The 143,668-nt window shown below is 41.4% G+C and overlaps 1 protein-coding gene across 2 annotated transcripts; it reads left to right on the forward strand.

The window, feature by feature from the left end:
* The first annotated feature begins 14,232 nt into the window (after positions 1-14,232).
* Positions 14,233-108,858, forward strand: WARS2 (tryptophanyl tRNA synthetase 2, mitochondrial). Of its 2 annotated transcripts, none has more exons than XM_052637407.1 (6): positions 14,233-14,322; positions 57,313-57,570; positions 87,473-87,553; positions 91,005-91,090; positions 105,806-105,924; positions 107,992-108,858. In XM_052637407.1, the coding sequence occupies exons 1-6, from the start codon at positions 14,233-14,235 to the stop codon at positions 108,438-108,440; spliced, it is 1,083 nt and encodes a 360-aa protein (XP_052493367.1). In that variant the 3' UTR covers positions 108,441-108,858. The 2 variants fall into 2 exon arrangements, with proteins under 2 accessions (XP_052493367.1, XP_052493369.1); XM_052637409.1 differs by having other exon boundaries at positions 57,313-57,399.
* Positions 108,859-143,668: the final 34,810 nt, after the last annotated feature.

Raw genomic sequence — 143,668 nt, forward strand, 5'->3', positions numbered from 1 at the left:
TCAAGTTTCAGTTCCACTAATCCCAAGTTATTTTCTTATTTACCAATTGCATGTGAGATACCTGACGTTGTAGAAACATCTTTTGTAGCAGACCAGATTGGACTTTAAATTGTTGTGACACAGACGTTTTACTCTGAGTTTGGATATTGTTTTACAAAGAATTCTTGCCCTGAAAAAAAACCCTCTTCTACTATAGTAGTGATTCTGAGAGTAGGACATATGGGTTTTCTCAACTAAAGAAAATGTGTAAAGCTGGGGATAGATCCAAGTTTTCCAGTCTATGTGAGGGAAAAGGAACTGAGCAGACTTTATTCCCAAAGAACTTAAAACAAGAAACATAGATGGTACTCTCCTTAAGCTTGTCCTTTGCATTATACGTGTAGCTTGTAAAAATTTTTACAGTAAGCCCTATTCTATGGATAACGACCTCATGGGAAAAGAGCAACACTGCAAGAGATTTACAGCTATCTCTGGGCTCCTGCATCTGGGTAGCACAGGTTATCTCCTCCAGTTCTCACAGGTGAGTAGCCTGTAAGGTGTATTCCTTTCCTCTCCTTCAGCCTACCTGTATTAGACAAAATTCTGCCTCCGACTGCTCCCTCCCATGGTCTTCTTTTGAGAATGGTCTCATACTCTGGGCTTTCCAAGTGAAATTTTATCCCCAAACGGTTACAAACAAGTATTTGGAAACTTTAATCTTTTTTAATTACAAAAGAAAACATTGTTGTTGTTTCAAATTTGCATAGTACAGACATGTATGAAAGCAAAAGGTGTAACCTATGAGAGTGTTTATATGTTGTTATTTATAAAAACAAATTTCTAGTGATGAGAGCAGGTGGGAAACATACTTTCATGCCCTGTTGCTGGATGTACACCTAGTTTAACGTCTTTGGAGACAAATGAGGAGATAGTTTTCAAGATACAAATACACATAATTTCAGAATTAGTCAGTTCATTTTTTGAAATTCACCTTGTAGATATTAGATTTATTTTTTATATGTACCAACGTGTTTATTAAGGTGTTCACTGAATCACTGTTTGCAATAGTAACGATCTAAAAGCAATCCAAATGTCTACCAAAAAGAGATTGTAGAAACAAATAAAGATAACACTCATTCAAAGGAAAGCTATGAAGCATGTCATTTTTTTTAAAACTGAGTTATCAGTGTTTACTGATATGTTAAGTTGCTTGTGACACAGAAAAAATGAAGTTGTCGAGCTTGTAAGGAAAGAAAACATGTGGGTGTTGTGACATCTGTATCATTTGCATAGAATATTTTCAGAAGGATGCATGACAAATGGCTAATACTTCTTTGGGCAGCAGGATTCAGGATCTCAGACAGGATATTGGAAAAGAGAATTTTTGCTCTTGTTTTGTATTTTTCTTACAATTTGAATTATTTTTGTTTACCTTTCAAAACTGAAAAAAAAAACCCAGATATTTTCAAGAAGCCATTTCCATGTTCTTGGGCATGACTCTTACTCACAGTCCCAAGTTAAGGAAATCATAATGCATTTGTTTCTCATTTTTCCCTGAAAGCTTTTTTTTTTCTACAACCTTCCTTTTCAGTAGCCATTCAACATAATGTTAGAAAATGGTTGAGTTTTGTCTAAGATATAGTAGGAGTGGAAGGGAAAAGAAAAGCAAGTTGGGCTTTGTCTTACATAATTCTTTTCTGTGTTATAATAACACATCTAAACAAGGCAAGACACCAAGATATGCTTAAATTAAAAGAGCAAGAAATTTGAGGTGGAGAGCTTGGCATGGAGATACACAGAACATCTGCTTCCCCAACCTAGATTCTAACATTCCTAATTATTTGTTAAATGTTTACTAACTAAATCTTGGAGACCAGGAAATAGTTTTCTCATACTAAAATTACATTACAGCTGTAAAATGTGGATGCTTAGTTATTTTGTTATTGGAAAATATCTGACCAGTATTTATTTGAGAAAGATTAAGAACTGCTAGAACTCATTAGAATAAGACTTTATGAAATAGATCTGACCATCTTGAACCTACAAAATTTTTTTACAGCCCCACAGAAAGATAAATATTGGCTAAACCTCACAGCTGGCCAAGGTGAAAATCAGTGCTGTACCTTAGGACTATCAGCATCTTATTCTGAGGACTCACAGCTGTATGTCAGAATTGAAACATACACTGGCTGGCCATGTCATTCCACAGTACTGACATCTTCTAAAAGTACTGGATGGCATATGTAAATTAAAATGAAATGAATATTTAATTTCACTTCTAGAATATTTAAAAGTGTTTTGCAATTCCCCTGGAGAACTGCAGTCTCTCTGGACTGTTGCAAAGCCAGGGCTAGTGATCCCTGCCAGGGAAGACAACTGGCGCCAACTGCTTCTGAGAAGTCAGGGATGGTATGAAATGGCACCAAGACATGTCACCATCACTTGTTTGACTGGAATTTTAAAAAAATGAATCAAGCAGTTGACCTTTCCAAGTAGGTACCTGAACAGTGTTATTGTTCAAAGATTTCTTAAAACTTGCATTGCCAATTCAGTGAAAGCACAGCGTAAGTGCTTCCCCCACCAACTCCAGCAGTGGAAAACCATCTGCCTTCTGGCTAAGCTCAGAACAATTGAATTCTCTGTGCAGAAAGTATCCATTCCTCCCACCATTCCTGTATCCCATCCAAACACTGATGTCTGCTTCAGTCTGCAAGGGAATGAGCGCACAGAGGCAGTTTGTGTTCAGTTGTGTGAAACATAAACCAAAGTCTGCAGCCCACTTGAGAGTTCTCAAAAAGCATTTTCCCCTCATATATCCTGTGTTCCTTCTTTACATACAACCACGAATTAGAGGGCAATTAAAATATAGTTTTCTATTATTTGTGCAACCGACCTTTCCTCCTCAGTCTCTCAAATCAGGCTGAAAATGTCATCAGTCCATATTAACTTGAGAATTATGTGAACATTTTTATGTTTCCTTAGATATAATAAGGGCTTCCCAGATAGCATGGTGGTAAAGAATCCACCTGCCCATACAGGAGGTGCAAGAGATACAGGTTCGATCCTTGGGTGAGAAAGATCCCCTGGAGAAGGAAATGGCAACCTACTCTAGTATTCTTGCCTGGAGAGTTCCATGGACAGAGGAGCCTGGGAGGCTAACAGTCCATGGGGTCTTGAAGAGTTGGACATAACTGAGCACACAAAAACAATAAATTAAAATTGAAAGTGATTTGTCAGTCATCCAAAATGAGAATTTGACTTCAGATGTTTCAAAATTTGCCCAAATTAGCATCTATGTTGTTTTATAGTATTCAATGGAACCAAGCAATCGTTTATTGAGCACTGCCTATATGCAAGGCCTGTGCCGTACAACCTCAGGAAAACCGGTGGCTGCTCTAGAAGGATCTTGGAGTCCACGGAGAACACAGACAGTCATGGTGTTGAGACAGAGTGTGCTCCCTCTAAGATACGGGAGCATAGGGCACTGAAGGGAGCACCAGCTGGTACGCTAACCCCATCTTTGGGAGGAAAACATGTCTCATGGGGGTTTAAAATAGATGGTCACCATCTTCACAGTATGTTAAGGAGAAACATACTGCTTGGATTATGGGAAATGGTATGAAAGCATCCTGTTTGGCGAAAGCAAATGAAAACATGCATATTTCCCCCTTGACTTTGTCCACGTTCATCATGTTTTCTTCCAAATCCCTCCCATATCTCATCATGAGCTGTAGTTCCTTTTAAGACACACAGGGTGCTGGCTCTAAATAAATTCCTGGGAAAAGGGCCTGAAAATGTCTGTGTTGTGCCAGGGAATGGGAGGCAGGGAGTGGAGGGGCCGAGGAGGGGCAGCAGGACAGCGGGGAGAAGGCACCCACAAAACAGCTGACTCTAGTTAGCCAAACACCCGAGGCCAGGGACAGGCAAACTTTGGTAAGGATCAGACCACTGAACTGAGATATTACTTTTGGTATTCTCCAATAGCCACCTCTCCACCCCAGTGCTGTCCTCCAGGCGGGGTTAGAGCTCCCCCTCTGGGCCTCCACCAAAACTCTGCTTCCTCCCTGGTGACACTTGGTTGAGGAGGGACAATCTGATTCTCTGTTCATTTGTTACCCCTATAAAGCTCTAAGTGTATGTAGTTCAAGAATTTTCTTTTATCTCTAGGATCTACCATAGTATGTGGCTCAGAGTACCTCTCAGAAAATTAATTGCTTTTATGGGCTTCCCTGGTAGCTCAGTGGTAAAGAATCTGCCTGCCAGTGCAGGAGATGTGGGTTCGATTACTGGATCGGGAAGATTCTCTGGAGAAAGAAATGGCAACCCATTCCAGTATTCTTGCCTGGGCAGTCTCATGAACAGAGGAGCCTGGTGGGCTACAGTCCATGGGGGTCGCAAAAGAGTTGGATATGACTAAACAATGAAAACAACAATCTTTTAAGTTAAAAAACACAAGAAATCCGCAAATTGAAGCAGATCAAACACACATACTTAATCCCACAGCTCAAAAAAAAAAAAAAAATTACATAGAGATCTAAAAATTCCCTTTTCATATCCTTCCTTTTTCTTTTGCTAAAATAGATTTATCTATCTATATATATATATATAGTAAATGTTGGTTGAGTGAATAAATATATCTAATAGAGTGGAAGAACCTGAGGGAAGGAGTGTCAGAAGTTAAGCCAACAATCCAAAGGATCATCTCCCCATCTCAAGACCCTTAACTTCATCACATCTGTAAAGGCCCTTTTGCCACATTTCTTGGCTTTAGGGTGTAGACGTCCCTGGAGTCTATTATTCTGTCTACCATGGAGCCTAGCAGACGGAGAGACAGAAGATCTAAGTCTTACTGTGTCCAGCCTCTCCTTCTAAGGAGCACTCTGACCTCACTCACTTTCCCTCTTTTGATCTTAATTTCTTAATCTATAAATAGAGAAATTCATCTAATAAGTATGCTGCTAGCCACACACTTTCTAAATTTTAGATATAGAATAAAACAGACAAAAGTTCCAGCTCTTATGATGCTGCATTCTAAAGAATGAGAAAGTAAACTAAAATATGTTAGATGGTGATACACACTGAGGCCGGTTGAAGAGACCAGCGTGTCCAGGGTAGAGCCAGGTGCAAGGAAGGCCATGGGCCCAGAGGCCAGAAAGGGAGGCTGGGAGGGAGACAGTGGACCATGGGGGCCTTATAGGTCTTGGCAGGGCCTTGGGGTTTTTCCAGATGACATGAGAAGCTACTGGAGGGTTTTGAACAGAGTGCCCATGATCTAACACAATTTTAAAGGCTTTTCAACTCTGGCTGCTGGTTGAGAATACACTGAAAAGGACAAGAATGGATGCAGGGAGACATGTTAATACCTTACTCTCCTATCTTCACTCCTATGTTCACCTTTACATTTGCAATATCCATGCTTCCATCAGGTGGTTATCCCTTCTAAAGGCATCCAGCTCCTCTTTCCAATTTGAAATTCCACTTAGTTCCTCCTTCATGAGACAGCTCAGCACTGGTCTCAGAGCTGTAAGGGCACTCAGGAACTCATTATCTTTGGGTGAAGAGAGTGGGGTAAATACCCTGAGGCTGCCTGTCCAAGGTCATAACAAATAGTAAGTAGTGGACCCAGGACTGTCCCTAAAGAAAATTTAAAGATCTTCTTGGTGCAAAGATATTTTCCCTGAAGTTGTTTGTGTTTGCAGTTCCCCTCATTAAACTATGAACTGGAAGAGCGTCGACACTATCTTATTCATTTTTGTGTACTTACTGCTTAGCATGGTGGCTGGCATAGGCTAGACACCCAGTAAGTTTTGGCTAGATGAATAAGTAACAGAATGCCAAACCCTGAAGAATGTTTTAGCATCATGTTGTCAAATTTCACCCCACCGCCTCCTGGCATTAAGTGTCAGACAACTTAAAGGACTAAGAATCTCTGAGACCTAGGTTGAGTGTTCTAGGAAAAGGGGCCTTATTATTTAACAAATGGAGCTGCAGCAGGATTGGGGCAGGATCTTCCTGACACAGTAAAGATCAGAGCTAGAGAACCCTTTCTTTACATTCCCTCCTTCATTCCCAAGTAGTTCTAAGACAACAGGAATAAAATAAGCAGTAATAAAATAAGCTCTAATGGAATGTTAGTCTTTGAGGAGAACCCACAGTCTTATTTTGTGTGACCTTCTGTGCCTTAGGCATGTGGATTTTGTTTTTATTTAGATGTTGTTGTAGTTGTTCAGTCGCTCAGTTGTGTCTGACTCTTTACCACCCCATGAACTGCAGCACCCTAGCCTTCCCTGTCCCTCACCATCTCCCGACTACAGTGGTAATAGAATTGATCAGTGCGGCTGGGGCTGGCGTGAGAGCTGTGCGCGTGGACCAGGAGAGATGTCCCAAGAAGTGCATCCTTCTTCTGTCATGGGCTTTGGGGACTCATATTTAGTGATCTGGTTGCTAATATTTTAGAAATTGGGGTACCTGAAAATGGTGCCTATGCTATTGTATTTTAACAAGTTTATACATAGTCTTCCCTGTAATACTCAGCTTTTCCATGGTGGAATCCATGTCCTGATACTCTGCAGATCCCCAGCGCTTCAGACAGTCTCAGGTTAACCACCTGTACTAGGTGGTCAACAAGTATGACAAGGAAGTAGGAAGGAAGGATGGGAGAGAGGCAAGAAAGGATGCTGGCTTTCCAATTCCTTTTGTTTCTGAGGTTTGAGTGGGAACTAGAAAACTAGAGCCAAACAAAGGAGGTGATACATATGATAGAATAGCAGAAGTATCACATGGTACTTGTAGGGACAGAAAGATTACATTCTTAGTACTTTAGTTTTATGGAGTATGTATGCAGTAGGCACATATTAAATGATTTTTGAAGGCATGAATAGCATGAATCAATAAAAGTAATAGTACATTTGTCAAACAACTTTACAGCTAAATGGTTCTCCTATCTCCTCCAGTTCTTACTCTGCTTCCAGGCTCTCTCCCTGGCACCAGCTCCCAAACACCACCTCCCCCTAGCCCAGTGCATGTGATAATATTAGAAGACTGATTTGTTAGAAGATATTAGGAAAAAATATTAGAAAATATTTGTTAGAAAATATTAGAAGACTTTTTTTAAATTTATTATCTAATGATGTTCTCACTATCAACACTCTCTTCAAGTTAGTCACAATTTGGTTCGATGCCTCCAACCCAGTATTCAAGACACAGTTCCTAGATCTTTCATAGACTTACAATGAAATGATTATAGAGTCACTGAGGTCCCAGTGGGACTATCTGTCAAAATGGGAAGACAGTTCAGCCTACTGGCCTGTAGATGTATTTGCAAAGCACTAGGAGACCTCTGGGTTGAACATGTAACACCTGCATGAGTATAAGCTTATATAGTTAAGGGCTGGAAGGAGTTTTGAACACGATCTGATTCAACCACTCCCATTTTTTTCAAATAAAAAGCAAGCTGAGAGGTTAAGGACTTTCTAATGTCACTATGCTAGTAATGGCAAGTTGGGACAGGTAATGAAGTCCATTCAGTACTCTCGTCACTTCCTGGAACAGTCTCTTCTCATAGTCTCTCCTCTCTTGCTTCCCATTGCTTCAACCCTCCTGATGGAAGTTTATCCTCTAAGATGCAAAACTGATATGAACAAATCCTTAAAAAGAGATGCTGGCAAACAGAGAACTTGATGATAAATAGGGAGATGAGGCAAGCACAAGAGCTGAATCCAGATATAAATCATATCTTCACATAGTGTTTACTGAAATTGCATTCTGAATAATTTCCATAGAAATTATTCTACCCACCGCAGGAATGTTACTCCATCCCGCAGGGATCTGACCAAACAGAAAGAGAAGCAGAATGGAGGAAAAGAAGTAACTGAGATTTATATATAAAACACTAGTTGGAACCTGAGTAATAAGCCTCAACTAATCAGAATATTTTATGCATTCTGCCTTTTAGTGGAAAAAGCAAACCACAAGAAAGAAAGTATATATTAGAGATTTGAAAAATGCTTCCAGGACTTATTTTAGGCTTTACAGTTTTTCCCCCAATTCCCTACACTGTCTCTTTAAACTATCCCACTGAACAGTCCCCCTCCTCCTTCTCACAAGTGTTCATTTATTCATTTAATTAATCTGCCACTATTTAGGGAACCCTTCTCTGATGTCCCAGGCATTAGAGATTAAAACATGGTTTTCCCTCAAGTTTAATGCCCGATTAAATGTTATCCTAAGGAGACTGGGATTTTTTTTCACTTTTTAAAGTATATTTCTAGTTCTATAAATGGATTGTTCTGTATTGAGCATTTCATTTGGCCTTCCAGATCTATACTGTACCATTCTGCAACATGTTCTGTGCTTCTTGGGGAGTAGGGACCTTCATGTCCTTTTGCCCTTGAGTTCGGAGAATGACAGAAACCAACAGAACAGAAGATAAGAATGTGGGAGGAGAGACAGGCAAGGCTATTCTCATTCCCCATGCCTGCCAAGCTGTGGGTAGACAGTGGCTACATCCCTCTCCTAAAGATTACAGCACCTGCTAGGTAACCCTCTCCTAAAGCTCTTGGATTAGCAGCTGTCCTATAAATCACTGACATAAATATAGTTCTGAGCAATATAAAAAAAGCAATGTAGTTGGGAGCTAAGTGAACTGCTACCTAAAGTCACAGATCAAGGTACTCTGCCCGCCTACCCTCTGAAAAGAGATCTTTGCAAAGCCACTTCATGTTCACAGTTGGTTGTGAAAAGTTTCATATTCTCTGTTTTTCATAAAGATAACCCTCCCAAACCAGGATGACAAGTAGGCCCAATTTTATTTGGGTGAGAGTAGCTGCCTGGGGCACAGTCCTGAAAAAGTTTTCAGGCCTGTTCTCAATATCTGTATCTCAGTATCATCCATGGATATGGGTCAGGGCATATGCTCTGAAATGCAGATCCTGACTGTATCTGATCTGGGACAATTAGATTCTCTGACAGAAACCAGTTCCTAGAATTCCAAGAGTTACAATGTGCATCATTTAGCCCTCCCATTTTTTTTTTTCACTCATTTCACTTAAGGGAAAAGAGGCACATGATGATTAAATGGTTCACTGAGATCAGTAATGGAACTGCCATGCAAATTTTCTCCAAATTCATGCTCAGTTCTACTTATTAAGGACAAAAAGTGAAAAAAAATCACTGATTTTAGAGAAATTCAGGTATCTTTTGAGGTTGTTTTTAGAAAGATCAAGACCTAAGAGTTATGTCTGACTTTCTGTGCTCACAGCTAGGATCCTGGAATCACACGAGATAGGTACAGTGTGGGAAGGAATATGATGTAGTTTGATTACACAGACAAAATAGAAAAAAACCTATCTAAAGACCCTCCAGGAAGCTTTTTGGAGGCCTTGCTATAGTTCTTTTTGTAAAACATGAATTCAGAAGAAGGAAGCCTAGTCACCTCAGTGATGAAGTAGCTGAGAGCAAAGAGTGGCAATTTAAAGACAGAATGACTGTGCATATTACATATAGAGCTTGTCTTTAGGGCTACACCACTTGGAAAAGATACGGCATGCAAAAACAGACAGCAAAGTAAGCTGCTCCTTCAAAACTTTAATTTGCTCATTTCTAAGCTCCATTTCCTGCAAGGAACACATGTCCTACAATTGCGGGTAAACAGTAGGTGTGGGAAACATTGAAAAAAATCTTACATTTCTCCAAAAGTATTCTTGCCATTCCAGACCCACTGAATTAAGGAAATTAAGGAAGCAATTCTCCATCTTCTCTGAAAATCTGTATTCTAATATTGAAAAGGCAGTTTGAAAAAGAATATGGAGAGAAAATATAGAAAACGAACAGGAATCCCAGGGCCTGTAACACCCTCATATAAAGAGTCTTTCAGTATTGCACACAAAGAATTCTACAGATAATGCAGTCAGTTGTCCAAAGATCAATAAATTAGTCACTTATGTCTGCTTTGGCTTTCCCATCCTTAGCACTTTCTCCCAACCCTGATCAAAATGTCTTCATTGTTGCACACTAAGAAAGAGTCCTTAAGGTAAGAAGTTGAATCTGAAAGACTATGACCTTGATCCTTAAACTTAAGAAAAAGATACTTTGAGAAAAATTCTACTTTGCAATCCACATCACCTAGCCTCTCCCTTGATTTTTACTAGATGACATCTTCCCGGAAAAAAGTGATAGTACTGCACCCTTAAAACCCTAGCTTTCCTAAAGACCAGATAAGCCTCCTAATTACTACCTTCACGCAAAGAAGATGCTACAACCTGCATTTCCCCCAAAAACTACTAGGGAAAAACAGCATCTTTGAATGTTAGCGAAGGAAAGATGAGCCCATCAACCCTCTAAGATTCAGCCATTTAGTTACTCTGAGTTTGAAGTATGACAAGGATGTGCCCTTCGGTAAAACTGTCCCCTGCTTGGACCAGCATCAGTCTTAGCTCCTTCAGCTTCACAGTGGTGTCACTTAAACTAGAGCACTCAACTAGAGAACAAATTCTTCCTATTTCTGCTTTTATCTGTTGTGTGATTTTCAGCAAGGTACTGAGTATCTCTGGACCAGTTTCATTAGATATAAAATGAGATACAGAACTAGAATTAAACCAAAAGTATAAAAGAACATTGTCCAAATCACTGTTATTATTTCCCATGTATTCTAGTGACTCTTGGAAGCTATCTCACTCTAAGGTAGACTCTGCCTCAATTTGATTTAGATCATAATAAAATGAGTCCAGCAAAAAGATGGTATGGCCAGAGAACTGTGGCTGTCTCTCCAGATTATGAAGAAAAAGGCTTGCCTTCACTGTGCAATCTCTCCCTCTGTATTTGAAAAACATATTCAATATAAATGAAAGGTCAGAGGTGAATGGATTGTGCTTCAAGTAAGTTTTGAACATAGATGCCATCTAGTCTTTGCATTCTGCAAAATTCTTCTTTAAGTGAATAAATGTGTAGGATAACTCTCCATTACCTTGATCAACATCTAATACCAACCTGACACTTAGAATTAAATTAGAGAAAACAAAATTGGATACTTTGAGACTTGAGGGCTTATTACACTACAAGAGCTAAGATGGGAATTAAACTCTTTCCTTATCCCATTTAAATCTAACTAGATATAAACTCTCCATTACTGAGGAATAGAGGTGTGTCTACAGAGGTGGAGGTTTCCCCTTGATGTTCTTGGACAAGGAAACCTAATCCTTTCTTCTGACACACATGGTTGCAATAGAAAGCCTTCCCCAACTGCCAGTCTGGTTTTAATCTATTGTTTCAAGCAAGATGGGATTTGTGGGGAATGTTAAGGAAAGAGCAAAATTACCAGAACTTACTATAAAAGTGTTGATGAGAAATCAAATTTTAAACAAGCATTCAAAAGTGTAAGCATGAACATATGTAGATGTACAGTGCACGCTACAAGTGTTAGACAAGGGTTTTAATTTTAAGTATATATAAAGCCTGCTTTTAATACATTTATATCTCATTTTACTAAAGCTCTTTGGCTTACCAAACGATAATAAACGATAACCATGGTAAAATAATGCCAATAAATATAGTGGCACCTCATTTAAAAAACACTGTTGCACAATGAACTACTCTGTAAGAGAACTTCCCATGTAATCAAACTAACCCTGCCTTATACAAACCTTTAAAATGTTAACCATTTTACACAGAAACTTTTCCAAAACTTACACATTTTTCTTTAAAACAGACACTGAGTAACAAATCTTTCCCTGAAAATTCAGGATTAAGGTTTAAAATACCTATTAAAATATGCTGAATATACTGCACTTCTTAGAAGAGCAGAAGATGGTGAGCTTTCTGGTGACAGTTTCACCAACACCAAAAAGTTTCAGAATGCCATTGTGAAAAAGTGTAAAAGCAGACAAAATTAGCTTGCTTTCAATAGTGTCTTTTCTGCTGTCAGTTGTCCCTTGTGTCTAAAAGTATATCAACCTGTCAATTATTTGCTTGCCTACTTTGTCAAACTAAAATTTAGATTTAAAAAGTGTGCCTACTCTGTGCAAGGTACTGTATACTAGATGCCGAGGAAATTTAAGAAATACAAAAAGAATCACCATGCTGCCTGAGAGACCTGAGTTACCAGGCCACCACTCTGGTGGGAAACACAATTTATTCTATGTTTGAAAAGAACTTTTTGTTTTTTTGAGGTATAGTTGATTTATAATGTTAATTTCAGGAGCACAGAAAAATGGTTGGGCTATATACATAAGTGTGTATATATTCTATGTACACACATATATGAGATATATATATATATATATATATATATATATATATATGCAATATATATGTATACTAGTTGCTCAGTTGTGTCTGACTCATTGCAACCCCATGGACTGTAGTCTGCCAGGCTTCTCTGTCCATGGAATTCTCCAGGCAAGAATAACTGAAGTGGGTTGCCATTTCTTTCTCCAGGGGATCTTCCCAACTCAATCCACACACAGACACACACAGACACACACTTTTTAGAAGATTTTTTTCCCTTGTAGTTATTACAAAAGATTCAGCACCCTGCGCTATACAGTAGGTCCTTAAGAACTTACTTTTAAAAATATATATACTGAAGTGATTACACTGCTGCTGTCCTGACAGACCTTCTTCAATGGAAGTATGTCTTGGAAACATGTCCCGTGAAAATATGATCAGTCATGTGGAGTCTCCAGAGATAAAAGACTCAACTTAACTGCTTGAGGAAGTAGAGTGGGCAGGTCCTGTGACAGCTTTCTGCCAAAACCCTCCTCTTCAACTGTTAGGCATTATCTTATAATCCAGATGGCTGAGGATGTTAGAAGTCTAATTTTACTAATTCCTAGGGTCATTAAATCTAATTTATACCAGTAAAAAAAAAACCTGTTTTATAATGTTAATGCTTTACTGTACACATGAGTATAAAACATCAAGGCATTTATAAAACTGCATGTTTATAAGTTTACATCTTTATAAAGATCAATCATCACTTCTGCTGGCAAGGTCTCTTTCCTGGGTTTCAGTAATATCACATTTGGGGGACTTTTAAACATATTTTGGCAACGCCTTTCAATTTCTATCATCTGACTACTTTTAGTCCATAAACTCTACCTCCTAGTCTCAAAGGTTTTCTTGGATTCAATTACCATCTGTTTTGTAGCTCAGACCTCTTTCCTGAGGTCCAGACCTATCTATCTAATTGGTGCCATATTTTCAAGTACTACAAGCACCTCATATTTAACAGAAACAACCAAACAGATTAGTTCTGTCGAAGAATGAGACTTGATTTCCTTAGTGTTTTTGTTTGTTCTTTTTGCCCTCATTCCTATGATTCCTTCTCTGCTTACTTCTGAATTACATCAATTATGCTTGAACTTCACCAGTACTCTGTACCTCTCTTACGAAATTTTTACTGTATGGTTTTAGTTGAATAGTTTTGTCTTTGTTAATTTCAGTTCCATTAAGTGTATCGGTATCCTTTTATCTCCTGCATTTATCTCCTACCTCTCCCTAATGAATAAATACAACAAAACACATAAAGGAATTCTAACGAATCTTTCCCAATACTTTTACTGTCAGATTTTGGGGTGCATTAACAAAGGTAGGAGTACCCTGCTAACTCTTCTCATAATTTAAGCTAAAACTCAAAACACTTTCTTCTATCAAGTATCTTCTTCCTTCTGAAGTCTTCTTTAGGGGAGGCTGAAGCACCAGTCTTTACCATCCCACTTTCCCAATGTTGGCATTTACTTCTTTAACCCCTAAAACAGTGCATCATTTATCTGCTACCCCATACACTACTTGAAGGCAAGATATGTCTTTGCACTTTCAATACCTAGCAGAAGGCCGAGTTCAGCAAACGTCTGCAGATCAAATGCATTAACGAGGCCACATAGGTCTCAAAAAACCACCTGCTGCCCTCTAAGAGGATCAGGGAGGTCCCACTGCCAGAGAAACTTCTTAAAAACTTGCCTCAGGACGATTAAGATCCGAAAGGCTTTTTTACTTTCTTCCAGTTTAAAACGCTGTTACTAATATCCCGTCCTTCAAGAAACCTGCGCAAATACAGGTCTCCATGGCATATACTAAAGTCAAGACACATCCGGATCCTAACCCACATCTGCTCTGCGAAGGCCGGACTCCCCCCAGACACCAGCTGAGGACGGCCCCGAGAGCAAGGGCGCATGCGTAGCAAGCAAACGCGCAGCGAATCTGGAATTTCCTCTGACCAGATGTCACTCAAGACAAGACGGCTCCGCCCTTTTCAAGATGGCGCTGCACTCAATGCGGAAAGCGCGAGTGTGCTGGAACTTCATCCGGGCACTTCATCAAGGACCCGACGCTGCTCCCGTTCCCCAGGTAACCAATGCTAACCCTTCTTCCGCCGGTTTCCCGTCTCGCTAGGTCCTTCTCGCCTCTCTTTCCTCCCTCCTTTTGCTTCACCCTCCCCGTTTTCTCTGGAGAGTACCGAGCTCTTCCGTTCCTAAGGTTGATTCGCCTAAGACTGCTTTCTTACTCGGAGCGTGACGACGTTGCAAGGATACGCGTGACGTAACGCGCCCCTGGTGGGAGGAGCGCGCCGCCGCTTGCCCACTTGGCTTTAGTACCTTCGTCTCTGGGCGCCGCCTCTCCGCTGTTGCCGGGCAACCCGGGAAGCTCTTCCCTGTGTGACGTTGGCAGGCACCAGAGAGCTAGTCCTTCCGGCACTGCCCTAGTCCTGATGTTGCTGTTTTTACTTTCCTTTCCCTAACAGTAAGCCAAGGGACCTGGCGAAGAAATTGGAGAAGACACCTCATTAGTAATTAGACTGTTTAAGGAGATGCACCCTCTTGGCATCCCCTCTCTGGCAGTGCGATACTTGAGCAATGTCAGTGTACCTTCCACTCTTTATTTCTCCCCATTGTCCGGAAGCAGACCTGTATCTAGAAGGTTCTTTGAAGGAATTTAAGCAAGCTTTCCAAAGGTGTGGTCCTGTCCTGGTAGCACTGCTGTTACCAGGCTCCTCTGTCCATGGAATTCTCTAGACAAGAATATTGGAGTGGGTTGCCATGCCCTCCTCCAGGGTATCTTCACAACCCAGGAACTGAACCCAAGGCTCCCGCATTGCAGGCGGATTCTTCACCATCTGAGCCACCAAGGAAGTGTGACATGACAAATCACTTTTTCTCTCTGGACTTCCTTTCTTCAGCAAAATGGGTGGAGGAAGGGTTAGACTTATGATTGTTACTTCACGCTTTGAAAAATGAGTGGCTCCACGATAGAGAAGCCAAAGTAAAGCAGTGATATTAATGATCAAAACCCGGATATAAATTCAACTTAGTTTTCTAATCATCCCATGATTACTTAACTTTCTGTACTTAAGTGTTCTTCATAGATATTGGCCTAACCAGATTCTTCTAAGAATAGAGGATATTACACTGGGAAGTTATTTATCAAAACAGTTATTTAAATGTTTTAAATTGCAGGTAGCATAGTTAAGTAAGAATTGATTGCGAATTAGATAAATACAGCAAATATCCCTCTCTTTGAAGTTTGGAGATTTGATTCTGTAGTACCAGAATTGGTTGATTACTGGGAATTCTTGGCAGTCTAGTGGTTAGGACTCTGAGGTTTCACTGCTGAGGGTGTGGGTTCAATCCGTGGTGGGAGAACTAAGATCCCACAAGCTGAGGGTGCGGGGAGATTTGGTTGATTACTATAGTTATATACTATATTTCTAGGTAATAGTAGCATAATAAAACCTGTGAATCCAAAGTTACTAAATCTTAGACTCAAACTCCCTCTCATAACAAACTCAAGAGTTGTGAATGTCATGAGAAACAGAATCAAAGAGAAAAGGAAAACAAACTACAGTCTGCTTATGCTTATCCCAGGAAGTTTAGGGCATTAAATCATTATAAGCACTAAAGAATAGAATTTGAAATCTCTACTATTGTTTCAGTGGCATTTATGAACACAGTTATCTTAATCAACTGTTAATCTAGATTGTTTCACATTGTAGATTTTCCAAAGTAGTGTTCTCAAACCTTTAATTTAGCTTTTGGTAGAATACAAATTAAATATAGGAAAGAGCACTCCTTAAAGCATAATTCTACATGTAAATTTTAAAATTCTTTTTCAGATTCTTTTCCATTATGGTTTATTGCTGCATATGGGATATAGTTCTCTATGCTATACAGTAGGACCGTGTTGTTTATGTGTTTTATATATAGTAGTTTGTATTTGCTAATTCCAAATTCCTAATTTAGCTCTCCACTGCCTCCTATAATTTTCAGTCATTAAAAATCATGGTTTGAAGGACTAGTGCAGTCTTTTGAAAGACCAACTGAGAAAAGATACAAAATTACATTCACAGTGTCATTATAATATTATGTTTGCAAATAAATATTTATGTAAGTATCTATGTACAGGAAAAACGACTAGAAGGAAACAACTGTTCTTAACTTTTTTTGCTTTCTCTTTGGTCTTTCTAAATAATGGATTAAAAGTGATTTAAGTGTTCTTCTTTAAGCTTTCTGTAGTTTTCACATGTTCTAAATTGAAGAGATACCACTCTCAGACCCAGAAAAAAGTCTTAAAACATAAATCTTCAGATGAATGCATAGCCATTATATCATCTGTGCTATTGTAGATCTCTGAGGGAGAGTTTGTGGGACAGTACTTGTCCCACAGTGCTGTTATTTAAAATGGCCTTAGAAAAGTTATTAAAATGGCTTTAGAAAATGAAAAATTTATGGCCGTTTTTCCTGTATGTATCTTCTTTTTCACTTGAAAAGCTTCCTTTGAAGTCAAAGAGATTTTGTGAACAGATGCAGAAATATGTGAAGGAAGAATTGGATTCTTAAACCAGATGCATTAGACACTTTTATGATATCTCATAACCTTTGTAGAAAACAAAAATTATTTTGCAGGGCTATAATATAATGGAAAGAAACGTATATTTATCACATGAATGATTCTATCAACAAGTAAGAAATAGCAACTTGCTTCTTATTAGTTTTGGCTGTACAGTTACTTCCTGAGGTGAGAAGCAAAAGTGGGTGAACCATGGCAGTACTTTGCCAGAGTATTGAGATTCGTAGGTTGTTTTAATGATTTCCTATGAAAGCAAAATCTTGGTTAATAACCTTGGCTTTGGGGACCTTTAGTTATCTCAAGAGGCAGCTTTTGCCCTTCAAGGCTAAATGTAGAATCAAGTTTAAAATGAAAGCTAGAGAGAAAACAGAAATAATAGTGTATCAAGCCTTACTCATTATGAATGTCTACAATTTATATGAAAGTGGTTTATTTTGCCAGGTGTTACCTGACAGAAAACCACTGAAGTCTGACAAGATGAGAGTAGTCACAGAGTCAGAGGAATGGAGATCTGACATTTTATGTTTAAACATTGATGGCATTAGGTAAATTTAAGCCTGTCATCTTTGACCAAACCCAGAATCCACACTTACTTAAGCACTAACTTATGATTGTATTGTGCAAAGAGTGAAATATTGACGGTTAGTAGACTTCTGCAAGAATATTTGTGATCATTCAAGTGAAGTATAAAATGTCCACATTTTATCACTGTTGAACAGCACACTTCTTATTAGCTGTCCCATCCTGGATTTGGCCTGTATTACCATACTGTTTCTACTGTTTATGGTCACTAAATGTGACCTCTGGTTATTCAATGAAGGAATCATGCCTGCAAAAAAATAGGCAGTGTATTAGATTTTTGATCTTGTGTTTAGTTCTTACAACAAGTCCTTTTTTTAAAATCATTCTTTTTTAAAAAGCATTAAAAAAGAATCATTTGGGATAAAGAGTCACAAAATTAGTGCAGAGCGTCCCTGTATATGCTTCACCAAGCAGCTTCATCTTGCATAATATACTTACCTAAGCCAAGAAATTAACATGGGACAATTTCAAATTTCACCGATTTTTCCACTAGTCTCCTGGTTTAGGATCAAATCCGGGATCCCATATTGCATTTAGCTGTCATGTCTCCCCCAGTCTATGGCATTTCCTCAGTCTTTCATGACCTTGGTCTTTTTGAAGAGAATTGGTTAATTATTTTGTAGAATGTCTCTCATTTGTCTGATATTTTTCTCATGATTAGACTGAGGTTAGACAAGAATCCTCTAGAATACTTCATAACGAGGCTTTAAGATAGGTATTAACACCTTATTTTAAGCATCCAGAAGTAGACTTTATTTAAGTAACTTGCCTAATATCACAAAGCTAATTAATTATGGAATTAGAATGGTAAAATTGACTGTTGACACTTCATTCCATATTTTGTAATTAGTATTTGTTGCTAGAGATTTCTGTGATCTTAATGGCATTAAATTGGGATAGTGTTCCCAGTGGCTCTTCCCTTTAGCGTTTCTCTGCCTTGTCCATTGTCTGTCCAACCGGCAACATGAACTAATCAGCCTGGAAAGCTGTCAGGACTGCTACGACCCTCTGGAAATTGTGCTAGCTGCTCACTGTGCCGGTTTGATTTGGCTACATCCTCTCTGTGCTTTTCTTAAATCAGGATGTTGCATGGATCTACTCTAAAGGTCCTTTTAAGCTCAGTCTATGAGTCTTTTTTTGTTTTGGCTGTGGTGGGTCTTCATTAACTACACATGCGTGAGCTTTTCTCTAGCTGCGGTAAGCAGAGGCTCCTCTTCTCTGTGCTGCCTGTGGCTTCTCTTGTTGCAGAGGATGGGGCTCTGGATGCACAGGTTTAGTTACCCTGCACCATGTGGAATCCTCCTGGACCAAGGATCAAACCTGTATCCCCTGCATTGGCAGGCAGATTCTTAACCACTGGACCACCAGGGAAGTTCCGAGTCCATTTGTTTGAAATGCTTCCTAGGTTAATTTTCCATGTGAACTGACTTAGCTTATTCAAAACAATAGGATTTAAAAATCTTTAAAAATCTCTTTGTGTAGCTGGTGAAAACTGAGGGTATCTGCTGAAAATACAGAGGAGAACTTGTGAATCAATGCTGAGCGTTTATGATAGCAGCCACAGTCAGAAAATGCTGAAAATGGTGAGGCTGCTGACTGCCAGAATCTTTCTCAGTATACCTACTGCATGTCTACAGGTCACAGAACTGTCTGTGGAGGCTTATGCAAATGTGTGTGTGTGTGTGTGTGTGTGTGTGTGTGTGTGTGTGAGCACGCGCATGCTAAGTAGCTTCAGTGGTGTCCCACTGTTTGCAACCCTGTAGATCGTAGCCTGTCAGGCTCCTCTGTCCATTGGATTCTCCAGGCAGGAGAGAATGGATTGGATTGCCATGCCCTCCTCCAGGGGATCTTCTCAACTCAGGGATCAAACCTGCATCTCTTACATCTCCTGCATTTGCAGGCAGGTTCTTTACCACTAACGCCAACTGGCAAGTCTCTTTCTATATATATCTACACACACACACACACACACACACACACACACACACACACACACACACACATATATAATGTATCTATTTGTATATTTAAGCATGTATATATGCATATCCTGTCTTTCAGAGAGGGAACTAACATTTAGCTAAGGCTTGTTATGTGCCAAGCTTTCTTGCTATGTACTATACAGCTTTATCTTATTTACTTCTCACAAAAATTCTGTAAATATTATTCTATCCATTTTATAAAACTGGAAACTAAGGTTTGAAGAGGTTAGGAAATATTCCCATCAGAGAGCTGGTAAATGGCAGTGCCAGGATTCCCACTCAGCCTTTCCTGAGCTCTTCCCACTTGACCAGTGGTCTCTTATCAAATAAAATCCTATATGAATCCCTTTTAGATAAAGCAGATAAAAGTAGAGCATTTTTCTCAGAATGGGTGAAAATAATTGCAAATGAAGCAATTGACAAAGGACTAATCTCCAAAATATATTACTACAAGCAGCTCATGCAGCTCAATATCAGAAAAACAAACAACCCAATCAAAAATGGTTGAAGACCTAAACAGACATTTCTCCAAAGAAGGCAATCAGATGGCCAATAAACACAACAATGCTCAACATTGCTCATTATTAGAGAAATGCAAATCAAAACTACAATGAGGTGTCACCTCCTACCAGCCAGAACAGACATCATCAAAAAATGTACAAACAATAAATGCTGAAGAGGATGTGGAGAAAAGGGAACCATCTTGCACAGTTGGTGGAAATGTAAACTGATACAGCCACAATGGAGAATAGTATGGAGATTTCTTTAAAAAATATAGGAATAAAACTATCATATGACCCAGCAGTCCCACAACTTGGCATATACCCTGAGAAAGCCATAATTCAAAAAGACACATGTACCACAATGTTCACTGCAGCACTGTTTACTATTTGCAGCAGCTAGGACATGGAAGCAATCTAGGTGCCCATCAACAAATGAATGGATAAAGAAATTGGGGTACATATGTACAATGGAATATTACTCGGCCATAAAAAGGATGAATTAGAGTCAGTTCTAGTGATGTGGATGAACCTAGAGCCTGTTATACAGAGTGAGGTGAATCAGAAAGAGAAAAATACTGTGTATTAGTGAATGCGGGAGACCCAGGTTCGATTCCTAGGTCGGGAAGATCCCCTGGAAAAGGAAATGGCAACCTACTCTGGTACTCTTGCCTAGAGAATCCCATGAAGGGAGGAGCCTGGTAGGTTACAGTCCATGGGGTTGCAAAGAGTCAGACACGACTCAGCGACTTCACTTCACTTTCACTTAGTGAATATATATGGAATCTAAGGAAAATGGTAATGATGAACCTGTCTAAAGGGCAGAAATAGAGACATAGAGAGCAGAGGACACAGAGGGTTGGACAAATTGAGACAGTAGCATTGGAACATATACATTACCATGTGTGAAATAGATAGCCGGTGGAAAGTTGCTGTTATAACAGGGGACTCAACCCAGTGCTCTGTGACAACCTAGGAGAGTAGGAAGATTCAAGAGGAAGGGTACATATGTATACTTATGACTGAGTCACATTGTCGTATGGCAAAAACTAGCACAACATTGTAAAGCAATTATCCTCCAATTAAAAATAAAAAGAACTTTTCTGACTTAAGAAATACTAAAGTAGCTATGGCCCCACTTGCTTGGCCCCTCCTACTCCTGTCTACCGCCTTCCCTCCACACACAGCCAGGGACTGCTAAGACGGTGCCATGGTGTCTTGGATTTCTTAAGATGAAGTTTGAAAAATACTTCAGCTTCCTTAAATATCCAAGTGAATTTGTTGGCTTAGGACCACATATGGTGGGTGGATTTTTAAGGAGCTGCTCTATAAATGAGTTGATATGTATGTATTTTATTAATAAAATGCAACCTTTGTTCTATTTATCATAAGCTAGGAGAGTACTTGAGATAATAGCAGTCAGTTTTCTTTCCTTTCTTCTTTCTTTTCTAACTTCTTCCTTTCATCCAAACACAGTTTGCTTCTGCATGATACGCAGGTGCTTATGTACAACGTAGCCTCTGTGCATGCATGCTACATTGCTTCAGCTGTGTCTGACTCTGTGTGAGCCTATGGATTGTAGCCCGCCAGGCTTCTCTGTCCATGGGATTCTCCAGGCAAGGATACTGGAGTGGGTTGCCATGCCCTCCTCCAGGGGATCTTCCCCACCCAGGGATCGAGCCCAGATCTCTTGTGTCTCCTGCACTGGCAGGCGAGTTGTTCACCATTCATCCCACCTGGCTGCTAGCCACCTCCCAAAGAGTACTTTCTTCAGCTCTACTCTTGATCCTGTTTTACCCCCACCTATCAGGGGTTCAGGAATCTCTCTTCTATCAGCATGAGGCCTAAGCCTTCCTCCTGAATTTCCACAGGATAAATGTACAGGCTTACGATAGAAGGTGCTCTGCCCATGTGAGACGCTAGATGCAGAAAGATAATTTATAGGCACAGAGGTGATACATTGACTCCAGCATGACTGAATTTAACCCTGCTCAGGCATTAACAGTTTTCTCACTATATCATTCCTTAGCAGTGAAAGTGAAGTGTCCGACTCTTTGCAACCCCATGGACTGTAGCCTACCAGGCTCCTCCGTCCACGAAATTTTCCAGGCAAGAGTACTGGAGTGGGTTGCCATTTCCTTCTCCAGGGGATCTTCCTGACCCAGGGATTGAACCCAGGTCTCCCGCATTATAGGCAGATGCTTTACTGTCTCAGCCACCAGGGAAGTCATACCCTACCTCTTATTCCCAGTCAAAAGCTTACACTTTTTCTTAACTACCTTGCTTACTGAGCAAAGCAGGGTCATATCTAGATTCATCCCACCTCATCATCTGACTGTTCATGGTCCTGTAATCATTTACCGAAATTCATCTACAGCTCTCTTTTTCCTTTGGCTTTTGGCACAGTCTTCCTCTCATTGAGCCTACTTCCGGTTGGCTAAGAACTGCATTGTTGACTGCCCTTTTGTCTCTTCAAAAGCACAGTTGACCAGCCTGATTTCTAACCCATAGAGGTTCTCTCCATTTCCACTTTTACATTCCCTGCCCTCTAGGCTGGGACACCAACCAGTAGACAGACAGACAGATCAGTTTCTCCTTTGCATTCCTGTCCCGGTGTTCTAGTGAGATTCTACGGTCCCAGGTAACTCCAGTGTGGGTGGAGCCCCTAATGACCTTGGTTACACTGCTTCTTGTGTAAGGTTCTTGGGATAATGATTGTAGATTTTTCATCAATGCTTTCAGAAACATAATAAAACATAGCGTATCACAAATAACAATTTTCAAGTGGAATCCGTTATGTTCATTAATAATATTCTGCTCTAATATAACACTTTGTAGTTTGCAGAATGCTTCCCACATTCTCCTTTAATCTTGAGGACAACATGCAATGTTTTGTTAGGGAACTCCTGAGCAGTAGGGCTATTAAAAGCCACACAGCTCTTCTATGCTTGTCCTTTGTTTCTTCTTGGAAAGACTTTGTTCACTCTAGATATACATGTTTCTAGAGCATAGAATGTTCAGAATTGTTCTTGGCCCTCGAATTTTTTTTTTTTCCCAGTTCTTTAATGATTATGAATTAAATAAGTAAATGTCAGTATCCTTTAAAGTTTTAGTTCAATAGATACTATTTTCTTATTTGTACTAAAATTAATTCAATGTTTAATTCATTTTGGGACCCTGGTCTGATGGGACTGTGATCATTTCAGTTATTATGGAATATGATAAGAAGGGAAAAGATACCAGCATACTTTTATTGAGTGTTTACCATGTACCATACATTGTTTGAAGCACTTGACATGCATTAGCTTGTTTAATCCTAACAATGCAATGAGGTCATTGTTAATATTAGCCCCATTTTACAGATGAAGCTACTGAGAGGTTAAATAACTCACCAAAGTCACATAGCAAGTATCAGAGCCAAGATGGTAACCCTAGGCAGTACTGATTCCAAATTCTGTGTACTAAATGTATTAAAAGACATTAAATTCTGAAGCAAATTACCCATGTTAATACACTGATAACTGCTATGCAAACTTTCAAATCTCTTCTGTGGATGTCATTTATATATCTTGCCATGATAACATGCAGAGTAGAAATTATAAATCATCCTCTGTTGTTGCTGAACTTACAGTCTTGTTTGGCTCAGTGAGTTATGAGAAAGGAGCAAAGCTGTCTTATAAATTTATCTCCGTGTCTCTCGTTGGCTACTGCCACTAGGATTACCCTGTGTAAAATAAGGGCTTTTAACACATAAGTCCCTAGGTGCATGTAGGAAGTTGTGTTTATACACAGTCTATAGCTGCAAGGTCAACCTGTGCACAGCCCTGCAGGCAGAGGGGAGGTGGTGAGTGCTGAAGCTTATGGATGGCCAGGGGACCACAATCTAGGGTCTAGTTGGGATTTATGACTAGAATGCTTTCTTCAAAAATAACAGAGATGCAAAGTGAGAAGATGGGTGAGATTAAAGTAATTAGTGTTGTGGGGCATTTCTACAAGGAATAAGTACGAATTTTATTGTAAAAGATTCTCATTCCAAAAAGTTCTCAGAGTCTGTTATGAATTGAATTGAAGTGTCATTACTAATTAGTACATTAGCTGGGATGCTGTTGAGGCTTCACAATTAGCAACATTGAATAGAATTTATATTATACACCAGACAAAGGGCTTCTCATGAACATTTCCTTATAACTCCCATGAATAGAGACTTTGCATGGACTATTCTATTTTATATTCATTCAGCCTCACTCTTTACTCTGATAGTTTGGCCCCTTTTGGGGAGCAGGAGAATGTAATTGTGAAGGGAAATGGAGCTGTTTACTTAAATCCCTGATTTGGATTCCTGTCCTCCCAGGGGGAGAATGGTCTGGGCAGCCAGTTCATAAATTTACTGGAAGAGAAAAGAGCCTCTTGGGTTGGGGGTAAGTGTGCAGCGTGAAGGTGGAGTCCCAAGGGAGATGTTAAGGGCCAGATGATGTGGAGCCCTTGCCAGTTCTGGGGAGAGAGCCAGGTTGGCCCTCCGTGGATACTGGTTACCTGGCCATCTTGGTTGTGAAGGAAATTCCTTCTGTGCAGGCAATATTGGCTTCTCCCGTGGCTGGCAAGTTTCCAGGCACCCCCATGCTGCCAAGCTGTGAAACTCAGTAACCCAGAGAAGCCAGTGTCTAGAGACTCAACAGTCATACAAAATTACACTTGTCATCTTAAACTTGACTGACCTCTCACGAAGAGGAAGTGTGGTGAAGCAGAAGGGACATGGCTTTCGGGATCAGTCAGACTACATGCTAACTTTGTGATGTCAGGCAAGTTATGCAACCTCACTATACCTCAGTTTCCTCATCTGCAAAGTATTAATAGTAATACTCACATGGTAAAACTTTTATGTGGATTCAAAATTCTATCATATGTGTAAAGTCCCTTGGCCAATGCACAGCACCTGGTGGGTCCTCTGTGCTTTATGATGATTATGTCTTCAATAATACATAATTCTTCTCACCTACTTTGCTCTCCTTTACCTCTTACCAATCTTGAGAACCTTGTGATTCTTCTCATCTCCACACTGTCCTTCCCCTTCAGTTCAGTTCAGTCACTCAGTCATGTCCGACTCTTTGCGACCCCATGAATTGCAGCACACCAGGCCTCCCTGTCTATCACCAACTCCCAGAGTTCACCCAAACTCATGTCCATCGAGTCGGTGATGCCATCCAGCCATCTCATCCTCTGTCATCCCCTTCTCCTCCTGCCCCTAATCCCTCCCAGGATCAGAGTCTTTTCCAATGAGTCAACTCTTCTCATGAGGTGGCCAAAGTATTGGAGTTTCAGTGTTAGCATCATTCCTTCCAATGAACACCCAGGACTGATCTCCTTTAGAATGGACTGGTTGGATCTCCTTGCAGTCCAAGGGACTCCCAAGAATTTTCTCCAACACCACAGTTCAAAAGCATCAATTCTTCAGCGCTCAGCTTTCTTCACAGTCCCAACCCTCGCATCCATACTTGACTACTGGAAAACCATAGCCTTGACTAGATGGACCTTTGTTGGCAAAGTAATGTCTCTGCTATTGAATATGCTGTCTAGGTTGGTCATAACTTTCCTTCCAAGGAGTAAGCGTCTTTTAATTTCATGGCTGCAATCACCATCTGCAGTGATTTTGGAGCCTAAAAAAAATAAAGTCAGCCACTGTTTCCACTGTTTCCCCATCTATTTGCCATGAAGTGATGGGACCAGATGCTATGATCTTCGTTTTCTCAATGTTGAGCTTTAAGCCAACTTTTCACTCTCCTCTTTCACTTTCATCAAGAGGCTTTTTAATTCCTCTTCACTTTCTGCTGTAAGGGTCAATCTCACCAGATTAACCTCCCCAAAGCAGTGTGCTAATGATGTTGTTCCCTTGTTCAGAAATCTTTGAGGGCTTCTCATAAAGTTTAGACTCCTTAGAACCCCACATTCCGACCTTCCTTTCACAGTCCAGATCCAAAACACTTCTCCAGGTCATTGCTGTCGTACCTACATGGATCCCCTGCCCTGGAGTTAATAGAATTTCCAGGTTTGCTCTGAGCTGTTTTCTTTGACTTCTTTGTTAATGTCACTATCTCTCCTTGTAAAAACCTTTCTTCCCATTTTAATTTGTATGTACCCATCAATCTTTAAAGAGTGGTGTTTCTTTAAAATAAAAAAACAAAAACAAAACTCATGTATGGAAAACTGTTCTTAAGCTGGAAATGATTGCTCCCATTTTGAAATTTTATAGGACTTTGTCTCTTTCTTATAGAAATTAACAAATCCTTCCTTATATACTCTCTTTTTATGGACATTTGCTTTAAGACAGATGGAAAGCTTGATTTGGAGAGGGGGTTGTTTTTTATTCAGACGTTTTTGTGAACACTCCACCAAGAAACAGTTTATGATATATACATTGTTTCACAGGTGCAGCTTCTGTTTTTCATAACTGTATCTGATTATACTGGGGTTTGCTACCTCTGTAAATTATACTAAAGTTTGTTACCTTTGTATATGGAAAAGCATAGAAAAACTGAGAATTAAGATGACAAGGTTATATTTTGAGTGTAGTTTTGCCTCAAGAGACTGTCTAGTTCAATAAACATGCATATTATCTATACAACAAATGACATCATGCTTTGTCGTATTGAGTATGCTTTCAACTCCTTAAGGAAGTAAAATGTTCATTTATTGAATCAGCATTGATGCAATACACTTTTTCTTAATCGTTCATTATCAGTTCCTTTAAAGCAACCTGTGAAGGCATGCCTTAGGACCTTTGCTCTACAGATCTTGGTACGCTCTGCAGAGATATAGAAAACAGCCCTAAGTCGCATTGTACTGTTACACTGTGTAGACAATAAGGCCATTTGTAAGTGTCCCACCTGGAGGAGGAAATGGCAACCCACACCAGGCATCTTGGTGGGAAATCCCATGGATAGAGGAGTGCAGGTTACAGTCCATGGGGTTGCAAAACACAGGCATGACTTAAGTGACTAAACAATAACAAGCTTCCCATCTAGTGCTATTCCGTTTTTCTCTGGACCATGATAGAGTACAGTGGGGCTTCCCAGGTGGCTCAGCGGTAAAGAATCTGCCTGCCAATGCAGGAAACGTGGGTTTGATCCCTGGGTTGGGAAGATACCCCTGGAGAAGTGAATGGTAATCCACTCTAGTATTCTTGCCTGGGGAATCCCATGGACAGAGGAACCTGGTGGGCTATAGACCATGGGGTCACAAAGAGTCAGACACAATGAGTGACTGAGCACGCACACGTGCACACACACACACACAAGTACAGTAGTATGGTTCAAGAAGAATTTATATCTACATTACAAAGAACTTAACATTTTCTTCTTTTAAAATGGCCTATTGACATTTTAGTAGTTGTTTAGGAAAGTTTATTGTTATACTTCCTTACCAATTTATCATTTACATGTTTAATAAAACCCAAAATCAACCTAGCATAATCACAGAACTATTTTATGATAGGATGTCTTGTCTGTTAGATGGGGTTTAGTTGCAGCATCTTCCTGATAAGTTCGTGACTACAGTGGCCAAACATCTTGTTAAACCCAGGATGAGTTGTACCCATCAATCTTTAAAATGTCTTGGAAATTCCAATGTTTCAGCATCCACATGACATCTCCCACGTTGTTTTTCACATTCTAAAATAGAACAGATATTCTTTAGCAGACCATGTGTCCTTAATTTTGATTGGGAATATATTAACATATCTATGACTCAAACAGAGACACAGCTTTCCCCTCATCTTATTTTTCTGTCTAAATAGCAGACTTTTGGTCAGTGTTCCGTGACTCCTGTCTTCCTGAAAGTCAAATGCCTGCCTTCACACTGACTATGGAGAGAGGGTCATCCAGCTTCCATGTCAACCACATGTAAGAAGGAAGGGGGAGAGAAAGAAGAGACTCTTCCAAAAAAAAAAAACCAAAGCCAAGATCCCTGACAAGATAGCTGTCAGCTGAGTAGCACTTTAAATTATGTGTTTAGAGAGATCATCAAGAAAAGCACATAAAGTAGGAAAAATAATTTTCAAAAATTAGCAGTTTTTAACCCTTCATAGTGTTAAACTGAGAGAGATAGACCAGAGTTGAAAAATCCAACAGAGAGATGAGAGAAGAATCATTAAATTGTGGGTCAAAGGATTCCAAGAGGGTAGAGCATTTCAAAGGAAAAATGAAGAGCAAAATAGTGCTATAGTATGATACAGACTAAAAATTAGCTCTCAGGGTTTATAACTGGTGTATCACTAATGATATTAGCAACAACAGCAGCTTTGGAAGTCACTGGTGCAAATTAATGAGATGAGAGTTGAGGAAGTTGGGACTGCTCTTGTGAGGCGCCTCAATGAGAATGATGTGCCAGAGAGGGAGAAGGGAGCTTTAAAGAATGATCTGACCAAGATAATTTTTTGGAGGTAAGGTCTTTGGGGATGGTGGAGACTTGAGCATGATTGCAGGAGCCAGTAAAGATGGAGAGATTGCAGATTCAGGAAAGAGATGCAAAGAAATGCAATCCAGAGCAAATGATTGAACATCAGGAGAAGCAGATCAACTCTGAGGCTGGGAGAAAGGGGGTAGAGATGACTGTAGGTCTGGATGAGTTTGGAGTGGGAAATTCAGGAACCCTAAAACCTGATGGGTATAAATTCACTCAGGGAGCTTCAGTCCTGAGATAATGGAATCAGGTAGTGGTTTAGCAGATGAGCAGTACAAGTCAGAGTGCCTGGGTTCAAAGTCAAGTTCTACTTGGTAATTGGAAGTCCTTGGGCAAGTTACTGACATCTATACCTCATTTTCCTCATCTGTAAGACGAGTTAAAACCTTGAACTCCATAGGCAGACTGCCAGAGTTTGGAGCTAGTAAGCTCTCCCGCCAGCTAGCAATACATACTTGGCAAGTCGTTTAACTTTTCTATACCTTAACTTCTGCATCTGTAAAATGGAGACAATAAAAATGTCTACCTCCCAGAATTACTGTGAGGATTAAGTGAGCTAATATTTATGTGTCTGGACCAGTACCAGGCACATCGTTAATACTACATACGTTTTTAAAAATGGTTCATTAAGCAGTGTTGAGAATCAAGGGCCTAAGAAGCTACAACTTAGATTTATGGGTAGATTCTACATTCTTTTAAGATTTCTCACCAAAAGTGCTCAACTGCCAAAATATGTAAGTGAAGAATGAGCTTTTAAGCCTTGACCCAGGATTGGAGTTTCTGCATGGCTGTCAGGACATAATGGAGATATGAAATCAGATAGCTAACAGGAAGGTGGATGTGGGGAAGACAATTGTATCTTAGAAGCAATTGTAAAGACTTTGTCTTTTATTAGGATTGAGTTGCAAAGCCATTGGAAGGCTTTGTTTAGAGGAAGGAAGGCTGACACAGGTTTTTAAACTTACCCTGGCTGTTATGTTAAAAATAGAAGAGCAAGATGGAAGTAAGACCAATCAGAGGCCAGTACAAGATCTGCATAAGGGATGATAGTGGCTTGGACAAGGATGAGTAATAGAAATGTGCTTGAGTGTTTAGCCACTTAGTCGTGTCCAACTCTTTGCAACCCCGTGGATTGTAACCCACCAGGCTCCTCTGTCCATGGGATTTCCCAGGCAAAAATACTGGAGTGGATAGCCATTCCCTTTTCCAGTGATCTTCCTGACCCAGAGATCAAACCTGGGTCTCCTGCATTGCAGGTGGATTCTTTACCATCTGAGCCACCAGAGAAGCTCAGTAAGAAGATTTCATCAAAGATGAGAAGTGGTCAGATTCTTGATATTTATTTTAAAGAATGTACAGTCAACAAGGTTTGTTTGTTTGTTTACTGATTATGTACTCAGTATGAGGGGAGGAAGGAGTCAAGATTGATTCCAAGGTTTTTGGCTAGAGCAACTATAGGAATGAATTTGCCACTTGCTAAGATGGTAAAGACACCAAGAGGAATAAGACTTTGGGGACTGGGTTGAAGATCAGGAGTTGAGTTTTAGACATCAGAAGTTTAGATGAATAGTTTAGATCAGAAGTTTAGATGATTAGTGAACATTTGAATGGAGATGTCAGGTAGACAGTTGAATATATATGAGACCCAACCTCAAGCGAGACATCTAGATGCAGACATAAATTTGTAAATCTTCAGCGTATACTGTGCTTAAAGCTATGAGATTGGGTGTGATCATTTAGGCAGTGTTTTTAGAAAGAGAAGAGGTCTAAGTACTGAAGCTGTGAGTATTTCAACTTTAAGAGATTGGAAAGATGAGAAGAGCTAGCCAAGATAGTAGTAGCCAGTTAGGTAGGAGTCCAGTTCATGTGCATCTGTGCATTTGTGCAGTACACACGCACAGACACGCACACACTCAAGTTTTTGCACATGCATACGTGCACACAACATATCCTATATGAAGACAGAATGATCAGGGATACCAGCTACTTTTCTTTACGGATTACTTGCAGGAAAATTTAATTTCTCTACTTGTAGGAAAAATTAATTGGGAAACCAGGTGATTAAATAAGGTAGCTTGATGGGTGTAGAATCAGAACAAGGTGTGTGTGTGTGTGGTAGGGGGTGGTCTTTGGGTCACCTCACTGGCGATTGTAATTAAGCTGTGATAACCCAAAATGCCGCCCTCACTTTGGAGCATACATATTCCTGAGTGGTGTCATAGGACCATTTCCCTTGGACTTGGCTTTAAAACAGATGGCCAAAGTTTTCCCAAAGGAGCTGCTTTCTCTAAGCTTCCACCCCTCCAGGAGGCATATTCTTTCTTTAGATATGTTAATGTACCTCATCTTGTTTCCATTAAGTCTTGTCCTCAGAGTTCTTATACTTTGGGGGGTGGGGGGCGTGTCACTATTTCCTTTGATTAAAATACGGACCTTCTACCTAGAAAAATATGTACATAAACTCTCAAAATTTTGTGTACAGTTTTACAAGTCCATGAACCCAGCTTAAGAACTCCTTCTTGAAGCTGAGCTTTCTGTTTTGTTGGCTCGTGGAAGAAACATATTCCTTTCTTTGAAAGCCCTCTTTTTTATTGTTGTCTCCTGTACCACTTACTAGTTACAAAGCTGGTCTTATGATCTACACCATAGGATTTTTATGTGAAATTATTTAATAATGAAGTAGTCCCGGCACTTCAATGAGTGAAATCTTTTGTCCAAAGAAGGAGGTAGACTGTCATACCATATGCCTTCCTGTACAAAAGGACTCAGTGAAGTTCTAGTGTGTGCGTATACAATAACACAAATGTGCAAGGCTCATGGTCACCAATTCTGAAATTCAGCCTTTAGTAAGTGGTGTGTGAATCTTACTATAAAATGCTGCTGCCTAAACATTTAAGAATATATATATATATTATTAAAGTTTGGAGGTAACAGAGGAAGATTGAAAATATTTGCTTAAAAGGTGAAAAAAAAAAGCTGTCCAGAATATTAAGAGCAACACCCATCTGAACTTCACAGAAAGTGTCATGAGAGTGCCAGTGATTAGAACTGATCAGATATTTGGCTGTCCTTTTCAACCAGAAGATGGATTTGAACCAGATTACTACATCCATGGTTTAGTTTTGAAGAGAGAGGGGGGGAAATAAAGTCAATTATTTGTCTCTTTGTTCAAAGGCCTTTTTTGTATTGTAGATCCCTGAAAAGCTGGTGGAGAAGCCAGCCTTTCACATCCATTAAGGTTAGCTCTGAAACTGTTGAATTTGATCTCTTCCATTTGCCATCTGGATACAGTAGAGAAAAAGCTATTCTGCATTGGGTTGCTGGACACCATCCAGAAAATAATACGTCAGGGGCATCAAAGGCTTGAGGCACTTGGTCCAGTCTGTCTAATGATCACAGGCAGGGTCTGCTCTCCAGTTTTGTAGTATGTTTTATTTTTGCAGTGACAATATATATCCCAGTAAAATAGATCACAAGGATTACTGCCAACTTGTCAAAGCTAGGATTCTTCCATCATACACTTCAAAAAAAGGGGCCAGATTTTAACTGGGCAAAGCTTGACTCCCCAAACTGAGGAAGCTTCATCTCATCACAACCTGTACCCTTTCTTAAGGAGAGCACTTAATACAAGGAGGATTTTAATTCCTAAGATTGTTTCATCTCACATCCAAATGCCATATTTTCAAAGTCTCCTTAAAACTGACCTCATTTTAAGTTGTATTCCTTATCCTCTTTATAAGTGGGCCCAGTATCTGGCCAGCTAATGACCAAGCTGGCAGCTTTCCAGGATTCTGACAACCACATCTCATTATTCACACCAACTGGAGCCAATTGTGGCTGGATTTTTTTTTTTTTTTTCCGTTCTTTTCTGTTATTTAAAAATGTGGATAGGAAGCAACAGCAAGCAATGGCATGTCATTTGGTATCCTCTGGGATTGGGAGGAGCCTTGCATAATAGGTCCTGTAATATCAAGGGCATATGGCTGTGTTTTAAGTAGCTAGAGGCCATCTAACTCTAAGCTCTGATAAAGCAAGATTAGTTTGGGTCTTTGCAGATTGTATTTAGGGATTAATTTATAGCTTCTGCAATAGGTATAATCATAGGGCAGTTGCTGTTCTGTCTCTTATGCTGGTAGGGGGTGGCAGGAAGAGTTGCCAAGCCCTAATCATGGACATTACTTTTCTTTGTGGACAGGAATGGTCACCAAGCAATTCCCAAGTCTCCCATGCTGACCTCGGAAGCTGGAGAAACCCTGGCTGGATTCTGACCAGCTTACTGAAAGGGGTGTCGTGGACAGTAGCACTCTGGTTGTGTGCCTTGTTCAGGTTATCCGGTAGATGGTGGTGGTGGTTTAGTTGCTAAGTCATGTCCGTACTTGCGACCCCATGGACTGTAGCCTGTGAGGCTCCTCTGTCCATGGGATCCACCAGGCAAGAATACTGGAGTGGGTTGCCTTTTCCTTCTCTAGGGGATCTTCCCAACCCAGGAATCAAATCTGGGTCTCCTGCATTGCAGGCAGATTCTTTACTGAGCTATTATTCTGCTCCAAAATGGTACCGTCCACACTCTCATTGTTTAGATTTTATTCTCAGAATCTTCCTGTTCTTTTCCATTTAGATTCTGCATTGAAAACAACAAATACGTCTCCTCCATTAAGAAACACAAGTGAAATCTCCAAACCATACATCAAGCAAAGCGGCGTTGTCCGCACTAAGCTCTGTGCACATGCTCACAGCTTGTGTTTGGTTATTACCAGGATGGACTAGGGGCTTCCCTGGTGGTTCAGTGGGTAAAGAATCTGCATACAATGGAGGAGACACGGGAGACTCGGGTTCGATTGCTGTTTCGGAAAGATTCCCCAGAGAATGAATATGGCAACCCACTCCAGTATTCTTGCCTGGAGAATGGACAGAGGAGCCTGGCCGGCTACAATCCAAAGGATCGCCAGAGTCAGATAACACTAGGCACTCACACACTCAATGCAGGCTGGACTAACCCTTTCTGTAGTTGGTGAGTTGTTTTTTCTATAGTTTTTACCTGGTCTCAGATCCCCTCCCTGGCTTAAAAGCAAAATAAAGGGAAGGCGGTGAAGTCAAGTCATTATTAGAGCCAGACTTCCTGGCCCAGCCACCTCTTTCCCAAGTGACTTACCCTCTCTGTGCCTTACTCACCTTACCTGTGAAATGGGACTAATTGTATCACCTACTGTTTTGTTACAGGTTTGTTGCAACAGTTAAGCAGCAATGTGAAGAAAAGAGCCTGGCATACCACAGTGCTCAATATATATTTGCTACTGTTGTTGTTATTATTTGATGTACTTTAATACAAATGGATTTCATTATTTTCACTTCAACCAAATATTTAGCATTTTGAGCTCTTTATTATTCGTTGAACATGAAAAAGATTTTGAATTCTGCTAAAAGAATTTTAGGGATGCACAAGCAGGAAAGATTGGAGCAAGGGCAGATCACACTATTGCCCTGCTGGCTCTGAAGCTGCAGCAGAACACAGTGAGTTGGAGGAGCTGAGTGGCCCCATTCCTTATATAAAGTCCCTATAGCTACAGCTGGGGGCTTGTCCCGGGGCTCAGCGGTAAAGAATCTGCCTGCAATGCAGGAGTTGCAGGTTCAATCCCTTTGCTGAAAAGGGCCCCTGGAGGACGAAATGGCAACCCATTCCAGTCTTCTTGCCTGGAAGATTCCATGGACAAAGGAGCCTGGCGGGCTATAGTCCATAGGGTTGCAAAGAGCCAGAAACAGCTGAAGCAACTTAGCATGCATGCTCAGCTCACTGGAAGATACGCTCCAGAAATGCAGGGATTATATCTTTTCCTTCACTTTTGTTTTACCAGTGTCTAGAACTAAGCCTGATCTCAGCTCAGCCCCTCACAGACTCCTGTGATTTTTTTTTTTTTGTACTTACTCACTTGGCTGTGTTGGGTCCCAGCTGCAGCATGCAGGATCTTCCACTGCATGTGGGATCTTAGTTCCCTGACTAGGGCTCAAACCCAAGTCCCCTGCATTGCAAGGGGATTCTTAACCACTGGACCACCAGGGAGTCCCTTTTTAAGAGATATTTATTTACTTTTGTCCTTTAAAGAAAATTTTATTTAGTGCCATTATCTGTCTGGACCCCTTCTTAGTTTTAAAGAATCCCCTCTGTGTGAGCTTTGCTGGGTACAGTGGCCTATGAGAATTAAAATACTGTTTTATCATCAACTTAGCATGGGCCTGATACCCTAATGTGTAGCTCTGATAAACTTGATTAGGCCAGAGACTCTTTACCTAAAGCCCAGACCCAAATGTTGGGATGTGAATTACCAGCAGCCTGAGATAGAGGGTGCAAAAGATCAACTTGACCTCTTAATAAGGGAAGAGGTGAGTGTGGGGAGCTTGGCTCCAGGCAGGCTCATAGGGATGGAAGAAAGGGCAGGATTCACCTGGTAACAAACAGGACCCAGGCGTGGTCCTTGAAACTGCTCAATTCAATGAGCCATTTTTTGACCCAACTGGGGAGCAAGAGAAGGCGAAGAAGGGAGTCTCTTCCTTCAGTGAGCTTTATCTGTCATAGAAGAACAAAGGCAAAAACAGCTGCTGTGGCATAGGACCCCATTTAGCAAGTAAGAATGGAAAATCGGGAACCAACAGAGACAATATTGGAGATACCAGGTAGGCAAAAATACAAGCAACACAGTGTAGTTTTGTGGAAATCAAGGAGAGGGCTTTGAAGTATGATAATAAAGAGTGTAAGAGGTCTTTGAAGAACAGTAAGGCAGATGAGGCTGTTGGAGTGAAGGAATAAGGAACAATTATTGATTTAGAAAAGCTGTAGTAACTTGGTGGTTGAGAAACCAGTTTATGGGGAGTTAAGAGTGGTGGTGGCAAGTATAGGGTTCTCATGATAATTTTTGGGAAGAGTAGAAAAGGAAGAAATAACTCCATATAGGGCTAGACGTCTTTCTGTATTTCTACACAATGGGAAAGAATGTATAAAGAGGTAAGATTTAAGATGGAAGAAAGCAAAAGAAAACTTGATGGATAAATATTCTTAAGAACACAAGAAAGTATAAAATTGGTAGCACTGTGGGAAAAGATTAATCTTCGAGGGATTTTCCTCTCTAAAACAAAAGAGGAAAGAAGATAGTTATCTACATGGAAATACTTGGCAGCACAGAGTAGGGAAGCTGATGCTACATATTGAACTCAGTAAAGATGGCCTAGGGTCATCTAATGAGAGGGGAGCTCCTGGGTCTTAAGTAGACTAGAGATTTAAAATTAGCTATAAATAAAATGGACCGGTGAATTGCTAGGCATGGCACCATAGTCATTGAGCTACAGAATTCTCAAGGGCAGGGATCATATATTGCTCTTGTATCCCCACTGGTACAAGAACAGTGTTTGTACCATGGTTAGTCCTCAATAAATATTTGAATGGATAGGTGGAAGGATGGGTGGATGGATGGATAAATGGTCGGGAGAAAGGAAGGGAGGAAGGAAGGAAGGAAAGCAGGATTGGTGGATGGATGGATGGTCTGTTACCTACATGTGCATATTGAAAGTTTATTTTAATTGAACTAAACTATTCTTGACCCTAAATGAGGGCCTAGGTGAAATCAAGTATAGTCATTAGACAAGCCCTTAACAGTTTGCAGTTTGGAAACAGGACTTAATGCATGACACTTTTTGTCTAAGCCCTCAGTTTTTGTTCACTTTCCTTAGGATGAGGGATGGCAGTGGTATTTTGGCAATGCTGGCTGATTGAGTTGTTAGATCTAGCACACATTAATCTGCTGCTTATAGCTTCTGGCCCAGGTTCAGAAATGTCGTATTTGGGCCTCTATTTGCAATTTCAGGGTCCCCCAAAGAACCTGTACCTTCCTGCTTTTGCCTTCTCATCTGAGTTACTAAATTCTGGTAACTTAGATAATTCAGATGTCCTTACTTAAAGCTGAATGACTGGCTTGTGTGTTAGACTTGGAACCCATGTTAGGAATTCTGTATCAGATGTAATAAGTGAAGATCCAGATTTCAGATTTAATGGCTTGTACTTTTACAAGTAAAAAGTAAAAGATGGAAGGGAAAGGAAGGCAAGGATAGACAGTGCTTGAAAAAGAAGAGAACAAAGACTTCTAGTCTTTTATTTTTCTAAGAGAAGATACTGGTGATGACACTCCTTTAGTCAGTAATTATAGTTGGAGCACCTGTGGTATACAGAAGCATGAGACTAGTAAAGTGTAACTTTTTCATTGGGAAAACTGTTTTATTATCCTTTATTTTAAAAATAGCATGGGCTTGTTTTTATTTTAAATCAGTGAACTAATATTCCAAATCAGTTGTTTCCTAGTGAGGGGAAGTTGAAATAATTCTGATACTAAAACATACATTTCTGCTCAACTTGGCAGTTAATGTCAGGAATTTGCTGTTTCATTACCACCAGGGACACTAGTAGGACCAAAGCATTTTTCTCCAGGTTGCTTTTGGTTGTTCGGAAATGTCACAGTGGAAGCCCTGGCCCCTTGAACCAGAGCAACAGCAGGTGAGCAAAGGAGGAACTGGATTTCAAAATATTTTGTTTTAAGAGGTTATTTGTTATGTTGAAGTCATCACACAACATCTGATGTTGATTTTGAGATTGTTAATGTATCCTTTTTAAGCATTCAGATTAAAAAACATAAACACATTTCCACTCAGTTTTCCCATAAATCCCGTCCCCTCACTCAACTCAAAACATCCTGACCCTGCAGTGTTCTGTTGTGTTTCTGCCCTTGCTGGATTAGGCATGCTCCTGGGTTCCTTGGGGGCGGGGCGGGGGCGGGGGCCAGGGAGTTGGGGGTGGGAACAGTGCACGCTGCGTCTTCCAGAAAAAGGAAATAGTGCTGTATTGTAGGATAGACACACTCTACCTAAGGGCAGAGCTAGTCAAAAATCAAATTGACTTTACACTGTGAGCTCTTTGTATACTTGCAAATGGCCTTCTAACTGTACCTTGTTAAAGTAAAATCAGGAAATTATCACATAAAATCCATTCTGAACCTTAAAGTAAGATTGCTTACATTCTGAGCAGAGTTGAACAACTTTATCAAGGGTTCATAGAAATAATTTTTTCAGCACATTTTATTCTAATAGTGTGTTATTAAAGATTCAGCTACGATTGCAATACAGGACCTTCCTTGGCAGTCCAGTGGTTAAGACTTCACCTTCCAGTGCAGGGGGTGCAGGTTCGATTCCTGGTCAAGGAGTGAAGATCCCATATGCCTTGGGGCCAGAAAACCAAAACAGAAAACAGAAATAAGACTGTAACAAATTAAATAAAGAATCACAAAGATCTTAAAAAGATTGCCATACATTAAGAATTTGGAAAGGTGTTCTGATAGTTGTAGATGTTGTTGACTAAAAGATGCATAGGGAACCTGGGAAAGGATAATTTGAAAATGTCCTTCTAGTCTTGTGAATATCCTTCCCTCATTCTCTTCTTCCCTGGGGATGCTGAGTAAGATAAGACCAGACTTCCAGCTCCTGCACTGTGGAAGTGTCATACAGTTAGTATTCATTTCTACCTCACTTATGTACATACATTAAACCTCTACTCTGTTGACGTTAAGAATGTTAAGAAACATGGATCTTGCCCGTGAGAATTTCACTGGCTGGTGAGGGTAGCAGAATTGCTGGAAAAGTAAATTACAGCCCAATCAAATGCTGGACTAGAGTGAGAACAAAGCATTGTGGGTACTTAAAGGAGCAACTAACTCAGCTGAAACCTAGGGAAGCTGGGGAAGACTTCATAAATGTGGTGACAACTGAACTGAGTCTTAAAAGATAAATTGAAATTTGGCAGGTGAAAGGCACGCCAGGCAGAGAGAAGTGAATGTGCAAAGGGTTCAATTTTGGAAAGAATATGGCTTCTTCAGGTAACTAAAAGAAGTAGACAATTCATGGAGTGAAGCAGTGAGAAAAAAAGGCTGAAAAAATACACTTAACTTCTTAAGTCTTCTTGGGTCTTCTTAAGTCATCAGTGCTGGTGGGATAGGAACCAGCAAAATTGCTACAAACACAAGAGAACTTGCAAAATACTTTGTTATGTAATTCTTCTACTAGGTCACTGGGCTATTTATTCTCCAACAGTGCTTTTTTAAAAAAAATTGTCATCAAGATGGAAAATAAAAAAAGAAAATCATCTATATATTATACTTTCGTATAACTCAACTGATGACATTTCAATAGCATCCTTTTCACACAGCTGGGGTTCTGCCTGTCTACACAAAACAGCTTTGTTTTGCTTGGTACATACATTTCTCACTCTTCATTATTTGATGGTTATGACACAAGCATCTGCAGTTACTTTCTCAATAACTATGATTATTTAATAGCAATATAAAAAATAAGTTAGTGTTATTTTTCACAAAAATGTCCAAGAACTGAGGCAAACACCAGTGTCGTTTGTGGTACCAAGTATTTAATCATTAATCATTATTCAGTATATAGTAATTTGTCATCTAAGTAGTTGAAAAATAAGGTACTACTTTGAAGATGTACTTTCAAGCCATCTGATTGAAACTGTTGAAGATGGGAATATTCTGTTACTTATACTAATTATTTTTACTTACTAATATTTAGTCATAAAAAAGAATTATGTGCCACAAAAAATTTTCCAGTTGAAGAGGAAAGGGTCTCAAAAATGCCAAGGGAAATTGTATTTAAAATCATTACAATTTGAAAATGAGTGCTGCTATGTGGTGAAGTTGTTGAAAATTTTTCATTTTTGACTCAAAGTATGTTTATAAAAATATAATATGCTTATATATATATAAACTATATAAAAATAGTCAGATTTGGAAATTTATTGGAAAACAGTGTTTACTTCAAAAGGGACATGATAAATATTCATTGATGAATAAAGGTAGGTTTTTAAAATTGAAAATCAAACTAAAATATAAAGGAGAATAATTATTTTGGTGTCTATTTTACAACTTGATCAGCACAAAAATGCACAAATTCCAAATAAAATAATTGGAATCAGAGAAATGAAGCTATGATACTGTATTACTTTATAAATGAGATAAATGTTTCTTCAGCTTAGTTGATGATAAATGATGAGACAGTTTAAAGCAGAATGAAAAAAATCAATTTGTATGAACAATCAGAAAAAACAAGTCTCCCTTAATTAAAGAAATAGTCTTGAATTTCATTGGGCACAATGAGACAACTGACTAAGGAATGCAGAGTTATTTTGTACATGTATACACACACAGTGTGTGCAAATCAGAACTATGACATTTCCATTAAACATAAATAGAAAATTGAATGTGATGGTGGTGAAGTTTTAAAGGAAGGGCTAAAAACTCAACTGTGAAAAACCCTAAGGTTTAATAACAGGAGTGGGTCTTCTCTGATGGCTCAGAGGTGAGGAATCTGCCTGCAATACAGGAGATGTGAGTTTGATTTCTGGGTCAGGAAGATTCTTCTGGAGAAGGAAACGGCTGCTCACTCCAGTATTCTTGCCTGGGAAATCCCATGGACAGAGGAACCTGGCGGGCTACGGTCCATGGGGTTTCAGAAAAGTCAGACACACATTAATAAGTATAAAGAACTGGAAACTCTGAAATGACCTCTATGCTGACACTTCTTTGACAACACAGCCTCTGGATCTGCATAAGTTGCCAGATTTCTCAGAACTTGTTTAAGAGGCTCAAAAATGTGACAAGCAGGAAACTATGTGGCATGCCGAAAATATGTTGGATTATTTGTTCTTCAACATTATGGGCTGTCATTGATAACTTCCTGAGATCTTTCAAATATAAAGAGGAATGGTGAATTAATGATCAGCTGACACTGGTTTCCGAATGTGAATTTTACCTTTCTTCCCCCCAAGTTTATTTCATACAAAGCATTATAAGAATTCTTTCTAGGAAGTTCCCTAGTGGTTCAATGGTTAGGGCTCCACATTTTCACTGCTGAAGCCCAGGTTCAATCCCTGGTTGGGGAACTAAGATCCCCCAAGCCGCATGGCACAGCCAAAAAAAAAAATCTTTCTAAAGAGCTTCAAAGAAAGATTATAGACATGTTTTCTTAGTTTTTAAGAGAAATAGTTCACTGTTTATTATCTAAGAAAACTTGTATCTCAGAATGATTTGGGCCGGGGTCATTATGCCAAAAAATAATCTCTTAAGGTTTCAAAGAAAGAAAAAAGCCCTTTCGGGGGAGAACAGCAGTGTTTGTTATTGTTGTTCAGTCGCCAAGTCATGTCTGATTCTTTGCAACCCCATGAACTGTAGCACACTAGGCTTCCGTGTCCTTCACTCTCTCCCGAGTTTCCTCAAACTCATGTCCTTTGAGTCAATGATGCCATCTATTCATCTCATCCTCTATTTTTCCCTTCTCCTCTTGCCCTCAATCTTTCCCAGCATCAGGGTCTTTTCCAGAGAGTTGGCTATTCGCATCAGGTGGCCAAAGTATTGGAGCTTCAGCATCAGCATCAGTCCTTCCAATGAATATTCAGCACTGATTTCCTTTAGAATTGATTAGTTTGATCTCCTTGTTGTCCCAGGGACTCTCAAAAGTCTTCTCCAGCACCACACTTCTAAAGCAGCAAATCTTCAGCCCTCAGACTTCTTTATAGTCCAAATCTCACATCCATACATGACTACTGGGAAAACCATAGCTTTGACTATATAGACCTTTGTTTGCAACGTGATGTCTCTGCTTTTTTTACATGCTGTCTAGGTTTGTTATAGCTTTTCTTCAAATAGTATGTGTCATACTGCTTCATCAGAAGAATGGTGCACAATCAATATTTTTGGACCAAAGGAAATGGTATTTGCTAAGAGTAAGTTTACATTTTCCGAGTTATTATTTAGTGTGGGGAAATTTCAGATCTACTGTTTAAATGGAAGGAATAAATGGAGCAAAGCTAACTATATACAGTAATTTTGTAGAAGCAATGCAAATATGATCCTAGACCTTTGGTTTTTCCCAGAACAAAGTAACAGCAACTCATTACATCCCTGTCATTGATTTTAGCTATTTGTTTATTTGATGTGGGCTGGATGGCATCACCGACTCGATGGACATGGGTTTGGGTAGACTCCGGGAGTTGGTGATGGACAGGGAGGCCTGGCATGCTGTGGGATCGCAAAGAGTCGGACACGACTGAGCAACTGAACTGAACTGAACTGAACCTAATAAAAATGCTTCCTGACCTCAGCACCACTACCTGCGTATGTGCGGTTGTGGTCTGTCCAGTCACGATAGCCAATGCAGAATGCTCGTGTTCTAGTCTGCCTGGCCCCAGCATGGGCTTGGGCAGCTCTGGAGAAGAAGCTCAGTATCCTAAGAGACTGACCCTGAAAGACTCATCGTATTAGTTTACCACATTATCCAAGTGTAATATTCTTTAAGGCTGCATTAACTGTGTCACAAACCAGATGGCTTAAAACAACAGAAATGTATCCTGTCACATGCCTGGTGGTCAGAGTCTGAAATCAAGGTGTCAGCAGGGCCGTGCTGTTCTGCAGAGGCTTTAGGGAAGAATCCTTCCTGGACTCTTTTCTAGATTCTGGTGAGTTGTTGCAAACACAGGTGTTCCTTGACTAGCAGCTACATCGCTGCCATCTCTGTCTCCTTCGGCACATGACCGAAACCCTGTGTATCTTTATGTGTTGTCTCCTCTCTGTAAGGACAGTAGTCATTGGATTTAGGTCCCACTCTGATCTGGTATGACCTCGTCTTAATTACATCTGCAAAGACCCTACTTCCGTATAAGGTCACATTCTGAAGTTCTAGATAGACATGAATTTGGTGGAGAGACGTACTCAACCCACTACACCCAGCAATGGAAATGCTCTAAATTTAATCTGACCTAGAATAATATCAGTTGGCATATAAATATTTTTTACATTTGGGTTTTAAATTATAGATCCTGAAGATTGCTCTTGTGGTTTTAATTGAATATGATATTGGCTCTGATGCTAAGGATGATAAATGAAAAATAGCATGTTATAAAATATTGACTATAAATCATTAACCTGGAGTTTCTAATGAGACTTCTCAGTTGCTTAATTAGGGTTCATTCAGGGAGCTACTGGCCCCTGCCAGGTCTGTTATCTGTATGTGTGTGAAGTCAGATTATGAAGGATTTTATACACTAACTTGAGGGGTTTGGACTTGACTCTGTAGAAAAGGACAAACCAGTGGAGATTCACTCTTTTAAAAAGATAGTTCAGATAGTGATATGGCGGATATCGATGCTAGACAGAAGCCACTGAAACAGCACAGGGGAAGTGATTGCAGATTAGACTGTTGATGGAGAGGGAGCAGTGAAATTGTGTTGGAAACTATCCCTGAAGATTTAGCAATTGGTTAGGTAAAGTTAATAATAACAGCTGATGTTTTTCCAGCTTAAGATATATTTGACATATTGTATGTTTAAGGTGAACAACAAGATGGTTTGTTACCCATATATATTGTGAAGTGGTTACTGCAATGAAGTTAGTTAACACATCCACCACCTCACGTAATTTTATGTATATAAATGCAGTGAGCACATTTAAGATCAATCATAGCTAATATTTATTGAGCACTTCCTTTGTGCCAGGCACTATTTTAAGCATTTTTTATGTACTAATATATTTAATTCTTATAATGACCCTATGAAGTAGTATTAATACTATTAAAATGTTGGTTCAGAGGAAGAAACTGAGGCACAACTATAGGGTTGACCAAAAAGTTCATTAGGGTTTTTCTATATACTGTTCCAGAAAAACCCAAATGAACTTTTTGGTCAACCCAATACTTGCCAAGGATCACATATCTAGCTATTGAAGGAGTCAGGATTTTAACCCACAGAATTTGGTGAAGGAAACAAAAGAATCTGGGTGGCTGCTACATTTGGGAGACTGAGTGGATGGTCCTGTCATTAGCCACGATTGAAAATGCAGAAGAGCAGGTTTGTGGGCAGTTTACTGGAAGGTTATGAGTCAGTAGATTTAATTTTGGGTATCATATTAAGTTTGAAGAGCTGCTGGTGGGAAATCCAAGTGAATATACCTTGTAAATAGTTGATACTAAGTACTAGAAATAATATTTGGTATTCAAATTCATCTTTTCTCAAAAAGAAAGTACTGTGTTTTAGTACATACATTATGTAGCTATGGTAAAACATGACAAATTGATGATACCACCTCTCAGCCCTAAAAAAACTACATGAGTGCCTCCATTGGGGTGGAAAGTCTTTGTGGGTGTATTCCTATGTCCTCTTTACGTGGTTAGGTAAGTAAATATCTTAGCCAGAACTTTATGACATTTTTCAGCCAAACAGACAGAGGAAAGGAATTCATTCATTATGATTTGTACCCAGTGATCACAAGTGAATTTAATTCATTACAAACTCCCCTTATACCCTTACCCTTTGCTCCACACATTCCACCAAATACACCCCTGCCTTGCTGTAACCACGGGGTATTCCAGTTCAAACCCAGCTGTTTATGGGAACTGCTTTTGTTGAAATCATTAAAGAAAGGAAGGCCTGTGAATTCTGCTCCCGAAGCGCCGGCTGTTTTCTGTGTCATTTCAGTCTCATTAATCAGCGTTGCCGCGAGGTAGACGTTGCGCTGTGTATCTTACTGTCCCCAGCACAGCAGCTCCTGCGTCTCTGCCCCCAGGCCGACGCACTGGGGAGAAAGAGAGAGGGAAACCATCAATCTTGCCAGTTGCACATGTCAGCAGCGATTCCTTCCCCCTTCCTGTTGGCGGTCTCTCTCACCACCTGTGTTTAGAATTAGCACCCAAGCTGCTGCCCAGATGAATAAGAGCCATTGGCCCTGTCACCTGCCCTGTCCTGGCCACCACTTCTAAAGGAAAACAAGAAGTACACAGGGCAATTATCTTTACTGTGTGCAGCGCAAGAGAGAGAGTCACACATCCCCATAGAAGTTCATCATGTGAACGTAAAGTTACAGCAGATTTGAGGTTGTACAGTCTAGGTGGTAGCATCATTTATTGAAGCAGAGGGATAAAAGCAAATGATTTATTGAGTGCTTTGTTGTATTCTCATACGCTCCCTCTGAAGTATCTACAGAGAGTCTGGTCTCACGGGGGGCTTGCTGGTGGTTCCAGGAGTCCACTCTGTCCTGCAGTGGGTCCCTCTCCTTCATGTGCGCGCACCAAGTCTCTGGACTAAGTGAAGCATGTATAGCTGAATTTGATCTGCTTCTGTTCAAGCCCTGACTCCACTATTTATTAGATATTCACTGCTCACTGAACCCCTCTGTGCCTCAGTTTCCTCACCTATAAAAAAGAGTTGATAATACTACCTACCTCATAAGGCTTTTTGTAAGGATTAAATGAGATAGTGCATTCATAGCTCTTGCTAGAGTATTTGCACATAGTAAGCACTCAACAAATATTAGCCATTATTATTATTAACCTCATTGTTCAGATTATCGAACAGAAGTTCAGAGAGATTAAAGAATTTGTACAAAGTGCTGGGATATGTAGAAGCAATTGAACCTGATACAGGACTGTCTGATCCCCAAAATGTGTTTTCTACTACATTATGTTGTTTCCGTTCTAGTTCCATCTTACAAATAACTTCATGTGTGAGCTTAATCAATCACTTCACTTTATTCATGTCTTTATATCCCATTATGTAAAATGAAAATGATAATACCTAACATTCCTGTTGGTATGAGACTCTTGTAATTATATCATCGTCAGGCCATATGCAGTAAAACCAGGCATTTATTTTTTTAAATTTGGCTACAAAAAATGTTCATGCCCTTAAAAAGAGTTAAATAAATACAAGAGTGTCAAAAAAGTAATCATTGCATATTCCCACTCTTTGAGGTAACCACTGTTAAGTTAAATGTGTATTCGCCTTCCTTGTCAGCAGTCGTCTGTTTAATAAATGTCTGTACAGAACCACTGTGGGCTAAGCATTGTTCTCAGGCCTTGAGGAGGGTGCTATTATTACACCCATTTTATGAGAAAGTTCAGTGACTTGCACAGGGAAACACAGCTCGTATGTACAGAGCTGGTATTGGATTTGGCCCTTTGATTTAAGAGTTGGGCCTCTTCATCTCCACTCTGTGCTCTTAGTACTTATATTCTTCCTATCTGTTGCATAGTATACCATCATTTAAAAATAAAACTGCTGTCTATTTAGTGTTCCCTAATGGACATTTAGTTGCTTGTAGCCCTTTTGTCATTAGTCATATAGGGAATGCCAGGTAGACTTACATTCTAATAAGAGTATTTCTGTAGGACACATTTCTGTATGTTGAATGCATATGTGCACGCTAAATCACTTCAGTCATGTCCAGCTCTTAGTGACCCTATGGACTGTAGCCCGCCAGGCTCCTCGGTCCGTGGGATTCTCCAGGAAGGAATACTGGAGTGGGTTGCCATGCCCTCCTCCAGGGGATCTTCCCAATGCAGGGATCAAACCTGTCTCTCTTGTGTCTCCTGCATTAGCAGGTGTGTTGTTTACCACTAGCGCCACCTAGGAAGCCCTATTGTTGGATGGTTGGGCGAAAATATTTAAACACTTAAAAATTTGACCTCCATCAATGAGCAGATAACTTCTGGAGAACTTACTCCATGCCAGGCACTAAGCACTTTACACTAATAAACTCATCACAATCCTGTCATCTACCCTGTGAGTCTGGTATATTATCATCCCATTTTGTAGATGTTTAAGACCATATAAGTAATAAAGCCAGGACTCAGCCCAGGCAGTGTGGTGCTAAAGCCTACTGCTTAACCATGATAAATAACCAGACAAGTTATCACAGTCATCATATTTTACTGCTTGACTTTGTCATTTTTCTAACTTATTCTAAAGTTGACTTAACAGAATGAGCTGACAGAAGGGTCTGAACTGAAACAAATACTGTTCAAACAACCCTGGGAATTGTGTTAGTCTACAGGTTGGATGATGAGAAAGAGAGCCATGGGTCCTGCAAAATGAGACTTCTTTCACCTAGTAGTATTTAGGATAGTCAGTGTTTTTTTGGTGAAATATTTTTATACCAAGAAAATAGCTTTAGAATTTTTTTTTCTCTGTCTGTAGTATTGTGTGTGTGTGTGCTCAGCTGTTCAGTCATGTCTGCCTCTTTGGAATCCCATGGACTGAAGTCCACCAGACTCCCCTGTCCATGGAATTCTCCAGGCAAAAATGCTGGAGTGGGCAGCCATTTCCTTCGCCACCCTCGGATCAAACTTGGGTCTCCTGCATTGCAGGCAGATTCTTTATGAGTCACTAGGGAACCCTGCAAGATATTCATGCTGTCTCTCAAAGTTTCAGAACACTGAGGTCATGGAGTTCCTTCATTTGTTGGATGTAAGAATTTCTGGCATCTTGGTTTCACTTATCCAGGGCCACCAGTGGTTAGTTCAGGTTTTCCTCAACTGACTGAGCTGACCATGAAACCCAGCTACAACTGCCTGGGTGTTGAATTCAGACTCTGTAGGGGTTAGAGGACGTTAGAGAATTTTTCACACAGGGACATAGGTAGAAAAGAGCATTCTATACAATGATAATTTTGTATTCTATCCATTACAATTCTGATATCAAAATCTTAGTGGGATTATTTTCTTATCAATGTCTAGGCTATATGTGCTTCTTGAATCCCTGCTTGCATGCTTAGTCACTTTAGTCGTGTCTGACTCTTTATGACCCTATGGACGATAGCCCGCCAGGCTCCTCTGTCCATGGGATTCTCCAGGCAAGAATACTGGAGTGGGTTGTCGTGCCCTCCTCCAGGGGATCCGACCCAGGGATTGAACCCGCATCTCATGTCTCCTGCATTGGCAGGTGGGTTCTTTACCACAGGTGCCACCTGGGAAGCTTCTTGAATCCCTGAGCCATAAGGATTTATGAGACTGGGCATTATCAAGTAAGTTTACCTAATGGTGGAAGGTGGTGTGCTTACTTGGTCTTTTCTCAGCAACATAGGGAGTCTAGCCACACCTTCATAATCTGTTGACCATAATTTGCTGAACTTCTGCCTGAAGCCAAAGGGATCCTTGACTGTGGATTAATGCATAAATGCTCAGGGATTTTATTACCTTGAAATGTAAACTATAAGCAAGTGAACTTCTCACATTTTTGTAGTCCATTTGTATGTTCGTGTGTGTGTATGTATTTGTTTATGTGTGTGTGTTTCTATGTTTCCAATCAGGTTGGCAGTTTTGGAGAGTAATTATGTAGCAGTTGGCTAGAAGTAGTGGTTTTTCAATCTTGGACACACATTAGAGTCACACAGGGAACTTTTAAAAATTCCCTATTCTCACGCCAAATCTCAAACTGATTAAATCAAAATCTCTGAGGATGGGACCCAGGCATTGATATTTTTTAAAGCTCCCAGGTGATCACTGTGTAGACAAGATTGAGAACTGGTAGCTTAAAAAGGTATCTTCTGTCTTTTATTCAAATGTTTTCATTTGTACCTCATTGTAAGTAGTTGAAGTGAATTTTAAGACTACGTATGAGTGCCCCCAAAGCCCCTCTCAAATGAGCAAGCATCAGAGTCACCTGGAAGACTTGTCAAAGCACAGCTTGCATAACTCTTTAAGTTTTCTCCTGGAATAAGCCCCCCTTTGGTAGGTCTGGCTTGGAGCCCAGGTATCTGCATTTCTAAAAGGTCCCTATTCAGGCGATATTGCAGGTACAGAGACATAGAATGGGAACCTCTGCTCCAGCGCCTGCCTTCAACCTTCTGAACTTTCTTCTCAACAATGGCAGCCAGGGCAGCCACCTCCAGGACAGACCATATACACACAATATCAGTGTTAGGTATGCTGATAATGCTGAAGGCAGCTCCCACATGTTGCTCCACCTCCAGTTCAGTTCAGTTCAGTCGCTCAGTTGTGTCCGAGACTGCAGCATGCCAGGCCTCCCTGTCCATTGCCAACTCCCGGAGTTTACACAAATTCGTGTCCATTGAGTCAGTGATGCCATCCAACCATTTCATCCTCTGTCGTCCCCTCCACCTCCAAATAATCGTAAACAAGTCTCAAAAGTCTGTATGCAAATACAGCCTGCTCTTCCTACCAGATTGCTCCTCTTAAGTGTTTTCTGCTCTGAAGTCAGAGCCACCACTGGGTAGGTAGTTCTTGTGTGTCCCAAAACAGAACTTGAATTTCACTTTCCCACAGAAAGTGAATTTTTATGAATGGTGTTTAGGTGCAGCTGAAATACTCTTGTTAAAACCATCCTTCAGGAGTACTGTGGGTTCAATGAGGCTTCCATGGGCTGCTTTCCAGGAGTTTAACTGCCTTTTAAAGAATTGAGTTTCTGAGTTTCAGAAAACCAGTTTTCAAGCATGAACATAACTTGTTTAGGAACTACCTATAACTGGAACATTCGGTTCATTTTGTGTATAGTTATTTTGCCCTTTACATGGAGCCAAAGTCAGGGGTAGGAGTGGGCGATTTGTCATTTATTCCACTAACACTTATTAGATGCTCACAATGTACCTGGCACTGCTATGTACTAGGGATATAATGATGAAAAAGACAGCCCCAGCCCTGGAGAGCTCATATTCTAGGTGGGAAAATATTTACTAAGCGAATAAGAAAATATTTACCAAGTTACCAGGTTGATATGTGCAATAATGAAGAACTGATGAAAGAAGGATCTGTTCTGCTTGGAGAGAGTGACTGTGTGTGTGTGTGTTTGGTAGGGAGAAGGTATATTTAGCAAGTTTAAAATCAGGGAAAGATTGTTTGGCCTTGAAGACTATGGGCGGGGGTGGTTCTCCAGGCAGAGACGAGGGTGAAGGATATCCAGGCTGAGGGCAGAGGGGAATGAGCAATACAAGAATGGCAAGTAACTAGGTCAGCTCCTCATGGAAGATAATGGAGGACAACTGGGAAAGGGATTAATGGTCACATAATGTCCAAGCCTTACCCCAGAGAAAGAAAGGAAAAGATGTATACATACAGCTAAGTCTGTGTATGTGGTATTTACATTTTTGTCTCAGCCTTTTTTGTGAAAAATCTCTTTTCTGTATATTTCCTGTTACCCTGAGGAGGAATATTTTTTCAACAACATATTAATATTTTGAAAATATACTGAATCAAGTTGTTTCCAAACCTGTGCTCTAGGAAGCTCCTCAAGAGGCTGGCTGGAGTGCAGGCAGAAGAGCCCACGGGGTGCTGACTACTGGGGCTCCTTCACTGCCTCTACTGTTGTCTGTACACCAAGCTTTTCTCTGGACTTTTCTACATGTTGGACATATCTAGTAAGAACATTCCATTTGAAAATGAGACTCGGGTTCTATCCCTGGGTCAGGAAGATCCCCTGAAGGAGGAAATGGCAACCCACTTCAGTATTCTTGCCTGGAAAATCCCATGGATGGAAGAGCCTGGTGGGCTACAGTCCATAGGGTCGCAAGGAATTGAACATGACCAAGCATGCATGCATAAGCCTGTATTTTACCAAAAAAGGCAACGATTAAAAAACAAGTATCTTTCTAGGCAATGATTTCTCTAACACTTAAGATCAATGTTCAAATTTTCTTATGGGGAAAAACTTTTCTTAAGCATTTCAGATCATTCTTTATACTTAAAAAATTTTAGTATTCTTGATCTCTTGCCTGTATTTACTGTTCCATTCAATGTAAAAATAAATTATGTAGTGGTGGTTAAGATGTTTATGTCAAGAATTTGACCCTGGCTCATTTGGTTTAAGAAGCAGTATTATTGTTAGAAATTAAAAGTGTTTCTCACTACATATCATGTTATAATTATTTATGTTTTATTTAGATAATATATTTGAGTCACTCTTCCAATAAAAACTAGAAGGACTTGCCAGATTATTCCATACCTACATATAAGCTTTGCATTTCAACATAACGTAGCTTCCCTTGGGTGACAATGCATTCTCTCCTAGGAGCCAGAGCCCCTAGATTTTATATTTCATCATCTGATGGGGAGACACTGACTGAGGTGCTATTCACTGATGCGTGAGAAAGAAAACAGAAAAGAAAGGCGTGAAGAAAATAAGCCCAAAGATATGCTGAGGTGCAAAAGAAATAGCTGCAGGAGAAAAGAATGTGATAAATATAATTACAAAAGCATCATGTGGTCCGGTGAGTCTAGCTCTGGAGGTCTGGGTTCTGGTCCCAGCTATGCCACCGGCTGTTACCTGGGCCTCTCAGGAAACATCTCCTTCCCTTTCTGAGAAGCACACCTTCCCTTTTTTTGAGAAGCATGTGTGTGGAGAGGGGAGCTATGGGTGGGGGTGAAAGTAGTTAAAGTTCAGGCCGACCTTGAAGTCAAGGAGTTCTAACCTGGACGCAGACCAGTGAGAAGGTGGGCGAGTCCAGTTCTGAGAGCTGAGATTCAGATCTGACCACCTGCCTGTGATCTTGCGCAGGTTAGTTAACCTTCCAGTGTCCTTCCTGGAAAGTAAGGCCGGTAATTCCTGCCTCCGTCACATGCCGTGAAGTCCATGCAAGTGCCAGGGAATCTTTCTGATTGCTTGAGTTCAGCACAAGAATGAAGAATACATCTGTGAAAGCATTCTGCTCTGTGATGGAAGGACAGCACAGTGCGTGGGGTGGGAGACAGGTGCCCAGCTCTTAAAATTTGGAGGTGGCTTAAAAAAGTTTATAGAAAACTGTGAAAACTCAAGTTTATTCCTTTCAAACTACTTCCCTGGCCTAACAATATGTGGTAAGTGCTTCTCCTCCCTGCCCTTATGGAACTCGCAGTCTAATGGATAAGTCACTGCTCTTTTTTTCTTTTTGATAATGATTTTTTCCTACAGTTTTAATTGCTGGCCTACATATTGCTTCTGGTTTGAGGGTGACATAAGACCTGCTTTCTCTTATATTGAATTAATATTTACTATATTGATTCTCAGGTCTGAGCATCTGGTTTCATTTCTAAGCAGAAATGAACCCAGTTTTGTTTTTTTTTTTTCCTTCTCTCCCTTGGTGCTGAGTCAGCATTTTCTCACCAGGCTCCTGGCTCTCTGTGCTTTCTGAAAGAAAGCGCTGACTGTGGCAGAACAATGCTGAGCCGTGGCCAAAGAAAGCTTCAGAGAAGCACCTGGATCCTCCCAGCCAGGATGGAAGTGCTATTTTTCAATGCTGGGTCTCCTATGTTTCAGCTCTTAAATCACTAGTTGGTGGTAGAGACATTTTCAAGGAAGTGTTGAAAATTATATGCAAGGGGCCTAGGTATACCTGATAGGGTGATATACATGATAGAATTGAGAAACCCTAACAGAGAGCTCCTTAAGCTGTATTTTTTATTTAGCAGAATAAACAGATTTACAAAAAGAGATTTTCAGCCTAATTAGTTGATAATGCTGATTCCTTTCTAATCACAGTCTGTGATAACATGCTTTTCATGGAACCAGGTAGACATGATGGTTGTTCAGCCAAGTTTTGGGTCTACCATCGACTATAATTAAAACAGGTATGATGAATACACAATTGATACTCCAGCTGGACACAAGCAGGACTTTGTAATAAGAATCTTGAAATCTTTAGTTGAAGCCTTCGGTTGCCACCTCCATACCAAAGTTGAAAGTGTTTCTAAGCTTGTAGGCAGCCTTTTTTGGATGTATATTATGCATTGGGAATAAAATCAGAAGCTCTCTTTAGTTGATTAGAAAAATTATCTTTTGCCATAATTAGCAGCTTGGGGTTTTTCAACTGCTTTTGGATGCAATCATTGAAGTTATGATAATTACGAATTTGGAATGTGCTCGGTCCCTTATAACAGGAATGATTTGAGCTATATCCGTCAGATTGATAAATTGGTTCTCCCTCTGATTCAAATTCAAACTCCCGTCCTCTCTTCTGGAATATATCAAATCTCAGCGCTGAAGCTACCCATTGGTGATACTAATTCTGTTACAAAATGAGCCAAGGCCTGCACTGACTGGAAGTGGCCTTTGTTAAAGAAATACATCTGAAGTAAAAATGAAGACTTATTTTGTAAAACGGACCTTCCTTTTAGTCTCTGTGCACTGCGAAGGGAGCGAAGGTTGATGCTCCAGCCTGCCTGAGGAGTGAACGCCTGTGGGCTGGTCTTGAAGCTGTTTTCTTTGTGGTTTGCCTCCCATCCACTGGGAAGCCCATGCTCCTTTCATTTTCATTCTTTTCCAGCTCTCCTGCTTTTGAACACAGAACCCCCATCCTCCCACCACCCAAACGCCACATTCCAGCCCCATGATTTCATGGTACCAGGCGTATCTCCCCTGCCATGCCGTCAGGCTGCCTGCTGACTCTTGCAGGGTGAACAGACGGGAACATAAACTCACCGCAGAAGAGCAAGACACTCTCTGTATATTTTTAAGGCCAGGAATCCAGTTCTCATTTAGAGCCTGTATTTTCTTAATAGCTCCTGGAAAATTGAACAAACCATTTCTTGTTGCTCTTACTTCTTGATAACATCATTCCCTCTGCCTGGATGTATAGAATCACAGAAACTAGAGAATGAAAAAGATGTATTAGATCATGTCTAGTTCATTCCCACTGGTCACAATTCTTTTTTTCCCACAGTCTGTCCTCTAGTGCTTTTCTCTTCTAGTTTTCTCAAGAATTAGTGTCTCCGTTTGTCCTGGGGGATAATTCCTGAACATGGAGGAATTTGTGTGGACATATTCTTTTTTTTTTTTCCCCAGCTTGATAGTCCTGGTCCTCATAATCTTTTACATGACCATAAACAGTTCCCTTTCATCCTAGGTCAAGCGTTTCTGGATGGTTTTGTTTTTTTTTTTTTTCCTTTTCATTTATTAAGTGCAGAGCTTGTTTTTCTGCTTTGCTTTGTCTCCATCAATCAGTCCCTAAAGCCCATTAATCATTTTTAACCTCACTGAAAGCTCCTTTACTTACTCCCATATCAGGAACCCAGGGCTTACTATGGTCCTAAGGTACTAGAGAAAGCGTCACTGATAGGTACTTATTCTATGCTAGCTCTTCTCTCTCCCTTTCTTTTCTTTCTCCCCTTCTCCCTTTCCAGCCCCCACCTCTGTCCCTTAGCCTCAGTTCTCATCTACCAACTATTTTTAAAATAATGTCTCTAAATTATGATTTCAGGAATTAGTCATTAAGGGCCTCAAGTGTGTGTGTATGTGTGTGTGTGTCTGTGTGTGTATGATTCTAAGTGCAAATCATATTTGGTCTCAGTTACTTAAAAGGTATTTTTCATATTCTCAGAGCCACAAATCTTTTAGGTCTCCTGAGTGCTTGGATCAAGCACAATTCTGGATCATGGAACTATGATGTAGCATTCTATTTTATAGCTGTCATATGAAGAATAAAGAGGAAAATAAGCAGATATGGGGAAAATAGACTGTATTTATAGGATTTGAAATTCTAGGGAATAGGAAAGGGAAAAATGTAAGTAGTCTTAGCACTCACATATCTGAAGTAGATTAGCTCTTAGGAGCTAATATTATGTATAAAGTCTGTGGTAAATGTTACATTCTTTTTTTAAAAATTTCAACTTTGTTGATATATATCAACAAATAAATTGTAAGATATTTAAAGTGCACATATACCATGGTAACCTGATATATATTGTGCAAAGACCCCCCTTTCTGGCTTTGTGATAATCTAGAGGAGTGGGATGGGGTGGGAGATGGGAAGGAGGCTCATGAGGGAGGGGACATATGTATAGCTATGGCTGATCCATGTTGATATATGGCAGAAACCAACACAATATTATAATTATTCTTCAAGTAAAAGTAAATAAATTAAGGAAAAAAAGATCCCCCATCAAGCTCATTATTACCACAACCAACACCTTACATATTTGTGTGTGTGAGAGGGAGAACATTTAAGTTCTGCTCGCTTAGAAAATTTCAATTATACAACACAGTGTTATCAACTATAGTCATCATGTTTCGCATTAATTCTCTTTTGCTGTATGGTTTTCAAGATTGGAGGACCCAATATTATAAAGATGTTGGTTCTCCCCAAAGCAATCTATGGACTCAATGTAATCCCAATCAAATATGCCAACAGGTTTTTTTTCTCTTAGAACTTGACAAGATGACTCTAAAATGCATTGAGAAGTGTAAAAGACCAAGGGTGGTTTAGATACTATTGAAGAATAAGGCAGAAAGACGTGTTCCACCAGGTCCCAAGACTTATTAAAAAGACAACTGTAATACTGGTACAGAAATAGATAAAGAGACCAGTGAACCAATGAGACAGAATAGAAAGACCAGATACAGACTCAGACATATAGAGATATTTGATTTATGCTGAAGTGGAATTCTAGAGCAGTGGGGAAAGACAATCTTTTCAATAAATGGTGCTAGAATAATTAGGTATCCACATAGGGAAAAATTAAAAGGAGAGAAAATAAAGCAGACGCTTGCCTCACACCATATGTAGAAATCTCCAAATTGATACAGACTTAAAGATAAAACTTTAAAGCATGCACATACATATATGTTTTATATATGTATACACATATCTTCATAAACTTGGGGTTTTGGAAGATTTGTTCTATGACATAAAAATCTGTAATCAAGATTACATATTTGGTAAAATTAGGAACATCTCTTTATCGAAAGATAACAAAAAAGCAAATAGCCACACAAGGAGAGACTATATTGGCCACACATGTAACTAACAAAATAGTAGGATCCAGAATATACAAAAATTCTTTAATCAATAAAAACATTTTCCAACATCAGAAAAATAGACAAAATAACCTGAATAGGCTCTCCACAGGGGAGAGCAATATGGTTATTAAAATAGCAATAACTGTAATAAGAGTTCTCAGCTTCTCTAATAAATAATCAAAGAAATGCAATTAAACTGTAATGAGATTTTACCTTATATCACCAGTTAGCTAAAATTAAAACTACTGGCAAAGTGTCGGTGAGGATGTGGACCAACAGGAATTGGTGGTAGAAGCTGCATACTTAGGAACAGTTCAGCACACTGTAGTACAATTGAAAAGACATGCATACCTTGAAGAACTGACTCACTAGAAAAGGCCCTTGATGCTGGGAAAATTGAAGGTGGGAGGGGAAGGGGACGACAGAGAATGAGATGGTTGGATGGCATCACTGACTCGATGGGCATGAGTTTGAGGAAGCTCCAGGAGCTGGTAATGGACAGGGAAGCCTGGCGTGCTGCAGGCCATGGGGTCGCACAGAGTCTGACACGACTGAGCTACTGAACTGAACTGAATGCATACCTTGAAGTGAAGTGAAAATCGGTTAGTTGTGTCCGACTCTTTGCGACCCCTTGGACTATAGATTCCATGGAATTCTCCAGGCCAGAATACTGGAGTGGGAAGCCTTTCCCTTCTCCAGGGGATCTTCCCAATCCAGGGATAGAACCCAGGTCTCCTGCACTGCAGACAGATTCTTTACTGTCTGAGCCGTATGACCCAGCAATTCACCTCCTAACTATGTACACTAGAGAAACTTGTACACTAGTAAACATAAGAATATTCTTTTTCACCCATAACTTTTTTTTTGGCAACAGAGAAGTTGCAAAATAATGCAATGAATGTAAAAAGTTTGAGTAGTTGGTGGCTAAGCAAAACATGATAGCCTGTGGAAGGAGCAAACATGAGCTCTGCAGTCAGTGATACTTGGCTTGAAATTGCAGTCTCATGTATGAGTTGTGTGATCATGGTCGATATCTTAATATCTCTGAACCTCAGTTTCCTCGTCTGCAAATTGGAGGCAATCATATGCCTACCATATTGTGTATTATAAGGGATAAATACATTAATGCATATAAAGCATTGAGCATAAATACCAGCAACATAGTAGTTTTCTAGTAAATTGTGGCTATTTTAGTAATATTTTTACTATTGTTAAAAATGATAAGGATGCATTTTATTTTTTCAGATCCTTTTAGTTATAACACATTTATTGATATACATTCATTTTTAGTTTTTTACTATAGAATGCAAAATGATTAAAAGGAAACATGATATTTTTTCACTCTGTATTAAGGACAGAAAATATATTTTGAAAAAAATTTGCAGGGGAATTCCCTGGTAGTCCAGTGATTAGGACTCCATGCTTCCACCATAGGGGGCACAGGTTTAATCCCTGGTTAGGGAACTAAGATCCTACAAGCCACATGGTATGGCAAACAAATTTTTTTTTTTTTTTGCATGCAAAATCTTACAAGTACAGAGGCACATTTTTTTTCTCACTTCCTATTATGACTTCAATAACAGCAAATTAGGTCAGTGGGAAAGCATGTCAAAAATGATTTTATAATTTAAAAATTATGCAAAATTAAAAACTTATTTTGAAGAAATTTAAAAAAAAACAAGTATAATTTTATCAAAAGTCAAAGGAAACCAAAACATGAAAATGTTAAATAACTTTATCAAGAAGTAATATCAGAAATGTAGATTTCCTAAATTTTAGCCCAAGATTCTGCACATTGAATTATATCAGCAATTATTTTTAAAGAAAACTGAATTAAGTAGTAGTAGCCTTTAGCCCTAATGCTATGGCCTTCATTGCCTTACCTGCACAACGAGTGAATCATGTCATAACAAACCCTTGGAGCCTCTTTAACCGCCAGTGAAATTTCACTTCTATGTCTGAAGTCTTTGTAATGACCACCAGAACCACAGTCATTTTTGCTCTTGGGAATTCCTGCCTGTACCCCACTATTTATCTTTCCAAACTGGTCATGACTGTGTTGTCATGTTGTATTGTTCCTTTTATTTTCATAAGCATATCTTCTATCTCCAATTAGATTGAAGATACAGACCTTTCCTTATATGCCTTTGCATTTGTAAGGTTTTGAGTGCAAAAAGAAAAAAAATATATATTATCATCTTCTGTCCCCTAATAGCACCTAACATAGTGTTTGCACCAAGTAGGAACAAAAGAAATGCATAAGGATGATGACTATCAGATTTCATTAAAAAAAAAATAGGGGTAGCCATCATAGCTGTGGTAACATGGGCATCAGATTCATGGATTCTGCTTCAAAAACAATTTTGTCTGTTCTCCTTTGTTCCAGAAAGATGCCGTGAAGCGAATATTCTCGGGCATTCAGCCTACTGGAATCCCCCACCTCGGCAACTATCTGGGAGCCATTGAGAGCTGGGTGAGGTTACAGGACGAGCATGACTCTGTGCTGTACAGTATTGTTGACCTACATTCCATCACTGTCCCCCAAGACCCAACCATCCTCCGGCAGAGCATCTTGGACATGACTGCTGCTCTTCTCGCTTGTGGCATAAACCCAGAGAAGAGCATCCTTTTCCAGCAATCTCAGGTCAGCTTCCCAGATTAGAACTGAGAAAACTTTTATTTTCAGATTATTTGAGGAAAAAACTCAGTGGTTTATATAGCTCCTGTTTGTAATTTTTTTTTTGACCATTCAAAGGTGACTTCATCAAATGTAACTGTTTCATTTTCATTTTTCCCTGTATTCATATCATTGAGTATTATTATAATGCAATAATATTTTCAGCTTTTTCCTGAACTGTACTTGGTAAGTTTATAATGTTTCATATACCAAAAAATTGTATCCCATTATTACTTCTAACTCAAGAATTGTTTTTCTATATTGGGTTGCATTCAAACTGATGAATTCATGCTGTTGACTAGTTTCCTGGTGATGAGGGATAGAATTTAGTAACTGATGGTTTTACATAACTGCAGTGTTGCTTTGCTGGGTATTGCATTTGGAAAGTCTATTGGATAATTCCTATTGTTCATTCTTTGTATAATAACTTTTGAGAAGATTTGAAAGAGCTAGCTGGGAAATTGGAAGATGATATCCAGTATATTGAGTCCAAGCCAAGAAAGGCCTCAGAACAAAGCCAGAATATTTGACTCATATCTTTACTATGGATGAATCAGTTTGCTCTTGGACAGGCGGATAATCTGGCCTAGAGACAGAGCACTTAAGAGACTCCCTAGCAAAGAAGATGAGAGTTTTAACTGAATCATGCTTTACATTACATGTTTTCTTTAACCTGATGACAAACCCCAGCCAAGGAATAGTATGTTATACATGTTTTGGCATAATTTAACATGTATGCAAGTGTGGTATGTGTTATACATGTGTACAACTCCTTTCTTGACCATAAACTTCTGACACTCATTATTTTTATGCATATTTAATCACCCACAGAACTTAATGTAATGATTCACACAGAGCAACCATTTAAAAATATGTAATGAATGAGAAAAATATCTTCAAAAAAATAAATGCAATTATCAACTTAAACTTGTTGCCAGATTAGAGATAATCTGAAAGAATAATAGAATCTAATCATTAACATGACTTTTAAAGGCAGTTTACCTCAGTTTCCTTTTTCACTAAGGAAAGTCAGGAAGGCTTTCTTTACGTATGACTTTACAGATTGAATCTTGGACAGATCTAATTGTTATTAAGCACTTGCTTATGTTGAACAAACATCTGCCTTCCTGTAATGTTCAGCCACTCACTTAACTTCTCTCTGAAAATACACAATAAATAAACTCTGTCTTCCACATGACTGCTATTCCAATACTTGGAGGTATTGCTTGTGCATCATTCTTACCCTCCAGGTGCTTGTTCCATAGGACTTACCTTCTTCATACTAGGTGTCCTTAGATGTCTCACCCTCCTGGTTGTCCTACCTCGGAAGCATTCCTACCTTTTCTCTGAAAAGATGGTGCCTCTCATATTTCATGAAACAATTATCCAAACTCTTCACACTCCTCTCTCACGTTATAATTATCAGAGCCAGTCTAGTAATTATCAGAGCCAGTTTTTGAGTCACCTAATGCATATTCCAAGGCATACCATCTTCACTCCATCTTAGCTGTTTTTGATATAAGCTCTCTTTTGATTCTTATGTGATACTCTTTTATTAAAGAATTTATTTTTAATTAGAAGATAATTGCTTTATAATACTGTGATGGTTTCTGCCATGAATCAATGTGAATGGGCCATAGGTATACATATGCCCCTTCCTCTTGAACCTCTCTCTTACCTCTGTCCCCATTCCACCCCTCTAGGTTGTCACAAAGCACTGGCTTTGGGTTCCCTGTGTCATACAGCAAATTCCCACTGGCCTTTGATTTTGCATATGGTACTGCATATGTTTCATTGCTACTCCCTCAAATCATCCCACCCTGTCCTTCCCCACTGTGTCCAAAAGTCTGTTCTTTAAGTCTGAGTCTCCTTTGCTGCCCTGCAAGCAGGATCATCAGTACGGTCTTTCTAGATTCCATCAGTTCAGTTCAGTCGCTCAGTCGTGTCTGACTTTTTGTGACCCTATGGACTGCAGCACACCAGGCCTCCCTTTCCATCACCAACTCCTGGAGTTTACTCAAACTTATGTCCATTGAGTTGGTGATACCATCCAACCACCTCATCCTCTGTCCCCTTCTCCTCCCACCTTCAATCTTTTCCAGCATCAGGGTCTTTTCAAATGAGTCAGCTCTTTGCCTCAGGTGGCCAAAGTATTGGAGTTTCATCTTCAACATCAGTCCTTCCAATTAGGGTGGACTGGGTTGATCTCCTTGCAGTCCAAGGGACTCTCAAGAGTCTTCTCCAACACCATAGTTGAAAAGCATCAATTCTTTGGCCCTCAGGTTTCTTTATAGTCCAACTCTAACATCCATACCTGACTACTGGAAAAACCATAGCCTTGACTAGATGGACATTTGTTGGCAAAGTAATATCTCTGCTTTTTAATATGCTATCTAGGTTAGTCATAACTTTTCTCCCAAGGAGTAAACGTCTTTTAATTTCATGGCTGCAGTCACCATCTGCAGTGATTTTGGAGCCCAGAAAAGTAAAATCTGCCACTGTTTCCACTATTTCCTCATATATTTCCCATGAAGTGATAGGACCGGATGTCATGATCTTTGTTTTCTGAATGTTGAGCTTTAAGCCAAATTTTCGCTCTCCTCTTTCACTTTCATCAAGAGGCTCTCTAGTTCTTCGCTTTCTGCCATAACGGTGGTATCATCTGCATATCTGAGGTTATGATATTTCTCCCGGCAATCTTGATTCTAGCTTGTGCTTCCTCCAGCCCAGCGTTTCTCATGATGTACTCTGCATAGAAGTTAAATAAGCAGGGTGACAATATACAGCCTTGATGTACTCTTTTTCCTATTTGGAACCAGTCTGTTGTTCCATGTCCAGTTCTAACTGTTGCTTCCTGACCTGCATACAGATTTCTCAAGAGGCGGGTTAGGTGGTCTGGTATTCCCATATCTTTCAGAATTTTCCACAGTTTGTTGTGATCCACACAGTCAAAGGCTTTGGCATAGTCAATAAAGCAGAAATAGATGTTTTCCTGGAACTCTCTTGCTTTTTTAATGATCCAGCAGATGTTGGCAAGTTAATCTCTGGTTCCTCTGCCTTTTCTAAAACCAGCTTGAACATCTGGAAGTTCACGGTTCACATATTGCTGAAGCCTGGCTTGGAGAATTTTGAGCATGACTTTACTAGCTTGTGAGATGAGTGCAATTGTGTGGTAGTTTGAGCATTCTTTGGCATTGCCTTTCTTTGGGATTGAAATGAAAACTGACCTTTTCCAGTCTTGTGGCCACTGCTGAGTTTTCCAAATTTGCTGGCATATTGAGTGCAGCACTTTCACAGCATCATCTTTCAGGATTTGAAATAGCTCAACTGGAATTCCATCACCTCCACTAGCTTTGTTTGTAGTGATGCTTCATAAGGCCCACTTGACTTCACATTCTAGGATGTCTGGCTCTAGGTGAGTGATCACACCATCGTGATTATCTGGGTCATGAAGATCTTTTTTGTACAGTTCTTCTGTGTATTCTTGCCACTTCTTCTTTATATCTTCTGCTTCTGTTAGGTCCTTATCATTTCTGTCCTTTATTGTGCCCATCTTTACATAACATGTTGCCTTGGTATCTTTAATTTTCTTGAAGAGATCTCTAGTCTTTCCCATTCTATTCTTTTCTTCTATTTCTTTGCATTGATCACTGAGAAAGGCTTTCTTACTTCTCCTTGCTGTTCTTTGGAACTCTGCATTCAGATGCTTATATCTTTCTTTTTCTCCTTTACTTTTTGCTTCTCTTCTTTTCTCAGCTATTTGTGAGGCCTCCTCAGACAGTCATTTTGCTTTTTTGCATTTCTTTTTTCTTGGGGCTGGTCTTGCTCCCTGTCTCCTGTACAGTGTCACAAATCTTCATCCATAGTTCATCAGGAACTCTGTCTATCAGATCTAGTCCCTTAAATCTAAATTTCACTTCCACTGTATAATCATTAGGGATTTGATTTAGGTCATACCTGAATGGTCTAGTGGTTTTCCCTACCTTCTTCAATTTAAGGCTGAATATGGCCATAAGGAGTTCATGATCTGAGCCACAGTCTCCCAGTCTTGTTTTTGCTGACTGTATAGAGCTTCTCCATTTTTGGATGCTAAGAATATAATCAATCTGATTTTGGTGTTGACTATCTGGTGATGTCCATGTGTAGAGTCTTCTCTTGTGTTGTTGGAAGAGGGTGTTTGCTATGACCAGTGCGCTCTCTTTTTGAAACTCTATTAGCCTTTGCCCTGCTTCATTCTGTACTCCAAGGCCAAATTTTCCTGTTACTCCAGGTGTTTCTTGACTTCCTACTTTTGCATTCCAGTTCCCTATAATGAAAAGGACACCTTTTGGGGGTGTTAGTTCTAGAAGGTCTTGTAGGTCTTCATAGAACTGTTCAACTTCAGCTTCTTCAGCATTACTGGTCAGGGCATAGACTTGGATCACCGTGATACTGAATGATTTGCCTTGGAAACGAACAGAGATCATATATACATGTTAATATATGACATTCATTTCTTTTCTTTCTTATTTACTTCATTCTATATAATGACTGTAGTTTAATCCACCTTATTAGAACTGATTTAAATATGTTCTTTTTTATAGCTGAGTAATATTCCATTGTGTATATGTACTACAACTTCTTCATCCATTCATCTGTCAGTGGACATCGAGGTTGCTTCTATGTCCTAGCTATTGTAAACAGTGCTGTAGTGAGCATGCGGGTACATGTGTCCTTTTCAAGTATGGTTTCCTCAGGGTATATGCCCAGTAGTAGGATTGTTGAATCATATGGTAGTCTTATTCCTAGCTCTTTGAAAGAAATCTCCACACTGGTCTCCATAGTGGTTGTATCAATTTTAAAAATTATGTTCTATTTCCTTAATTATTCTAGGTGAAAATGTCCAATCTCTGCAAAGTAGCCACTTGTCAGACTGTTTTTTAAAGCAACTTTTAGAATTAAAGGCGTATGTACAACTGCATCCAGTACTTGCACTTTGAGCTCATGGCCCCAGAAGGAACTACTCTATTTTAAATATGTTCTCTGTTGTAAAGGGTTTTTGGCAGTGACCTCCATAAATATATAACAATTTGCAAATATTGACATATCTTCTTCCACATGGTATATTGTTGTTCAAAATAGCAATTGAAAGAGTAATTCACAATATGGGGAGCTTTTTAAGAACTCAAAGTGAGGGATAATAAAATTCACCTTCCCTTTGGTTTTTTATGTTACACAGTGAGCTCTCTGGTTCCCCAACTGATTGTAGGTCTAGGTCAGAGAGTGGAGGCAACTGGGGCTGCCTGTTTCCTCGCTGGCCTCTAAACTGTCTCACAGGTCCCCTCTTACCATCCCTGACTTCAGCTCCCTTGGGGGAATTTCGATAGTTTGCCAGGTAAAATTTGAGAAGAGTACTCATCAGCCCATATTCCACAACTTATATCTTTCTGTCCTCAAGACATGCTTGGTCTGGGCCATTTCCTTCTTTAACTCAGGCAACCAACATTATTACAGCTCAGTGGGTAGACTGGTTATTGTATCAGATTTTCTTTCCTGTTTAAAATATTTAATGAATAAAACTTAAAATATATGTAGAAGAGTAGGAGAATAGTATACTTTACCCCCATCATTTATTAACATTTTGTCATTTGTCTCTCCAAGTTTTTTTTAATATGCTTCTTCATGGTTATCTTTGCCAATTTTATTTATTTATTTATTTGGCTATGCTGGATCTTCATTGTGGCCTACAGCAGCTTCTAGTTGCTGCATGTGGGCTTAGTTGCCCTGAGGCATGTGGGATCTTAGTTCCTGGACCAGGGATTGAACCCACATCCACTGTATTGGAAGGCAGATTCCTAATCAGTGGACTACCATGGAAGATCCCATGTTGTTTTCTTTGTTGAAGTATTTTATAGCAGATATCACACATCATGGCATTTCTTGCCCTAAATATTTCAGCATGCCTTTCTAAAAATTCAGGAAGTTTTCTTACATAACCACAATAGTGTCATCAGACTTAACAAAGTTAATGATAATCCCATGTTATCATCTAATACCCAGTCCATGTTCAAACTATGCTGGTTCTCCCAGAATGTGTTTTATAGTTGGCTTATTTAAATGATGATCCAAGTAAGGTCTACAAATAACATTTGATTATGGATCTTAAGTCTCTTGTTTTTCCTGCCTTTTGATTTGTTGATCGTTTTATTTCTGTAAAGTTAATCTTTCCTTATTTAAAACTTTCGGCTTTTGTGCTACCACTTTTTTCATGCCTTTAGTATGTTAATCAGCTTTTCTTTTACTCACTATAAAATTAGCCTTTTTGGGCATAAACATGAACCTTAATTAAAGGCACTACTTTTGCAAGTTATATAGACAGTTTCTGACTTACAGTGGTTAAACTTATGATGGTTTGAAAGCTATATACATTCAGTAGAAACTGTACTTTGAATTTTAGATTTTGATCTTTTCCCTGGCTGATAATGTGTAGAAAGATACTCTGTTGTGATACTGGGCAGCTCCAAGTCAGCCACAAGATCACCAGGGTAAATGATCAAGACATAACCAATCTGTTTTCCACTTTGAGTACAGTGCTCAATAAATTACATGAGATATTCAACACTTTATTATAGTATAGGCTTTGTGTTAGAGTCCCTGGAGAAGGAAATGGCAATTCACTCCAGTATTCTACCCTCAAGGCAAAAATCCAAACTCCGTTTCTAGAAAACCCTTCAATCATAAGGTCCCTGAGAACATCAGGTCAGTGTTTCTTCCTCTCCACCACTTTTTATCACAAGTTATTTTGTGTTCAAATGATCTGATTAAATTTTATCAAGAATTATTAAAGCAGAAGTTAGAATATTGTTTTGAGAAAACTTGATAAATAAATTCTTAACTTATAAAACAGATAAATTAGAGATCAGTTATGTAATTATAACAAGAGATTTTTTTTTTAATATTGGGAATTTTGTAGTGCTTTTAAGCATTTAGTTGATCATAAAATATGATAGGAATTTAGAAAACAAACTATTGAGAGCCAATGCCAGTTAAAATCGGTTATTCTTGCATTTGCACACACACAATTATTTACAAGTAAAATGAAGAATTTTTGAAATTGTGAGTTAGAAAAAAATATTTTTTTTACATTACATAAGTGTTCTTTTCATGTTCATCTACTGTGTTAAGCAAAGTACATACGGATAAATATAGAGACCAGTTCCGCAGGCCATTGTTGTCTACCAGAGTAAGTTCTAGTAATTGTTTGAAATAGGGAAAGAATTTAGCTATGTTGAGATGCTGATTTTATCAATTATTTTTATCTCCAGTCTTTTGCATTCTTTCTCAGCAGTCTCACTGGAATGATTGAGACTTATTGAAGATTTTTCTCATTATTTTCTTTTTCTTTCTTTCCCACTGGCCTCTAGTCATGGTGCTTCCCCTAAAATATGTTTGCCATATGTGGAGAATTTTTCAGAGCCTCTCCTCTAAAAGGTGTGCCTATGTGCATGCATGTGTGTGTGTGTGAGTGAGAGAAGGAGAGAGAAGACGCCTGCCTGTGTGTGTGCTTGGCAAAGCTTTCCATCCAAATGCCAAGTCAGTGGTCTTTTATTTCTAGCAGGCTTGAGTGCAGATCCAATCTGATTCCCACAGCTGTCTCTGAGGTGCATGTCTCCACATCTTTAGTTTTTACTTTGCTTGGGATTGAGTCACCCTGCAGATGGAAGATAAAAGCTGGAGTTCATAGCTTTAGGCATTGGCTTTCTGCCAAGGCTAAGAGGAAAGGACAACTTTGACCATCAGACCTCCTGTTACAGAGGGTCCGAAACAGTCCAGGGAAGAGTCCAGGGCAAAGAACGAAATCTGCAGCTTCAGAATGTGGCCTCATTCTCTAATTAGAGCGAGGTTTGGTTTCCCAGGAGACAAAAATCAATAATAATAATACAGGAAGGGGAACTATGAAGGAACCAATTTCCGAATGAGGGCCAACGGAACTGACTACATGAATCTTGGCTCAGTAAATACAAACAAAAGTACCTGACCCATGGTGCTTGTCTTAAAGATACAAAGCCAAAGCCTAAACTAGGACTGGGAGTCTCTTGTGTTTGCATTTATCCTCATAATTTTGGAAGCATGTTTAAGTATGTATTTATATCTGTTAAACTCTCAAGTTGTTAGGCTACTGACAACAGGTATACGTTCAACGCAGAAAGCAAGCAAACAAACCTCTATATAAGTTAATGGTCTTGAGGAATCTATTTGTAAAATTGGCGTCACTTCCAGAGTTTCCAGGGAGAGGCAGAGGTTCTAAATGACCCATGGAATAAATAATAAAGAGAAGTTAGGAAAATTATTAAAATACCCAAACTTCTCATGTTATTTCCTTCTCTAAAAGGTTTCCACTAGTACCACTTCCTTGCCTAGATCTATACTCATGTGTGATTCGATGAGAAGCTATTGTGTTTGTGTTGCTTCCATCCTGGAGCACAGAGTTAGGTCACATCTTAATTACACCTCCAAGAAGAGCTTTTTTACTATCAGGGCAATGAGTATGGGCTCTGAAGCCAGATACAGTTTGAATCTCACTGTGATCTCTTCTCGTTGTAACATACTAGGCAAGTTACTGAAGCTCTTTGAACACCGTTTATAATGTCTATAATAAGGATATTTAAACAATATGACGTATACATATGATTCCTGACAGATGTTAACTTTTTCTCTCACCTTACCTCACCACACACATACTGTCCCCAATCCAGGCTTCTTGATTTAAGGATGGAGTGCATTTGTAAGATGAAGATCAAATTAGTGACAGTGCCTCTCTTCATTCCCAATGACAAAACATTTTCACAAGAGTTTATTATCGAGAAATATTTCAAACATTGAGAGGAGTATGAGTATGGATGGCTGCTTTGAAATGCTAACCTTTTGGCATACTTGCTGCATGCAGTTTTTGTTTTTTAAGAAGTAAAACATTACAAGTATAGTCAAAACTGTTTAGCTCTTTAGTCTCATTCTGCTTTCTGCCTCCCCAGAAAATGTGTGTGAAAGTGTTAGTCACTCAGTCATGTCCGACTCTTTGTGACACCATGGACTATAGCCCACCAGGCTCTTCTGTCCATGGAATTCTCCAAGCAAGAATACTGGAGTGGGTTGCCATTTTCTTCTCCAGGGGATCTTCCCGACCCAGGAATTGAACCTGGGTCTCCCTCGTTGCAGGCAGGAGATTTAATCATTTTGACTGCTGTATGATATTCCATTGTCTGGCTCTATCACAATTTATTTATCCATTGTTGTTTTCCTGGCTAAAGATATTTAGATTTTTTCCAACTTTTTGTTATTGTGAATATTATTACAATGGGCATACTTACATATGCTTTTTGTGCACCTCTGAAAGCCTCCCCAGAGGGAACCACTATACTGAATTTAATATTCATCATTCCCATGTACCTATTTACATTTTTATTGCATATGATGTGGCCATAACAATCCATATTATTTATTTTGTATGTGTTAGAACTTTACATAGATAGCCTTATGCTGCACATATCTTCCTGAATCTATATTTTTGTATGCAGTATTAATTATGTGTTCGAGATGTAATCATTTTGACGGCTGTATGATATTCCATTTTCTGGCTCTGTCACAATTTGTTTAATCTATTGTTGTTTTCCTGGCAAAACATATTAAGATTTTTTTCTAACATTTACAGTGGACATACTTACATATGCTTTTTGTTCACCTCTGAAAGGCTTTCCTAGGTGTACATACCCAAGAGTGGAATCATGAGGATATATGACATCAGTGTTAGTGAATTATTGCCAGCTCAGTTCAGTTCAGTCACTCAAGTGACTGACTCTTTGCGGCCTTGTCCATCAGCTTCTCAAACTCATGTCCATCAAGTCGGTGATGCCATCCAACCACCTCATCCTCTGTCGTCCCCTTATCCTCCTGCCTTCAATCTTTCCCAGCATCAGGGTCTTTTCAAATGAGTCAGTTCTTCACATCAGGTAGCCAAAGTATTGGAGTTTCAGCTTCAACATGAGTCCTTCCAATGAATATTCAGGACTGATTTCCTTTAGGATTGACTGGTTGGATCTCCTTGCAGTCCAAGGAATTCTCAAGAGTCTTCTCCAACACCACAGTTCAAAAGCATCAGTTCTTCAGCGCTCAGCTTTCTTTGTTGCCCAACTCTCACATCCGTATGTGACTACTGGAAAAAATATTCCAAGGAATATTGCCAGATTGCTCTCCAAACTGGCATTCCAACTTACGTTCCACCAAAAGAAGAGTTTCCTTTGGTCTATGGCAATATTTGGACTTCCCTGATGGCTCAGATGGTAAAGCGTCTGCCTACAATGTGGAAGACCCAGGTTCGATCCCTGGGTTGGGAAGATCTGGAGAAGGAAATGGCAACCCACTCCAGTATTCTTGCCTGGAAAATCCCATGGACGGAGAAACCTGGTAGGCTACAGTCCATGGGGTCGCAAAGAGTTGGACACGACTGAGCAACTTCACTTTCTTTCTTTCTATGGCAATATTTGGTATAATTAGACATTATTTTTGCCATTATAAAAGATGGAATATCTTATCTCATTGTTTTAATTTGCATTTCCCTGACTACTGGTAAGGTTAAGCATTTTTTCATGTTTAAAGTCTTTTGTTTTCTTCTGTGAATTATTTCTTCACCCCTTTTTCCCACTTAAAAAAATTGTATTTTTTTATTGTTTGTAGAAGTTATTTCTTTACATATCTTAAATATTAATCCTTTGTCTGTTTTACATTGCCTTTTTTCAGTCTATGGCTTGTCTTTTTAAATTTGTAAATGCTGTCTTTTATTATATGGAAGTGTTCATTCTAATGCAGTCAATTCAGCCTTTGCCTATATGGTTTTGTGCTTCTGTTTGTCTTTTGAAGTAATTGTTCTCTGGCCTAATGTCATAAAGCTATTCTTTATGATTATTTTCTAAATATTTTAAAGTTTTGCTTTTCCCATTTAAGTATTATCTACAAATAAATCTTACCATCTTTAGATTGTACACATTTTGACAGATTTTTATTTGCATTATTTTTAAAAAACCACATTTGAAATTATCAGCACAGATCATATCAGGAGTGTCTTTAAGTATTGGGAAGATGTCTAGCACATGTAATGGATGCATATTTTCAAAATTCTAACTTTTGCTTGAAATCTGACATTTTATCATTAGCAACACTTTTTGGAATTGTTTTCCTTGGAATTCCCATCTTCCCTTTTTTCTCTTGACCTTTGCTAGAGGCTACTCTGTTAATCTTTCTGGAGCACAGATTTGGTTTTATGAGACTCTTAACATATCTTGGGCTTTCCAGGTGGACTAATGGTACAGAACCCACCTCCCATTGCAGGAGATATAAGAGACACGGGTTTGATCCCTGGGTCAGGAAGATCCCCAGGAGGAGGGCATGGCAGTCCACTCCAGTATTCTTGTCTGGAGAATTCCACAGACAAAGGAGTCTGGAGGGCTACCGTCTATAGGGTCGCAAAAAGTCAGACATGACTGAAGCAACTTAGCATGCATGCACACGCTGTTATATCTTTCTTTTCTATTTCCTTAGTTTTGTTGTTTCCTCTCTTGCTTCCGTTTTCTTTGATATTACTTTGTTGTTATTTTTATTAAGTGGACCTCATTAATTTTAGCCATTCTTATTTTCTAATATAAATGTAAATATTCATTTCCTTGTAAGTACTGCTTTATCAGCATCCACAAAGTTGTGATATGTAGTATTTTCACCATAACTCATTTGTAAGTGATTTCTAGTTTGTTATTTCTTATTTGATCTGCGATTTATTTAGAAATAGGTGTTTTAATTTCCAAATACATGACTCTCTTTTAAAAACCATTTTACCCATTTGAATGACTAAAATTAAAAAATACTGATACGGCTAAGTTTTGGTAAGGATGTAGAGCAATGTGAGCTCATACATTGCTATTAAGAGTATAAAAAGTCAGTTTCTTATAAAATTAAACATATACTTATCGTGAGACCAAGCAATTCCCTAGGCATTTATCCAAGAGAAATGAAAACATTGTCTACAAAATGACTTGTGCTTCCCTTGCAGCTCAGTTGGTAAAGCACCTGCCTGCAATACAGAAGACCCAGGTTCAATTCCTGGGTTGGAAAGATCCCCTGGAGAAGGGAATGGCAACTCCATCCAGTATTCTTGCCTAGAGAATCCCATGGACAGAGGAGCCTGGCAGGCTACAGTCCATGGGGTCACAAGAGCCGGACATGACTTAGTGACTAAACCACCACATAAATGTTCATAATGTTTTTGCTCACAGTAGTCCCAAACTAAAAACAGTACAAATGTCCACCAACAAATAAATGATTGTAGAACATTCAGTCAATGGACTGCTATTCAAAGTGAAAAGGAGTATGTAACAATATGAAGGAATAGCAGAAACGTTATGCCTAGTGAAGCCTACTAGAGAATAATTCATATTACATAGTAACATTTATTTGATATTCTAGAACAGACAGAACTAATCCATAATAACAAAAAGTAGATCAGTGGTTTCCAGGAGCAAGGGTGAGGAAGGGATGAAGAATTAACTGCAAAGTGGTATGAAGAACCTTTCTGGTGACATTGAGTTGCTCTGTATCTTGATTGGTGTGGATTTATTAAAATTCCTAAGACTGAGCAGCTAAAATGGGTCCGTCTTACTGTTTGTACGTTATGCCTCCCTGGTGGCTCAGAGGTTAAAGCATCTGCCTGCAATGTGGGAGACCTGGGTTCGATCCCTGGGTTGGGAAGATCCCTGGAGAAGGAAATGGCAACCCACTCCAGTACTCTTGCCTGGTGAATCCCATGAACGGAGGAGCCTGGTAGGCTACAGTCCACGGGGTCGCAAAGAGTTGGACACGACTGAGCGACTTCACTTCACTTCAAAGTTTATTTAATATTAAATTTTTTTTATAATCAGTAGGCACTTAGAATGTTGTATAAGTCAAAAAAAACAGAGGAAAACCCATGGAACTGTGTGAGAACATTATAGATAGTTCAACTCAGTTGTCTTTCAGACATTTAAAATGATAAAGGCAAAGTAAATATGGCATGAATATGTCATGTGAACTTCTGAGTCACCCAATCACAATGTAACCAAAAAACAACCTGCTCACAAATGTAGCCAGTAAACTAATAATTTGATATGTTGATGTAACATGCTCCCTAAACTTCTTGTAAAACCAGCAAGAAGCACTGTGAAACTAAGTGTTGCAACTGTTGACCCCACTCCAAGGAAAGTATTAAAGAAGCTTTGCCTGAGATAGTGCTTTGAATTAGACTGACAAGATCTTTTCTGCCAAGAATTTTAGGGAATTTCAGTCAAGAGATAAAAGAGTTTAAAATAAGCATATGAAAATTATCTTATGATTTAAGACTTCCATCATTTTTGTTTGTTTTTAAATTATTTTTAATTCATGTTTTTCCTTGTTTAAATATTATTTATCCCAATCAAAACAGCAACAAATATATGTGGGGAGAGATATCTTTTATGAACATATTTTATACTTACTTGTCATATATTACAAAATAAAGAATACATCTCAATGTTTGTTTGTTGGTTTTTAATGAAGCACAATGTGACCTCTAATTTACCTATCCTTCGTCTTTTCTTCTTATACTTCTTTATTGCTCTGATTAATTGATGTACTGATTCCCTCATTTCTTTTATGGTTTTCTCTTGATCCCAATGTTAAGGCCGTAACTTCATTTTCTTCTACTCTAATAGCTCATTTATTTCCTTTACGGATTCATCTTTAATCTCCAGAATTCTGTCCTAAAGTAGGTAGGTAGGTAGGTAGATAGATCTATTATATATATTCTGCCCTTGTGAAGTTTCATCTGCTTCTATAACTTTCAGCTATCTTCTCTCAAATTTTGTTTCTATCCTTGACCTTTCTTCCTAAATTCAGGCATTTTGTGTGTGTGTTTCTAGTTGTCTTCTAGGGGAGAAGGCAATGGTAACCCCCTCCACTACTCTTGCCTGGGAAATCCCATGGACGGAATAGCCTGGTACGCTACAGGGGTTGCGAAGAGTCAGACACGACTGAGTGACTTCACTTTCACTTTTCACTTTCATGCACTGGAGAAGGAAATGGCAACCCACTCCAGTGTTCTTGCCTGGAGAGTCGCAGGGACAGGAGCCTGGTGGGCTGCCATCTATGGGGTCGCACAGAGTCAGACATGACTGACGTGACTTAGCAGCAGCAGCAGCAGCTATCTTCTAGACATCTCTCTATGAGATCTTTCAGAAAATCTCAATGTGAACATATCTAAAACCACAGATTTGGCCTGTGAGCAGCAGTTTGCTAACCCCTACTGTATGAGGATTATATGTCCTCATCCACTGCCATGTGAGCAGCAGGCAGTGCATCAGATAGGAGAGACATCTGGTCATGCTCCACTGATGCTGGGCTTGTCCACATGACTTGTTTTAGCCAATGGAAAGTGAGCAAGCATGGCACATGCCATGCCCAGGCAGAATCTTTACAAGCCATTCCATGCTTGTTCTAACTCTCTTGCTCTTTTTCCTTCCTTCTAACTCAGTTTAGGTCCTGGAATGAGAAGGTAAATAAAGCAGAGTAAACTTCCCAGGCGGCTTCCCAGGTGGCACCAGTGGTGAAGAATCTGCCTGCCAAAGCTGGAGACAACAAGAGATGCGAGTTTGTTCCCTGGGTTGGGAAGATCCCTTAGAGGAGAAAGTGGCAACCCACTCCAGTATTCTTTTTCTGGAAAAGCGTATAGGCGGAGTCTGGTGGGCTACCGTCCATAGGGTCACAAAGAGTCAGACATGACTGAGCGCACACACGCCACCCTACAGCTACTAATAGGTGATGTGAATAAAAAAGAAACCATTGCTGTGAGCCACTTATTTAGGATTGTTACCCAGCATAGGCTAGAAAAAGCAGACTAATACACTGCTATAGATTAAAAAAAAATACATGTTTACACATACACATGTATAAATTAGGCAATAGAAGTTTGAGGGAGGTGACTTTTCAGTCTGGAGTAGACTTAAATAGCTACTTACTTAGCTTTGGAAGTATTGGACTAAGAAAAAAGTATAGAAAAATCCAAATGTGTACAGATAGATATTCATTAGCAAACATAAGTACCAACAGGAGGCAGACCAGTTGAAGAGAGTGAATGAAAGTTTATTGATAAACTTTCTTTTAATTAAAATCAGATCCCCAAACAAGGCCCCTCTTAAGGGGATTTGCGATGGGGATGATAAGAATCTAATAAAGATAACTCAGCATGAAATTGCTAGTTTTTGAGAGAAAATGATAAATGGGAATTTGTGTCTAAACAGTCTTACAAGTGCCCAATCCAAAACTTAAAAGTACCTGATTCCTGGGAAGATAACATTTATATGGGAAATAGTAAAATCCCAAGGGACACTTAGACGTTTGATCTAAGATTCATTGAATTAGCTAATTGCTTGAATGGATTTGATTAATACCTAGCAACTGTATTTTTTTTTTGTATCATGCTGTGCTGTACTTGTTAATTAAATGTTTTTGAAAAAATTTGAATTCAGCAAAATGCAGGAAATAGTACAACAGACATTTATGTTCCCAACACCAAGGATGAATATTGTTGACATTTTGTCATATTTGCTTGATCTCCTGTATTAAATCTCCTGTATTAAAGTTGAAGGACCCTTTCATTCTTTCCTTGCTCACTCCTTTCACCCCTCCTCCCTGCATCCCTTTTCTCTATCCCCAGGCAATGAAATCTTGGCCTTGGCCTGTATCAATCTAGCCAATTTGTCACACCTGTTTTCATGTGCAATCCCATGAGCAATATGCAATAGTTTTAATTGTGTGGTTTTAAAAAAATGATACAAGTCATGCTGTATTGTAGAATCTTTTTACAATTTTCCTTTCCCACATAGCAGTATGTTCTTGTGATCGCATGTTAATTTTTTATATTTGGCTAGAGTGCCATTATACAAATATGCCACCTTTTATCTAGATATCACCCTGTTGACAAATTTTTAATGTTTCCGTTTCATGCATTCATTTAGCAAATATTTATTGAATACTTACAGTGTCCAGATCCTGTGTCAGATACTCATATCAATGAAGAAAAGAGACAAAAATCTTTGCCACCATGGTACTTATATTGTATTGGGGTGACACAACATAAATAATGACTATAATAAATAAACCAAACAAAGTATATTAGAAGGTGACAGGTTATATAGAAAGAGGCTAAGGGGAATTGGGAGTGGTGTTGAGGGAAACACAGGTTGTTATTTTAGACAGCATGGCTGGGTAAGCCCCCTTGATAAGATACTATTACAGCAGAGACTTAATGTGAGGGAGTTAGTGAGGTGAGTATGTGGGGAAAGAGAATTGCTATCAGAGAAGAGTCAGTGCAAAGCCCCTAAGCAGGGAGGTGTCTGGTATATTCAGGAAACACAAGGAGGTCAGCAGGGCTGGAGAAGGGGGAGCAAAAAGGGTAAGAAGGAGGATTGGTATCCAGACATTATAGGATTAAGTAGGAAGAGATGATCATGATAGACCATGGTAAGGACCATACAATTCACTCATTTAAAGTGTACAATGAAATGACTTTTAGTGTTCACAGAGTTGTGCATCCATCACCACAGTCAAATTTAGAACATTTTCATCACTCCATGATAAAACCCAGTACCCATGGGCAGTCACTTGCTTTGCTCCTCCTCCCTCTCCATGGCAATCTCTGATTCACTTTGTTTTCTATGAGTTTCCCTGTTTCGAACATTTCATACAAGTGCATTTTGTGATTGGCTTCTTTCACTTAGCATCGTGTTTTCTTTATATATATATATAAATTTATTTATTTTAATTGGAGGCTAATTACTTTACAATATTGTATTGGTTTTGCCATACATTGACATGAATCCGCCGTGGGTGTACATGTGTTCCCCATCCCTCTGGGTCATCCCAGTGCACCAGCCCTGAGCATCCTGTATCATGTATCGAACCTGGACTGGCGATTCATTTCACATATGATAATATACATGTTTCAATGCCATTCTCCCAAATCATCCCACCCTCGCCCTCTCCCACAGAGTCCAAAAGACTGTTCTATACATCTGTGTCTCTTTTGCTGTCTCACATAGAGGGTTATCGTTACCATCTTTCTAAGTTCCATATATATGCGTTAGTATACTGTATTAATGTTTTTCTTTCTGGCTTACTTCACTTAGTATAATAGGCTCCAGTTTCATCCACCTCATTAGAACTGACTCAAATGGATTCTTTTTAATGGCTGAGTAATACTCCATAGTGTATATGTACCACAGCTTTCTTATCCATTCGTCTAGCATCGTTTGGTAATATAACTCCAGTATTTTGGCCTCCTCATGCAAAGAGTTGACTCACTGGAAAAGACTCTGATGCTGGGAGGGATTGGGGGCAGGAGGAAAAGGGGATGACAGAGGATGAGATGGCTGGATGGCATCACCTACTCAATGGATGTGAGTTTGAGTGAGCTCCGGGAGACAGTGATGGACAGGGAGTCCTGGCGTGCTGCGATTCATGGGGTTGCAAAGAGTCGGACACGACTGAACAACTGAACTGAACTGATCAGTACTTCATTGTTTTTATTGTTAAGTAATATTCCATTGTATGGATATACCACATTTTGTTCATTCATTCATTGATCAGTGAATTCATTACTCAGTATTTAGGTTGTTTCCACTTTTCCAGGGTGCTTCTCTGGTGGCTCAGAGGTAAAGAATCCACCTGCCAATGCAGGAGATGTGGGTTAAATCCCTGGGTTGGGAAGATCCCCTGGAGAACGAAATGGCAGGCCAGTATTCCTGCCTGGAAAATCCATTGACAGAGGAGCCTAGGAGGCTACAGTCTTGGGGTCGCAAAAGAGTAGGACATGACTTAGCAGCGCTTTTTCAGATATTTTCCACATGAAAAATGCTACTCAGAAAATTTCTGTAAAGTTTTTTTATAGTTGTATGTTTTAATTATCTTGGTATAGATCTAGGAATGAGATTGATGGGTGATATGGTAACTCTATATTTAACATTTTGGGGAACTGTTAAAAGTGTTTGGAAAGTGGCTGCAGTGATCAATGCAAAGAAATAGAGGAAAAGAACAGAATAGGAAAGACTAGAGATCTCTTCAAGAAAATTAGAGATACCAAGGGAACATTTCATGCAAAGATGGGCTCGATAAAGGACACAAATGGTGAGGACCTAACAGAAGCAGAAGATATTAAGAAGAGGTGGCAAGAATACACAGAAAAACTGTACAAAAAAGATCTTCACGACCCAGATAATCACAATGGTGTGATCACTCATCTAGAGCCAGACATCCTGGAATGTGAAGTCAAGTGGGCCTTATGAAGCATCACTACGAACAAAGCTAGTGGAGGTGATGGAATTCCAGTTGAGCTATTTCAAATCCTGAAAGATGATGCTGTGAAAGTGCTGCACTCAATATGCCAGCAAATTTGGAAAACTCAGCAGTGGCCACAGGACTGGAAAAGGTCAGTTTTCATTCCAATTCCAAAGAAAGGCAATGCCAAAGAATGCTCAAAGTACCACACAATTGTACTCATCTCATACGCTAGTAAAGTAATGCTCAAAATTCTCCAAGCCAGACTTCAGCAATACGTGAACCGTGAACTTCCAGATGTTCAAGCTGGTTTTAGAAAAGGCAGAGGAACCAGAGATCAAATTGCCAACATCTGCTGGATCATGGAAAAAGCAAGAGAGTTCCAGGAAAACATCTATTTCTGCTTTATTGACTATGCCAAAGCCTTTGACTGTGTGGATCACAACAAACTGTGGAAAATTCTGAAAGAGATGGGAATACCAGACCACCTAACCTGCCTCTTGAGAAATCTGTATGCAGGTCAGGAAGCAACAGTTAGAACTGGACATGGAACAACAGACTGGTTCCAAATAGGAAAAGGAGTACGTCAAGGCTGTATATTGTCACCCTGCTTATTTAACTTCTATGCAGAGTACACCATGAGAAATGCTGGACTGGAAGAAACACAAGCTGGAATCAAGATTGCCGGGAGAAATATCAATAACCTCAGATATGCAGATGACACCACCCTTATGGCAGAAAGTGAAGAGGAACTCGAAAGCCTCTTGATGAAAGTGAAAGAGGAGAGTGAAAAAGTTGGCTTAAAGCTCAACATTCAGAAAAGTAAGATCATGGCATCCGGTCCCATCACTTCATGGGAAATAGATGGGGAAACAGTGGAAACAGTGTCAGACTTTATTTTTGGGGGCTCCAAAATCTCTGCAGTTGGTGACTGCAGCCATTCTTTTCTTACTCCTTGGAAGAAAAGTTATGAGCAACCTAGATAGCATATTCAAAAGCAGAGACATTACTTTGCCGACTAAGGTCCGTCTAGTCAAGGCTCTGTTTTTTCCTGTGGTCATGTATGGATGTGAGAGTTGGACTGTGAAGAAGGCTGAGTGCTGAAGTATTGATGCTTTTGAACTATGGTGTTGGAGAAGACTCTTGAGAGTCCCTTGGACTGCAAGGAGATCCAACCAGTCCATTCTGAAGGAGATCAGCCCTGGGATTTCTTTGGAAGGAAAGATGCTAAAACTGAAGCTCCAGTACTTTGGCCACCTCATGCGAAGAGTTGACTCATTGGAAAAGACTCTGATGCTGGGAGGGATTGAGGGCAGGAGGAGAAGGGGACGACCCAGGATGAGATGGCTGGATGGCATCACTGACTCGATGGACATGAATTTGGGTGAACTCCGGGAGTTGGTGATGGACAGGGAGGCCTGGCGTGCTGCGATTCATGGGGTCACAAAGAGTCGCACATGACTGAGCGACTGAACTGAACTGAACACTACTTGGTATGAGAGTTCTACCACCAATGTACAAAGGGTCCCTGACTTAGGATTGTTCAACTTACAGTTTTTCAACTTTACAATGGTACAAAAGCAATAAATATTGTAGCAGAAATGGTACTTTGAATTTTGAGTTTTGATTTTTTTTTTCCCCTGGACTAGCAACTCTCATGATGTTGGGCGTCAGCAGCAAGCTACAGCTTCCAGGCAGCCCCATCATCATGGGGGTAAACAACTGACACACTTATATTTCTGTACCTATACAACCATTCTGTTTTTCACTTTCAGTACAGTATTCAATAAATTACTTGAAACATTCAACATTGTAGTATAAAATAGATTTTGTCTTAGATAATTTTGCCCAAATATAGATAATGTAAATGTTCTGAGCATGTTTAAGGTAGGCTAGACTAAGCTATGATGTTCTATATGTTAGCTGTATTAAATGCATTTTCAACTTAGGATATTTTCAACTCGATGGATTTATCAGGAAGCAACCCCACTGTAAGTTGAAGAAGATCTGTAAAGGAGTCCAAATTCTTCTTTTTTTTTTAACTATCCTAATGACTGTAAAGTGATAGCTCAATGTGTTATTTTTTTCTCAGTGTGGTTTTGATTTGCATTTTCCTGATAGACTAATGATGTTGAGCAGTTTTTCATGTGCCTATTAGTCATTTGTGTATCTTCTTTGAAGAAGTATCTTTTCAAATCCTTTGCCCATTTTAAATTGGATTATCTGTCTTTTCATTGTTGAAGGATGAGTTTTTTACATTGTCTGGATACAACTTTCTTATCAGACATGATTTGCAGGTAACTTCTCCTGTTTTGTAAATTTTCTTTTACTTTCTTGATGGTTCCTTTGAAATACAACATTTTAAAATGTTGATGAAAACCAGTTTATCCATTTTTTTTTCTTTTGTTATTTGTGCTATTGGAATCACTGATTAAGACAAGGTGAAATAGGAAAACTTAGTCCTATTTTTTTTTCCAAGCAATTTATACTTTTGGCTGTTACACTGAGGTCCCTGATCCATCTTGAGTTAATTTTTATGTATGGTGAGAAGTAGGGGCCCAGCATCGTTCTTCTGCGTATAGATATGTGTCTGTGGATATTCAGTTGTCCTAGCATTATTTGTTGAAGAGACTATTCTTTCCGAACTCTCACTTCTTTTCCACTGATCTATCAGTTCAGTTCAGTTCAGTCGCTCAGTCATGTCTGACTCTTTGCAACTTCATGGACTGCAGCATGCCAGGTCTCCCTGCCCATCGCCAACTCCCAGAGTCCACTCTAACTCACATCCATCAAGTCAGTGATGACATCCAACCATCTCATCCTCTGTCGTCCCCTTCTCCTCCTGCCCTCAATCTTTCCCAGCATCAGGGTCTTTTCCATGGAATCAGTTCTTCTCATCAGGTGGCTGAATTATTGGAGTTTCAGGTTCAGCATCAGTCCTTCCAATGAATGCTCAGGACTGATTTCCTTTAGGATGGACTGGTTGGATCTCCTTGCAGTCCAAGGGACTCTCGAGTCTTCTCCAACACCATAGTTCAAAAGCACTTCTCCAGCACCATAGTTCAATTCTTCAGCACTCAGCTTTCTTTATAGTCCAACTCACATCCATACATGACTACTGGAAAAACCATAGCTTTGATGAGACAGACCTTTGTTGGCAAAGTAATGTCTCTGCTGTTCAGTATGCTGTCTAGGTTGGTCATGTTTTTCCTTCAAGGAGCAAGCAAATTTTAATTTCATGGCTGCAGTCACCGTCCACAGTGATGTTCTATCTTTATACTAGTACTACATTTTCTAAATTAGTATAGTACTACATTGATTGATTTTGGGGTATTAAAGCAAGCTTGCATTTCTAGGATAAATCCCACTTGATTATGTTGTGTAATGCTTCATGTATGTTGCTGGATTTAATTTGCTAGTGTTTTGTTGAGGGCTTTTGCATCTGTATTCATGTCATTGGTCTATAGTTTATTTTGTTATGATACCTTTGCCTGGTTTTGGTTTCAATGTAATACAGGTCTCCTAGAATGAGGAAGTGTGCCCTCTTCTCTTATTTTTTTGGAAGAGATTGTGAAGAATTGATATTAATTTTTTAAATGTTTATAGGAATTCGCTAGTGAAATCCACTCTCTACCCACCACTGAGGGTTCATTTTGTTATTGTTGCTGTGTCTGCTCATTGACTTTTCTGCAGCAAATCTGTAAACTCCATCTTCACAGTCCTGTGTGGTCACTACAGTCTCTGCTGGGTTAGCTTAGTGTTCAGGTAAAGATTGAGCTTGTTGTTGTTATTGTTTAGTCATGTCCAACTCATTGTGACCCCATGGACTGTAGCCTGCCAGGTTCCTCTGTCCGTGGGACTTCCCAGGATGGAGTGGGTTGCCATTTCCTTCTCCAGGGGATCTCCCTACCCAGAGGTTAAAAAATGTGTCTCCTGCATTGACAGGCAGATTCTTTACCACTGAGCCCACTGGTGATTGAGCAGAAATGTCTAAATGCTTTGATCCGCATGTGCACAGCCTTGCCAGAGGCCCAGGAGCATGTCAGATCTTTTCAAAGCCCTCCATAAGCAAATCATTTCCCAGTTTTTCTCCATAAGATTTTTTAGCCAGCATCTTGTTTTTCTCCTTCTGGTATCAGCCTCTCAGGCAGCAGTAATATTAAGTCATTGCTGGTGATTATTTCCGAAACATGTCCCAAGGAGAGGACTTTTCCAACTGAGTGAACGCTAAATCAGGTCAAATAATCACCAGCCCTGCAAATGAGGGGCTTTTCTCCATTTTCCAAATGGGCAGCTGTCTGGCTGAATAGTGACAATTCTCTGGGGTTGGGTCTATATGAGGAGCTCCAGACCTCAACTTACCCTACCATTGGCTACTAGGCTGCTGTTTTCATGACCACGCAGACACGGGGAGAGACTGATGGGGATCAGGCAAATTAAAATGCCACCAGGCTCTCTGTTCTTACTGAGACTGTGATTTTTTCTTAATTATTCTTCAGATGATTACAAGTCTTTGGTTAATTTTCAAGAGTTTTATAAAAGTTGACTTTGACTGTTTTTGTTTGTGTCTCATTGTTTTTAAAGAGGAGCAGATTTTCAGAGGTTGTTACTCTGCTGTTTTAGCAGTCCTTGAAGGAAATGGCAATCTACTCCAGCACTCTTGCCTGGAAAATCCCATGGACAGAGGAGCCTGATAGGCTACAGTCCACGGGGTCGCAAAGAGTTGGACACGACTTCACTTTCACTTTCACTTTCACTTTCCACCTTTTCTAAGCGCTAGAAAAGTTTTCATTTTATTTTATTCAAGACCAAGTGTAGTTAGATTTGCAAGCCTTTTGTCTATTTTCACAAGCTGAACACACACATGTACAGGTTACATGGTTAATTTGTGTTGATCTTTATTCCCCTTTCCATTTACTTAACCACCCCTTTCCCAAGATAACCTGTTTTTAAATTCAATATAATTTAGTATATACTCTTTTACGTCTGGCTTCTTTCATTCAACATTATGTTTATGAGATTTGTTCATGTTCTTAAACGTAATTTAGTCTTCCCCATTGCTGTAGTATTCCCTCGAGTGAGTATACCACAATATATGCATTCTATGTAGGTGGACATTTGGATCACCTACAATATAGGGCTACTATAGTACATTCTTGCACATATATTTTTGTGAACATATGTAAACATTTCTGTTAAGGTATATACATAGAAATGGAATACCTGGGTCATATGTTATATGAATGCTGAGTATTAATGGATACAGTCAGCATTCAAAGGCGGTGGAACAGTGTTTACATTCCCACAGCATGGTATAAAGGGCTTCCATGGTGACTCAGAAGGTAAAGCATCTGCCTACAACGCAGGAGACCAGGCTTCAATCCCTGGGTCAGAAAGATTCCTTGGAGAAGGGAATGGCAACCCACTCCAGTGTTCTGCCTGAAGAATCCCATGGACCGAGGAGCCTGGCAGGCTACAGTCCATGGGGTTGCAAAGAATCGGACACAACTGAGCGACTTTTGCTTCACTTCAGCACAGTATAAGAGTTGTTTACTCAATATCCTGACCATACTTGATAGTATTTTGGGTTTTTCAGCTTAATCATTCTGGTGAGTGTGTAATGGTATCACTAATTTGCACTTAGAACATTTGGTCGGTTTTCATAAGGTGATACTGCTTTTTCCTTATCAATTTGTAAGCGTTCTGTACATATTCTGTATACCAATGTATTCTGTTTGCAAACATCTCTTCTCACTCTGTGACGTGCCTTTTTTTCCTCTTTTTAAAAAATAATTTTTATTTATGTAATTTATTTTTGGCTGTGCTGGGTCTTCATTGCTGCCTGTGGGCTTTCTCTGGTTGCAGCGAGTAGGGACGACTCTTCACTGCAGTGTGCTGGCTTCTCACTGCAGTGGCTTCTCTTGTTGCATGTCCCCTGCATTGACAGGTTGATTCCCAACCACTGAACCACCAGGGAAGTCCCTTTTTCCCTCTTTAATGGTTCAGGAGACTTTGGCATCAGGTGAAGAAGGACAGGGAGTGATCCCTGAGAGATGGGAGACAATGGCTCCGATTTACTGCCTGGAAAGAATTCCCAAGCAAAGCACCCAGTGTGAAAGTGTTAGTTGCTCAGTTGTGTCTGAGTCTTTGCAACCCTATGGACTGTAGCCGGCCATGCTCCTCTGTCCATGGAATTCTCCAGGCAAGAATACTGGAGTGGGTTGCCATTTTCTTCTCCAGGGGATCTTCCTAACCCAGTAATCGAACCTGGGTCTCCTGCGTTGCAGGCAGATTCTTTACTATCTGAGCCACCAGGGACGCCCCTTTTAATAGTGGTGTTTGATAAAAATATATTATTAATTTTAATGTAGTTTCAATTATCAAGATTTTTGCTCTCTGTTTAGTGCTTTTCAGATCCTATTAAAAATTCATACTGACCAAAGGAAATTAAAGATGCAATCAACTGGGTTATTTTTTCTACAAATTTTTAAAAATATTTAGGCAAAAAATTTTAGCCAACCATGAAGAATACCAGTGTTTCCTCATGAGCGTATTTTAAAGATGCTTGTCCTCTTTCATTCACAAAAGCACCAGCAAAGAATCAAGTCTTATACAGCTGTATTCCAGAATAGTTTTTTTCCTTCCTATCAAGCCCAGCAATTCCACTGAGTACATTTCTTAGACCATTTGTTTGTAATCCCCGTCTGCTCTTTTCAGAGATAAAGGGGCCCATTAGAATTGAAGTTCTCTCACTTTCTGCTCTCCACTGTTACCCCACAAGATAGACCCTCATCTGTATTTATTTCTCTTCCTCATGTTTCAGTGGAAGATATAGGTTTATCCCACCTTAAAAAAACAAACACAATTTTTGTTCTCAATCCCTACCACTTACCTTTGTTTCTATCCTCCTTAAAAAAGAAATGTCTTACACATGTGATAAAATTGCATTGAACTAAATACAGCCACACAATGAGCGCATGTAATACTGGTGAAATCTCAATAGGGTGGATGGAATGTATCAAATTCTGTTTCCTGGTTGTGAGGTTGTACTGTATTTATGCAAGGTGTTGCCTTTGGGGGAAACTGAGTGAAGCGTATACTGGATCTCTCAGTAGTATTATTTCTTACAACTAGAAGTAAATCTATAATTATCTCAGCTTAAAAAGTTAAAAAATTCTTTCTGAAATTTCTATAATAATAATGACTGAATCACAAGCTGGAATCAAGATTGCTGGGAGAAATAACAACCTCAGATATGCAGATAACACCACCCTAATGACAGAAAATGAAGAGGAACTAAAGAGCCTCTTGATGAGGTGAAAGAGGAGACTAAAAAAACAACTGGTTTGAAACTCAACATTCAAAAAACTAAGATCAAGGCATATGGTGCCATCATTTCATGGCAAATAGAAGGAGAAAAAGTAAAAGCAGTAACAGATTTTATTTTCTTGGGCTCCAAAATCACTGCAGATGGCGACTGCAGCCATTAAATTAAAAGATGCTTGCTTCTTGAAAGAAAAGCTATGACAAACCTAGACAGTGTATTAAAAAGCAGACATTACTTGGCCAACAAAGGTCTGTATAGTCAAAGCTGTGGTTTTTCCAGTAGTCATGTAAGGATGTGAGAGTTGGACCATAAAGAAGGCTGAGCGCCAAAGAATTGATGCTTTAGAATTGTGGTGCTAGAGAAGACTCTTGAGAGTCACTTGGATAGCAAGGAGATCAAACCAGTCAATCCTGAAGGAATTCAACTCTGAATATCCATTGAAAGGACTGATGCTGAAACTGAAGCTCCAATACTTTGGCCACCTGATGCAAAAAGCTGACTCATTGGAAAAGACCCTGATGCCAGGAAAGATTGAAGGCAAAAGGAGAAGAGGGCAGCAGAAGATGAGACGGTTAGATAGCATCACTGAACCAATGGACATGAATTTGAGCAAACTTCTGGAGATGGTAAACGACAGGAAAGCCTGCCATGCTGCAGTCCATGGGGTCACAAAGAGTCAGAGACCACTTAGTGACTGAACAAGAACAGCAATCATTTATTGAGTGCTTACTGTATGCTAGGTACTCTACCAAGCACTGTCAGGTGAATACTGTTGTTAATCTCATTTTATACATGATAAAACTGAGGCACAGAGAGGTTAAGTCATTTATACAGGGTTACCCAGCTAATGAGTGGCAGAATTAGCATTCAGAAACCATGGCCTAACCTCAGAGAGAGAACTCTTATGAGCTCTGCTCTATTACCCTTTTTTTCTTGTTCCATACTTAATGGATACTACTTTGACATTTCATATTTTCACAGGTGTTTGCCATACATTTTGTTTAGTTACTCTTTTTTAAATTAATTTTTACTGGCATATAGTTGCTTTACATATACACTATTGACACTATATACAAAATGAGTAACAAATGATAACATACTGTGTAGCTCAAGGAGCTCTACTTAATGCTTTACTTGTACATCTGTCTTTATATGCTGCCTCCTAGTCACATTTCAACCACCGCTTTCTATTTCAGCATTCATCCCAGTCCCTCACGTGAAACTGCTTTTGGCCGGATTACCAAGGGATTCTTTTTGGTCCTAACCATTCTTTCTGCAGCCTTTGTTACTGTCATACATTCAACAGATATTTATTGAGCACCTGTAGTTCACCTCAGATATGCAGATGACACCACCCTTATGGCAGAGAGTGAAGAGGAACTAAAAAGCCTCTTGATGAAAGTGAAAGAGGAGAGTGAAAAAGTTGGCCTAAAGCTCAACATTCAGAAAACGAAGATCATGGCATCCGGTCCCATCGCTTCATGGGAAATAGATGGGGAAACAGTGGAAACAGTGGCTGACTTTATTCTTCTGGGCTCCAAAATCACTGCAGATGGTGACTGCAGCCATGAAATTAAAAGATGCTTACTCCTTGGAAGGAAAGTTATGAGCAACCTCGATAGTATATTCAAAAGCAGAGACGTTACTTTGCCGACTAAGGTCCATCTAGTCAAGGCTCTGGTTTTTCCTGTGGTCACGTATGGATGTGAGAGTTGGACTGTGAAGAAGGCTGAGCGCCGAAGAATTGATGCTTTTGAACTGTGGTGTTGGAGAAGACTCTTGAGAGTCCCTTGGACTGCAAGGAGATCCAACCAGTCCATTCTGAAGGAGATCAGCCCTGGGATTTCTTTGGAAGGAAAGATGCTAAAACTGAAGCTCCAGTACTTTGGCCACCTCATGCGAAGAGTTGACTCATTGGAAAAGACTCTGATGCTGGGAGGGATTGGGGGCAGGGGGAGAAAGGGACGACCCAGGATGAGATGGCTGGATGGCATCACGGACTTGATGGACGTGAGTCTGAGTGAACTCCGGGAGTTGGTGATGGACAGGGAGGCGTGGCGTGCTGCTATTCATGGGGTCACAAAGAGTCAGACACGACTGAGCGACTGAACTGAACTGATAGTGTACCAGATTCTTGTTTTACAGCAGTGGACAGGGTAGGCAAAATGACTGTAACTGCAGAATACATGTCTTTACTTGTTATGATTAAGAGGTCAGAAATCTTAAATCATTGCTGACTTGTTTGTGGATCGTCAGCAGACCACTTTATTGTTCCGTGTTTTTGTTTTTCTGTGGCTGAAACAGGTTATATTTTTATTTTGTTTGTGCTTTCACAACATAAGTCAGAATGTGCTATATTTAATACCATTTTCACTTTCTCCAGATAGAAATCTGATCACTTCCAAGCAGTAGCCATGAATATGAATAAATGAAGAGAGCCAAATCCTAAAGTATAGTACCCTTCTGATGTACTTATTAATGATAAATTATGAAAATTATTTGCCTTTGACCAAAAAGTCTTACTGTATTTCTATATAAGAATAATTGAATTAATTTTATGCCACATTATTTGGAATCACCAGAAAGATCTCTGCAGAGTATTCAATAGGTCTCATTCCATATATCCAAATATAAAGCTACTCCAAGGAAAATACTTGACTTTATAGAGACGTCACGGTAGCTGTTTGCATATAACCAAAGCTGAGCTCTTGAGCCCTAGTTGAAGGAAAGGGATCATCTTGTCTCTTTCCACATGTACATGGTTATTTTCTGTGTTTTTATTCCTTTCTTAATTCAGTAAAGAAGAAAAAAAAATCTCTCCTAGTTTTTCATGTCAAAAAACAGCTCTTATTTTATTAGTTCAAGTGGGAATGCTTTTTGCTGGTGACTGGAAGCGACTATAATCCTCTTGCTTCCAGCCAGGGTTCCTGTTTCTGTCTGATAGCTGTTTGTTTACAGCAGCAGTTAGCAATTTGCATGGACAATGCTGTCAAAGTCACTGCCCTCAATGAACCCCAAATGCCTCTTGGAAGAAAGATGACAGATTCAGCCTAGCAACTTGCAAAACTTTAAAAGTGATTCCTTGTCAAACATGTGAAAAACAACTCTTCCCTCTCCATGACTTGAGGGAAAAAAAAAAGAGAGAAACTATCTTATGCCAGATGGCGATTCCTTGCGAGTAAAATAGGCCTGGGCTGATTCAGCTTCATTCCTTTATGTTCCATTTGCAAAACCCACAGAGAACACATTTGGGGCCACTTTCCAGAGCTGGCAATAGTCTCTGCTTTTTAAGGAAATCAGATGGGCACACACACAAAGCCACAGTGGATGAAGGGCTCAGAATCCCCAGGGTCCTGAAAAGGGATGCATAGGCCTTAAATTCTCGGTGACCGGTTAGTACCTGGCCCAGACCCAAGAATCATCCCAATTGTTGCCAGATTTGGTGACTTGATTTAATTTTGTTAAAACAGAAACAAATTGGGAGAAGGTTATATTTTCTTGTTGATTAAACCTCTTCTTTAAAAAAAAAAAAAGGGAAAAATAGAAACTATAAAAACACGCTTTCAGATAATAAATTGACTCCTAAATTTCAAACTACTCTGGGTCTAAAGGACTCAATCTTTAATTTTCAGTCCAGTACCATTTTTTGCCATGTAAGATAGTACAGCTGCTTTCATATATTTAGAGGATTGGACCAATGTGTATGCATGTTTGTGTGTGTGCATGGGTATGTCTTCTCTTTGGCTTTTTTTTTTTTTCCATATAATTGACTTATTATATTAGTTTCAGGTATACAGCATAGTGATTCCATATTTTTATAGATTATACTGCATACAAAGTTATTATAAAATCCTGACTAGATCCTCTGTGCTGAAATAGATGGTTCAGGACATAGTGAAGTCCCCTCACTGAAGATGCTGAAGCAATGTCTGGTCAGCCGCTGTCTAGGGATGTTGTGAAGAAGATTGAAATACTAGACTAGTAATGGTATTGGGTAGTTTTTAAGATGTCTTCTGCATCTAAAATTCTATGCATTACGAATTAACTCCCTTGATTTTTTAAATTAACATGATCTGAGATATTTTAGTCAAGGTAATACCTATTGTCCATTTCGTTTTGCCTTATACGCAAGATGATATTGACCACCTTTGTTAATGTTCTATTTTATTTCTTCAGGTGTCTGAGCACACACAATTAAGTTGGATCCTTACCTGCATGGTCAGATTACCTCGATTACAACATTTACACCAGTGGAAGGTAAATGCCAGTGATCTGATTAATAAACAGAAAGAAGTTCAGTCCCCACTGCAGCTATTTTTCCCCTCTCTGTTTATTTTTGTGTTATGCTCTGGGAATCCTGAGTTTTCTGGCTTGCTATGCCCTAGTGGCTAACAAGACCAGTATCTTTAACCTCATTGCCTTAGGGTATGAAACAGAAAATAGAAGGATTCTCCAAGATTCTTTCAAACTAAAAAACTGGTTACCAATATCCAGCTTATTCATTATTTGATTTTATCTCTGCATGGTCAGTCCTTAGTGACCGTTAGATAGACTTGGTAAGACTTTGTGCCACATTCTAAGTAAACATTTCTGGACTACTAGACCCTGAGGTTGCCTCCACCAGAATTAACTGGTTGTTAAAGCCTGAAGGTTATCATTGTGGGGAGAAGAGACTACATATTTTATTCCATATTTAAACAAATTGAGTCTAAGCAACAGTTCAAACTCACAGAAAAATTAAGTCTGTTCTTTTTCTAAGAAGTTCAACTGAGAAATATAAATTGGGTAATTCATAGTATTCCCATGGAATTTTGCAACTGAATCACACCTGAAGGTATGTAGCCCTCTAGAACATCAACACTAATTTTAGTATCAAGCTTCTTTCTAGCATATTTTCAGGGCCACTGATTTCCTTAGAAGCTTGTTCAGAAGCCTTCACACACAGAGAGAAACAGAGCTTTAAACTGGCAGTACCTGAATAAGGCATACTGGTGGTGCTGTAGAATCATTACCTGCCCAGAGTTAGAAACAAAATTGATAATGACTCTATCATATGTTGGCTTGTGGCAAGATTTTCCCATTTTATCATAATATGGTAATGCTAAACTGAACACTTTTAAAACTGAAATACTTTTAAAAGAACTGATTTAATGGGAAATGCTCCCACTTTAAAATAGTGTCTAAGGATCTCCTGGTAACACGTTGCCAGTGAATGCATTCTGAATAAGCCTTCCACTAGTCTGTGATTTCTTATTTGTGGGGAAAATACGAATTTCAAAGCTAGTCTTATCCTGGAGCTTGGAAACTGCCTTCCAGGGTCATTCTTTCATTAACAAATACTGATGATGCCTTCTGCTAGTCTCATAACACGCTAAGTACTGGAGAAATCATAGTCACCAAGATGGATGGATGCAGCGCCTTTCATGAGGTTTGTAGTCTATTTTGGAACAGATTCTCAGGTGGCACTAGTGGTAAAGAACCTGGCTGCCAGTGCAGGAGACTTAAGAGATGTGGGTTCGATCCCTGTGTCAGGAACATCCCCAGGAGGAGAGCATGATGATCCACTCTTGTCTTCTTGCCTGGAGAATCCCATGGAGAGAAGTGGCAGGCTGCAGTCCATAGTGTTGCACAGAGTTGGACACAACTGATGCGACTTAGCATGCATGCACAGTTACACAAAAAATCAGAGTATGAAAAGTTTTAAGAGGACAAGGTTCCAGTTCTATGGGAAGATCTAAGAACCCCTAGCTTGGTTTTGATTGGGGCAGTGAGGGGCAAAACAGTGGGGTAGAAGTATAGGATCAGGGCTGCTGAGGTCAGGGTTATTTAGAGGATTGATGAGATGACACAGGTGTGAGGCATCTGGGGCCCATAATAGGCATCCAATAAATATTAGAACTCCCCACATCGCCCCACTTCCTTTGTAGTTTCAAGATCTAGTATTCTAATATAAAAAGACTATAAATCTAATACAGTAGCAATTTTTAAAAGTTGGGTTCTTTTCTCATTTGTTTGTTTCCAAATTAAATTTTTGTTAGAATTACCTGATAATCAGTGCAAACTGGCCTCTATCATGGACATTATAATAAGGAGATGTACTGAAGGAATTATGTGGTCAACTTTCAAAGTTCCTATGAACGGCCTATAGCAATAGTAGTGCTGTAAACCAGAAACTGGGCTTCCCTGGTGGTTCAGTGGTAAAGAATCCTCCTGCCAATGCAGGAGACGCGGGTTTGATCCCTGGGTTGGGAAGGTCCCCTGGAGAAGGAAATGGCAACCCCCTCCAATATTCTTGCCTTGGAAATCCCATAGACAAAGGAGCCTGGCTGGCTACAGTCCATAGGGTCACAGAAGAGTTGGATATGACTTAGAGCTAAGCAACAAAAACAAGCCAAAAATTGCTGGAAGAAACCAGAAAAGCCTGTAACTAAATTATGGAACATTAAGATGACTAAAGGGAGAAACTGTTGTATTCAGATCCAGCCTCAAGGTATGTCTGCACTTTGGTTTAGGAAGCCCAAGTTGTGAGGGCATGTGTGAGCTTGATTCTTGGAATCATGCAAGTTTATAAATTGAGTTGTTCATTTCATTCAGGAATCACTGGATTTCAGAGAAGTAATTCATATTAGATAAACAAAACTTATTTACACACCAAAATATCAATTTAACGTGCATGCTTAGTTGTGTCCAACTCTTTATGACCCCATGGACTGTAGCCCACCAGGATCCTCTGTCCATGGGATTTTCCAGGCAAGAATACTGGAGTGGGTTTCCATTTCCTCCTCCAGGGGATCTTCCTGACCCAGGAATCGAACCCATGTCTCTCGTCTCCTGCATTGGCCAACAAATTCTTTACTACTGTGCCTCATGGGAAGCCCCATTTATCAGTTTACAGATATGATATACCTAAACCTTGGAAGAGTTACCAGTGAACTGCACACAATAGTCCCTGCTAATAAGCAACTCTACCCAGAAAGCCAAATTTCCTGTAGCAAGGGGGTTAGTACCACTAGGGCTGATGTTCAGGGTGCACATACCAGTAGTTTATAGTCAGCACCCAGGACTCACCAGTTGTTAAATATTTCTAATATCACCTCCGGTGTTTCCATTAGCTTCCCTGTTAAGGAAATATTTTGGTTTATACAACCTGTACTGTTCATTGGAATTACTTTACTCTCACTGCTTTCCCACCTAACGATCATGACAGATCATTAGAATTGGTAAGATGAAAATTTCTCTTACTTTCATTATTTTTTAACGCCATGATTTTCAGGGTTTTATTTTAATGTGAAGTTAAGGGGGCATTACAGTTTTGTCAATAGCACAGTATGAGACTTCTGGAAAGGTTCCACAAACAGTTTGATGTTAACTAATGTAATGTCATGATATTTTCCGACCTTCCCCGTGAAATCTGGAATTTATCTGATTTGGAGTCTAGAAAATCTTAGACCTTTATTTTAATAAAATCGAAAAGAAGTAGTGGTAGTGCAGGATCACTTCAAGGGACAGTGGGGATGTGAATATTCACCTTATTCCTGCCTAAGCCGGGAATGTGGAGACAAGCCAGCCAGAAGACGGCCAGATTTGCTAGAAGGGACTGAGTCAGGATGTTGTTACAGGTGGCTTCAGATCACTCTCGGTGTGCTCTTAAGATTTCTTAATTTAGCACTATAATTAGGTTCATGTCAGATTTCTTTTCACCCTACAGGCAAAGACTGCCAAGGAGAAGCAGAGTGGAACCATGGGGCTGCTCACATACCCAGTGCTCCAGGCAGCTGACATTCTGCTGTACAAGTAAGGAGCAGAGCTCACCGCAGCCCTAAATGTAGTCACGCTGACAAGAGAGTGTCACCTGGCTCTAAAAGATTTGGTTAACGGGGAAGAATGGTTACAGCAAGGGGCAGGCACACGAATCTATTTGCATCTATTCCCCAGTAATAATGCTAAATCTAACCAGTCAGTCCTAAATGAAATCAACCCTGAATAGTCTTTGGAAGGACTGATGCTGAAACTGAAGCTCCAATACTTTGGCCACCTCATTGGAAAAGATCCTGATGCTGGGAAAGACTGAGGGCAGGAGGAGAAGGGGATGACAGAGGATGAGACGGTCGGTTGGCATCACCAACTCACCAACTCAATGGACATAAGTTTGAGCAAATTCTGGGAAATAGTGAAGGAAAGAGAAACCTGGCGTTTTGCAGTCCGTGAGGTCGCAAAGAGTCAGAGACGACTGAGCAACTGAACAACAACAAATAGAAGTATGTTTAAATGTGAAACTAATAATTTTAAGAAGTAGCATTTAAGTAGCACTTACTATGGGTTGCAAACAGTCATAAGTAATTTGCATACCTTAACCCATTTAATCCTCACAACAGCCTTTAGAATCTGTACCATCAGCATCCTCATTTTACAGATGTGGAAACCAAAGCACAGAGTGGTTAGTAACTTGCCTGGGGTCAGGTGATAGCAAGGCCTGGACCTAGGATTTGAGTCTATAAAGTTTACGTACAGAGTCTGTGTTCTTAACACTGTGGGATATAGTGTTCCCTAGTAATAATTTCACTTCAAGAGTTTTAAATATTGATTTCTCAGATAATCTAGCCTCCCAAGAAATGCTATTCCATAGCACTTGCTGCAGCCATGGAAATGCTCTCTATCTGCTCTAAGACCAGAGCCACCAGTCACGGGTAGCTGTTAATACTTGAAATGTTGACAGAACTGAATTTCAACTTTAATTTTAGTTGATTAAAGAGCTGCCTGTGGCTACTGTATTGGACCGGAGAGCAAGTTTTTCAACATCCTACAAGGTGCCCTCACTTTTCTTGAACCCACAATCTATAAATCAGCTACTGCTGCCACTTACAGGTCTCAAGACTATACAACCAGAGGATGCCAATGCCTTGCACTCTCTGTAGGACTGGCCAGGGCTTCTGACCTCATTCCTCTTCCAGTTCTTCCCTGCTAACCCCATATCACCTCCCTTGACACCTATTTGGCTATTTAGAGATAAAGCCTCCCAGTCAGCAGGCACTCATAGCCAAGCATTGTTATAGTGAAAGCTTCTGAGGAAAAAGATTAATTTGATGAGTGTTTTTTACTCCTTTCCCCTAAAGCCCTGATCCCCATAAAAGTGCCTCTTCTGTGGGAAAACTGGATTTCTTTGCATGTAAATGTGATAATAGCATGGAGATGATAGTGTATGTTCCTTGTAAAATGACCCCAGAGCCCTTGTGCAGTGATGGTGGAAACAGCCAGAAAAATAGTTGCTCAGCTTTACATGTAAGGAATGTCCATTAGTACATACAAGCTGTCTTCATTGCATTAAATTTAACTTTGATTCACGTTATGATTATGTGTCTGCTTGCTATTTTAACTTGAATGCTGGGCCCCTGATAACATTTATTATTTATCATAAGTAACTTTTGACTTATCCTGGGAAATCTAGAACATTTTTCTCCAGAAGCAGCAAATGAAAGTCTAAGAAGGATCTAATAATATAGTTTCCCACTGAAGTAGCATATTTACTTAGAAAGGTTCTACAAAGAACCTTGATTTTGTTACCTGTAAAGAAGAGACAAATCCTTCCTAAAGGATTATAATGAAACACGTCCCTTGTCTATGCTTGATGGTGATATCTCTGACTGTGACAGTCTTATGTCTAGTTCCATTTTCAAGGGCTACTTCTACATAGAACCAGAGGCTGATTTTTCAGCCCCAGGATTTGGAAGCACAGCAGATTTCTTTAACGGTTCAAGAGCTCTCATGGGAGAGTCCTCTGAACTCAGGGCTATGAACAAAAAGTGAACTTGAACAAGAACGATTGACCTTTTTGTAATACCATGGAACAGAGAGTGGGAGGGAACTCTAAAGGGCCTCTTCTCCAAATCCCTTGCTCTACCAATGTGGCCCAGGCAGGCTAAATCTGTCCAAAGCTGTGGAGCCAGACAATGGACAGAGGAGGCTCGGGATGTGATCATGGTCTCCTGAGGCCAGTGCTCACCCTCCTTAAGGAGCCAGTCATAAGTTATGTTAGGAGGCAAGATCATCACATGAATAACCAGAGCAGTATGAGATCATCTATACCAAAGTGATGATGAATTTGTTTTCATCAGTTGCTCAAAAATACAATCGGCAGAATGATAAAAATCCTACAGTTTCTTTCATCTCTAAAGTGGGTTAATGGTAGTCAGCTCTGCGTAAATTGATATCACCTAGTATATACTCAATACAGAGATTTTAAGAGTACAAACAACAATTTAAAAGACTGACATTGGCAAAAGTAGCTCCTTAACATCCTCAGATTTATCATATCATCTGCCTTTCTTTCAACCCAAGTGTGAGGTTGAGAATGTCCTCTTTTCTTACATAAAACAATAGTTATTTCAGATGTAGCAGGTAAATACCAAGAGCTTTCCAACAGCTTCCTGTCTGTCTCACTCTACCCAACGTCAGCAGGTTCTCACAGTTGGTTAATACTTAAGAATTAGTAGTTCTTTTCCACCCTCAATTATCCCCCTGTAGCCAAAAAAAAAAAACCCATACTATAAATATTCCTTCTTTAACTCTTCCTGATCTATTTAGTGGTTAGAATATACACTAAGAATGCCATCAGATTCCTTCATTTTTCCTGTTTTCTGAGAGCAAAATTACAGTGGCAGATTTTTGCCTATTCTTATCAGGATTCTGCTATATTAATTTGTTAAACGAAAGTATTTTTCCATAAAACTAGGAACTGGAACTTCCGGGGTGGTCCAGTGGTTAAGACTCTGTGCTCCCCATTCAGGGGGGCCTGGGTTCAATCCCTGGTCAAGGAACTGGTACCCACATGCCGCAACCAAGAGTTTGCATGCCACAACTGAAAGACCTCGCATGTCACAATGAAGATCGAAGATCTTGCGTGACACAACTAAGACCCAGGGTAGCTAAAATAAATAAATAAACTTATTTTTTAATCCAAGGTGATTGTCTATATTCAAGATGATTGTCTCCTACCTTAGCCTAGAAACTATCTACCTGTAATGCCACAATCGGATCAAAGATGTGGAGCTAGTAACTGTGTGCTCCTTTTCTGTCCTGTCTGGTCTCAGGCCAGACATCCTCCTGCTGCCAGCCACGCATGCTGCAGCCCAGAGACTCTGTTCCTTTGGACTTTTTTCTCCTGCCGTCTTCCTTCAGACTAGTCCCAGGAGTACTGTTGCCACACTATGCACATCCCCCATTTCCTGTGCATGTTTGTCCTTTGGGCCCCTGCAAAGTGCGCAGACAAGTACAGTAAACTCAGCTCTGTTTACTACAGCATTTACTCTGCTGACATACATTTCTCATCTGTCTTACTGTGCTTCTTTCCAAAGTTTAGAAAATCCCAATTGCTTGATAATAAGTAGCAGAGGCAGAACTCAACCAGGTCTGATTTTTAGCCTGTACCATTGTTTTCCCTACAACACAGCTCAAGCACTTGGGGTATTCTTTGTTTGAGATATTTTTGAATTTTAAAAAATATGATAACTAAAATGTTTATGAATATATACATTATAAATATAGATAAATACAAAAAACCAAAAATATATACCAAAAAATTCCTATTTTTTTTCTCACAAGCAAATCTATATGTGGCCCCTCATAATATGTTGACGTGCAGAGCTATTATAGACTTCATGTTTCTTTTGTCAAAATCAGCATTAGGATGAGTGGCCCATGATGGGCTAGAAAACAACCATGAGGGAAGGCAGTGGAAGAGGGGCTTTCCAGATAACTGTATGAAAGATTTATGTAAGTGTTTTGGCAGAACTCAGTAAGGAACCCAAGAATGGAGATTTTGAGACTATCTTAAGCTTGAGAAAGTGAAGTGAAAGTGTTAGCTGCTCAGTTCAGTTCAGTTGCTCAGTCGTGTGACCCCATGAATCGCAGCACGCCAGGCCTCCCCCTCCATCACCAACTCCCGGAGTTCACTCAGAGTCGCGTCCATCGAGTCAGTGATGCCATCCAGCCATCTCATCCTCAGTCATTCCCTTCTCCTCCTGCCCCCAATCCCTCCCAGCATTAAAGTCTTCTCCAATGAGTCAACTCTTCGCATGAGGTGGCCAAAGTACTGGAGTTTCAGCTTTAGCATCATTCCTTCCAAAGAACACCCAGGGCTGATTTCCTTTAGAATGGACTGGTTGGATCTTGCAGTCCAAGGGACTCTCAAGAGTCTTCTCCAACACCACAGTTCAAAAGCATCAATTCTTCGGCGCTCAGCCTTCTTCACAGTCCAACTCTCACATCCATACATGACCACAGGAAAAATCAGAGCCTTGACTAGACGGACCTTAGTCGGCAAAGTAATGTCTCTGCTTTTGAATATGTTATCTAGGTTGCTCATAACTTTCCTTCCAAGGAGTAAGCGTCTTTTAATTTCATGGCTGCAATCACCATCTGCAGTGATTTTGGAGCCCCCCCAAAATAAAGTCTGACACTGTTTCCACTGTTTCCCCATCTACTTCCCATGGAGTGATAGGACCAGATGCCATGATCTTCATTTTCTGAATGTTGAGCTTTAGGCCAACTTTTTCACTCTCCACTTTTACTTTCATCAAGAGGCTTTTTAGTTCCTCTTCACTTTCCGCCATAAGGGTGGTGTCATCTGCATATCTGAGGTTATTGATATTTCTCCCGGCAATCTTGATTCCAGCTTGTGCTTCTTCCAGCCCAGCATTTCTCATGATGTACTCTGCATAGAAGTTAAATAAGCAGGGTGACAATATACAGCCTTGACATACTCTTTTCTCTATTTGGAACCAGTCTGTTGTTCCATGTCCAGTTCTAACTGTTGCTTCCTGACCTGCATACAGGTTTCTCAAGAGGCACGTCAGGTGGTCTGGTATTCCCATCTCTTTCAGCATTTTCCACAGTTGATTGTGATCCACACAGTCAAAGGCTTTGGCATAGTCAATAAAGCAGAAATAGATGTTTTTCTGGAACTCTCTTGCTTGTTCCATGATCCAGCAGATGTTGGCAATTTGATCTCTGGTTCCTCTGCCTTTTCTAAAACCAGCTTGAACATCTGGAAGTTCACAGTTCACATATTGCTGAAGCCTGGCTTGGAGAATTTTGAGCATGACTTTACTAGCATGTGAGATGAGTGCAATTGTGTGGTAGTTTGAGCATTCTTTGGCATTGCCTTTCTTTGGAATTGGAATGAAAACTGACCTTTTCCAGTCCTGTGGCCACTGCTGAGTTTTCCAAATTTGCTGGCATATTGAGTACAGCACTTTCATAGCATCCTCTTTCAGGATTTGAAATAGCTCTACTGGAATTCCATCACCTCCACTAGCTTTGTGCGTAGTGATGCTTTGTAAGGCCCACTTGACTTCACATTCCAGGATGTCTGGCTCTAGATGAGTGATCACACCAAGCTGCTCAGTCATGTTCAACTCTTTGTGACCTCATGGGCTGTAGCCTTCCAGGCTCCTCTGTCCGTGAGATTTCCCAGGCAAGAATAGATGGAGTAGGTTGCCATTTCCTTCTCCATGGGATCTTCCCGACCCAGGGATCAAACCCTCGTCTCATGCATTGGCAGGCAGATTCTTTACCACTGAGCCACCTGGGAAGCCCCAGACAATACAGTATATTCTTCTAAAAGGAGGGGGAAGGTATTTGTGCACTTTTAAGAACAGAGTGAAATGATCTGATTTATACTTTTAAAAGAGAATTGATTAAAAGGATGAGTCGTAGGGGCTCAGCCAAGGTCGGTAGGCTACTAAGAGGCTCTTTCATTAGTCTGTTTAGAGCACGAAGGTGTCAGTGAAGATGAAGAGAAGAGGCAAATTTAAAAGATTCTAGGACGTAAGATGGCTAAGACTTCGTAATGGATTGGATGTGTATGAGACAACGCCATCAGTAATGTCCCCAGGTTTCTGACTTATACAGCAGGATTGATGATGGTGTTGCCATTCACTGAGCTAGGGAATGCTGTAGAAGGACTAGCCAGAAGAATTTATAACTTCACGTGGTGTTTTCTCTTCTCTTGAAAGCTTTAACTCCCTAGAAGTTAAAACCTTCTTTATGTCTCGCATAGTCCTGACACCAGGCCTTGCACATCATAGATCGTCAATAAATAATTGCTAAATTAAGGAGTCATTACCAGTGGTGGTGATTTCATCCCTTATGAAAGGACAAGCAGCACCGAACCCCTATTCTAGCCAGGTTGGTTAAAGGCAGCAGCGCTGAAAATGCACAAATACAGCCAAAGAAGTAGGGGGGAAAAAAAAGGAACAAATTTCTGTGAGCCAATACATGTGAGCTATGATTATTCATCTAGACACTAATTCTGCCTGAGGGGTGGGGTGGATCCCAAGTGAATGTAGATGCAACAAGGAACTAAGCAAAAGAAACATGGTTTAGTCGCCAAAGATCAGACGCATTGTTGTGTGACAGAAGTTATAACAATCAAAATTATGAAAGACTTTTGCTTTATGTTGTGTCTAAGAAAGTACAGTCAGGGTAAGGAAAAAAAAAAGAAAATGGGGAAAAAGAGAAGACATTAATATGGAGATCATTATGTAGGGTATAAATTTTAAAAGAACAGCACTAAATTATTTGAAGTGAAAGGAAGACTGTGAGGAGAGAGGTTGAAAATGTGAAGAGAATAAGCCCCATAAGTGAGCAGAATCAAAGACAGGCTGAATTAATGTAAAGTGTAAACTCAATGGATGCGAAGGAAGGGCCAAGATAAATTATAGGAGGTGAAAGGAACAGCAGGAGCAGAGGGAGGAAAGACTAGAAACAAACAAACTAAAGTCAGATGAAAAAGCCAAGTGGAGCAATCGGTCCAGGTGAAAAAAATTAAAAAAAATTTTAATCCCTTTTTGTAAAAGCAAAACCTCTCAGGATTGTTAGCACAGAGCAAGGATCCGACAGAAGGCAAAGACTTATGCAAAGTCATTATGAAAACTAAATGTGTTTTCTGTTTAGTTTGGTTGCTTTGTGAATCTGGAACCATTTTGACATGTGGAAATATTCATTTTGATGTGCTTAAAGTGTATTGATTATGGTAATTGTTTTTTCTGTGTTAGTTGCAGTCCATTGTGATTTCCTATGGGCTACTGTAATTGCTTTTTAACCTACCCCGTTGGCTAATTTGGTTTGGGGCAGTCAAGATGACCTCTGCATGTCAGCCTTACTATAATTACAAGACAGGAGTGCAAAGTCCAGTCACAGAAGAGAAATTTAGGAAAGTGTGGTGAGGACATGTACACCTCAGAGAAGAGCATGTACAGGGCTGTGGATACTGCGGGAAACATAAAAAAGAAGATTTTTGTTTTCATTTCTCATCAAGTCAGTAACTTTCTGCTCCAGGCTGTGTGAAAGGAGATCACGGGACATGATTTTGTAGAATTTCCTAAATAAATCTACTGACCTTCGAAGAAGAGAAATGACTTCCTGACCCTTTGTCATGGTCCCTGGATTCTCCCTTTCCCTTCATTATCCTGTCCCTATTTTCCTTAAATTCAATAAGACTCCTCAGAAGTCCTATATCATACCATTCATATTTGGGGATTACCTAACAGATATATGAACTGCCAGTTTGTAATATGTTTTCTACCCAAATCAGGATTGCTGCCCAGGTCTGTGGCTGTCTCTGGGATTCTATGTTGATATTTATGTTTGTGGTATGAGTCTACTATCAGAAAGGAAAACGGTCCCAGTTTGAAAAAAGTCACACCGTACCACACATCAAGGTCCCAATATTGTCATTCTTGTATCATTTTGTCCTTCATGCTGTCAGATATCAATGAGTTTACATTATACTAATAGCCCGTGTATATTGAGCTCTTACTATCAAGGACTATGCTTGGTTAGCTTATCTAATCTTTGAAACAACAGTAAGAGGTCAGCACCATTATGATCCTCATTTTATAGAGGAAATGGAGGCTTTAGAACAGTAAGAAACTGGTCTATGATAACAGTAGCTATCGGAGCTATGATTTTAACTCATTCTGATTGTAAGCGGATTTTATTATAATTTTCTCTTGGTTTAAACCTATATAGACTATAGTTACTTCCTCCTGAGAGCATTCATTTATTGAATAAATATTTATTGAGCTCCTCCTACCAAGCAACTTTACTAGGTGTTGGGAATAGATTGAAAAGCAAGACAAGGTCTCAAAAAGCTTATTTGCTAGCAAGAGAGAAAGCAAGATGCAATAAGAAAACAAATGAAGTAAAATTATTAGACTAGGATTAATACTATAAAGAAAATAAATAAGATATTATGAAAAAGAATAACAGAGAAGCTAACGTTGGAGAGTAGAGTTAGGGAAGGCTTCTCCAAAGAGGTGATATTTAAGCTTAGACCTGAAATCAAGGCACCAGTAAGAGTTAAGGGAGGAATATTCTAGTAGAATACAAGGGCAATACATTCAATAGATCCAGCTCCCTGCCTTAAATATTTGAATTATAAACTTTCCAGGATTCATCATCTTGTTTTCTGTCTTTATAGAGTTCAGTAGCAGGAGAGTCAAGTCTCTCACAAGTTCATTTCAATGTTCTGATATAATTTAAGCATTCTATATTCAACCAGAAAAAAAGTGAGAAATCACTTCTACTATTTCTATTCTTTTTAACATATTGGTACATTTCCCACAGGTGGTGCTAGTAGTAAAGAATCCACCTGCCAATGCAGGAGACACAAGAGATGCAGGTTCAATCCCTGGTTCAGGAAGATCCCCTGGAGTAGGAAATGGTGACCTGCTCCAGTATTCTTGCCTGGAAAAATCTCATGAACAAGAGGAGTCTGGTGGGCTACAGTCCATGGGGTCGCAAAGAGCTGGACACGACTGAGCACATGCACACAGACACACACACACACACACACACACACATGTGCCATTTCCTCCAAACCAGATTTTGCAGCTAACATTCCTTGTTTCCACACTACATACCAGGCACCAACTATGAGCTTTGCATGCATTATTTTACTCATTCCTCAAGCAAGTCTGTGAGTAGGAACTATTATTAGTCAGTTTAAAAAAATTTTTTTAAGGGATTTAGTTTAAACAACTCTCCCAGGAACACCCAGCTGCTGAGTGGCAGAGCAAGAACCTGACCCCAGCCTAACATCAGAGCACCTACTCTAACCACTATGGCCTCTTCTTTATCTGAATGCACGTTATATATATTTTCCAAAAAGTTTGCATCCTGAGTGGGGTTTTTTGGTCTTATGTTTTTCCACATCATTAAATATTTTATGTTTTTAATGATTTTAATGTTTTCTTTGTTTTGGGCCTTTTGCTCTGTAGAGAGATTGTGTTTTCCTTGCTTTTATCTATTCCAGTGATTTGGAAAGTGTGCTTTCTGGTTTTAATTCTATTAGTGATCATCTTTAAACAAAGACCACCCAAATGAGAACAAATAGGCTTTCAGAGCTTGCCACAGCAAGAGACTCAGCCACCATCGCTTGTGTTCTGCAGGCAGGTGGGGGAGTAGGAAGGCTTTATAGGAAAGGAAGTTTTCAGGGATGCTCTGTTTAGAGATTGTTGCCATGGGGAAGCTGGAGGCTAACTAGAAATGGGGCATCTTATGTGATTGGTTTGGGAAACATATTTGACTTTCTCTGGTTGGTCCTAAGTTGGACAAAGAATTGGGATGTTGGCAGTTATTCACCAAGTCTTGACCATGCTGGGTCCATTCCTGCAGAGACTGGTTTGTCTTCCTTGGTTGGTTGCTCCAGAGGTTTGGGGTCAGAGATTTTTGGTCATAGAATGTCTGACCATTGTCCATTTGTATACCAGTTTGTCTCTTTTTGAAAATATATTTTTGACTCTTTTGTTAATCTTTTCAAGTAAAAAATGTTGTGATATTGTGTGGTTAAGATGGGTTAATTCATTACACTTGCAGATCCTGAGTCTATACTCACACTTGCTTTTGATTTTGTAAACTAACCTGGGATTTTCAATTGACTGTTGTTACATAAATGACTTGATTTCAGACTACATCATTTTCTATTTCAAATTGTAACCAAAATTTAGACTTTATGTTCTTAGTCTTTTTTAGCCAGTCCTTATACCTCAGCATCTCCATTTCTGAGTTCTTTAGTCCATAGATTTACTTCAACTTTTTTTCCAGTCCTTTACAATTTTTCTTCCAGCCTGAGAATTTCTATCTGTTCAGCTTACCTCACCTGTAAAATTGATTTACGTACAATAAGAATGCATTAAAAGTGCTTAGCAAAGTGCAGCATGTAGGAAGTGTTCAATAGCTATCAGTTACTTTATCATCATCTTCTTCATCATCATTATTATTATGAAAGTGTTGGTTGCTGAGCTGTGTCCAACTCTTTGCAATACCATGGACTGTAGCCCACCAGGCTCCTCTGCCCATGGGATTTTCCAGGCAAGAATACTGGAGTGGGTAGCCATTCCCTTCTCCAGGGGATCGTCTCAAACCAGGGATTGAACCTGGGTCTCTTGCATTGAGGCAGATTCTTTACCATCTGAGCCACCAGGAAAGCCCAATTATTAGTATGAAAGTGAAAGTGAAGTCGCTCAGTCATGTCCAACTCTTTGCGACCCCATGGACTATAGCCTACCAGGTTCCTCCATCCATGGGATTTTCCAGGCAAGAGTACTGGAGTGGGTTGCCATTTCCTTCTCCAGGGGATCTTCCTGACCCAGGGCTCAAACCTGGGTCTCCTGCATTGTAGGCAGATACTTTACCATCTGAGCCACCACGGAAGTCCTCAATTATTATTAGTATAGTTCACATATAAAACACAGCTTGGCTAGGTTTTTAACTTTTTTCTCACAACCCTATAAACATGGTTTCAATGTTGTATTATCAATCTTATTTCTGTCTTTATTTCTAACTATTGGCTTATAGGATTTTTCTTTAAGTTTGTAATTTAAAATTTTTTCTGGATTGTGTTTTGGTGTGATTCTCTGGGATTTTTTTCCTTTTTTTGTTGTTTTGCCATGCCAGGCATGCAGGATCTTCTGTGACCAGGGATCAAACCCATGCTTGGTGCACTGGGACTGTGGAGTCTTAACTGCTGGACCACCAGGGAAGTCCCAGGTTTTTGTTTTGTTTTGTTTTTTTTTAATATAATTGAAACTTGCTGTGTTCCTTCAGAAAGTATACTCATTTTTGTTTGCTTACTTCTTTGTTCTTAATTCATTCATCTCTCCTTCTGTTTTAGGTTATTTCCTCTGTTCACATGGTCCTGATGTCTTCTTGAGGAGGACCATACTCTAGGTCAGAGGATGGCCCTCTAGCCTGTCATTTACATGTCATGCTTCTCTCTTTCTTTCTCCTCTTGCTCTGAGTTCTTGAAGAGCTTCAGGTTTCTTTTCCAGGTCACTGATACATCCTGTCCTTTGGATTCTGCTCCTGCTGCTCCCAGTTCTTCTATTATCCATTTGGTTTCCTTCATCATTTTACTTTCTCTTCATTTAATCATTTTCTGTCACCACCTATGTTTGTTTTTCTTCTATTGTGATTTCTTGCTCATGTGTAATAACAGCCATGCCCTTTTGAATCCTATTGAGGTTACACAGCAGTTTTCTTTAAAACACACACAATTGTTTCTTGTAAAAGTTCATTTTCAAATGTTTGACCTTGCTTAGGCTCTGCAGGGTAAAGTTTCCTTTCCTTCGTTCCATGGTATTTTTCATAGGCCTTGTATTGGGGTCTTCCACGTGTTTGTTTGATCGACTGATTTCTTTCTTTTTTGGGGGGTGCTGAACTGGGTCTTGTCGCTGCACAGGCTTTTCTCTAGTTGTGGGGAGCAGAGGCTACTCTCTAGTTCTCTAGCTGTGGTGTGCGGGCTTAGCTGCTCCTCAGCATGTGGGGTCTGCCCCGATCAGGGATTGAACCCATGTCCCCTGCATTGGCAGGCAGATTCTTAACTACTGGGCCACCAGGGAAGTCCTCATAGATTCATTTTTATGTGTTGGGTTTTTAAAATCCATATCAGAACAAGAAAACTATATTCAAATAGTGTTTTGGCAGCAGACAAAAATCTATGAAGGCCCTTGTGTCCGCCATCTGCCTACTAGAATGCTAGTTGAATTCCCTGCTCAGAATTCAGCAGGAGGGCAGAATCGTGTGCTGTGCCCCAGCCCAATTGCTTGTGTTGCTCAACTAGGTTGGTATTGATGCCTTAGATAGATTTTCTCCTATTGCCTGCCTGGCTCTTTCATTCTCTGAGCAGATGTATCACATGAAAAAGAACAGTCACCAGGATTCCTGCTCCCAGGTTTCATCCTGCTTCTGTCTCTCACCTTCAGCACTTTACTTTTAATTCATTCACACAGAAGCCTGTTAGTTCGGTGCCATCTCATTTCTTTATTTTTGTTCTTGCTGTCCTTCCCTGTGGAGTAAGATCCAAAATAAATTTCCCTAAGACCAATGTCAAGGAGATCACCACCTATATTTTCTTCTGGGAATTTTATGATTCCAGGTCATACATTCAAGGTTTTAATCCATTTTGAGTTAATTTTTTTAGTATGATATAAGATACCAGTCCAGTTTTGTTCTTTTACATGTAGTTGTCCATTTTCCCCAACACCATTTATTGAGGAGAGTGTTTTTTCTCGATTGTATATTCTTGCCTCCTTTGTCATAGATTAATTGACTGTACATGCACTTGTTTATTTCTGGACTCTGCTCTGCGTTGATCTGTGTGTCTGTTTTTGTGCCAGTACAGTATTGTTTTGATTGCTGTAGCTTTGTAATATAGCTTTAAATCAGGGATAAAGTACCTAGTCTTTATGCTAGTCAAAACTACCTTCACTTCCTCATACCCTAGACAATTTTTTCAAATAAGCCAGTAGCCTATGGACAGTAATGCACAAAAAAATTTTCCAGTTTTTCAGGGACCACTAATTAACTACGAGGCTAGTAGATTCTCTCTGTAACAAAGTACCATAGCTTTCTAGCAGTTTTTCTTTTCTATGGCTGTTTTGAAAAGTTGCCATTTCTCCACTCATATGTATAATCGTCATTTAAATATTCAAGTGGAACTCTAAGGCTGATGCTTCCACAGGCAGAATATTAAACGTCGTTGATCAAGAAACCACAACACTTTATTAGCTGTACTATCAAACGTCAACTCCTAGCCCAACACTACATACTTAAAATCACCTGTCTCCTTCCTTAGTAATATTTCAGTATAATGTTTTCCCCATCAAGACTTCTCTATAATGGTTCATCCTCCTTTGTTTGATATACCTCCTCATGTTCCAACACAGCAAACTTTATATATGGGATTAAAATCATTGTAAACAATGTCTTTATATGTTGATAATTTTCATCTTACATCTTTTTTTTTTTTTGGCTACACCACGAAACATGTGGGATCTTAGTTCCCCCACCAGGGATCAAATCTGCATCTCCTGCATTGGAAGGGCAGTTTTAACCACTGGACTGCCAGGGAAAGTCCTATCTTCATTTTTTAATAAAAGAAAATATTTCGGGGACTTCTCTGGTGGTTCAATGGTTGGGACTCTGTCCTCTCAATGCAGGGGACCGGGTTCGATCCCTGGTCTGGGCACTAGATCTCCCATGCCACACACAACCTAGAGTTCACATGTCACACTAAAAAAAAAAAAGATCCTGCATGCTGCAGCAAAGATCAAAGATCCCACATGTTGTAACTAAAACATGGTGCAATCAAATAAATTATTTGAAAAAAATAAATAAAAATAAAATATTGCAGATAAAATCAAGATCTCCTTTGTTCTGTTCCCCAGACCCATTCTCTTTCCTTCTTTAGGAGCAGCTATGATCATGAATCTTTGGAGAAGCTTCCAGTATGTTTTCATATTTATATATGCATCTATAACCAATATGTAATATTGTCATATGTACTTTTAAGATAAATGTCAGTGTTCTCTACACATCTTCTGTGACTTGCTTTTTCATTCAACATTGTTTTTGAGATCTGTCTACATTGTACTAATAGATTTTGTTCAAGTTCCCTTAGCATGTTGATTGTTCTATGATTGCAGTTTACATAAAAACAGAGAATATTCCAAAAAAAGACTTTGAGTCACTCCCTGTGTGACAGGGAGGGAAACTCTTGCCTGAAGAACTTTCTGCCATCTTTGATTTAAAGAATAGGGTGGAGTGTCTTTCAAGTGTGAGTACAAGCCCTGAAGTAAAGCATCTGGTCAAAGCTAGGATAATATGTGCTGACTGGGTGAGGGAAAGAGGATTGGTTTAAAATGCAGTTATGCTTGGAGCATATGCTCTTTAGGATACTCATTCCTCCCTCCCAGCAAGATCCTGTCATGCTGGTGTTGAAGGCTGTATTCTTCAGATATGGAAGACATAGAACTAGAGTAGACAAACATCTCCTTGGCATCTGTCTGATACACAGATAAAGACTTGGGTCTCAACATTCCCTCTGTAGCTGGTGAACATTTGTTGAACACCAACAGTGACATAGGCACAGGAAATGCAGCTGCTTGCAATATCATTTCATTATAAGCAGGAGCCTTGCTGAATTCTTCTGTCTGTCTTTTATTAAAGGTCCACACACGTTCCTGTTGGGGAGGATCAAGTCCAGCACATGGAGCTAGTTCAGGATCTAGCACAGAGTTTTAACAAGAAATATGGGGAGTTCTTCCCAGTACCCAAGTGCATTCTGAGTAAGTAGCAAATATGAGATTGTCAAATCAGGTTGCATTTTGAAGAGAGGATTGGATGATGGAGTAAGAGATTTGGAACTTTCTTGGGACTATATTTGGCTTTGTCATGAACAGGCTTCAAGATTTGTAATGTAGGACTAGTTAGTTTGAAAAGTATAAGAGAGACTAGAAACTACAAATAATCATTTTTGTTATAAAGTAGAATACACATATACACATGGGGGTGTGTGTGTGTGTGTGTGTGTGTGTGTGTACTCAGTCGTGTCTGATTCTTTTGCAACCCCGTGGATTACAGCCCACCAGGCTCTTCTGTCCATGGGATTTTCTACGCAAGAATACTGCAGTGGGTTGCCATTTCCTTCTCCAGGGAATCTTCCCAGCCCAGGAATTGAACCTGTGTCTCTTGCATCTCCTGCATTGGCGAGTAGATTCTTTACTACTGGCACCACTTGGGAAGCCATATATATATATATATATATGTTACATACACACACACATACCACACACACACATACATATATATGTATTTCTAAACATATCTTATTCGGTAGAGCAGGTATCTTTCCTTATCTTGTGGATGAGGAAACTGAGATTTGTCAAGGCTGGCTTTGTGCCCAAGTCATGTTTCTAGCTGGTTGCAAAGCTGGATCCTACACCAAGATCTCCTTGTTCCAAAGCCAGCTGACCTTGCCTTCTCTGTTCACAGTAGAATAAAAGTACTAAGAGTGAGAACCACTGGATCGTAATCTAGATAAACCAAGAGGGCACTGATAATCCTCATACTTTGCCTTCTTATGCACAATGCACAACTGAGATGGAGTATACAGTTCTACCTACTGAGTCCAAAACCTCACCTGCGGCTTGCAAAGCTAAATTAGCCTGGAATCTTATCGAGGTATCAATATTTTGGTAGCAGTGTTAACTTATGGCAGGATTAGAGATGACTGAACCTAAACTCTGCCCATCTTTATTAAGCTGACAGCATTTTAAAGAATATAACATGTGCCTAGTATCAATTTAGAAGCAGAAGGTGGATATAAATTCCTAAGTTATTCCAACAGTTCACACAAATATATTTAGGGTCCCCCATGCATTGAAATCAACCTTCTTTTAGCAATAAGGACTATTTTCATGCTTTGGTCAATTTTACTTTATCTATAAACTTTATATGTTTCTGTAATAGCCATAAATTAGGCAATTATTAATAATACTGGTTTTATAAAGCACAGCATAACATTTTTATTCTATCAGAGCAATAAAGTCACTTCTCTCATGCTCATGTGTGTGCGCGTGCATGTGTGTTTGTATATGTGTTGGTAATTACCTACCTAATTAGTGGTAAGGAAATGGAACGCTGCCATAGGTTGTGAAAACTGGCATGGGGGTAGGAAGGGCAGGAGTTGTAGGCAGGGGGTGATTAGCCAATACGGAAGAGCAGAGAGGAAAGAAACAGAATACTTTTTAAACTGTGCATGGCACAGCAGTATAGTTGAAACAAATTCACTTGTATAAAATTATATGTTTTTATGTATATGTATGCACTAAAAGATGCATGAAAATATGATCAAAATATTAACATTTTATTACATGCTGCTAAGTCACTTCAGTTGTGTACGACTCTGTGCGACCCTATAGACGGCAGCCCATCAGGCTCCCCCGTCCCTGGGATTCTCCAGGCAAGAACACTGGAGTGGGTTGCCATTTCCTTCTCCAACGCATGAAAGTGAAAAGTAAAAGAGAAGTCGCTCAGTCGTGTCCGACTCTTGGCGACCCTATGGACTGCAGCCCACCAGGCTCCTCCGTCCAGGAATTTTCCAGGCAAGAGTACTGGAGTGGGGTGCCATTGCCTTCTCCAATTATAGTACACCTTTACTTTCATGCTTGCTCAAATTGCTTGAATTTTTACAATGAATGTTTGTTATTTATTTAATCAGATAAAAATAATGAAGCTATTTGATGTTCTCACTGCTTTTTAAGACCTAGATACTGACATTCCTATTGGTGTTTTGTTATTTTGTTTACATCTTTTTTTTCCCCCATGGGATGTGTGTTGGTGTTTCTACCTAGCATCAATGAAGAAGGTAAAATCCCTGCGTGATCCCTCTGCCAAAATGTCGAAATCAGACCCCGATAAACTGGCCACTGTCAGAATAACCGACAGCCCGGAGGAGATAGTGCAGAAGTTCCGCAAGGCTATGACGGACTTCACCTCGGAGGTCACCTACGAGCCCGCCAGCCGAGGAGGCGTGTCCAACCTGGTGGCCATTCACGCAGCCGTGGCTGGACTCCCCGTGGAGGAGGTGGTCCGCCGCAGCGCTGGGATGGACACTGCTCGCTACAAGCTGGTGGTGGCAGATGCTGTGATTGAGAAATTTGCTCCAATTAAAAGTGAGATTGAAAAACTGAAGATGAACAAGGACCACTTAGAGAAAGTTTTGCAAGTTGGGGCGGCAAAAGCCAAAGAATTAGCATATCCCGTGTGCCAGGAGGTGAAGAAATTGGTGGGCTTTCTATAAGAAGTTTCAGTGAGTCGCAAAAAGACTTTTCTAAATTGTGGTCTGTGCACTCCGATAAAGGCAGCTTTTCTCACAAGCAAACAATTAGAGTTTAGGTACACATAATTTGGTACATCTGATCATTGGTTTCATTTGATGAATAATGATTTGCAGGTTTCAAATAAAGCAGTGTTCCGAATCCCAAATTCTCTAGCAAAAAACAAAAAAAAACCAAAAAACCAGAAGGCATAACTATCTGAATCCTCAGTTATTTGATGCATGCTCATTGGCTTTAATTTATTCACACAAATGTGATTGAGGTAAGTAGTAGTTAATTTGGCCATTGGGTGTTTCATTTTTTGTCTCTGGAGTCCTTACCATCACAGGTGCCCCCTTTATCTATCCCAAACTTTTTAAAAAGTAATGTGTAGAAGTCTTAGGCTTATAATCCTTGGGATGCCATTTGGACCAATTTGTGTTCAGATCTCATATCAGAGCTCATAAAAATAAGTCATTTGTCACTGAGATGATCCTTGCTTTATCGTATTTAATCTGCTTATTTCCCAAGAGACCACACTGATTTTTCTAGAAAGTATTATTATTATATTCTTTATTCAGAGACACATGATACAACCTTCTGAGAAGGTTGAATTATTTCAACTTGATTTATTTATTATACTAAAGCCCACATCCATGGATTGTGTTCTTAATATGTATTTCCTTGCATTTGTCCCTCAGTTTAATGTCATCAACCCATCATGAAATCTATAGGAGAGGAATTGCCATTTTATATCTGAGGAACATGAGGCTCAGAGAGTGCTGTTAGCTTGTACAGTATCTCTCCATGAGTAAGAAGCAAATCCAAGATCAAAACCTTTACTCCTTATTCCTAAGTAGTGCTTTTTTCGTCAACACAATAGAGAGCATTTTTGAGACCCCAAGTGTGTTTGAAACCCCAGCATGTTTGAGACCCCAAGCATTCTTATTTTGAAGATGAGTACTAGAAATATAGGACTTCCCAGGTGGCTCAGTGGTAAAGAACCCTCTTGCCTAGGAAATCCCATGGAAAAAGGAACATGGTGGGCTACAGTCCTTGGGGTCGAAAAAGAGCTGGACACAACTTAGCGAATAAACAACAATTGGAAATATAGACCTGAACTACTGATACTGTTTATATCAGGAAATCAACTAATAGCTGCTAGATTTAAATCTGGATTCAGCCAAACTTGATCACATTTGCTACTCAGAATCCCCAAGGCAGGGCCCAAGTTTTGCCTCCTTATGCTTACCTCAGAAATACTTCAAAGTATATTCTGCCTGACTACAAGAGTAGTTGGCCTGAGAATTCCCTGGCAGTCCAGTGGTTGACTCCAGGGTTTCACTGCAGGGGTCACAGTTTCAATCCCTGGTTGGGGAACTAAGATCCCAAGTGCTATGTGGCACAACCAAAAAGAAAGTAGTTTTCCCATTAAGTGGAAGCTTCTCATCTCACATCTGCTTCAGTCTAAGTAGTAGCAAGTTGCTCTAAAACTTAGCTTCTCTGCACTTCCTTTTCCCACATCTGAAAATGGAAATGATCATTGTGATTCACCACACCAGGGCCTGATTGATTTTGTAACAGAAATTGCTTGTAAGTGTTTTGTCAGTGAGTAGCATGATCACCATTTACACATGAGAAATGAGCATGCTGGGCAAAGAATTTTTACTCCTGTTTCTTAAAGAGAAGGAAATAGGGTGGTCTTTTTATCAAAGTAGATATTAATACACCTAACACTGCCTCCCAGAATCTGAATTAAAATATCCTTTTTGCATCTTTTCTTGAGAAGGGGTGTCTAGAGTCTTAGAGCCTCCTGGCATGCTTATCCAAGGCTCTTTTTTTTTTTTTTTTTTTTTTTTGCATTTAAAAGAAATCCTAGTATGAATCCTGAATGACTAAATTAAAAGTGGATCTGTCAAACTGTCTGTGTCTGTGTTGTTTTTTTTTTTTTTTTAACCACCTTAACACACCTTTTATCAAAAGAACTAAAGGCACCATGGAAAGAATCTCAGAGGAGAAAAACTAGAAGACTTGTGATAACTTCTAAAGAGCAAATCCCTGTGCAGATGAGGTTGGGCTCGGGAGAATCCTGTTGTTATTCTTTGAAAGTGACCTGAGGACTCATCACATCTAATAGCCAAGTCCATAATGATTGAGAGAGGTGACCCCTTGATTTTAGTAAGTTGATTAAGGAGCCAAGGCTAGAACCTGGATTTATTTTCACATCCCTTCCACTTAGCATTTATAGGCCTCCATATAATCTTTTTTTTTTAATTTTTATTTTTGCTTTATTTTACTTTACAATACTGTATTGGTTTTGCCATACATTGACATGAATCCACCATGGGTGGATGTTATGGGGAGGGAGGTGGGAGGGGAGTTCATGTTTGGGAAGGCATGTACACATAATCTTTTTATCAAGAAGAAAAATTAGAGTGAAATCCAACTTATGGCTTCTCTCAGAAGGTGATTTTAATTGTTTTTCCTGTATGTTTTGTGGAGAGTTGAAATGATGAAAAATATTTAGATGATGGTAATAATGTTCAGTGCTCAGTAGCTCTGCCCCCTGGCAAGCCCTACTTCCAATTCATGTTGAGGGACTGTCATTCAGAATACAGTGGATGTATCTTGCCGTTTGTAGGTGCCTGGTAAACATCTATCCAAATAATGTCAGAACAGGGGCTAGAGAGTCTTAATGAAGTATGGATTCTTTTTTCAGAAACCTTCTTGATGCAGACCATAAAAGTGCTAATCATAAAACAATAACTAATACTTAAGTCCTCACTCTATCAGGCACTGTTCAGTTCAGTTCAGTTCAGTCGCTCAGTCATGTCTGACTCTTTGCGACCCCATGAATCGCAGCACGCCAGGCCTCCCTGTCCATCACCAACTCCCGGAGTTCACTCAGATTCACGTCCATCGAGTCAGTGATGCCATCCAGCCATCTCATCCTCTGTCGTCCCCTTCTCCTCCTGCCCCCAATCCCTCCCAGCCTCAGAGTCTTTTCCAATGAGTCAACTCTTCGCATGAGGCGGCCATTACTCAACATCTTATAACAGTATGTTTCCAAATGTGGTCCCTGATCCAACAACATGAGCATCACCTGGGAACCCATTGATTCTCTGGCTCTACCCCAGATCTACTGAAGCAAAACTTTGAGGATGACCCCAGCAATCCATTTTAACAGCCTTCCAGGGAATTCTGATGTTTGCTGGAATTAAAGAACAACTACTTTTATATGAATTCTCTCATTTAGCTCTCATAACCCAATAAAATGAAACTGTTGTCAATCTCATGTTATCAAGGATGCAGCCGAGGCATAGGAGGTTGAGTAATTTGCCTAAGAGAGTCCAGCTTCCAAGGGTTGAGTCAGGTCATCTGATCCAGGGTCCTACTAGGCCACAGTGGATCCTGCATCATGTCTTCTGGTGTGTTTGGGGTCATGTGCTGAGGCTGAACTGTCCAATATGTCCATCTAAATTTAAATTAATTAAAAGTAACTAGATAAAAAATTCATTTCCTCTGCAGCTCTTTTGAAGGCCCAACAGCCTCAGTGATTAGTGACTAGCATCTTGGACAGTACAGATGAGAGTATCTCAGTCATCGCAGGAATGTCTCTTGGACACTGCTGCTTTAAGGCTTCGGCTTACTGATTTTGCTTGTAATAGGTCAAGGACCTACAGTTGAGAACTCTCCCTGGAGAATTCTTCAACGGGAGAATTCATGAAGATAGCAGAGCGATTAGGTGAGAATGACAGACCTTATAGTTTCCCAAACTTCAGTTCAGTCACTCAGTCATCTCTTACTCTTTGCCATCCCATGGGCTGCAGCACGCTAGGCTTCCCTGTCCATCACCAACTCCTGGAGCTTGTTCAGATGCATGTCCATCAAGTTGGTGATGCCATCCAACCATTGTCTTGTCATTCCTTTCTCCTCCTGATTTCAATCTTTCCCAGAAGATACAGATACAACTTAGTGTCTATGGTTTCTTAGTTTCTTAGATAGTAAAAATACATATGTACTTGCTATCTGCTGGGTACTTTGTGTATTTATATGAAATACCTCATTTACTATTTATATCATAAGACAGAAACTATTAGTGCTACTTTTTCAAATAAGTAAAGATTCGGTAACTTGGCTAGACTCACACATTTGCCATTAGTCTGTAGTTTCTTCTAGTTGGGAACCCGGTGGTACCTCTTAACTCTAAGTGTGCCCAAGGAAGTGGCATGCCCCTTCTTGACTACTCTGGATTCTGTTCCTCTCCTGCATGTCCCATTATCTTAGCCTTCACATCTCCTTCCCTGCCTCCTTTCTTCCTTCAATGCTCTTATAATAATTCCCTTAAAGGTCTTAGTTTGTGCGCACAGGGTGTTCCTTAGGCTGATTTCTCCCCACCTTCATTTCCTGGAGTCCACTCTGTCCAGCACTGTGTACCTATGTTACTAGGTAAAGGGACTGTACTGTGGGGCGGCACTTGGTCTCTTTAACATGATGACTCTGGGTCTGTTCTCATCGACTATGTGTTCTCCCTGTGTGACTAATGTTCTCTTTTTCACTCTGTCAACTGGAGGGGACTTTGGAAATCTTTTTGGCTGGGAAGAGTCAACTTCTCCCTGTAATTGAGCTGAAAACAGATTGCCTATTGCTAACGTAACATTTTCAAACACTCCCATAGACAGTCAACCTGGAGGGTTTACTGTTAATCATTTAGGCCCTCGTATGTTAACTTTCAACAGTTCTGCTATATTGGCCAGGCTGGGATTATCTTATTTCTCCAGGAAGGAAACTGGCTCAGAGCATTAGTGACTTATCCTCGGATGTGAAATTCAACATTATGACAAAAGTTTATGTCGGGCCTGCTTTGTGAAAGGCGCAGGGGAAATGCAATGTGTCTACAATGTAGAGGAAGACGCACAGATACTGGGTTCAGTCTCAGTTGAGTCCGACTCCGCCACCCTATGACTGTAGCCTGCCAAACTCCTCTGTCCATGGGATTTTCCAAGCAAGAATACTGGTGTGGGTTGCCATTTCCTCCTCCAGGGGATCTTCCCAACCCAGGGATTGAACCTGCATCTCCTGCTTTGCAGGAAGATTTTTTTTTAACCTCTGAGCCCACACACTGAGATACTAGCTAGCAAATATTGGATGAGCATAGAAATGAACAATTAACCAAGATGTTTAGGGAAGAAATAAGACAGATATAGGATAGGAGAAAGAAAAGACTTTCATATCTCAACTAGGAAATGCCCCAGAAACATGAAATTTGCATTTAGGAAAAAGCAACGCTGTACAGTATGTGAACAAAATGAGAACGCAAATATTAGATTGAACCATATGAAGCTGTCAATATTTGATTATTTTTACCAACAAAACTAGCAGTAAGTTGCATGTGGATCCACCCACTGTGTCCAGTGAACAAGCATTTTGTGGAGTGCCTGTTTTTCAGGCCCCATCTAAGCACCAAGAATTAGAAATGAGACACAATCCCCACCCTCAGAGTCCCTGTTTCCTCTGTGGAGATGAGCATGGAAAGCCAGTGAGAGGCAGACGAGCAACTAGAACCAAAGTCTTCTGAGTCTTGTATGTCTTCAGGGTATATCAACTAAGGCATTATTTGAAATATGGCTTCTAAGTGTTGTACTCAGTGGCTCTCAGACAGAATATTTATATTTGATATTTAACCATGTTGGCTCTATGGAATGCAGACTAGTTCTCTGAAATAATCCCTTTCCACTCCTGCCCACATACACTGTAAAACAGGCTGATGGTCATCATTTTCTAGAAGTGTTTCCAAAAAGCAGATGATGTGACTTTATAGGACTCTATTTAGAATAAGGTGATCTCATTTTACATAGTCACTGTCTTACTCATCATATCCAACTTAATCCCTTTTTCCAATAAGATTTTAAAGTACAGACGCTTCCTGGGAAGAAAGCCACGTCCCTGTCCTATCTGTGAACACAGGATATAATGCACGTGGGCCTGGCATTTACAACCACATCCCACACTAGTCTGGCCCCCGAGGAAGCTGATTGAGAGCAATTGTCAGTTCAAGTAGAGTTTGTCCAGAGAGTTCCCTGAGTTTGCAGCAGCCTCCACTCCAAAAGGAGGTCTGGCGATCTTTTTTTTTTTTTTTTTTTCAAACTCTGTGGCTTGTCCAGACTTGACATGGGAGCCAGACCTGGGGATAGAAGTGTTCTCACCATGAACCAGGCAGAAGGGTTATTCTTTATTGGAAGGGGAGGTGAGTACTGATGGGAATTCAAAGCCACAAACTGCTTTCTGATGGATTTCTCTCCTGGGATTAATAAATAGTGGAATTGCTGAGGTTGGTGGTTCTTCAGTCAACGATTATTATATTACTTTGTTCTTGCTGCTGCTGCTGCTAAGTCACTTCAGTCATGTCCAACTCTGTGCGACCACATAGACGGCAGCACGCGAGGCTCCCCCGTCCCTGGGATTCTCCAGGCAAGAACACTGAAGTGGGTTGCCATTTCCTTCTCCAATGCATGAAAGTGAAAAGTGAAAGTGAAGTCACTCAGTCGTGTCCGACTCTTCACGATCCCATGGACCGCAGCCTACCAGGCTCCTCCATCAATGGGATTTGCCAGGCAAGAGTACTGGAGTGGGGTGCCATCGCCTTCGTTCTTAGGCCTGCCTTTTTTACCCGCTACTTTCTAATCTTTAAAACTCCTGCAAGCTCAGTACAAAGAATTCCGTGGTAACTGGTTTGCACCACATCATGCAGAAAGGGAATGTGCTTTCACTCTTGGGCATCTCCTCCCCACTCCCCATACCTAAATGGATGCCCAGTCTAGCTACTGCTGTCATTTCTCTTATCTATTGCTTCTACTATTCTCTAGAGAGACAAATAAGCAAAACACACCTCCTCCTGAGATCTTCCAACTTTGGCACTCTTCTAGCTCTCCCACCGCTGCTGTTTCAAGATCTTCCCTGATGCCTGTGTATGTTTCATTTCTCTTCAAGTTGCCCTTGATGTCTCACATTATGATAGCCAATGTAAGCTTCTTCTGCCAGTTCCTGGGCATCTGTGTATTCCTCCTTAATTCCTTCCCACTGTTCTACAATAACTACCATTGTGTACATCACTCCTACCCACTCTCTGCCCCACTGTCCTTTCTGCACCAGCCACTATCATGACTTCAATGCCATTCTCACACCTTCTATAACTTCATGTTCATCAAGCCACCTGTTCTTCCATATTCTTCCTTTTGTTCTTTTTTTCATTTTAAAATTAATTTAATTGGAGAATGATTACTTTACAATATTGTGATGGTTTTGCCATACATCAACATGAATCAGCCATAGAGGAATTGGGGAAAGAACCTTTCAATGTCCTTTTGATGTACTGGCATATTGACTTGTCAAGGTAAATGAAAGAGTTGTTACCGTTCGGTCCATCTTAATTCCAAAGTAAAAACCTCTGTATTAAACATAAATGTTTCTCCACCCCACCCCATCTCTCCTCTCCTCCCAGAAAATAATATGTGCAGATACATAAAGAACTCTCATTGTATTTTAGATTTTGTCCTTTTATACATGGGTTTGCCATAAAGTTGTGGCAGAAACTGCTAACTATGCTCCAGTATCCAGTCTCTCATTCTTCCCTTTAGGAATGGAACTCTCACCCTTCATTTTAGCAGAGCACATAGTCACAGGGAGGAACTACATTTCCCAGCCCACCCTGAAGCAAGGTATAAATTTATTCCAGCCAATGGGATGGAGCAAAGGTGTTATGTGCAATTTCCATTTTTTCAAAAGTCTTTATTGGCTTTGTTACAATATTGCTTCTGTTTTATGTTCTGGTTTTTTGACTAGGAGACGTATGTGATTGTAACTCCCCAAACAGGTTTCAAACCTGCACCCCCTGCATTGGAAGGTGACGTCTCAACCACTGGACCACCAGGGAAGTCCCATGTGAAATTTCCAATTCACATCTTTTTAAACAGAAATTACTTCCTCCTCCCACTTCCTGGAATTACGCGTTGGACCCCTTGATGAAAGCCACAAGAGAAAGATGGGGAGGGTCAACCCCCATCTTGGGTCCCTGGACTTGGCAAAAAGCACTGCCTTTCTATCCCGATTGCCCATGTACCTTGGGACTATTATGTGAGGAATAAACTTTTATCATATTTAAGCCATTTTAACTTGAGGTCTCTCTGTAATAGTACCTTAGCTATTACCCCAACTAATACCTTACTGGCCTCTTTGTCCAATGTCTTCCTGCAATTGCACTGCTACAATTAGACCAACATTTTATGTGAGCCTTCTATGTGGTAAGGTGGTGGTTTTCAAAGTATGGCTCCCAGACCAGCAGCATCATCCTCACCTGGGAACTTGTTAGATGTGCAAACCCACAGACTGCTTTCCAGACTTGCTGAGTGAGAAACTCTGGGGGTGGGACTCAGCAATTGGTTTTAACAAGCCCTCCAGCTGATCTGGATGCACGTTAATGTTTGAGAATCATATACTGGGCAGATAAAAAAGGAATAAAACCCAGCCTCAGTTGAGGAGTTTACATTGAAGTAAAAGGCGTGCAAATAGATAACCAATCACAAAAATGCAATTATCGTCTTGACTTTTTATTTCCTGTCTACTCACCTTTTTCATCAGATTAACTCAAAATAATTTAACTTAGACTATTTTTCTTTATATATGTGATTATTTATAGACACCCTAAAGATTTAGGACATTTGGGTCTATGCAAATCCTAAAAAGGGAAAATAAATGAAGTTACTTTTGTAGGTCAACACAAATTTGGTTATCAGCATTAGAACCAATGAAAGTCTCTTGAAGCCAAGAGAGACAAATAAGAAAAGGGAGTTATTTTATACTGTGGGTAGTAAAATTACAGTACTTATTACCCTATAAAGGGTTATATGGCCTAGAAATAAAAACAGTTGAGTGTGGATTAAATTTATGAGTGAGAAAGTCATAAAATTACATTAAGCACAAGTTAGGAATGTTTAAGTTATTTCTGAAAGTATCTGACATCAATATCATAAACAGAAACTACAGTCTTTGCTGTCACCACGCCTACCATCATATCATCAATGTCCAGAACTCTATGCTAGATCAGACTAGGCCAGTGTGGGATTGGGGGTGGGATGGAAAGGCAGATGACTGAGAGTAAGGACTCCTGTGCCTAGTGTCTTTTGTATAAAACCCATACACACTTCAGATTTGATGGGTGATAAAAGTAGAAGAAATAAGGGAGACAATGGATGCAGTTTATAAAAGCATGTGTTATGATTTCAGATTAAAGCCAGTTTATTATTCATATTAATAGGGGACAACACAGATAACTGAAACCTATAGATAGTCCAAAAGCTAAATAAAATATTATTACCACTATACACAGCAAGCTGATCTTACGTTTTTAGCGCCGGATCTAAACACTCTGGATAATGCTGTAATATGGGAGAAGCATTAGCATGCCCTCAAACTGGCCAATCTTGAGACTCAGGAACTTTAGACTCTTTATGATAATGAAGAGGTGGCAGTTAGTGTTGCCCAGCTTCCCCAAAGTCATGTGAATCTTTAGAAAAAAGGGTTTGATTACGATACCTTGTATTAGGAACACAACATCATTTGCTGCTAGAGATTAGTTTAGCCCTGGCTTATAGACTTCCAAAACCTTGCAGGGTCTTTGAACTACCATCCCGTTTGGTAAAATACAACCACTTTATTTCCTTCATTTCCTGCTTTTTTGCTTAAAGGATATTTCATCCATCTTCTTCTCCCAAATCCTGTCAGTCAGGATTTCTATTCCAAATAATCTGGAGTCACAAGCATTCAACAGTCTGAAGGCAAGTGAGCTTTTTATTGCATTTTTATTGAGAGTAAATTGAACTATGTGGGCAGGCTAGAGAGGGGCTCTTCTGTGAGGCTCCAACATGCCCCACCGGTGTACCCTAGCGAGGAATCATGTTACAAGAATGACATCATAGCAGTCTGCTTATATTGGCTGACCAGACCCATCAGACCCCTGTGCACTGCCAGGCAGGTTAACTCCTTCTTCATCTGCAAGAGAGTTTATGTGACCCCAGAAGTCTCTTAATTCTTGTGGATTTCTAATATTTTCCTAATTTAACATATGAAGAAGTGTTTGGTAAACTATAACCATAGTTCATCTTCACAAACCTGTATCAAGCATAAGGATTGTTATCCCCATTTTTATAGATAAGTTTTCCCTGTGTCCTTCAGCACCAACTAACCTATTTATTGCACTTGAAGTTTGTGCCATAAATTACTATTATTTTTCCTCTTATATATACTTGTTTGTAACTGTTTTGAGCACATACCATTGCAAAAATTTGTTTTTTTTAATTATTGATCTTGTAAACCACTCATAGTCTGGGCACAATACTGGGCACAGAGTAAGTGCTAAATAAATGCTTATTGACTGAAAACAGCCCTGAGAAGACAGAGAGGGTTTAGGAGCTGCCAAGTTCAATGACTCCAAAATATGTAAATTCAGTAACTAATTAAAATTTTTTTTCACTACTTACTATGTGCCAGGCAGTACTAGACACTGAGGGTACAGTGGTGAACAAAATTGACAAAAATCCCTGCCCTCTTTGAACTGAAATTGTAGCAGAGACAGACGGACAATGAACCAACAAGGAAAGAAAATGGTGAGTCATAATGTGATGAGTGCTATGTAGAGATATAAGGGAAATGGGGGTGGAATGCGTTATGGATTGAATTGTGTCTATTCCTCAACCCCCTAAAATTCATAGGTTGAAGCCCTAGCCCCTAGAACCTTAGAAGTAATCTTATTGGGTGATAGGGCCTTTAAAGAGGAAATTAAGGTAAAATGAGGTCATTAGAGTGAGTCCTAATCCAATCTGACTGATATCTTTATAGGAAAAGGAGATTAGGGCATTAGAAAGATATCAGGAATGCTCATGCACAGAGAAAAGACCACATGGGGACTGTACAGGGGAAGGTGGCCATCTGCAGGACACGGAGAGAGGCTGCAGAAGAAATCAGACCTGAACCTGCCAACACCTTGATCCTGGACTTCCAGCCTCCGCACTATGAGAAAACAAATTTCTGTTGTTGAGCAGCCTGTGGTACTTTGTTAGGGCAGCCTTAACAAACTAATACAGAGCACTTCTTTTAAATAGAAGTTATAAAGGATGATTTTGCTGGAGTTAAATTTAGTCAGAACACTGAATGAGGTGAAGAAGACAGTGATGTAACATATGGGGAAGACCAGTGCAGAAAGAGGGACCATCAAACTCAAAAGCCTTGATGCAAGAGGCTGCTCGACTTGTTAAAGGATAGCAAGGGGACCAGCATGGCCAGAGTCAAGTTAATGAGAGGGAGAGGGGTTGATGAGATGGTAACTGGAGCACGTCAAGGCCTCATAGGACATTGCAAGGATCATGGCTTTTACCTTAGAATAATAGAATTGGGATGGAGAAGGCAATGGCACCCCACTCCAGTACTCTTGCCTGGCAAATCCCATGGATGGAGGAGCCTGGTAGGCTGTTGCCCATGGGTTCGCGAAGAGTCGGACACGACTGAGCGACTTCTCTTTCACTTTTCACTTTCATGCATTGGAGAAGGAAATGGCAACCCACTCCAGTGTTCTTGCCTGGAGAATCCCAGGGGCGGGGGAGCCTGGTGGGCTGCCGTCTATGGGGTTGCGCAGAGTTGGACACGACTGAAGCGACTTAGCAGCAATAGAATTGGGAAGCCACTGCAGGTTTAACTTACAAAAGTTTCATTCAGGCTATTATGTTAGAAAATAGACTATAGGGGTCAGAGATGGAAGTGGGAAGACCAGTTAGGAAAGTATTTTAATCATCCCTATAAGAAGGACTTGGAGTACGGTAATAGTAATGGAAGAAGTTGTAAGACGTGGCCAAATTGGTGATATTTGTGAAAGCAGAGGTAACAGAATTTACTGACAGTTTGGTTGCGATATTTGAGAGAGGAAAAAGTCAAGGATAACTTCAAGAGTTTTGACCTAAGAAGTTAGAAGGATGGAGTCCTTGGTTACTGAGATGGGACAGAATGTAGAAAGAGAAAATTTAGAAAGATCAGGAATTTCATTTTGGACATGTGGAGATGTTTAATGAGCAGTTAGATATTTAAAGCTAGAGGTCAGGGAGAGGTGCAGGCAAGGGATATTATTTGGGAGTCATCAATATAAAGATAGCATTTAAAGCTAAGAGTCTTGATGAAATCTCTAAATGAATAATCATGGACAGAGAAAGGACTAAGGACTGACCTTGTTTCAAGGTAGAAGGAAATAAGAAAATAAGCAGCAACAGGACTGATGAAGACAAGTATGATGATAGAAGGAAAACCAGGAGGGAGTGTTGCCTTGGAAGACAAGTGAAAAAGATGTTTTCTGGAAAAGGCCTAATCTGTGTCAAGTAAGGTGTTTCTCAGTCGCTAAGTAGTATCCAACTCTTTTTGACCCCATGGAGTGCAGCACACCAGGTTTCCCTGTCCTCCAGTATCTCCTGGAGTTTCCTCAAGTAAGGTAAGGACTGAAAAAAAGACCACTGGGGGCTTTAACAATTTGGGACTCCTTGGTGACCTTGATCAAAGCAGTTTGTGTGAATGGTGAGGTCAAAAGTTTAACAGATTTAACAGGAAATGGCAAAAGAGACATGAGAGATGATCATCTTGGCAGACTTGCTAACAGTGATGCTGTAATGGGACAGTATGACGTTGACAGGGATGGATTCAGGAGAGTTGTGTGACTTTTTAAGCTGGGAACGGGGAATGATTGCATGTGTGTGTGTTGATGAGAATGATCCAGTAAAGAAGAAAATCTTATGAAGCAGGAGTGAGAGAGAACAATTACTGAAGCAATGTCTTTGAGTGAGAAAGGATGGGATCTAGGACACCCGTGAACAGGTTGGAAATAGGAGAAGAGACAAGAAAAGGAAGAATATCTGGATGCAGAATGCCGGTGGACTTTTGTGTGTCGTAGGAAAGCAAGTCGGTCTGGTCACTGCTTCAGTTTTCTTAGTGAAAAAGGAATCAAGGTCTGAAGCAGAAAATTAGGATAAGGGAGGGCACGATGGAGGTTTGAGGAGAGAGACAGGGAAGATGTAAAGTAGTCCCATAGGGAAAAGGAAAGGGAAAAGACCAGAGACATGTAATAGAATTTCCAGGCAGCATTTAAGGGTTCTCAAGAAACTCGAGAACATGAATTTATGAGAGCAGCCAATAAAGTCGATTGTTTTGCTCCAGCCACATTCTGCTTTGTGGGTGTAGGCAGTATGTAGGGAAACTGGAAATTAACCTAGAACCGGGCTTTGCTAGGTGACTGCAACAAAAGAGCAAAATGGCTAAGGACCAAAGTGTGTATAATAATTAGCTATGGCACCCAAATGGGGCCAAGGGGAAAGTGAAGGTGTGAGGGATATGGAGACAGTGAAAAGAGGGCAAGATCAATTGACTGAAGGCCCCAGTGATGTCAAAGAATTGAGAGAGTAAGCTGGAAAGACAGGAGGTGTTGATCTTACTTTGAATTCAAGATTGTGGGCAAGCAGTTCTTGATACTGACACAGTCTGAGGGAATGGCCTGAGGATTGATTGTTGATATAGGGAGGAAAACATTATCTCTGGAGAAGAGGTCAAAGAAGCTGCAATACTGCAAACATCATTTATTTCACTGTGCAAGCACAAAGACTATGCCCAGAATAGAATGGATATAAGTGAGTGTGAGCCAGGAATTAAATCTTTAAGAAATGGAGGAGAATGGTCTTAGGAGGCTGTAGGCTAATGACTAATTTCAAAATCAGAGTTTTAGGGACTAGAGAGAGAGAATGATCTGGCAGTATCAATGAGAACACTTCCTTTACCTCCAGCTGCTAATATTGCACGTAGGCTGTAGCACAAGATTTCCTGTATCTCCACATCTCCTGGGGTAAGAGGCCTGAGCTGGGTGATGAGCATTGAGTTTTTCCTTGGCCTGCACTTTGGAAGATTATGTTGGGCGCATTCAGAAACATGTGGTTGGTCATTGGGCAGTTATTTCTTAACCTATAGATGATCATTATCATTTAAGCCATCAGCAAAGTTCTGTAATTCTGCTGTTTGGCCCTAGTTTAAATGATGTGTTTTTTGGTTTTTTATTTTTTATTTTGTTTGTTTTTGTTAGAGGGGTTGGGAAGGTGAAGGGCCTGACAGTCAATTTAGCCCATTTCCTCTGAGACCATCTAATGATATCTCAAAATTCCCAAACAGGGATGCTTCCTGGAACAAGCTCTGTCTCAAATAAAAGGACCCTTGGAACATCTGGGGCTCTCCAGGCAGGCACCTCCATAGGAATCTGCTGGCTTCCTGGAGCTGCTTTGTTCTGGAGCTCTAGAGTCACTGGATATAGTTGGGACTGGCCCACGGTTGCTTTCTGCCACTGTTTTACTTGCTGTGTGTCTGTCAGAAGGACACCATTAAAGTGACACACTACTCTCTCTGGGGAAAGGTGCCGCTTTGCACTTAACATGCCTAGCTTTTAGAGTTAGTTTCTCAGTTTGGGCAGCTTTGAATTCCAGGAGTGTACATGTCTTAGCCAGAAAGGAGGAAAATAATATTGGAGTAAGTGATGATGCCATCTTTCATGTGGCTAGTAAGCTATCCCTAAAGACATTTCCAAGAGAGGCATTCCAAAAATGTCTTGAGCAATCATTTGAATAAGGTGTAGAATCCCAGGGTTACTTCTTTGAAGGACAACTCCAATTTGAATAAATTTTGGTACTTAAAAAACATATCAGCCCCATTGCTTTCTAGTCAGCTTTCAGTCCTTTAATCCTTTAGAAAAATTTTAACTGATCAAAGGAAAGCACCCTGCCTTAGTGACAGTTGTTACTCACCATTATGAGAAGTGTGGATGAGATAGAAAATACTTCTGACTTGGTATATTCAGGAGCACACTCAACACTGGCCTCCAATTTAGCCAACATTCAGATCAAGTATTTGGGACTTTTGAACATGCTAAGCAGAAACACAGTGAGGAATCAAAGCATGAACTATCATGGTTTGGAGGTCCAGCATTTTAAATGTTGGTGCATCATACTTTATGCCTAGGTGCAGGGTGATAATGAGATGGCTCCTTAAGAAGCAGAAAGTCTTTCTATGTGGAAAGCCACAAGGAATGATGAACAACTTGATTCTGAATGCCTATGCTTGCTGTGGGGAAATTTTAAATGAAAAATATAAAAAGTGGTGAAAAACAGAAAGCTCCTTGAAAGTAGATTTTATGTCTCTTTTTTTTATTACACAGTGTTACACAGGCATATAAACCTCTGTGATGACTTGGCTCCTATGGCAAAATCCAGTTGATTAGCAAATATTTTCCCCAAACAAAATCTCCCGTAAGAATATATTAAGGCGCTTTGGTGCTTTCTAAATTCCCTTTGGCCAAATAACTTGAATTTATAGGAAAGATTATCATGATGAGCTTGAAATATGCCAAACTATTGCCCCAGTGGATGGAAAGTTTGTGGTGATCTGGTTAGTGCTCACACAAACCTGTTGATCTTAAACTCGAGAAGCTAAAAAAGCTATGGGGTGGTGGGAGTGAGGCAGGATGTAACATAGAAGAGTCATCCTCTGGTCAACACATCCTGTTCTCTATGCTTTCATAGCCTATGGGGGAAGGTATCTGAGGAGAAGATATTGGTTCTGGGAGGAATCTGGGCAGGAGACTATATGGCCTGATTAAAGGAAGAGACTGAACAGAAATTTCCCTACCCCTTGACCTGTGGTCCCTCTACCAGGATACCTGGCACTGCCCAAAGGGATGCCTTGACACTACATTTCTCTTAACATTTTCTATCTTAAGTTGAGGCTTCCCCTTCCCCATACTTTAAGATGATTGATAAGATGCTCAGAAATATGAAAGACATTGTATATAATGAAAGTGTTAACACTGAGTTCCTGATCTCAATACATGACACTGTAGTTAGGAAGATAAAACTTAAACCCGTTTAACATGGTCAATCCCTCACCATCCAGCAAAAATAGTTTTGCTTTGCATGATACATTCACTCAAGAGATGTCATGGAGGGGGTTTTAAGTGAATGAAGTTACCTATCCAATCCCTTTTGTACTCCTTTGCTTTATATTTCATTTGTCTTTTCATTCAACATATATTCATTGATACTTGCAATGAGAAAGGCACTATGCTAGGCACAGGGAAAACCTAGATAAACATGATAACATCATAAGGATATTAATATCTATCAATGACACCCCCTGAAAAAAAATGATTCATTGTGATGCATTCTAAGCAAATGATTTTTAAAATTTGGTTATTATCTTCACTTTTCTTTCCTGAGGTGACTTTTCAATCCTGCTATAAAAGTACTGAAAGTATTTTGATAGAGTGAAGTATATAAAAATCCCAAGTTTGCGGTGCAAAAGAATAAATGAAATTGGCGTTCTCTTCTGCTCCTAGAAGCATGAGGACTTTCTGCCTGTTCCAGGGGTTCCTGTTCTATTGGAAGCCCTCAACTGGTATTTAGCAGCAATGATGACATAAAGGAAAATTACATTCTGATGCAGAATTCAGCCCCTTCATCTTTCTCCTGTCTCTACAGCATGAAGCTAGGGCCCCATAGAGGATCTAATATCAAAAGGAAGAGGGTAATACCACTACATGCAGAAAAAAAATAATTACCAAATTTCCTGAATAGTAAACAGCTTTAAAAAAAAAAAGAAGAAGAAGAAGAAGCTGAACCCTTTGATAGCTTGGCCCTTGGTCTGCCCGTGAATGCCTTAAGGATTATATCATCAGACTGACTCCAGCAGCCCGTGCTATTGTTTCAGAAGGAGGAAATGGTGAAGGGGTGGGGGGAAGAGGGGTGGGGAGGGGAGAGTTAGATTTTGAAAATGCAGTTATCAAATGTTAATGGTAGTGAAGCTAGAAGGACAAATTGAACAATTTCACAGCATCTATGGGAAAGAGGTTTCTCGGGGACATTTCTCCTTTTCTTGCGGGATTAACGAAACGTTTGGATTCAATAACTTTTCTACCACAGATGACATTAGCTCAATACAGATATAGAGCGACCCGATCGTGCAGAAATGCTGTTGCTGAAAACTATCACCTGGGGGCAGTCTTGTGACTTGAATTTTCTCCACCTCACTCTAGTACGCGTTTTACTACTTTTTCCCCTCGAAGCGCTGATTTTTTACCCGAGGTTGAGGGGTGAGAAAAAAGGGCAAGGGAGGAGACAACTTAGGAACTGATTACTACACTCTCTTCGACCGGAGGTGATTCCAAGAGAATGTGCAGGAGATGTATCACAACAGTTCTCCTTTAGTTCTTTGAAATGGAAAAGTTCAGAAGCTGAGAAGGCGGCGGCCGCAGACAGAGCGTCCTGGGGTGCTAACGACCTCAGGGCGAGGGCGAGAGGCCAGGGATTCCTGGGATTCGGGGCCTTTCCCGAGACCTCCCGCCCCGGAGCCCGAACACGTGTCCCTGCCCCGCCGCGCTAGCCCCTCTGGTTCCAAGACCCCTGGCTCCCGCCCACAACCTCGCGGGGACTCGATAGCAAAGGGAGGAGCGGGGCGCGGACCCTGCCAGGCGCTCGCCGATTCCAGCCGTGGAAATGCCGGCTCCGGCCCCCAGGTCTGCCCTGAAGTCTAGCTGCTGCCACAGAAGTCAGAAATTCTCGTTCACAAGCGGGTGCGCTCGTCGGTTCGCGCGAGGGGCGTTTCTCGGCTGGAATCCGGGCATCGCCAGCGGGCCCCCGGGACGCAAAGCCGGCCCAGGCCGCCCGCCTCCAGCCAGGGCCCGGTCCGGGGCCGCGGGCGGCGGGGCCGCACCCTTCGCAGTCGAGCAAGAGACGGCAGCTTTTGTGCTCTGTGCGACGCCAGGGGTTAGTGTCTTAGCATCAAGAACCCCTAAGACCTTCCTGTGCTAGAGGATAAAGCGGGTGAACGGAAAGCGGAGCGCTTGGCCTCCCGCGGGCCGTGGTTGGGCGCCTGGGCCTGGGCGGGGGGCGGGGAGCTTGTCCTTCCAGGCACAGGGGCTGGGGCGGCCGGCGAGCTGGCTGAGAAACAGCGCAGTCGGCCGTGCGAGCCGCGGGAGTGTAAAGTAAAAGCCCTGAGCACCGAGCCCGAAACAAAGCCAGACCCCGCTCCACAAAACGACGGCGGGGATTCGAGGTTTATGAGCGAGGACTTCCTCGAGGTTTTACCTCCTCTGGCCCACCGCGCTGAAAAAGGGGGCACCCTCCGCCGGCAGGAGGAGGGGACGTTTCCTGAGGGGGGAAAATGTCAGGCCGGGAACTCGGAGCAAATGGGCTCCACAAGCGCTGGGCCTTGGCCTTCACCACGAGCCCGCTCCGAGTCTGGCTGCCGCGCAGCGCCAACTGGTCGATCGGGGCCCGGCCCGCCGACTCTACAGAATTCACTGCGTGGGCCCATTTCTCCGGAAGTTGTGCCCTGCAGGACAGGCCCTTGTTGGGAAAGAGGAGGAGGCAGCCGCTTTTCAAAATCTGGTGGGGTGGGGGGCAGAAGTGGGGCAAGATGTTAAAGCTCCAAAGGGTTTTTCTTTCTTTCTTTTCCCCTGCTTAAGACGGAGAAGAGGGCAGTGCCGGGCTAGGGTAGATAAGGAGCTTCAACCCTCCTCTACCTCTAGACCCTAAAATAAGGTTGGGGTGGGGCTGGAGGGTGCCGTACACGCCTTCGCAGCTCGCTCATGTTGGCGGGGGGTGGGGTGGGGAGGCGCTCGGAAACCTCGCGAGGGGTCTCAGGGGTCCAGGGCGCCCGGATCCAAGACTTCTCCAGGTCATGCGCGTGTGAAGGCCCGAGGAGCGTCAGGTACAAGTAGGCCTCGGGACCGAAAGGCGCAGTGGGACGCAGAGCGGGCTTCCTAGAGGGCTCTGGTCGGGAGCTCGGCCCCGCCGCCTCCCCTCGCTTTTTCCTTTTTTCCACCGCTCCACCCGAACTTTGCGCTGCGGCTTCCCGCCTGGAACAAAGGCAGGCTCCCCACTCTGGTCTGCGTCTGAACATCGCAGGCACGCAGGAGTTGAGGAAGCCTCCACTCTACCCCGTGACCGAGAGAAAGCGCAGAGCCACGAAGGCTGCGTTTAGCACTGCCCCGCTTCCTGCACGGAGCGGCCGGGGCCGGGCTCTTTCAGCCCGGCTCCTGCGCCTGAGGGTGCGGCCGTGCCTCTCCCACCGGCCCGCACCGCGGCCGCTGACCCCGGGGCCGGGAGGGAAGCTCGCGGCCAAAACTCCCTTCAGGGCGGAAGCCGCCCAGCTCGGTCATTTAGGGATCCGACGTCGCAGAGGGTGAGAGCGTGACTCACCTGTACAGGTGTAGTGGAAATAATTGTGCGCGTTTAATTTCGAGGCTGTATTTCCAAAATCTAGATGGCAAAATTAGAGCGATGTTCAGAAAAGGAAAGGCCGTTTATTTCATTTGTTTAGGGTAAAAGTGAAAATGTTTTCGGCTTGATGGGGCTGGATGTTTTTCTCCGTTGTCTATTTCACTAGACAAAGCTAAGGCGAATGGACATTTAGGGACGTCTTGTGCAATTTACGCTGACCTGTGAATCCGTAAAAGGAAAAGCTCCGGTTCCCAGTACCCTCTCCTCCCTACCTTCGCGTTGGGGGAAATTGTACCCGCCTCGGCCGTTGGTGCGGCATTTGCTTGAATGCAGCAGCATCTGGCATTCAGTTCCCACCCTCTCCTCTGCCTACAGTCTCTCCTGCAGCGTTTTCTTCTATTGCAGCTTTTAGCCAGCTTTCCTATTTTGGGTTCATCTTACCTTCTTCTCTAGCCCTGTGTCACACTCTCCCCCAGGTGGAAATCCCCGCAAGGTACTTCTAGACAGAATCATTATACTGGTATCTCTCTGCTTATCTTGGAACTTAGAATCCAAAGTCACAGCCCAGGAATATGCTTGTACATGCAAATACCTACGCCAAACCTGCGGAATCTCATCACCAGTTCCGTTAGATCTCAGAGGTTCTGAGCACTGCTACCAGGGAGTATAAATCTGATTTTCACCGACTATGCTGAGAAGCCACAGGCCACTGGCTCATTTGTTGCTCCCCTTTTAGGGTAGTGTTTTTCTGGGCTGGTAATCCACCGATAAAGCAGATAAGGTGATAGGGACTTATGAAAAAGACTGCTAAAAAACTCAGTGATATTTTGAGCCTACTGGAAGAGTTTCTGAATTTGCCTAGCAGGGAAAACTGAAGGCACCCTTCTCCCATTCTGTTTTTTTCTGTAAATATGATTTCATGCTATGTAAATGAATTTGTATAGTAATGTCTGTATTTGTGTATATATATACATATATATGTGTTTATGCATATATATATATATATATATATATATATATGTTTGGGTGTGTGAGCATGCTATTGAAGTGTGCACCTGTGGAAATTACCCTAAATCAGTCTCTCCTTTCTGGCATATGCTTTGAAAAGATTTTCTTTGGTTGCAGAGTTTGTGATTCCCAAGCTCCTCAGACCACTCCTGGAAGGAAAACAGGCTTTAGAAACGAAAAGCATTGTGTAAAGAGGATTTAGCATACTCTGTTTCTAAGCATTTCCCACCCGGTGGTCGCTGGACTGGAGCTTCCACAAATGCAGTGAAGGAAAAGCGCGAACTCATAGGGTGCCAGCGGACTCTTTCTTACCTCTCACATTGACCCCAAGTGTGTGCATCCTGAAGTCTGAGCCCCCGTCATTCTGACTGTTGAGAGCTGAAACTCTCATGAACGTTCCATGAAGCCAGAGCAGAGTTTCCAAGATGAACTTGTACACAGACACACATGCATTTCTACAAAGGAGAGCATAGTAGAATGCCCTGCACACCATAGACATTCAATGATATTTTTGTTGAGTGAATGAATGAACTTGTGAGTGTTTATTTTCTTTCAGGTTAAGGTTTTTTAACTAAATGAATTTGTATATGTGTATGTGCTATATATATGTGACAAGGAATTGTGTCCCATATCGCAGAATGTAGGAGAATTTTTTGGTGTCTGCCTCTGTTTTTCCCTTCCAGTTCTTCTGAGGAGCTCCCTCACCCATGTCCCTGCCTGAGGCACTGGTCTCTGCAACCAGTTGGTAAACTTATCCAACCTGCACCAAAGCCTGTCAGTCAGCCAGTAAAAGCAAATGCATTACTTTGGTCACCTCCTTCCTTCCCTCAGAGACACTCATGTTTTCATAAAAGTTCTTCGACTGATTTCACCCCACACACCCCCATGTTCCTCTGTACATCTCTAGGTATACTGCTGGGTTTCACAGGCCTACAGAGGGACTGGTCCTCCCTATTATTAACCTGCCTGGCCTCAGTCAGCATTTTCACAGACTGGCTGAAGTTTTCAGGAACACTTGGGGTCTTCATCTTGGAGAGGATTGTCAGTTCCAGGAAAGGCAGAAAAAAGCTAGTTTCCAATCTGGTTGAGACAAGTCTAATGTTCTAGGTTTGTTTTATAAAAATGTATATTTAATCACAGACTTCAGACATACAAACCTGGTACCTGAGAGAAGAGAGTCCAGTGGATCAAACTCTCGCCCTCCAGTAGACTGTAGATGCTCACCTCTCTGTGGGAGTCGGAGGTTCTGCTCTGTGCTCCAGCCAACCCGCTACCAGCTAGAGGATGCTGATACCCTCTTTTCCCCACCACCTTCTGCCCCCAGACCCCTTCAGAGGCATAGCAGGCTGGAAGGAGCAGCCTACCAGTGCCCTAGTCACCATAGGGGAGGTAAGGAGCAAATTTCTGCCCACCTCTAAGCAGGAACAGTCTGTCCCAGCCTGAAAGACCCAGGAAAACAAGGACAAAGATTCTTCCCTGTTCTGTTTCTCCTTCCTCATCTCCCACCTCTCCCCTCATACTCTCCCTAGCATTTGGAAGTCCAGGAGGTCCTTGAAGGGAGCTGCCTCTAAAGGCTTTGCCCCCAGGGCAGCCGCCTGCTTTTTCAGGAGGGAGAGGGGGACAGGGGCAGGAAAGGAGTATTTTTAAAGCTCTTCTAAAGCCAAACTGCCAAAGAAATTGTGACAGCTCTTTGGGACAACCTGTAATGTTCCAGACCCCACCCCCAGCCCCTCAGGAGGGACAGTAACCCCTCTTTAAACGAGATGACAGCAGTCAGGACTGAGGAGGTGGAGGGCAGTCTAACTCGTTTCTAACCTGAACAGCTAGAAAAATGTCAGACTGAAGCTGCACCTGGGAGCAGCCTCTGTTGCTGCTCTGTGGTGAACACGTTACAGGAACAGGCCTGACCCACAGCAAAGTGAGGCCTTGGGTTTTAGGGGCAGGACACTTCTGATCTTCCGTTTCCTCACCTGTCTGCCCCACCTACATCAGAGACTAAGGCCCCAGGGAGTCTGCGACTTGCTAGCTAGCGCTTTACAGTTTATAAAGAATGAGAGTGGTGACAACCCAAAGGCTCGTCGGGGACCTCCGCAGCCTGCCGCCTGCCGCCTTCTTGAAGTTCTCCAGGGGCCGCTTTCTGAACCGCCTTTAAAAATCGAAACCAAACCCCAACTCAACAGTGTTGAATCAGCTGCTCCCTCTACCTGACCCGCCCCTCCTCCATGTGATCTACAGCCGCGATCGCTAACGATCACCTAGGGACAAGTTAAGGAATTGAAAATGCTGAGCTTGAGAAGCCAAATTCCTTACACTATCTGGGGTCGTTAATCACCCAGCAGAAACCAGCCCGGCAAGCAGGAAAAGTAGCTAGAGGGACAGAAAGACAGTGTGGGTCTGTGCGCTGGTGTTCAAAGGGCTCAGGTGGTGGGGTTCAAACGTAGACGTGCACACGTGTCGGATGTGCTCCGAATGGGCGCCACAGTTGACGCGCCTCGGGAACCGTAAAGCTCTTTTAGGCTGCCCCAAGTATTCTAATTTTACAAACGGGAAATGTGGACTTGGTAATCAAGAGACTCGTGCAAGGTTAGCTGACGACTTGTTGGCCCAGTGAATCGAGTGTGCGCCCACCCGCGGCTGTTGCCTGAGAGAAGGCTGACTGTTTTTTACCCAGTGTAGTGAGAATAGAAGATTTGCGTTTGGAGAGTGTCTAAACCTCTTCGGAACTCACCTCCAAGCGCGGGGTGGGGTTAAGGGCACTGCGCGCTGCAGGAAGGCGAGTGCGGGGGCCGAGTGGGACGCGCGAGGTTTGCCGAGGTAGGAAAGCGGTTATCTGGAGGGGGCAAGTGTATCTTCTCCTCAAGAAAGGAAGGGAAGTTTCATCGCCCACCACCGTCTAGGGTGGGGGTCGTTACAAATTCAATATCTGGGAAGCCTGGCACTTGGAATTGGCTCTCCGGCACCGTGTCTTGCAAGCAACAAGCGCTCCCGCTCTCCCAGAAGCGCATAGCTGCGGGACTCTGGCCGGTTGCCCATCCGGAACCCTGGAGGCCAGGCCTGGACGCTGCCCTCCTCCCCGGTGCTCAGCTCCCAGACTGCAGCTTGGGGAAGCACTGAGGTGTTTCGGGGCTTCCCTCCTTGGGGGGCCCGGGGCCTTGGAGAGTTCCTGTCACACATCCCAGCAGACAGGCTCCGGGCACTGGGCTCCTCCAGGGCCGGGCCAGGCCCGCTCTTCTCCTTGACCCGCTCAGTTATCCTTTCTTCTGTGTGGCCCCGTAATTATAGGGACAATGTGTTTAGTGAAGCTACTCAGATAATGGAAAGTTCCGAGCTTTCCTGGACATTGTGTTTGGGAGGCGGGGCTGGGACCCGCTGACGGCGGTGTCTCCAGCCCTGTCACCCCTCAACCCCCACCCCGCTTCTCTGCCCCCTCAGCCACCGGGCAGCAAAAAGAGGCGGCCAGCCGACTCCTGCCTTTCGGCCGAATGACCCACCGCTGCCGCGCCGCCACCTCTGCACCTGCCTGGCTGAGGTGAGATGCCCGGCGCCGGCGGGGTCAGGGCGGTGCGCACAAGCTGCTGGGGCGATGACCTCGAGTGATGGGCGGGAGAAGGGAGTGTTAGAGGCATGGAATCATCTCCAAGGGAGAGGGAAGAACAAGAATTTTTAGGTGACCTGGGTAACGGGTCCTAACTTTGCCACTCAGAAGCATAGGAAAAGTCAACGAAGTTTTAGGAATCTTGGTTTTCTCGGCTAGAAATATTAACATCATGTTGCCCACCCTGGGGGATGATAGTTCTCTTTTCTGAGATGCAGTTCCGCGGGAGGCTGGGGAGACACGGAATCCGGAGCAGGAGAGAGCAGGCGCGCTGTCGGCTGTTTTAACTCTTCCTGCCCTGGCAGGGAAATCTGAAATTTAAAACATCGGAAATGGCCAAGCAGGAACAACTCAAGTGCAATCGAGGTGATATTGCACTCTAGGTCTTTCCAGGAAAGGAAAAGATTTCCGGGGGTTTGGAAGAAGCCAAGTCTTCCGGCTTGCCCTTGGGGCCCGCCCCAAAGAGCGTAGGAAGCCCAGTGGGTATGTGGCGCTCGCCCTACGCGTCTTGCAGGGAAAGTAGGCTCTGCAGACGCGAGAAAAAAAACAACCACCCTCTGCCGCTTGGCTCCACAATAACCATGCAGCGAAAACGCAGAGAAGGTCAGCCCCTCTCCAGGATTCAGCCCATCTTGGATTCAGCTTCTTCGGCCGCACAAACTCCCAAGCTCTGAGAACACGCAGCGCACCCCCGCGTGCCTCGTAGCGAAGGCATCCGGGCCACACTGCTGAGTTCTCCGCGTGGCGAATGCGCGTCGCTTAAGGAAAGCAATTGAGGGCTGGAAGGAATCCAACCTAATCGACCAGGCCTGCAGAGTCGTCCAGTTGGCCTGTCACATATCCACAGTCAAGATCCTCGCTATTCTCTGCCCAGAGAGCCTGGGATTGACCCGGAAGCCCCGAATAATTCGAATCCTGTCCTAGTTCACTCCAGTCCTTCTGGCAGCGCAGAAGCGACCTGCAGCCTGAGCGCAGGGAGGCTGACAAGGCGCCTCGGGCAGCTACTTGAGTAGGGACAAGGCGATTTGGTGGTGTCTCCGAGATTTATGTGGATATCTGGCGACCCGACGTCCCGTCGGTGATTAGCCACCCTTACCCACGCGCAGGAGCCTCCGGGCTCTGATTCTAACGCCCGCGTGCAATGGGTCAAGTCGAGGTTTCTCCTCGCGCCCAGGACCAGCTAGGCGGTTCTCCGCTGCGCACCCCTCCAAGTTGAAGGGGAAGAGAATTTCAAATACACTGGTCAAAATTCACTGTTGGGAACACTTTGAAGTTGGCTGTGACTGCGCCACTCTCTCCTGCTCCCTCCCCCAACTCCCCGCTCGACCAGATGCACCAGAGAGCCGCGCTTTGATCTTGCAAAGCAGCAATTTATATTTCTTTAAATGTTTTTTTCTGTAAACAGATGATTGGATCTGGGAGAATATAATGTAATTCCGCGAACGCAGGGCTGAGGAGAGAGTTTCTGGGCCGGCCAGGGCTGGGCCCGAGGCGCCAGGCACATCTGCTCACTTGGGTTTGCAGTGCATTACTCTCCGCTGGTTTCTTCTTCCCGCCCCGGCGACCCAGTTCCTGTGATTCACCCCAGGCAAGAAGCTGGGCTTTATTTGCCTGTGGGACCTAGAGATGCTGAGAGGGAAGATGTGGAGGAGAGGAGGCAGCTTTAGGAAAAGCTAAGGCGGACACTCTACCTTAGGTGAATTGAACTGTAAGGGAGGAGAGAAGGAGCTCAGAGGAAAAATACCTCCTGCCTTATAGAGGGGGCTTCCCCGTGTGGCTCAGCTGGCAAAGAATCTGACTGCAATGCGGGAGACCTGGGTTCGATCCCTGAGTTGGGAAGATCCTGTGGAGAAGGGAAAGGCTGCCTACTCCAGTATTCTGGCCTGGAGAATTCCATGGACTGTATAGTCCCTGGGGTCGCAAAGAGCGGGACAGGAGAGGAGAACTCTACCCTTCACCCTCTTCCCCATCAGAAAAGGAGTAGGGGCAGCTGCAGCCTCCGTGGGTGGAGGGCCAGCACCAGGCAGTACCCATCCAGTCTTTCCTGCCTTGAGGATGTACTGAAATAAAATTGACATGCAACCTTTCCCAGCATTTTGCCTAGTAACTTCAAATTGGATTAAGATTCAGGAGAAAAACTACAGAAAGCACCAAATATCCTGGGCTTCCCACCAACTCCTCCCACCCAGCTGGTCAACCCTCCCCGTTCTGACTAGGCAGACCTGTCCAAACTCCCACCACTCTAGGGTCTGCTTGAGGTCGCTCATTCCCTGGGGTCCTCAGATTCTCAGCCCTTTTCTCTCCATAACTGTGCTGTCTACTGTACCTGAAATCTCTTCTATGCCCTTCCTCTGCTCCCAGGAGACTATCCAGTGCTTGTGGAAGGCGAGGCGAAGCTGGGAGGAGGGGGGAAGGATGGTAAGGGGGGTGGTCGGGGTGGGGCGGCATCACCTATTGCCCACCGCCCTCCAATCTGCAGGCTCCTCCTGCTAGGCAGCCAGATTCTCGGAAGGAGTCCAGCTTAAGAACCTTTCCCTGAGGGCTTCAATACCTAGGTCACTAGGGCTCTGCTGTGCTTGGTGTACTTGCTGGAAAGATTCCTTTTCCAGGCCCCCTCCGTAATTCTCTGCCCTGAGTCACCTCAAATCCTACCCTGGGAAGACAGATCAGGGTTCCAGACCCTGACTTTATGGCCAGACCACTACTAAATTTTCAGGAGTTGAAGCAGTTCTGACCTCTTTCTCTTCACCTTCCTTTCTCTTTGCTTTCTTTCCCCTTTTCTCTCTACCCCTCCTTTCTCTTAAGTTTTATCTTTTCCTTTTGTCCTTCCTTTCCTTCTCATGTTTGTCTGGCTTTTGCTTTATCCAGGCTTTCTCAGTCTTAAAAGCCCCACTCCAGGTTTTTCAGGCTCTAAAGAGGCCACCAAGCAGCCTGCCCTCCCCCACTGCTCCACCCAGATAGAGCCTGCAGTGGGGGCAGTGTGGGAAAGGGGCAGCTCCAGACAGAAGCTCAGGGACCCCTGGGCCCACGGCTCTGGAGAGAGACTTGCTGGGGCCTCCCTGCACATGCCTTTGCTCTCACTTACCTGACCCACCCTCCCGCTTGCTCACGTTTCTCCCCACAGTCTTCCTCACAAGATACAAGTGAGCTCAACTTCCAGTTATAATGTAAAAATTCAGGGGAAATAGATGGAAAGATGGCTAGTAGTGTCCCCAGGCAGGTAGGGGAGCAGTCAAGCCCGCTGGTTGGGTGGAAAACTGCTTCTGCGGCATGAAGGGAAAATGCCTGGCAGGTTGGATGTGGGTAAAGATTACTGGTGAGGGGCAGGAGGGAGGTTAAAGAACAGGGAAGCTCAAGCCTTGGGCAGCCCCCACACCAAGGAAACCCCGCACAACGCTCCATTGGCTGCACAGAAGTTTTAAAGTGGCGTCTGTTTAGAGCAAGTTCACCACTGAGACTGCATTTGCCATCAGGGGGAGAGAAAAAAAAAAGGCCCAAGAAGAGAGGCTGCTAACATTCCATAGAGAAACCAAAATCTGGAAAAGGGAAAAAGGAGGAGGGAAGGTCTTCTTGTGTTTCACCCACTTCCCTCTTTCTGGATCCCACGGGAAATAGTCAGCTGGGCCTTCCTAGGGACTGTTTTCCCCCACGGCTCCCTTAGCACCCACAGCCCCAGTTCGCCAGGCCAGCCTTCTGCCTGGACGGGGAGGGGTTGGGGGAAGATGCTGAAGCCTCAGGCGCTGAAAAATGTGAGCCAGCTCAATATGAGCCTCCTTGGAGCCCAAAGGTTACATGGGACTCGGTGGCACCTCTGCTGAGGTGAAGACTCCGATGGGGAGTTGGTGTCTCCTGTCCAGCACGGGTAGCTCTCGTTGGGCACGGAGGACCTAGGCTTTACTCCCCTTTCTCACCAAGTTAAGCCGGAAGCTTTCTCTCCCAAGCTGAGGTTTTTCTTGAAAACTCTGTGGAGTTCTGTCCCCAAGAACCTAGGAGTTTTTCCTCCCTGTTCCCACTTCCCCAGACAGATTAGATTTCCAAGTCCTCAGTTATTCTGAGGAATAAAAGACTGATAGCAATCAGGTCGCAAGCCACATGACCTGTTCCTTATCTGCATTTCATCTGGATCTGAACTGTAGGCTACAATATGTGAAGGGCCTTGATGATCCTGAAGTTGAGCCTGGGGAATGTGTGCATGGCAGCTGGAGGGGATGGAGGGAAGCTCAGTTTGGAGACATTTGAGGGACCACTATCTAGAGCAGCATTTCTTTAGTGACCATGGAGTTCTGGAGATGGCTCCCATGCTGAATTAACACACCCTGTGCTCAGAAGCTCCCAGTCTGAGGGCGGAGACCACCTGCCTGGCACTGACTACTCCACAATGGTGTGGAGAGGTTCCACTGCAGAAGGACAGGTGCTTGGAACTGAGTTGGGGGCTCCAAGGTTTGCTCCTAATAGCTCAGTTACCAGCCCAGAAGTGAGATTATCTGGTTGAGGAAGGGAACACAGGCAGAAAGCCTGTAAGGAATAGGTGGTTGGGGGCAGTGGGGGGTGAGAGTGGGTTGTAGCCAGGAAAACCAACACTTTAGCAAAGCAAGCCAACTGGTTTGGGAGCTGTGGCACGAGCTGGCCCGGGGCAGCAAGTCCGCTGACAGAAGCGTGCTTGAAGCCAGTACCGTGGAGCCACCAAAGCCTAACCAGAGCTTGGCAACTTGATCTTAATTGACTGAGCCCTGCTAGGGTCAATAGCCTTCAGGTTCTGCTCAGCACCCAAGCGAGCACTGAGGAAAAGCCCAATGGGAGCTCCTGCCGTTTTGTCTCCTTGCTGGAAAGGATGCTGCACTCTAGCTGGGAATGCCTCCTAATTGTAATTTAAACGAGGGTATGCTTTTTATTTTTGACCAGTAGACTACAGTTCCATCAAAGTCCCTTTCTTGAACCCACACCCTCCCCCAAGTCACAGAGGGAACCTAGGTGTGCAAATTGTATTTATGTGTCTTTGTACCAAGAGAGGCTTCAGTTCTGTTCAGTTGCAGGTATAGATTTCTAGCTCTAGAGCTAGATTGTGTGTATCTGTGTGTGTGTGCTCAGTCGCTCAGGTTTGTCTGACTTTTTTATGACCCCATGGACTGTAGCCTGCCAGGCTCCTCTGTCCATGGGATTTCCCAGGCAAGAATATTGGAGTGGGTTGCCATTTCCTTCTCCAGGGGATCTTCTCAACCCAGGGATAGAACTTTCAGTCTCCTGCACTAGCAGGCGAATTCTTTATCGCTGAGCCACCTGGGATGCCCCTAGAGTTAGATTACCTGCACTAAAAGCTGTGAGACCCTTGCCGGGTTACATAACCTCTCCCTACCTCAGTTCTCTCATTTGTTAAATGGGGCTGGTAATACTATTCTTGGTTCATAGAACTTGAAATGGGTAAAACAGGCTAGTGGGCATAAAATGCTTAGCACAGGGCCTGACACAGAGTAAAAGGTTCAATAAATACTAGCTCTTTGTAAGAGGTGCAGACCAGAAAGAGAGGAGATACAGAATGAGATGTGGTAGCAAGAGGAGAAGGCTGCAATTCTTTTCTTTTCTCTCTGCCTTTCCTGGAAGCAGGGGCCTCTGGATGGCATTGCCTTCTGTTGTTTTATTGAGCTGGGTCAAAAGTTCTCTTTCCCAGTGAAGGTAGCCAAGGAGAGCAATACTAGGGGCAGGTGTCCGTGGCGCAGTTCCAGGCCACCCCGGGGCCACTGGCCTTTGCCCCTTAGGAACCTCAAGCCTCCTGCGCCCCTGGTGCTGCACAGACCATTGAGAATTAGGAGAATGTGAGTTCATGGGTTGTCCTGTCCTGGAAATGCTTTCATTTACCTGAATTTGTTGACTGTCTTATGAGGTCCTCGGAAAGCATGCGACGTTAAGTGAATATTTTTCCTAATTGGGGATAGACAACTTTCCTCACCCCTGGTTTTCTGGAGTAGGTGGCTGTGGGCCAGAGTGCAATGTCTCCTGCAGTTTGAATGCAACCAGCAGTGGGACTCCCCTCACCTACCTCTTTCCCAGTGGCTGGCCTTGGAACTCTGGCAGTGTCTGGCTCTCCAGACACCCAACATGTTTCTTTGTTCCAAAAGACTTTTTGAGTTATTTAAAAAAGCATATAGTTTGTTTAGTTATAAAACAATATACATAATTGCTTTTATATTGCACGTATGGAGATTACCAAGGAGGAAAGCCCTATTGTTTGGACAAATGAGCCCTCAAAATTGTTTTTTACATGTGTAAAAAATCTGCTTAATATGCATATATTATATGCCATATTACATGTGGTATATATTATATACATTATACCACAGAATATAAAACCGTATGGCTTTATATTCTATGGTATGTAACACGGTTTTATACTCTATGGTATATAATATGGTTTTATATGATATGTGTATAATATGTATATAATATATACCATCGGTATAATATGGCATATAATATATGCATATCAAGTGGATTTTTAACACATAGGTCTTATTTGTCCAAACAATAGGGCTTTCCTTCTTGGTAATCTCCCTACCTCTGCGAGTTTTGGGGTCACCAGGGACTCAATGCATGTAACCGGAGAGTGCCAGATTCTTTTCTACCCCCTTTGGTTTGGTTTTGTCCAAGAAGGGTCAGAGAGGTGACCTATGAATTATGGACCAAAACTAAGGAAAAGTCTCCTATGATCTTGCTAATGCCTATTACCAGCCCTTCATCTGCAGCCTGAGAACAGAGTCAAGCATACCTCTGGCCACCCTAGCTGCCCCAAGAATTCAATTCCTCAGCCCCTCCTCATAGCTTCATGGTCAGAGAGCTGTTTTCCAGTCTTTCTTCTATGATGGACAGTTTGTTCTCCAGTCATGGGAAGGGAGAGAATGATCTGTAAGGAGGCTGAAAATTCTACTTGGTCTCATTTTTGGGTGACAGTTTGGGGCCTGGTTAGCTGGTGTCATTCTATCGAGGACATTTTGCTCTTGGGTGGCTGATTTTTATTAGTGAAATGTAAACAATTCTGGCAAAAAAGTCATCACATCAAGGCCGTAATGCCACAAATCCTTTGACCTTAGCTGCTGGTCCTTGTGGACAGCCCTATTTCAGTATTCTAGGCGTCCCTCTCCCTTGCCTCACTACCACCAGCCTCAGCTTCCCCTCAGGAATCTCAGGGAACTCTCTTGATCCCAGGGTCCCTGCCGGCAGGTAGTCTTAGGTTGTGGGGTCTGGTGCTTCTTTCCGCAAGCTTTAGATAATCCTTCCTCTCAGTGGAAACACTAGAGAGGACTCAGCCTTGCTTTAGCTAAGCACCTGCAAACCTAGCAAGAAGAGGGAGGTGGGGAGTCACAGTTATGGGGCAGACCTGGAAGACCTGGGAGGCGGCAGGGCAGAAAGAACTTGAAAAAATGCTCTGCCTGGGAAGTATCTGGCCTTCCCAGGTTTGGGGAGGCTGGCTGCCTGGAGGGTGGAAGGGGCTGCAGACAATTAAAACCAAGCAAGACAAAATCCTACTGCTTCTGCTTGGTCCTGCTGTTTTTTTGTGGCCCAGGCTCCCAGTTCCTGCTGGGCTCCTGCGCTTTGGAGAGTGTCCTGGTCTCACCCATGCATTGTGTGACCCTCTCAGGCCTGAAGGCTGGGTACCCCTCATTTTCCCCTTCTTTCCTTGCTGGAGAAACCTTGACCATCTCTGTGCAGATGAAAAAGAGGGGACTAGGGAACAGCCACCTGAAATTAACCTTCCGGAGGCAAGGGAGAGCCCCAAGGAGCTGTGGAGTGGGGAACTGCAGTGGGGAGACCTGCCCAAGGGCCAAAGGCTTGTAGATTTTTGCAGCCTTTGGGGTCAGCTGAGTGTGTGACCAAGATGTTTCCCCCATGCGTGTGTATTATACTGTATATATACCCAAGCACGTCTTATTTCTACATGCATGCTTGATTCTAGAAAGGTATGTGGCTGCACGTCTGTAGCTGTACACTGTGTGTACCAGCATGTGTGTGCTGCCAGATAGCTGTAAACATGACTTTGTAACCATAGCGAGTAGAAGGTCACGCAAAATAATGCATGAGCCTTGTACTTACGAGCTTCCTATAAAACAACGTAGTGGTTGCCGGTGTACCCGCATTTATTTCAAGGTGCATGATATTTCGCTGGCGGCCTCAAAATCCGCTTTGATTTGAGTTGCCTAGGGCGGCCAATCAACCCTGAGCTCCTGAGGATGCGGAATGTTATCTTCCAGCCCAAACCAAGCAAGGCGAAGAATAGGGGATGGAGGAAGCCCTCTCGCCTGGAGCCCCAGGCCCGCTTTAGTAGGGCCTCGGTGCCCAGAGGCTGGCTCCTCCCTCGCGCTCAAGGGGGCTCAGCGCAGGCTCGAGGTTTCGCTTCTTGCGAAGTCTGGCTGGGCCGAGCCGGCGCCTGGGGCGGCGGGCGCACACCGAAGAAGGCCCAGGGCAGGCTGCCGCTCGCCCGGGACGCCCTGGGGAGAGAGAAGCCGGACCTAGGGGAACAGGATTTCCTCGCCTCCTGGGCGCGGCTGCTCGGCCCGGCCGCACAAGGCCCCCTTTGTGGAGGGGCCCGGCTCCGGCGCAGAACGAAGTAGGTGAACAATAGCGCAATGTTGCCGCCCGCCGCGCCAGGCTCTCCCGGTTACACCACGGCCGCCGAAGGCGAGGAAACCGGGTGGCGGTTTTTTATAGTCGCAAATATAAAATCGGGGCTTTCTCCCCTTACGCTCGCCCCCTACCCCAACGCCGATAGAAAGCAGATAAATTTATGAAGGGCGAGCTAAGAGAATAATTACAGGGTGAAGGCAGTTAAATTTTATTTCCAGTCCCAAAGGCAAAACCTGCGATTTTATTGCAAACATCTGGAAGCACCGAGAGGTGGGCACGCTGCTGGTTTAAAATAAAAACAAAAGATTTTATTTCGCGAAAACAAAAAAACATCATTAAAGACCCTTTTGCCCCCACGGACTTTTATTTTTAAAAAGTGCGAGGGGGTGGTTGAGTAGTCGAAGACGCACGACGGCCCCACAGTTCCCAGTATCTGGACGGAGCCGAGCTACTGGAGATGAGGTCCACAGGAGTGAGCCCGGGCTGGTTCTCGGGACCAGCACTAGGCAGGACTTTCCGGAAATCCATTGCCAGCCCACGCCCACGTGAGGGCTCTGGGCCAATTGTGCCACCCCATAACTGGGCGCCAATTTGGGAAAAGAAGTGAAAAGTGGGTCCATTGGCCTCACATTCCCTGAAAATTCTAGCACAGCAGTAACAAAACCCCAGATCTGTCCAGTTTCCTACCGATTATCTTCCCTGCTTTGCTTGGTTGTAAGGTAAAATTTAGGAGAAGAAGGGGGCAACAGAGAATGAGATGATTGGATGGCATCACCGAATCAATGGACATGGGTTTGAGCAAACTCCAGGAGATGGTGAAGGACAGGGAAGCCCGGGGTGCTGCATTCCATGGGGTGACAGAGAATCGGACATGACTGAGCGACTGAACACAACAACAAAGGTATTTGGGACCCCTTCATTCTGCCAGCAGGGAAACTGAGTCCATGGGGCATTCATCCATATGCCTAAGGTCCTATAGCTTAGAACTGAATGGGACCTGGTCCTGCTAGGCTCCACCTGCCTTGAAGTCCTCTAATGGTTTCCTCGAATCTCACAATCGCCTTATAGACCGATTTGAAATTTTTGTTAAAAAATTTTTGTTTTTAGTTTGTTCCTCAAAACTGCAAAGCCACAGCATTTGGTGGATCACCTTAGTATTATGGCTTTCACAGTGGTGGTATTTAGAGGTATTTAGTGTGGAGAAACAGACGGAAAGGACAAGGCATGTGGAGGATGTAGGGTTCCATTTCTTGTATTTTTGTTCCTATCTTGCAGAACTCTAATGTTCCTCTGAAAAATCAAGTTATCTGGGTGTAATCGGTTTTAGGTGAGCAGGCACTAAGCTGCCCTTCTCCTGGCTTGACTTTCCTCCTGTCAAGGCTAGGCCTGAACGTCCCGCTTTCCTTATGCGATGGGGGTCCTTGAGTGCCTCTTCCCTCTCCCCTGCCCCTCTGACATCTCAGGTGCTCAACAACTTTCTCATCCTTTTGGGGACCCTGCAGTGGGTAGAGTAGGGCTTCCAGCTTGGTCCTTGTCAGTCATCTTTAGGCCTGAAATAGACCTGAACTGGACTCACCACCTGTAGATTTCACCCAAGGGTGAAATAGGGCCCAAGGGTGGAGCCTATGTTGGGGAAACTTGGGGAGTGCCTCAGGAATTAGAGTCAAATATTGGAGACCCCACTCTCATTCCTAAAGGTTAAAGGAGAGAGAAACTGAGGTAACAAGAGGGATTTTGAAAGCCCCTTGATATAGCGAGTAGAAGGAAAATGCAGACCATATTCCCAGATAATTACATTTAATACCCCCTAACTCTGTTTTTCTTCTTCTCTCTAGTTGCATAAAATTATACAGGTAAGTCACAGACATTTAGCCCTCCTGCTGAATCTTTCTCCAGACCTTTTCCCCTGTCAGCACAACGTCACACACCAAGTGCCTGCCCCTGGGAAAAACTTAAAATTGATCCCGGTATTCACAGAAAGAAAATTTCCCTGCCCCTCCCTTTTACCTAGAGGAAAAGTCCTATTTTCATGACTGTTCTAAACGAGTGTGGCTTTGTTACCATCCAATTTGTTTTAATGGCCTAACCCACAACTCTGGGATACATGTGTATGGGGGATGGGGGTGAGGCAACGCATGTGCAACCTGAAAGAAGGGTATAGGAGCTCCTTTGAAAACTTTGTGTAAATTATATGCTCAGCTGTGGGGTACAAATGCAGGATGTTGAAGGCACATCTCATTTTTCTCATTTTTCTGTGTACGACTCTTGGACATGTGTGCATGGACATTTACATCATTCAGGCCTTCTAGATCTGCATCTAGGTGGTGGGTAACGAAAATGTCCTCTTTTTGAGAAACTTTCATGACCTTGGAGTGGGTGTGTGGCCTACGGTGCAACACCCAGGCTCTAAGCAGGGTCTGATCCCTAAAGACCTGCTGAGGCCTCTCTGTCTGCTGTTCACATTGGGTTTCTCAAACCAAACGAGATCTGTGAGAAAAAGGCAGGCAAGAGGCTACCAGAGGGAGATGGAACATACAGGGAGCAGGGGAGGAGGAAAATGCTGGGAAGGAATAGAGGCCTGCCCCATTGCTACTCCATCCGGCGTGATCCTGGCAGGTGCTGGCCAAGGGTGGTGACATCAGAATCGGGAACCAAC

This window comes from Budorcas taxicolor, chromosome 3 (assembly GCF_023091745.1).
Source record: "Budorcas taxicolor isolate Tak-1 chromosome 3, Takin1.1, whole genome shotgun sequence".
Classification (NCBI taxonomy): domain Eukaryota; kingdom Metazoa; phylum Chordata; class Mammalia; order Artiodactyla; family Bovidae; genus Budorcas; species Budorcas taxicolor.

Coding starts and splice junctions, on each gene's coding strand:
- WARS2 (XM_052637407.1), top strand. CDS start 14,233: ATGGCGCTGCACTCAATGCGGAAAGCGCGAGTGTGCTGGAACTTCATC. Junction 57,571..87,472: donor TCCTTTTCCAGCAATCTCAG/GTCAGCTTCCCA, acceptor TTATTTCTTCAG/GTGTCTGAGCACACACAATT. Junction 87,554..91,004: donor AACATTTACACCAGTGGAAG/GTAAATGCCAGT, acceptor TTCACCCTACAG/GCAAAGACTGCCAAGGAGAA.